Raw genomic sequence first — 138,844 nt, forward strand, 5'->3', positions numbered from 1 at the left:
CAGGGCAGGTGAGGGCTGGGGCTGTCCCAAGGTCTGTACCCTCACCCCTCTCCCTTCCAGGCCAGCCCATCTTGCAGGAGGGGAGAGTGATGGCCACCCCTCCAGTGCTGCGCAGGACCCTGCTCACCCAGCCTGCAGTTCCTTGTCTCTGGTCCTCATGCCCCCAGCCCAGCTGGCACCCCCAAAACCTGTCAGGAGCCAGGACCCTTCCTTCCCAAAGAGCAGCCCAGCTTCTCCAGATGGAGAGAAGAGGCCCTAATGAGGCACTGAGACCCCCTGCCCACAAGCTGCACCACCCAGCAGTAGAGGTGAGCAGCTCAGCACCCCAAGGGACCTCAGCTCACGAGAACAGGCTGGGGAATGGGGTCTGCCCCAAGCTTGCAAGGCGTCAGGACTGGGGCCGTCAGGCTTCATCTGGCTTGCCTTGAGCTTTTGTTTGATTTACTTAGTTTGTAACAGCATCTAATTACCAAGTGGCCATTAACTATTTAGTTTTAGTTTTGCTTCCCTTTTACAGCTGCATGGTGCCGCTGCTGGTAGTAATGCAAGGGTGGGAATGAGTAACAAGAAGTTACACAGATTAAACCCTGGAGTGAAAATAAACCCTGCAGGGTAGAGCAGTACAGACTTGGAGGGGTGGGCATAGGCTGATAGCTGAGGCCCCACCAGCAACTCACCCTTGGGCAATTCCTTTCAGTGACTAAGAGCTGGCAAAAACTGGAGTCAGGGGTAGGAGAGCAAAGAACCAGGATCCAGAATGCATACATCACTTACTCTAAAGGCAGATGTAATGTGGAGCTGCAGAGCAATGGAGAGAGGGGTAGGATGTGCTAGAAAAGTGTAAAAGTGGCTCCAGTGGTCTTGAGACAGAGGAGGAAGAGCTCCGCAGTGTGAACACCACACTCCTCCCAGCAAAGCCTCAGGATGCCGACAACTCATGGTGAGCTCCTCCCCAGCTGAAACTGCCATCCTCACCACCCTGAGGGCACAGGCCAGGAGTGGGCTGTGTAATAGCTGTGACTGCAGTATATTACTGAGACTTGTTTTGTAGTAACTGGATACATCCTCAGATGGAGGCAAAGCCTGCTGTAGACCTGGAATTGGAAGCCATTCCCTGCTTTGCCTTGCCCCTAGCTGCAGGAAGATGGGCTCTGTTTCTCACAGAAATGCCCTTCTGTGGCTCAGTAGCCCCGAGGATCTGTCCTTGTTGTCCCTGAGGTGTGAAGACAGCCAAGGCCACAGACAGTTGCAGAGCTTTACCCTGTGCTGCAGGGCTCAGATCCAGCTGCCAGAGGGAGGTGCTGGAGCACTGCACAATCCTATGCCCTCTCACAGCAAGTGTGAGGGAAAGCAAACTCCTCACTGCTCTCACTGATCTGCCCGGTGCTTCTCCCTCTCTGAAGACAGCTTTGTAACCCTCTCCAATTGCTCAGCATCCCACTGAAGGGAGCACCTCTTGACAACAGTACTGCTCAGCCACTGCCACAGGAGAGGTAGAACATGGGGTTTAAATACAGAGTAGGTCCCTGTGCAGCAAGCCTCACGCATCCTATCAGCCCCGCTTGTGTCCTGTTTCCCCTCCTTTTCCACTTTGACCTTCTGATCCTGGTGGGCTTGTGCAGCTCACACAATCTCCTGCTGTCACACCACTGCTGCCAGGGTTAGGCCCTGCTGTATTTGCCCAAGCAGTTGTGCTACAGGCACCCCACAAGCACTACGCTCACCTGGCTAAAGGAAAGCCCTAAGAAATCCAGTTTCTCCTGGCACCTCTCCATCAGGGAAACAACTAGGGAAAGACAAGAATGTGATGACAGTGTTGACACAAGAAGGCAAAGGGGTAGAAACCTGGCGTGCTGGGAGCTGGCAGTCAGGCTGTGCATTTGGACTAGCTCCAGCCACTTTGTGCCTGAGTTCCTGAAATCCTTCCTGGAGCAGAGGAGCATTCAGGCCTGACCAGAGCAAAGGTGACACTGGGGAGTAGTATACATTATACCACCCCAAAAACTGACAGACTGGATGCCCCCAAGCATCCCTCCATACCCTGCGTGCCATGCTTCTCCTCCTCTGACCAAATTAAGCAGCAAAACTAAATGCTGCCTGCAGCATATGAGGGCAGAGAGCGCTGAGGGTACCTCACAAGTACACAGCAACCCCTATGTGTCAGAGGCAGCACAGAACACATCTCTAGCAGTCAGGAGTGACCTCCATGGTGGTCACCCTACCCACTCCCCACTGACTGCAGGCAGCATGCCCACCCTTCCCAGCATGGCCTCAAGGAAACAGGACACACACACACACCCCCCTTCCTCAACCTGCTGCAGTCACTATGTGAAACACCAGCCTGTCCCTTACCCTCCATTTTCCAGCAAATACAAGGAATATTTACCACCCAAGCCCACCAAAAGAAAGATGTGTCATTTTGTCACCAGTTTATGGCTGGATAACTTTAATGTTCAGGATACATCATGGAGACCTGAGGCAGAAGAATGAGTAATATGAACTGCCCAAACCACTCACTGAAAGGCACATGGATGAGCTCAGTTTTGGTGCCTGGGTACTTCACCCCCCAGTTTCAGACACAAACACCAGACACAGAGCAGGACAGTCCTTACTGGAGTAGCTCTTCCCTGTCCCAGTGTTAAGGGGCAGAGTGATGCAGACAGCACACCACCTAGTCTGCTCCTCCTGCTCCATGCTGCACTGCACCAGACCCTCTCTCTGCCAAGAAGCTGGCTCAGGGCTGGGTATGGAGTCTGCCTGCGGGAACAGCCCACAGCCTCAGGCCTCAGCACTGCATAGATTTAAGAAAGATCAATCCAGAGGACACCTCGTGTTTGGCAGGGCTCCCTTAAAACCTGCAAGCCACAACACCAGGAACTAGAGAGGTGCTCCCTAGTATCCACTGCTTCCCATGACCACCCCTAGCTTTTCCAGCCTGGAAGAGAATGCTTTCTGCCAAGCTCAGCCAGAGAAGCCACCTCTGGTCTTTCAAGTGGCTTGGTTTATAGCATGAAAATGCATCAGTATGTGACACAGAGCCACAACTCCAGAGACTCACTCTGTAACCAATGCCCTTGAACGCCAGGCTCCTGCTCTTCACATACTGACATTTCAGCACAATAATCCCACACAGAGGGATGGACTGACAATCAGAGAGGATACTGGAAAGTGCTTGCTCTGCCTCTGCATTGAATTTGCTCCAGAGACACAGCAGCCTCCGGAGTCTGCAGCTGGAAGTGGTACAATGCTTTCCAGCAAGCTCTTCTGTACAGCATATACCCTGGACAAGTAGACATTACAGTCCCTGCCATGCTACTGCCTCAGGCTCAGTTCAGTATCACAGAACTCCGCAGCTGGAACACATGGGGCATTTGCTTTTAACATTTTTGTGTCAGTAGAAAACGTAACCCAGGGTCACTGCAGTGAGAGGCAAAGGCTTGGCTCCTGCACAGACTACTGCCAGCCAGGCCCAACAAATCCAGTGCAAAGTAATGCAGATGAAGTCTTCGGCACACTCAGAGTTCAATACTGTGAAGCTTTGCTCGCTCCATGTAGTACCAGCATAGCACAGGTGAAACCTTCACCCAAGGAAAGACAGAAGCTCTGAAAGACACAATCTTTAGTTCTTAAAACACTTCAATACTTAAATAGGCAAATACTCATATGTGCAAATGATGCTTAAATACATGTAAAACACAAGTAATGTCACTCAGTGCTCAGAAGTGTACCATTCCCAGCCATCAAGGCCTCTGCGGGATGGTCTTGTGCAAAGTTCCTGGCAAGCCCTAGACAGGACAGGCTGTTTTGAACACGGAAGTGTTTTGGGCAGCACCTCTAGGCAATGTTGCATGCTGACCAGGACACCAGCCGCCACGGGCCCAGGTTTCATTCTTCCAGACTGCTGAGGCCAAGACTTCCATACTTGCCACACAGCGAGGCAAACCCTGAATAGGGACAGACAAGGGCAATGATGCAGTTTGGAGACCAACACTCCTAAAGTTCCCCAAAGATGTAGTAACCACAGGAGTGACAGCACAGAGGTGACCGGTCTCAAATTCACAGAAAACCACAGAGAACTGCAACTCAGCACTGGTGAGAGCACCCCCCACGGACACACACAGCACACAAACACCACTGACAGCCATTTAATCTCTGCTGCAGCTTAGAACAGGCACATGGCTCCCACCAAGGTCAAACAGCAGTGCCAATGGAGGGGACACGTCACAGTCCACAAAGCAGAGTCCATGAACTGCATTTACCTGTCAGGCACTGTGTCTGCAGGTCATATCAGCAGAGGGGGCACATTGTAGTCGGTCGAGCCCCTACACCATGTCTGCATGATCATGCAGGTGGTAGGGGAACAGCGCAGCCTGCAGAACAGAGCCCACATGTGGTATCCAGTGGTCACATGCTGTCTGCAGGTCACACTTGCAGAGGTCACATCACAGCCACTGCCTGCCAGTCGCACTCTGTGTCTGAAGGTCACACTGGCAGAGGGGTCAGGTCGCAGCCCACGGAGCAGAGCCCACACACAGAGCCTGCAGGTTGGTGCACCATCTCTGAAGGTCACACTGGCAGAAGGGACATGTCTCAGCTTGAGGAGCAGAGCCCACGCGTGGGTGCCTGATGGTCACGTACCATGTCTGAAGGTCACACCGACAGAGGGGTAATGTCACAGCCTGAGGAGCAGAGCCCGCACATGGTGCCCGTCACCTGTGTGGGTGCAGGGGACAGCCCCCAGCCAGCTGCCATGTCCGCTGGTGACACTCCATCCCGCTGCAGCACTGGAGCTGAGTGGGTGGCTGGCGGCTGCCCAGCCCCGCTGTCACTTGAGGCCGTAGAGGATAGCGAAACCCAGGAAGAAGATGAGCCCGACCGAGAAGTCAGAGAGGAGCCGCATGCGTCCCTGGGCCGCGGCCTCCTCCCGGCGGAGGCGCAGCTGCTCCCGCCGCGCCCGCAGCACCCGCTCCCGCTCCAGCTGCTCTCCGTAGTGCGCCCGGTAGAAGGTGTCGAAGTCGAAGGGCGGCGGGACGGGCCCGCGGCGGGCAGCGGCGGGGGCCCTGGGCGGCGGCGGGGCAGCGGCGGGCGGGCGGCCCGAGGGCTGGGGCGCGGTGCGCACGTCCTCGGGGCTGAGGAGGCCGCGGTCGTACTTGCGGCGCAGGGCGGCGCTGCCCAGCACCCGGTAGGCCTCGCTAACGGCGGCGAAGCGGGCGGCGGCGGCGGTGCTGCCGGCGTTGCGGTCGGGGTGGTAGCGGAACGACTGCTCGTAATACGCCGTTTTGATCTGCGCCGCCGTCGCCGTAGCCGGGACCCCCAGTACCTCGTACAGGTCGCGGCGCGGCCGCGGGGCTCCGCCGCCGCCCGTCTGCCCGCCGCGGGACGGCGGCAGGGCGCGGCCGAGCCGCGGGGCCCACGGGCCGGCGGGCAGGAGGCGCCGCAGGCGGCCAAGCGCTGCCGGCTGCATCGGGCCGCGCCGCCTCAGCGACCGCCCGCCGCCATCTTGGAAGCGACGGGGCCCTCCGCGCGCGGCGCAGGGCAGTGACGTCAGGCGGCGACATGGCGGGCAGCGGACGCCGGCCTGAGCACCGCGGGCCGCCCGAGTTGGTGAGCGGCGGGGAGGGAGCGGGAGCGGGAGCGGGAGCGGGGTCGCTGTCGCTGTCCGGGGTTCTGGGCCTCACCACCTCCCGCTCTCTCTCTTTGCAGTTCTACGATGAGGCTGAGGCGCGGAAGTACACGCAGAAGTACGGGGAGGCCATCGCTGCGGGGCTGCCGGGCCGCGCGGGAGGGAGGGGAGAAGAGGAGAGGGCTCCTATCGTGAGGCGGTTGGCGGGGCGGAGGGGGTCGTCTCGTCATGGCGCGGACAGCGGGGGAACCCTGTGAGGTGGGGTGGTGTAAGCCGCGAGGTCTGGGCAGCGGCGGAGGAGTCGCGATGTGAGGTGGCGGGTAACCCCGTCGTGAGGCGAGTGGGGGATAACTCCGCCATGGGGAAGGGGGAGCTCCCGTCGTGAGGTGGAGGCGGGGGATAACCCTTCCATGAGGGCCATGGTGGAAGTGTGTGTGAAATCCTCCCGTGAGGTGGTGGTGGCGTCGCACTGTGGGGTTGCCGCCTGCTGCCTATGTCTTGGCCGTGCCTTGCAGCTCCCGGGTGGTGGAGATCCAGTCGCAGATGTCAGAGCGGGCTGTGGAGCTGCTGGGACTGCCAGAGGACCGGCCATGCCTCCTCCTGGACGTGGGGTGAGTGGGGATCCTGCCCTGTGTCATGGCACACAGGGCGTCTGGGGCTTCAGCCGGCCACAGCGCTGGGGTCGGGCTGGTGCCCAGGGGTGAGAGGCATCAAGGCCCCACAGCACCAGCACCTCTCTGCTGTGGGCAGAAGAAGAGGGACGGGCTGCTGTAGTGTTGTGGCTAGCTGGGGTCACCCTCAGACCAGGCATTCTCTGCATTTTTCCCCCTTCCTCCCTTCAGCTGTGGCTCTGGGCTGAGTGGGGATTACATCTCCGACGAGGGTCACTACTGGATTGGTATGGACATCAGCCCTGCCATGCTGGGTGAGCAGGCCCTTCTCCCCTGCCACCCTGGCCTCACCTCAGAGGAGGTCCCCAGAGGTTTGAGCTGTTTGCCTGAGCGGTGCTTTGTTCTGTGCAGATGTGGCTGTGGAGAGAGAGGTGGAAGGAGACCTTCTCCTTGCAGATGTGGGTCATGGCATTCCCTTCAGGCCTGGCATGTTTGACGGCTGTATCAGGTGAGTTGTGTGTATAAGCGAGCTCTCTTAATACGTTACATAACTGCATTGTCTGTACAGTACATATGGTCTGTGTATGGTGCATAACAGATGAGCACAACTGATAAGGACAGTTGCTCCAGGCAACTTGACCCCCCATCTCTGGGACAAGCTGCTGACATTCTGGATGGTAGAAGCAGCTTCTGACAGCTGTTTCCCAAGTGATGCTTGTCTTCTGTTTTCCTGGTGAGCTAGGAATTTTGTTGAAGTAAATAAAATAAAACTGAAGATATTGTCAGGAGGGTTAAGACCTGCTCCAAGGAGGAAAACAGAAAGCATGTCTGTACCATTGCCCAGCTGCAGGGTCAGTCCCTGGATTTGATGGTTGGTTTTTGGATGAAGGGCTAGGTGAAGGGGACAAAACCACTTTTCTGCTTAGAGACTACCTCAGAAAGGTGCTGGGAAGAAGCAGGTTACTGATCTGAATGCTCGGTTTGGGATTGCTCATTGGCAAAACCAGCACAGCCATGCAAGGGCCACACCTAAGGTCCTGAATTATTTGTGCACCTGGCCTAAAGCGGATGTTTTTGTGCTTGAATAACTACTGGGCCTTGTTGGGTGTTGGCATAGTGAGTCTCCAGAGGGGTCCATGTAACTGCAAAACAGAAGGCAAAGCTACACAGAGAAAATTAAATAATTTCCCTGAAGCCTAGCACATGCTTAGTGCTGGAAGTAAGCTCAAAGGGAGGTGACAGGCTCTGTGAAAGAATTGATGGCTCAGTGTCCTGGGGGTTTTGTTTTCTTTCTCAGTATTTCTGCAGTGCAGTGGCTTTGTAATGCTGATAAGAAATCACACAGCCCTCCAAAACGCCTGTATCGATTCTTCTCAACTCTTTATACTGCCTTGGTAAGTGTCATGCTGTCCCAGTCAGGCCTCTGCCTACTTGCACATCCTCGCAGGTGCATATTATCAAGATATTTTAAGTCAAGTATTTTAAGTAAATGGTGCTCTGAAACAGAGGATTGGCAGGAGCACCCATTTCCTATCTCCTTGCCTGCCTGCATGGTGTCTCATGCTTCTCTGATCCCGGCTCTTACCCCTGTGCCTTGCTGTGCTGTGGAGGAGCTGGCTCTGCAGTCTGAGCAGCTCTCCTGGGAGGGTTCTCCAGGAGGCTTTGGGGAGGTGGGCACTAGTGTCTGGGCTAGGAATTGGGTGATTAGAGGGGTTGCCTGCATTGAGGCAGGTTTGTGACCACCTTTATTTCCTGTAGGCCCGAGGATCCCGTGCTGTCCTGCAGCTGTACCCTGAGAACTCAGAACAGGTACAGCACGTCCGTCTATGGGGAAGAGGTACGGGCAGACCCAGGCAGAAAAGTCATGTGCTCTGAAAGCATCATGTTTCTCCACATTGGGTCTGTGTCTCTGTCCTTCCCGCCATCTGTAAAGCGTTTCAAGAGCCTCAAAAAAACCTATAAGGAGAATGCCCTGTGCAATTTCTGTCGCTTCACAGATTGTCATGGGCTGAGCCTTAAAATCAAAGAAATTGGGAACAGTTTGAATCTGCTGTCCTGGATTTTCCCCTGTGTGACTGGGTTTGAAGACGGGCCTGTAGTCACCAGCACTGTACTGTAACTCCCCAGCGCTGGAAAATCCAGCCCAGTATCCCTCTCCTAGAGAGTCCGTTGCACAAATTAACCCAGGCTAGACTGAGGACAGGGACAACCAAATAAAGGTCCTGGATGGGTGTTTGGATGGTACTGCAGAACTGGGAGCTTGGTGCAGAGTTTAACAGGAGCAGGGACGACCCATCTTTGGCATGCACAATTAGCTGTGGTCAAGCCCAGAGGTCTCTTGGGCCTTGCTGGTGGATGACCGCTAAATAACTTTTGCATGTGCTTCTTTTCCAGCTGGAGCTAATCACGGCCCAAGCCATGAGAGCTGGCTTTACCGGGGGAATGGTGGTAGATTACCCCAACAGCGCTAAAGCTAAGAAGTGAGTCCTGTGTCTCTGTGTATATGTGTGTTTGGGGTGAGGCCTGGGATTAGCAGTGATTTTTTTTTTCCCAAGCTGTTCTCTCTCCCATGATACAGTCCTGGACAGAGACTACAGCTTAGATGTTATAAACAATCTCAGTCTTGCTTGGGGACTGGAAATCACATGCTGAATCCCAGCTTCATGCTCCTTATTCTTCTTCTTTCAGGTTCTTCCTTTGTCTCTTTGTTGGGGCATCTGGCACATTACCAAAGGTGAGGAGCTCCGTGATGCAGCACAGTTGCCTTCCTGGCTCCTGGGTGATGTGGAAGAGCTGTGGGTGAGAGTGGGAGGCAGGCAGCTCTGTGTATGCAGATAGGACTTCATTTAGACATTTGCTGTCAGTCTTACCAGCCTCTGCTCTCTGTGAGATCTGGTTTCTTTGCCACAATTTCTGGAAGACCATTTTGTCCCTGCTCAAGTCTTTCCCCTTGCAGAGCCCTGGGTTCCCCTTAATTCAGCTGGCATGACTGTTAGCTTTGTCTCATCCAGAGCAGAGCTAAACTTCCCAGTTTTGCTTTTCAGGGCCTTGGTACTGAGTGTACTGATGGAGAAGAGATGCACCAGGCAAAGTTCACCAATGAGAGGTATGCAAGTTCTCAAACAAGGAGGGGGGGGTGGTATAAGGGCTGGGTTTTGCTGACTGAGGACCACAGCGCTGCCATGTGAGAAGTGACTGAAGGGAAGGGACTGGGAGGACCCTTGGCAGCACAGATGGGCACTGCTTTATCTTATCGAAGGGCCCTAGACATGAGGAACGGAATGGGTTAGTTTGGAGGGCTTTGCTGTGGTATCACAGGGCTCTTGGTGATGCTTACCAGCATGTTGGTGATGCTCAGCTGCAGCTGAGCATTCAGTTTGAGGAGTGTTTTCTCTCTGGCACTTGGCTCTTCGGCTCAGCGCTGTAGCACAGGCCAGTGGTGATGGGAGGGGGAATGTTTACAGTGCTGGTGACACCAAGCATGGCTTTTTTTTGTTGGGGACACAGGCTGCTGTGCCTGAAGTGTGGTGTTCCCTTTCTTCTGCTGTCAAATTCTTTGCGTGGCTCTGCTTAGTTGTGACCTGCTGGTCAGGTCTCCTCCCATAGTTGCGGTGCAGGAAGGAGCCCCTCTTGCAGCCATTGGGAGAGACAAAGAACAAAAAACAGAGGAACGTCGTCGTGGCCGCCAGGAGCTGGTGGCTGCCATGTTTTCCTGCCTCTTACACTGCTGTTCTCTGCTCACTTAGTCCAGGGGTTACCTAGTCTTGGAGGGCAACAGTGGAACTGGCAACTTGTTGGGAGGCCAGAGGCTTTGTCTGCTTTGTTTGGAGTAGAGCAGACAAGGGGAAGGTGGTTTTGCTTGAGCCTGGCCTTGGGCAACCTGGTCTTGTGAGAGGTGTCCCTGCCTACGGCAGGGGGGTTGGAACTCGGTGATCTTCAAGGTCCTTTCCAACCTAAACCATTCTATGATTCTCCGAGATCCCAGAGCCCAGCATGCTGCTGGTGTGTCACATACGGCACAGGGGAGTGCTGGCCTGCTGCAGCCTGTGGAGGGCAGGTATCCCTCGGCTCAGTGTTTCATTCCAGGGGTGGTGGGAAGGGTACTCGCTATTTTTATGAGGCAGAAGGCATGCCCAGTTCTGGGTGGCAGTTCTCCAGGACAGAAAGCTGCTCCTGCACCTCACTTCCTTTCCAGCTGCTGTCCGCTTTCTCTGTAGGACACGGTTCAGAAACGCCAAGGGCAAGTCTGTGAAGAAAAGCCGGGACTGGATCCTTGAGAAGAAGGAGCGTAGACGACGACAGGGCAAGTAAGTTCAGCTGGGTCCTACCTCAGCTGAGGCTGACTGTGGTGATCTGGCCTGCTGTTACCTGTTCAAACTCCTGCCACAAACCCGCTTCCCTTCCCCTCCCAGAATGACCTGTGGATTGAGCTTAGTCGCTCTCTGCTTTCCTCCACAGGGAAGTGCGAGCAGACACAAAGTACACGGGTCGAAAGCGCCGCCCTCGCTTCTGAATTGCTCTGGACTCTGCTGGCATGGAAGATGGTGTGTTGGTCCCTCCAGTGAGCCTCTGGTGGATGGCACAATTGCGCACCCCAGGCCTGGGACTTGCTGGGGCAGGTCATTTTGGCTCTTGAAGGTGAGCTCAGGTGCTGCCCAACAGCCAACTGCAAAGCTTTCAGCTCGGTCTTCCTGGTGAAGGCAGAGTGGCAGACAGTGCTCTGGCCACTTGGTGTCTGCAGTGTCATTGCTTATCTTCCTGCAAGTGCAGTGAGCCACCTGGAGCTCCAGGTGAGCCAGAACATTTATCATGCCTCCTCACTAAACAGTCAACGACTCAGAGGTGTTGCTGGTCTCCTGTGTCCTGCTCTCAGTGCAGAGGATTACTGAGGTGAGAATGTAGTGCCTTGTTCCCTGCCAACTTCTGCTCTGCCCACAGGCAGGGAGTTGGGAAGTATAAAGGTTGTGTCCCATGAGGGCAAATCTTCCTTCTGGCAGAAGTGGTGATTCCTGTGGTGATTGCTCCTGTGGGCGCCTCGCATCAAGCCCACCCTGTATGCTTGAGTGCTCCCAGGGTGCTGGGGTTTTCCGCACCCTAGCCCTTGCTCCCCATCACCTCCTCCCTTCCCCTGAAAGAGAGAGGTGCCAGCCAGAGCTTTACAGTTACAAATGTTTATTCTACATAAAAATTCCACAAAATGGGAAGCTGTTTTGCACCCAAAGCTTTGGGAGAAGGGAGGCTAGCAGGGAGGGAAAGAGTGAAGGAGAAAAGAGGCAACATACAGTGTCATCCAGCCCAGTGAGACAGAGCAAGCCAGGGTCAAGATCCACATAGAAAACAAGGACACTTAGCTCACAGTACAGCAACAGTACAACTCCACGGGGGGCTCGGAAAGCCTTCAAGTACATTAATTACAAAAAACCCAATCCCCAGTTCGAGTGCAAGCTGTGCGTGCCCCACACTGCTCGTGGAATACTGCATCGACACGCTCCCGGCGCTGGGAGGGCAGGTGGCACTTGGAACAGAGGTGGTGTAGCCCAAAGGACAAGCGGTCTGAGGTTGGGGGCTGGAAAGAAAAAGTGAAATGTCTCCCCAAAGCACAACCACACTGTTGGTGATTTGGTCTGTACATGCAACGATGGGTAGGTAAAAAGGAACTGAATGGGGCTTCCCGTAGTGCAGGGGTAATTATTGCACCAAAACACCCTCCCCTCACAGCGAGGACAGTAATGAGCCTGCCTGTGGGGCAGCAATGGCAGCCCGCTCCCCTGTCCCCCTCATGTCAGAGCCTGGCACCACCACTGCCTGCAGGATCCCAGCAAAGTACCAGTGGCAGAATCACCTACTGCGGCCCCATCTGGCTCCTACTGCTGGGCGGCTGCCAGCGGTGGTGGTACCAAGAAGGAAGGAGCAAGTGCCAGAATCCTCCCAGTACTCTTCTTGGCCTCGTTCCTTCACAGGGGTGGATGTCATGTGAGCTTGTGCCACAAAAGCTGCGGCTTGGAAGAAAAACAAAGTCACCTTGTGCTAGCAGTGGGCATCGCTGCAGGGTGAGAGCCTGAGAGGAGCTTTTTTTGCCTGCCTGCCCAGGAGCAGCCCTGCCAGCAGTGTTATTGCTTCCCAGAGGAGGGGGCCCAGCACTCTTGCTGGCTCAGCAGAGCAGAGCACAGACTGTGGTGGCAGGGAGCTGCACAGGGGCAGGAGCAGCAGGTACTCGTGCATCACCTCCAGCACACTTTCCTGTAGCCAGGCATCACCACAGAATAAGGACCCTGCCTGTGCTGGCCTCCTGCCCCGGAGAGGGGCTCCAGAGCCGGCCTGCCCAGGCTTACTAGGGTCCTGGTGCCCCAAGGTGTTTGGCGCATGCAGGCTGCAGTGCTGTAGCTCACATCAGTTGTTGTGGGACTGTGAAAGAAGGGGGCTCCGGTCCTGGATGTTCCCATGGCTGCACCCACTGGGGCCTTGGGCTGGGCAGGGCAGGGGACCAGGCGGGACAAGCTTCCCAATGGTGTCTGAATGCAACGAGGGTCTGTATTGTGGAACCTCGGGTACCAGTGGCAGGAAAGAGCCATGTCTGGGTTGCTGCTGGGCAGGACTGCACCTGGGAAAGGCAGCGCTGTGTCTTGGCTACAGCCTGCTGCATTTCGCCCTGCACCCGTGGGTACCACGCACGGGGCCAGCGCCCGTGCTGCAGCAGCCAGCCAGGGTGGAGGAGCAGCCCTGCCCTCACCCTGGCTGGAGCAGGGAGGTGACATGCTGCCTGCAGCTGGAGTACTCGCTGCCATCGAGTGCCCTGTTTCTGCTACCAGCATCTGGGCTTGTGTCTAGCCCCTGTCCCAGTGTGTGGGCTGAGCTTGGCCCCAGGTGCCTACCTTGCTCTGGGCTCCTCTGTGGTGCTTTGGCATGTGCATGGGCCAGCTGGAGCCCTGGAGTGTCGGGAGGAACGTGAGGGAACACAGCCCTGTCCCCAGCCTGAGGAAAAGGGAGTGGCAACACAACTCCAAGCTGCCAGCAGGCTCAGGCCACTCCACAGGGGCTGTGTCCATGTAGTGGGCATGGCGGAGGGCATGGGGCACCCAGGTGCTCCCTCAGCACCCCACCGGGTGCAGGTGCCTCGCCTGATGGCCCAGGGGATGAGCAGGAAGAAGGGCACTGTGCTGGGAGGAGGTGGCAGGGGCAGGTGGATGCCAAGAGGTGGTGAAGAGAAGAAGGGACAGCCAGGCTCTGCCCTACTTAGGAGGATAGAGGAGGAGGAAGGCTGCTGCTGTGAGCTTGCAGGTTGGTGGATGCAACAAGGGCTGCTCCTGGGACCATAACAGGAGAAAGCCCACCTGCCTCCAACCTCCAGCCATGGGTGCCTATGTGGAGAAGCGAGGCTGGAAGCAACCCTGCTCCCAGGCAAGCACTGCCAGGGGCTGCAGGCATCGGAGCCAGCCCCAAAGCCCGATGGCCAGAGCACAGGCCTGGGGGCAGCAGGAGCCAGTGCCACCATGTGCCAGGGCTGAGAACAGAACGATGAGGCTTTGGTGCAGGTCGAGCAGCCAGTTTGAGACATGCTGGTCTTAAAACACCTGTGCCTTCCTGCCCTGCCGGGGCAGCACCAGGGTGCAGCACAGGTCCCCACGTGGCCTGTCCCAGTCCCCAAGCAACTGTGGTGGCCCCCAGCAGCAGCTCATCATCCCACACTGCTCCACCAGGCACCCATTGCCAGCAGCAGCACGTCCGGCCCCTGGCACCCACACCAGGGTGAGGGCTTGCCAAGGGAGGGAGCAGCCTGGCCATTGGGAGATGGCATGGCCATGGGACAGGCAGGGACAGGGGGAGGCAGGACTGGCAGAGCGCACCCCTGGGGAAGGGCCCCATGAGAGAAGCAGCCCGAGGAAAGGTGTTTGCAAGCACAGATGCGGCTGACAGACATGAGAGCTCTGGCTGGAGCTGATGGGGAAGCTGGGGGAGATTGACTGGGCACTGTGCTCCCGAGGACACCTAATGCCCTTCATTGGTCCCTCCTCATCCTCACCTGTCACTAACACAGACTGCCCAGCACAGGAGGAGCAGCAGTGCCCAAGGGCATCTCTGTCCCCACCTGGTCCCAGCCAGCCACCTAGGCTGGAGCAGTGATGAGAGCTCGGGTTCCCCCCCCCAGGGTCCCCCTTGCACCCATCACCGTCCCCTGCACCCTGCCTGCACCCCGGGGCCGGCGCTCCCTCCACACAGACGCACCGCACCGCACACACAGCGTCACAAACAACCATGCATTAGAAACTGAAATGCTGCTGGGAGGCTCCGGGGCTGCGTGGTTCACTCCGGCGCGGCTGCGGCCCCACGGCACGCGTGGCTCCGTCCATCGCACACAAACAGTCCCGTGGGGTGAGTCTAGCCGAAAATGCCGCCGAAGGTGGAGGCAATGACGATACCCAGGATCACACAGCAGATTATGATCATGATCTTCTTCTGCTCAGACGTCCCAGCATGGGCAGGGAGAGAAGGGAGAGGGGACTGTGAGTGTTGCGGACAGGCTGGCCCCAGGAGCTGGGGGCTGCCATCTGCCTTGTCCCGGTTTGCCCATGGTGGGCTCTGAGCAGCACTGTAGGAGCCAGAGGGGCTCCAGCAGCCCTGGGGCAGGGAAAGGCATCCCAGCTCCCCCTTCAGCCCTGGGCTGTCAGAGCTGAGCTGGTGGCCCCTGGGTCCCTGAGCTGCCGAGCTGATATGGGACCAGGTGTGGGAACAAGGATAGGCAGCTGGCACCGCACTCAGGGTCAGAGCTGGGCCGTGACTTTTCTCGACTTCTCTTTTGCCAAGGGTCATGGCTCTGACAGCAGGCCTGGCCCACATGATCCACCCTGTCCCTTTGCCTCCCCCCAGGCAGCACACAGGTCCCATGGCTCCTCATCAGCACTCAGGCAGCCTGTGCCAGGGAGCTCTGCCTCAGCTGGTGCCACCAGCGGGACCTGTGCTGCACCCAGTGGTGTGGGGTAAAGCAGTGCCCGGGCACCCGTGAGGCTGCACCATGCTGCCCGCCCCTCTGTGCTGGGCAGGCAGGGGTGCCAGGCAGCGGCCTGCCCCTGGGATGAAGGTGTCAGCAGCATAGGCAGGGAAAGACGGGCCCCAGACAGTGCTGTGACTCACCCGTCTGGCTTTGCTCTGGTACTTCACCGCCTTTTTGGTGTCAGACACGGCCCGCTCCACATAGTCCACCGAGTGCTCCACGTTGTACTCGATGCGGTCAATCATCTCGCCCTGCAGAGCGGGGACAGAGCCCATGCGCGTGCAGATGTGAGCGCCTTCCTGCTCTGCGGCTCCCCGGCACCGTATGGATGTCACCCTGCCCGACAGCCCTGCATGGGAGAGAGAGAGGGACTGTCAGGTGCCTGCAAGCTGTGGGTGGCCCGGGGTGCCCCGGGGCCGGGGCTCTGGACCGTGGGCTCTGTCCCAGAGGGCTGAGACCTCTGTGCACATTCCAGCAGGAAAGCAAGCGAGGGTGAGGGAGGTCACGGGGTGTTCCCCAGCCCGATCCTGGCCTGCTGGCCACCCTGTCTGATATCTCAGGTGACATCAAAGCCACAACAGGATCTACACTGACACCACGTGGCATGCTGCTGAAATGGGCGGCATGGGGGGGAACAAGGACCACACCAGCAGCAGCATGTTGGATGCTCACAAAACCACACACATGCAGGGACAACCACTCTGATCTGCACAAGCACCCTGCTGAGAGCAGAGGACCCCGAAGTGATGCTGGCAAGGACGGACCACAGGGCCCTACCCCACTCTGCCCCACTGGCTGCAGGGGTGGGCTGGGGATGTGGACTCCTGCAGACATGGAGACAGAGCAGGGTGAGCATCCCCAGCCTGTCCACCTCCTTTGGCTGCACAGGGAAGCAGCCAGGTCCTGCAGCAGCTGGAGACAGTGTGTGTCATTCATGTGACCAACAGGGTGGGTGGCTTGAAGCCCAGTGCCCTCCTGCATGGTAGGGAGGGAAATGGGGGCTGCAGAGCCCGGGGGTCATGGCCAGCAGTTCTGCAATGCTCCTTTCTCAGCCTAATGCTGGAGAGCATGGGGAGGACGAGCCTTGCAAGCCCAGGGGTGCTTTGGTGTTACCCGCCTGCTGCTCCCTGCCTTGCCTAAAGCTGCTGCTTCTCCTTCCCAGCCGTGCCATGCCTGGGACAGAGAAGGCAGCTGCCAGCACTGCTGCCAGCCCAGCACCCCTCTGCTCCTGGTGCCAGCAGCTCAGAGCCTCCCACCCCACAGAGCAACACTCTAGCCATTACAGCAGGGCAGAGAACTGCAAATCCCCCACGTCTGTCCCCCAAGGCAAACAGGAGGGGGCACCAACACCACAGTGCCACAGCCACCCCTGCCTGCCTGCCACAGGCAGGCCCTAGTGCCATGCGAGAGCCACAGACATGCAGGGCGCAGCCATGCAGAGCAGAGCATGCAGCACCGGTGGGGGCTTGGTGGAGCTTTACCTGCCACTGATGTCTCCTCGGGCCGTGGCAGCATGGTGGGCAAGAAAGGGGGTGAGCAGAGACGCCGGAGCGTGTGCCCAGCTGAAGGGCCAGGTGCCGCGGGCTGGTGGCACAGCCAGGGGTGGCCTGGCAGGACCGCCGAGGCTGGCAGCATCCTGAGCTCACACGGCAGGGCCCAGTGCTCCAGGGAAGATGGAGAAATCTTCACCTGCGTGGCAGCCACCCGCTGCCCTCCAAAGCCCATCACCAAACCTCCTGCCCCAGGCACACAGCAGCCCCTGCCTCTGGGATGCAAGGTGGGTGGCTCAGCCCCAGTGGGACCTGCATTGGTCCCAGATACAGTTTTTCCCCAGTCAGGGGACCACTGGTAGCCCCATCACACTCCAACCTCTCACTCCAGGTGAGCCGGCCACTAGGCCACTGTGTCTTCCTACCTGGCTTTCCACCAACATGGCCATGTCCATGAACATGTCGTGCAGCTCTCGGATGCTGTTCTCCAGTTTGATGATCTCACTGTGCCGCGTCTCAATCTCATTCAGTGCCTGCTTGGTGATGTTTGAATCCATAATGATCTGCAACAAAACAGGGCCACTGAGCATCACACTCAGCCCCTCAGATGCCAGGAATAGGGACCCCAAGAAAGGGAAGAGCAGGAGCCCAGCAGTTTGCAGCAAACCCCTACCCTACCCTCAAGCCAGGATGCAGCCCCTGCTCAGGCAGCATCCTCAGGCCAGACCCGAGCACCCACATCCCACCTCCTGCATGGGCTGTGCTCATCATTCTTGTACTGGGGCCACTGTGGCAGCACGTCCACCAGCCAAGCTCCCTGGGACAAGGGGGCTGGCTGGGCTTTAGCCTGTGCCAGTGCTTACCCCGGAGGAGAAGATGGCCGGGTTGCCGCTCTCCAGCATGTCCTCCAGCTCCTCGCTGGTGGTGGTCCTGCCAGCTGCAAGTGACACAACACGGGTCAGCCATGAGCCCTCTGTCCCAGCCACAGTCCCGCAGGGCTCTGCTGGCTCTGTGGCATCTCCTGAGAGTGGAGCAGTGCAAAGCTTCCAGGCCTGAGAGCGCACTGGACACTTTGAGCGGCTGCCATCCCGCAGCCCAGCTCTGTGGCAGCGCTGCGACCCCTCTTTTTAAGGGGGTCAAGCTGCCAGCTGCTTCCTGGTCAAGCTGCCCATTCCTGCGGGGCAGGGAGTGGTGCCAAAGGACTGGCAGCCATCAGCACCCAGTTGGTGAGCTGTGCAGGAGCAGGGATGGAGAGCAGAAGGCCAAGAGCAGGGATGCTCTTGGCAAAGCCCATCCCATGCCAGTTCAAGGCCATGAGCACGCTGGGCTCAGCAGGGCTCGCTGGCCTGGCAGGCACTGCTGCAGTCGCTGGGCTGTCTGAGTTTTAGCCTTGCAGCTGCGTAACAGAAACCAGGCTCCATCCTTCCCCACGTGACACAGCCCTCCTCCTCAGCGCCAGGGTGGTACCTTCAGCCCCACAGCTCCCTTAGGAGCAATTCCCCCATTGTACATGGTTTGCCTTCCCTTTCCCATGGACATACACTGCACTGCTACAGAGAAGAGAGATATTAATCACTCTATGGGTTACACTGATCCTCTACCATTAATTGCAGCGTGTTCTTCAGGCTAACAGCCAGGTTGGACCCATGAAATTATACTGCTGAACAGAGACGGCGGCACTGGGCAGGCTTTTGCTGGGACTGCCCAGTGGGAGCAGGTCACACAGAGAGGGCAGGAGGCATCCCACTGGCGTGATCAGAAGCAGATGGGCAGGAGCAGCTAATGAAGCAACTTTACCAAGCCTGACAAACCCAAAACCAGCAGAAAGGGAGGCAGGGAAGGGCTGGGCTCTGGTACGGTGCTTGCCTGAGACACGCTGCCCGCAGGCTCTGTCAGTGGTATTGAACGGGACAATAACATCCTCCAGAATGAGTCCAGGGCACCTCTGAATGGGAAAATGGAGGAGACAGGGCAGAGCCCAGGGACGGTCCACAGGATAACATTCCCTGCTTCCAGCAGCACCACAGCAGGGGCTCAGACCAGGGAGGTGCCCAAAACCTGGAAGCCAGTCCAGACCTTCACCACAAGTGATGCAGTGCCCCAGGGAGCACCGGGGCTGGGGGCGCCTGCTTGCGCAGCCATGTCTGGCCACCACCCAGCAGGCATGGTGCATGCTAACACTCTGCCTGGGGAGTTCCTCCAACATGGACACCTCCACACTTCATTACATGTCTCTTTCTCTGCAAGGTCCTGCACCTACATCGGGGTAACCCCCAGTACCAGCACAGACTGGGGAATGGATGGATGGATGGATGGATGAATGGATGGATGGAGAGGACCCTGTGGATGGGGGGAGATTGGTGGGTGACAAATGGGACATCAGCCGGCAATGTGCACTCACAGCCCACAAAGCCAAGCGTCTCCTGGGCTGCATCCCCAGCAGCGTGGCCAGCAGGGCCAGGGAGGGCATGCTCCCCCTCTGCTCCGCTCTCCTCACACCCCCCTGCAGCACCGCCTACAGCCCTGGGGGCCCCAGCACAAGGCAGGCGCGGACCTGGGAGAGACGGCCCACAGGAGGCCACCAAAATGGTCCCAGGCCTGCAACACCTCTGCTGTGGACAAAGGCTGAGAGAGTTGGGGGTGTGCAGCCGGGAGAAGAGACGGCTCCGCGCAGACCTCACTGCGGCCGCTCAGGCCTTGAAGGGGCCTTATAGGAAAGAGGGAGAGAGACTTTTGACCAGCGCCTGCAGGGACAGGACAAGGGGCAGCGGTTCTAAACGGAATGAGGGTGGGGTGAGGATGGACATGGGGAGGAAATGTTGTACCGTGTGGTTGGTGAGCCCCTGGCGCAGGTTGCCCAGAAAAGCTGTGGCTGCCCCATCCCTGGAGGTGTTCAAGGCCAGGTTGGACGGGGCTGGGAGCAACCTGGTCTAGTGGGAGATGTCCTTGCCCATGGCAGGGGCTTGGACTAGGTGATCTCTGAATGTCTCTTCCAACCCAAACCACTCCATGAATCCCTGGTCCTGTGACATGACTACAACAAAGATCCAAAGTCCCAGGAGACAGCGCTGGAGACAAGCTCTTTTGGACCTGAGCCCACCCTGGGAACAAGGCCATTGTCGTGGCTGAAGACAGGTACCTCTGCAGCATGGCTGGGCTGGGTGGCCCAGGCCTGATCTTACACAGGTCCTGGACCGACCTCTACTACCTGGCAGAGGTAGAGGTCCCGTGTGAGGCTGGTCTAGACAACTAAGACCTGTTCGTGCCCTGAAAGCCCCGAGAAACTGCTGCTTTGCAGCAAGAGAACAACCTGTCCCCCATCTGTACACAGGTGAGCCCATAGCTGCAGGCGAGGGCTGAGCTCTGCCGTCTGCACGCTCATGGGTTTAAGGAGCTGCATACTGCCAATGTCCCCTTGGGTTGATCACCTTCCCCACCTTCCCCAGTTCCAGGAAGGACCCACAGCCCATTTCCAGCCACCATTACATGTTTTAGGGTGACAGAGCGTCACTTCCACCAAGGGCGACTCACAACACACCCCCTTCTTGCCTGTTGGCTCCTCGCTCTCAGCTGACACTGCCCTGGTTCCGGGAAGGGAGAACAAGAGCTCAAACAGCACAAATTTACAAACCCTCCTGTTGACTGTGCTCAACTCCGAGCAGTCACTGGCACAGTGACAAGGAGCGTGCCAGGCACAATGCATCAAGGGCTACTTGCTCTGGCCAATTCAAGCCCTAGAGACAGCCCCGAGGGCAAGCAGCTCCAGGAGATGCCACGTCTCTTGCAGGCAGAGGAGGGATGGGATGCAGGATACACGTTCTCATCCTGGCTCTCACCACCTCCTCGCTGGCCTGTTCCCCTATTGCAGAGCATGGGACCGGTAAAAGTTGTGGCAAGAGCAAAGACATCACATGGATTAACAACCAGCCAGTGCAGGCTTGGCCAAAGGCCATAGCTGGTCAGGCAGAGCTTGCTTCAATGCTGAGCCAAAGCACAAGGCCTGGAGGCTGCATCTCACCCACACTGTCCAGCACAGTTTGCCAAAGCTGTATAAACAACCTGCAGGACGCCCGAGGACTTCCCAGGGAGTCCACCGCCTTCTGGCTATGTTTCTTGGTTTGGAAAGGCTGTCATTAGCTCCTCAACAGCAATAAAATCAGATGAAAGCAAGATAGATACTTGGTTGATCTGCTGTCCACATCACCACAGAGCTGCTCCACAGCCACAAATGGGAGTCAAAGGACTGAGTCAATGCAAGGTGCCCACAAAGGCGGAAGAGCCTAGGGGAAAACCCCTGGCCTGAAACTTGGGAAAACACTGGAAAATCATGAGAGCTGGACCTCTGCCTCCCCAGAGAGCTCCAGAGTACATCTACTTCTTACTTGGCATCTCTAGAAATTAAAGTTTCCTGGGGAGAAGAAGCTCTGCCAATGAGCAAAGCACCACAGAGCATCACTTCACTAGGAGATGCAGCGCTCCCAGTGAAGCAAACTCAGCCCTGAGCTGGCAAGGAAGAACGGCGAGAGACGATGCAGCAGGGCCATCAAAAGCTCTGGGACAGGCAGAGACATGAAGCCACCAAAGAGATTTTCCACCTCAGGGCCACCGCACAGTTCTGTGATGTCCAGCTGGATGGAGTGACTGTCCCCATCGACCAGCTCCCAGGGGATGGAGCAGGAACAGCTCCATCAGGGCATGCAAGACCCTGGGGAAGCTCCCAGGAAAGCCTCCAGTGCCACAGCTCACACCCATTACCCAGCTGACGCCGAGTGCCAGTTTGCCCAATTCTGTATGCCAGACACTCCATAAATAGGGACGACTTCAGGCACCCTGAGGCTGCAGAAGTCAAACATACCACAGCTGAATTAGCTGTAATGGCTCAGCTGGGCTCCTTCAGCTTGCAGCATCCCTCCTCCCGGTGGCAGGGCTGCGCAAGCACCCACCGAGCAACAAGGGCTCAGGTTGGAAACACCGAAGACAAGGCACCTTCCCAAGGCTGGGATCCTCTGTCTGGATCTGGCCTTCAAGCTCTCTTTAGATACAAATCCATACGACTCATGGAGAGATGGATATCGCTGCCCCATCCACCCATGCTTGTAGAGGTAACGAGTATGAGTGACCCGACCCACTTGGCCGTCCCCAGCTCAGACAGGTCTAGCACTGCCTGCGGTAGTGTCAGGATGAGCAGACTTCAGCTATAAAAGCCTGCCGAGCATGTCACAAACTGTCACCCACCTCCCCATCCCTCAGGACCCCTTCTGCTCAGCCCGGGGGCCAACTTCCAGTGCTGTGCAGGCATTTTCACGTTTTTAGCTCAGATAAATCTGGTGGTCATTCCCGAGATGAAAATATCACAGGAATCCTAAATAAGCCCATCTGGACCACCCGGGGCTGCCCGGAGGAGCTGCCAGAGCTGGAGCAGACCCCAGACTCCCCTGGCTCAAGGGCAGCTTGGGATGCATCCACAGCTTGTCTTTCTGCACATCAGTTAACCTGGTCTTGCACAGTGTGGCACAGGCTGATTAATTCTCACAGCGCCTTTGAAGATGGCAGATGCTTTATTTTTGGCTCCTCGGTCTCTCACATAACAAAACTGTTCATAAAAACAAGCAGCGTCTGTGCAGCACCTCCATGGCTTCAAAGCTGCACACCCACCACAGAGAGCTCCTCCAAGCCTCAAATCCAATTTCTCTGGGAGCAAATCCTAATTAGATTTAAGATGTCATTTCTCATAATGGACAAAACAGAGAGGAAAAAAACGAAGGAGCGACACCTCCCACCGCAGGCAGCACGGAGGCTGGTGCCTGGGGATCACGGCTCCCAGCAGCAGACACGGCTGGGAGGCACGGTCCAGGCAGAGGACAGCCACCGAGCATCTGTCCTGCCATCATCAACCCCAGGACACGGCGCATCCTGCGATCCTTCCATGGCTTCTGCGGTCTGGGTGTGTTTGGAAGCCAAGTGAGTGAGTAAGGGGTTGTCGGGGGGAGGGCAATGATTAAGGCTGGGGTAGAAGCAGTGAGAGAGGAGATGATACCCACTTCATGTCAGACAGGCTCCCCAGCTCAGCAAGGGTCACGGAGGCACAACTCTGGCACACACAGACACAGCGGTGCCTACACAAGGAGAAGGGGCAGACCCTGAGAGGGCTGTGGGGAACCCCAGGGGGTGGCTGCAGCTTGGGACAGTGACTTTACATCAACATTTCTTCTGCAACTGTCCTACTTCCAGAGCAAGAAGCAGATACAGTTAGGATGGAGAAGTTCTCCAAGTGCTGGGGAGCCTCCCCAGAGCAGCTGAGAAGTCCCTGCTCTCTCACTTTCAAAACCCGAGTAATTTACTGGCTTTGCTGTCAGAGCTCCCGGCACTTTCTATCTTTGGATCCATCAGCTGAAAATGAGAGCTGAGGATTCCATAGAGCTTTGTGCAGTTGCCACATTCCAGCTTAGCTCCATTCAAAAGAGCCTGTTCAAGAGCCCCCGGAGCAGCAGGGACTGAAGGTGCTGGCTGAGACACCCCAGGACGAGCAGAGCCCTCTGCCCAGGAAGCACTCCTGATAAAACCTCAATAAGCTTGTTGCTTTTGACAAGCCTTTTTGCCAGAAGAGATTTTCTGCTGTCCTGACAGAGGAACCCAGCTTTTGCAAAATACAGCGCACAGGATTCTGTACCTTCCCAGCACAGACCCCATCCTGCATCTGCTCCACATCTCCACCCCGAAGGGAAAGCAGGTCCCTCACCGTCACTGACCAGGACACCTCCTCGGCACCCAGCCACTGCACCACAGTGAGTGCTGAGCAGCCTTTTCCTTGTGCCCCATCAATGCTCTGTCAGGCACTGAGAGCCCGGCAGGATGGACAGAGCAAAGGTGAGTATTAGGGGATTGGAACACCTCTCTTATGCGGAAAGGCTGAGGGACTTGGGTCTTTTTAGTCTGGAGAAGAGAAGACTGAAGGGGGATCTTATCAATGCTTATAAATCCTTAAAGGGAGGGTGCCAGGTAGATGGGAACAGTCTTTTTTCAGTGGTGCCCAGTGACAGGACAAGAGGGAACGGGCACAAACTTGAACATAGGAAGTTCCATCTTAACATGAGGAGCAACTTCTTTCCTGTGAGGGTGGCAGAGCACTGGCACAGGCTGCCCAGAGACGGGGGGGAGTCTCCCACTCTGGAGACATTCCAAACACACCTGGATGCTGTCTTGTGCAACTGCTGTAGGTGCCCCTGCTCTGGCAGGGGGTTGGACTACATGACCTCCAGAGGTCACTTCCAACCCTGACCAGTCTGTGATTCTGTGAGTATAATTTAATATATCTCCACAATTTAAGCAGAGCAGCAGCGTCCTTCCAAAATCCGGGAGTAGAAAAACAAGAGGAAGGTTTCTTTCAGGTCTGCAGACAATGAAGGACCTGCCTAAGTCCTTTCAAGTCTCTCTCTTTGAAAGGAGGCATAGGGATACCTTAAATTCCTATTTACATTACAAGCCACCCCTGTGGCTGGGTATCACTTACAGCATGACGTTAGCTGATGAATGAGTCAGTCAGCTGGAGCAGTGACACATTCATCATCCTGCTTTACATTAAACGTCAAGTTCTTGTTGAGACTCATGTCAGTCAACCTTTCCATTCAGCCGGTGTGAAACATTTCTATTATTATTATACATCATAAAGACTAATATTAACAGAGGAAAGGCTTGCACAGCCAAGTCTCCTTCTAGCCCTCCACAGAAACCACCACCATACCCCACCAGCACCCAGACACCCAGGCATCTGCAGCTCATGAAGGACATTCCTACGGGTGACCTTCACGGACGCTATTCTGTCTCAAAGGTCTCCTACCTTATTATTCATGCTGAGTTGTGAAAGGGAAGAAAAACACCCATTTGTTTGTCAGAAAAAAAAAAAAAAACACCTGGACTAGGCTTCAGACTCTTTCATTTTAAGCACAAAAAACCATGACACTGACAATGAGATTATTTGCAAAAAAAATCTCTTTTCAACCCTGCATCCCCTGACTTCTCCCATGCTTGCTTATGCCCCCAATTATGGTGGTTCTTCTTCACTGGGAGACAACCACGTTTCTCTAAAACTAACCTGGTGTCACCCATTGCCCAGAACAACCACCAGGTTTTGTTGACAGATGAGAGCAGACTTCACCTCAGCGATGGGCCCTGAACGACGCAGGGAGATCTTAGTGCCATGGAGGTGACAGCCTCAGAAGTGTCACCTGGGACCCACCTTTGGCCAGAAGACACCTCTACTGCTGCTAAGAGCCATCACGGTCCTGGGTCCAGGGAGCTGCCTGGGGCAGGCACTGAGGCTCCTGCTCCTCCTGCAGCAAGGGAAGCGGCTGGGAGCTGCGAGCGCCCCCATCTCAAGAGCTCACTTCTCTGGTTTTATATTTAGTTCAGTTCACCCGCGATGAAAAGCACCCAGAGGAAAGGCAAGGCAACACTTGGGAGTCAGGAATTCCCATTAGCTTCTTTGAATTCAAAATTAGCTGCAAACAAGGAAGAAATTTCTCTCCTTGTGCTCTCTGCGCTCTCTACGCAGCATTTAAGAAAATCTGAAGGGAGTTTTTGCACTTTGCTGGATGCAGTGCGACACTGAAATGCAAGGTACCACCACATGCCTATTCCCAGCAGTAGCCACGTCCTGGTTGCTCCCACAGCCCCTGTGCACCCCCCGGGGGAGCTCTGCACCGCTGCGGGAGCAGCTCTGACCCAGCACCAGAGATGGCCCCACAGTGCGCACAGCCCCGCTGTGTCCCCCCTCCGGCTTTACTCACTGATCTCCAGCTGCCTCTGAATCCTGCCCTTGCAGCGCTCCCGGTAGTCAGTCTGTGTGGCATTGTACTCGGACATCACCTCCACGAACTTGCGCGACAGCGTCGAGTGCTGCAGAGGGGAGAGGAAGAGAAAGCGGGGTGAGGGTCCCGCAGGAGGGAGAGACCTGTCACCCCTGAGCCAGAGGAAGGCTCAGCCCTGAGCACCTCTTCTAGCTGCCCAAAAAGCATTTCTAGCCCACAAGCTGCTCTGAGGAGTGTGACAATGCACAAGGGGGGGCAGGTGGCAGCAGGTGACATGGCCCTGGGGGGAGCGGACCAGACACACCACTCACCCAAGCCCAACGCAAGCACAGCCTTCACCCCCAGAGGACACCCCGGAGGGGCAGCAGTCCCATGGGCTGCGGCTGGCAGCACCCTCTTCGCACCACACCACAGCTTGTGCCCGAGCAGCCCAGGGCCGAGGCCACAACGGTGCCCTGGGTCGAGCCCAGGCTGCCTCTGCCAGGCTGCCGGGATGTGCCAGACCCGGCACGGGCACAAGACGGAACAAACCTGCCCCAAACCGAGAGGCTGCCTGCAGAGCTGCCAGCCCAGGGCAAATGATGTGATGGAGCGGTCACGTCCTGCACACAGAGCACCCTCACTTTATTAAGCTGCTTTCCGTTTTCCAGGAAACGTGCCAGAAAACCTTGGAATTACACCTGACCAGGGTCCAGCTAAACAAGCCTACCCCCCCAGTGCTGGCTGCTGCCCCCAGAGGGAAACTCACCCCTGCGTGAGCACCCACCCTGGGGCCTGACTTGCTGTCTGATCCAGCTGCCAGGCTGAGCACACCAAACAGTCCTGAAGATGTCCCAGGAAAGTCAGGACAGGGCATCACGTGCATTCGCCATTCAAACACTTGTGTCTCCTGAATGAGCCCTTTCCCAAATACACCAGAAATCGAGTTTCATAGGACGACGGAGGCACAGAATGGTTTGGGTCGGAAGGGAGCTTCAAAGATCATCCAGACCAACCCCGTCCGTGCCACGGGCAGGGACATCTCCCACTAGATCAGCTTGGCAGAACATAAAAGCCTTTGGACTGCTTTTGGGGGTTGTGGAAGGCTGTGTTTGGAGGTAGTTTTGCTTGCAATTAAAAAAGGGAGCAGTTGGGCTGCTTATAAAGACACAGAAAATCCCACCCTGCAGCTGGGAGCTTTGCTCTGACCGATGGCACGTGCATGATGTGAAGAACTGCCAGCAGTGGGACACGGGACTCAGTTGTGCCTGCCGAGCGGGGTCGGAGCAGCAGCTCTGCCGGTGCTGGCTGCCCTCACACTGCTTCAAGCTCCTTGCTCTCCGTGGCTGTCGACAGCAGCCGTTCCCCGCAGTGCACTCCCGTCCCTGCTGCTGAACCAGGCAGGAAGAGCTGGCAAGGGGGGGGTCACGGGTTGCCCTTTGTGGGAGTGATGGTCTGTCACACTAAAACCTGTAACAGTGGCTGGAATGAGCTGTGGATCCTTCCCAGAGATGGGGAAGGTGGGGAGGGTGTTCAACCCAAGGTGATGTTGGCATTAGGCAGCTCCTTAGACCCATGAGCGTGCAGACAGCAGAGCTCAGCCCTCACCTGCAGCTATGGGCTCACATGGGTACAGACAGGGGTCAGGTTGATCTCTTGCTGCAAAGCAGCAGCTTCTCAGGGCTTTGGGGGTACTCTTATCACAGAATGATGAACTTTTGGAGTGGTTTGGGCTGGAAGGGACCTTAAAGATCAGCCACTCCAACCCCCGGCCCTGGGCAGGGACACCTCCCACCAGCCCAGGTTGCTCCAAGCCCCATCCAACCTGGCCTTGAACACCTCCAGGGATGGGGCAGCCACAGCTTCTCGGGGCAACCTGCGCCAGGGGCTCACCACCCTCACGGTACAACATTTCTTCCCCACGTCCATCCTCACCCCACCCTCGTTCAGTTTAGAACCACTGCCCCTTGTCCTATCCCTGCAGGCGCTGGTCAAAAGTCTCTCTCTCTCTTTCCTATAAGGCCCCTTCAAGGCCTGAGCGGCCGCAGTGAGGTCTGCGCGGAGCCGTCTCTTCTCCCGGCTGCACACCCCCAACTCTCTCAGCCTTTGTCCACAGCAGAGGTGTTGCAGGCCTGGGACCATTTTGGTGGCCTCCTGTGGGCCGTCTCTCCCAGGTCCGCGCCTGCCTTGTGCTGGGGCCCCCAGGGCTGTAGGCGGTGCTGCAGGGGGGTGTGAGGAGAGCGGAGCAGAGGGGGAGCATGCCCTCCCTGGCCCTGCTGGCCACGCTGCTGGGGATGCAGCCCAGGAGATGCTTGGCTTTGTGGGCTGTGAGTGCACATTGCCGGCTGATGTCCCATTTGTCACCCACCAGTCTCCCCCAGTCCTTCTCTGCAGGGTTAAAAGCCTCCCTTTCCAGAGAAGGCAAATCTGGTGCACAAATCTGAAGCGAAGCCAAATCCTATACTGTGTCAAGCCAGAAACACTCGTGCGCTTTTTCAACTGTGCAGAAGATGGAACAGCATGTGGCTGAGGGGCAACATCTCACACACCCATCCAGGACACTCGGCATCACTCTTGCATGCAACAGGCACCTGCAAGGTGGGACCAGCCGACGGTACTGCTGCAGAGGGAAGGCAGCTGTGCTATCCAACATCACCCTGTAGACTTCTCGTGCAGCCCAACACGGGAAGCCAGGACCAACAGGAGATATGGGGAAATGGTGGAAGGTGAAAGGAGAGGTGACGGAAAAGGGATAGGAAAAGAGGATACTCAGAAAGGATCAGAAAGAAGATACAGAGAGACTGATACGATGAAGAACCTTCTGATGAGTGTTCCCCTGGGGACTTACAGGGCCACCAGCATGGCCTGAGCTTACCCTTAGAGAGTTACAGCTCTCAGAGAGCTGAACCTAAGGGCTGTACCCAGACCTGCTAAACTGGAGCAGCTCTCAAAGCCTCTAGGCAAGGGGGGACTGGTGCAACGCGGCATCTCTGCAGGGTCAGCCATGCCTGGTGCACACTGGTTCTCAGACACTCCCGAAGTTGGTACACCCAGAGAAGCTCCAGCCAACACACTCCTACTTCCAGGAGACGGCACCAGAGACATCTTGAAGATATACTCGCATTTGCTTTGCAGCTATTCTAAACAAGCAGCAGCTCGGTATTTATGGCAGAGCCTCAGACTCAGCTCATCTTGTTCCTCCTCTGATGGCAAACCTCATACGAAAGCCCTGCGGCACCTTCAGCTTCAGCAGGCAGCCTCTGCTTGAGAGACGCCCGGCCCAAAGCAAGGTCAAAACAGCTCCTGAGCCACATGGCTTGAAATCCAGCAAAGACATGATGTGCCATCCAAGCGACTCTTCTTCTGCCTTTTCAAAATTGTTTTCCTAAAATCCAGTCCATTCTCATTCAGCTGAGAAGTATGAACATATGTTGATCTGCAGCCAAATATAGCCTGGGTGTTGAATGACACCCCTTTCTGCTAATCAGTATACCACGCCATACCTCTTTTACTTAAGAAGTTATTTAACTTGGTGTTTATTTTGTCAGATTGTTATTTTATGTTCCCACGGGCATCCCACGTGTCTACAAAATGCATTCGATTTTTGAAGGAACACGTAGTTTCATGTAAAATGGACTGGAAAAAGCATTTTAAATGGCTTTCAGTCATTAAATAAAACTACCTGAATATTCAGAGTAAACAAAAGCATATAAAAATGTACCTTGCATTTGAAAGAAACTCATTAAACAGAAAGCATTAACTAAAATTAGGAAATTGAGCTGTTTCGCCTGGGGCCAGCAACTTTTCACTCCCCGAACATGGGGAAAGCAGCCCAATTTGCCAGAAAGCTGCATTTCCAAAGGGCTCATACAGCTCTGGGTACCCACAGGGGACTTTGAAACCCCCACAAAGCATATACTGAATCCTGGAACCTTGGCCTTCAATGCTTTTAATTAGGCGAAAGACTTTTCTGAAGCGCTCAGCCCAGGGGGGAGTCCAGGGGGGGATGCCAGCCTTCCTCCTGAGCCTGTCGGGCTTACCGGGGGAGCCGAGATCCCACTCCTGAGTTCCCACCGGCTGGGTTTGTTTCAGTGTTTGAACTAGTCCAAGCAAGGTGAATACTTCCACCGCGCCGGCTAGATAAACCATGCCCAAAAGCAACTAGAGCAAAAGCTATTCTGAATAACAGGGACCAAAAAGTAATGATGTTTGGAAGTATGTAAATAGTAGCTTTTTGCTCTGTTATGAACTCAAAATTTGATACTTATAGAAACACGGAAAATACTGACGAGACATCTGGGAACCTACATCCCTGGCAATGTTTCTGGGCTGGGGATGCCCTTGGGAGCTGCGACCCCAAAGCCCCCCCATACCCTTCTGCTGCTGGTGGGCTGACTGAGGCAGGCTGCTTTATTCAAACTGATGCTATGGAATGGGGACAAACAGAGTGGTTTTAATGTAATGAATTTAGAACATGAAACAACTTTTCCTGCATAAGCAGCGCAGGGCTCAGGCTGCCCCTGACACCAGTGTGCTGTGGGCTCATGGAATCACACAATCAGAGAATCCCAGGTTGGAAGGGACCTCGGGGATCATCTGGTCCAACCTTTCTTGGCAAAAGCACAGCCCAGCACCACAGCCAGCTGAATCTTAAAAGTGTCTAATGTTGGGGAATCCACCACTTCCCTGGGGAGATCATTCCAATGGCCAATTGTTCTCATTGTGAAAAAATTTCCTCTTGTGTCCAACCGGAATCTCCCCAGGAGTAACTTGCACCCATTGCCCCATGTCTTTTCCATGTGACTCCTTGTAAAAAGGGTATCTTCATCTTTTATGTCACCACAAAGTTTGGGACAGCCACTGAGGGACAGACTCCCGCTCCTGCAGAAGAAGCCAGCACCGTTGGCTGCCCCAGGACTGTGGCCAGAGGACCAGCCCAGCTCCCATCAGTGAGCGATGCTGGGTCTGAAAATACCGTTAAACGTCTTCACCAGTAACCTGGGACGGAAGAGTGGAGTGCACTTTCAGCAGGTTTGCAGAAGACACCAAACTGGAGAGAGTGATGGAATACAGGGCTGGTATTCAGAGGGACCTCAACAGTTTGGAGAAAGGGGCTGATAGGAACCCCATGAAGGTCAAAGGCAAATGCAGCATTCTGTGCTGGGGATGGGATGCATGTCGCAGGACGGGTTGGGGGCCAGCTGTCCAGAAAGCACCTACAACTCATGGAGTCCTCATGGACATCAGGCTGCCCAGGAGTCAGCAGCGAAGGTAAAACTCATCGCAGGCTGGGTGAGCAGAAGGACAGCCAGTGGGGCGAGGACAGGGATTGTTCCCTTCCACCTAGCGCTTGTGAGACCACAACTAAAGTGCTGTGTGGTGCTTGGGGTTCCCCAAAAAGCATTGTGTGGGAGTGAAGCCGGTTGAGGCCACCAAGGTGGTCTGGGCAGGAGCACAGGATAAATGAGGATAGGCAGGGTTTGACCAGCTGAACGTGATAAAGCTCAGGGGGATCTTATTGCTGCCTACAAAAAGCCAGTGAAAGAATGGAGAGAAACTGAAGCCACACTCTTCTTGGTGGTGCACAGGGGCAGGACAAGAGGTGACAGAACAAGCTGGGACACCGGGAATTCCAGTTAAATATTAAGGGGGAGAAAAATCATCCTAAGGGTGGTCAAACACTCCACCAGGGTGCAGAGGACCCATGGACTGATGCCCATGGCATCTCCATCCTTCTAGATCCTGAGAATGCAGTTGGACGAGGCCAACAGCCACCTGATGTGGCTGGCACTGCTCTGTGGCAGGGGCTGGGATCTCCTGAGCTCCCTTCTCACCCTTGTGCCGTGATCCCATGAGAAGGAACAAACCTGGGTGCCAAATTTCTAGTTGGGCCGTTGCTTGTCCCAGGATGGCCGGGAGTCCAAGAGGGACACCCATGCTACAAACAGAGCCAATGCCAGCGGCAATAGCTCCATTGCAACGCAGTGCCCCCGCTGAGGTTCTATCCCATGGCACCAAAAATTCAAAATTACACCAGCAGTGCACTGGGTACCAGGGCAAAACCAACAAAAGCAAGGGCCGGGGACTTTTTCACACTGATGGTATGTTCCAGACAAAAAAATGCCTTAACTCAAGCTCACCCCACACTTCCCCGGGCGATAGCTACAACAGTCACATCCGTACAGTTCACCCGTCAGGCACACACAGCCCGTCAGGGCTGCTCGCCAGCCCTGCCAGAGCTGTCAGCTTCTCTTACCCGCAGTACGCGGTGACAAGCAAAGCCAGCAACGCAACCCTGGGACAACAGCTCTGTGCCCAGCTCACCTCCTGCCCTGTGCACGCCAGCGTGTGCGCTGGGCACACACAATGCTGGGCACGGGGTCCCAGCATAGGGGGTGGCATCCACGGGAAGACAAAGAGCTCCAGGAGCCTGGAGACAGAGACCAGCCAGGTCAGAAGTCAAAGTCCCCAAGTGGAGCAGTGTGGTACGTTGCCCACCTCAGCCCCTCAACGCAGGGGCTCCAAGCTGCAGCCTGGAGGAGCTCCTCTCCCCTGATTACCTGCAGAGCCTAGAGAAATGCTAAGAAATGCCCAAATTACAAGAAAATCTGCCATTTCCTTGACTGAGTGATCCACGGCTGAGAGAGTTGGTGTTGTGCAGCCTGGAGAAGAGACAGCTCTGGCGAGACCTTACAGCAGCTGTTCAATGTATAAGGGCAGCTCATAAGAAAGGTGGAGAGAGACTTTTGACCAGTGCCTGCAGGGACAGGACAAAGGGCAGCGGTTCTAAACTGAACGAGGGTGGGGTTAGGTTTGTACCTAAGAAGAATTGCACCGTGAGGGTATGGAGACCCTGGCCCAGGCTGCCTGCAGAAGCTGTGGATGCCCCATCCCTGGAAGCGTTCAAGGTTGGATGGGGCTTTCAGCAACCTGGTGCAGTGGAAGACCAGGCAGGGGGGTTGGACTGGATGGTCTTTGAAGCTGACTTCCAACCCAAATGATTCCATGACTCTACGGTGGAGCAGAGCCCTGAATCCCACTCTCCCACGTGCCAGGATGATGTCCCAACCACAGAGCTTCAACATGGAGCAAATCTAAACCCTGCTCAAAATCACAGCCCTGGGCTACACAAGCACCAGTTTGTGGCCACCTCTACTTTCCTCAGACGCTGCAGAAGTAACACCTTTGCCTGGCAAACATGGGCACACCACAGCTGACACCAGGGATAGCCACCTTCGACTGCCCCCTCCCTGCCACTGCCACCCAGCACCTGTATATGAGATGACAAACAACTCCTGAAGGGCAGAGCACAGAGCACAACAGAGCAGAAGGCTCAGTGGGGGCTTCGCAGCACTGCTGTCAGCACACCGCAGCATCTCTGGAGTGGCAAAGGCAGAGTTTTTTTTCCGGGAAGAGATCTGCTGACTCCCCCCGAACACCGCCCAGCTAGAGCAGAGCTCTGCCCATGCCAGGATCTCTCCTGGGACAGGAGAACCAGCGTGCAGGGGGACTTGCTGCTCTCCTGCTTTTGCTGTGTGCTGTTGCACCATCCTTTGCTTCGGCGTCACTATGCCCCAGCAATTCTCCTTCCCATTTGCTCTAGAGGCAACCCTCAAGCCTTCCTCTTGCTGGTGCAGGGCCAGGAAGATGCTGGGCTGCGAGCTGGAAGATGCCTCTGCAGAGGTGATCAGTTAATGTCCCGGCTGTATTGATTCGGTACCAACTGCGGCATGGGAGAGCAGACTACACGAGTGGCTTTCCAGACTGAACAGGAGATAAACTATAAACACCAAAACTCCTCTGACTTCACTGTGGAGCGCTTAGAGAACACAGGATTTTTACTGAGCTGTATTTGTGTGTAACCCCCCTGTGAGAGCAGCAGATCCGTGCCTGGATCCCCACCCCTGGGTGCTGAAGAGCAACGCTGGCAGCTCCTGTTGCCTTCATCGGTTTAATGGTTCGCTAAAACACAGTCTTCACTGCAGAACTGCCTCGCTGCTCCCAGGCGCCATGTTTTCATCCACATCTTCCAGTACAGCCAGCGAGGACAAAGCACTGGAGGTCACCCTGCAGTGATGCAGAGGCAGGTTCCGCTGCTGGAGCAATGACTGCATCTTGCCAGGTGCTCTCTCACCAAAGGATCATCAGAAGGTTGGCCAACCCACACTAAAAACTACACAGCAACCCTGCATGGTGGGGCAGAAGACAAAGCTTCAGCCCAGACAAGGCTGATTTTAAGAAGCTGTGACAATGAGACACCCGTGACAGGCTCAGCGCCCTGCACTAATGTCATAGTTTCATGCAGGGTGCCCTGGACACCCTCAACATAGCCCCTCGTAACGCAGATGGTTTGCCTGGCCACCACAGTGTGACTTCCCCCAGGGAAACGACTCCAGCCTGGCTGAGCTCTTGTCACACAAGCCCACAGCCAAGCCAGGGCGGGCAAGGATCCTTAAAATATACATGTGAGCCAAAAGCTCAGCACCAGAGTGATGCAACTGTGCTAGCAAAGCTCAGCGCGAGACTGCACTGAGCAAGAAAGCGATTTATTAAATAAAAATAAATTTTAAATAAAGCTGGTTTCACTCCCTCCGGGATTCACACACTTCTCGTGCCCCAAACTCACATGCATCGCAAGATGTACAGCCAGCAGCATTTGTGTAGGACGTGTCCTACAGGTCCCCTTCACATCTCCCGGGTGACACTTTGTTACTGGTGGCCACAGAGAGGTTTGGGGTGCATCTTCTGCGCCCACCAGGAGCTGCCAGCAACACTGATCTTCCACCCATCGGCCTGTCCTGCCTCAAGATCATATAGGCAGCACAGACGATTAACAATTATGGAATGATTTAAATTGCATGGGACCTTCAGAGGTCCTCTGACCTCCTGTCCTGGAGTAAGCTGCCCAATGGTTTTCCACCCTAAGCCTTCTTAGAAGCTGCATGTATCCATGCTGGCATCTCAATTGTTTTTTGGGTTAGGTGCCATCAACCCATGCCAGCCTTGGATCCCTTCTGCCATTCTGTCTGCTGCTTCCATGTGTACACTTCCATTCAATTTATCTAACTCTTTCTCACCTCTCCCTAAAGGAGAGGTCCCCAGACTCGCTGCTTCTGCGGGACGAAGTGAGAGGACAAAGAAGTGCTCGTGCCATTTCCCAAGGCATAAACATTTCAACAAGACCTCTGTAGCAAGGACCAAGCAAATGAGCACTGCAAAGCACAGAGAACAGTCCAGAGAACCACAAACCACACGTGGGAAATTGGAGACGAGGGGACCTGAAGGCTGAGCAGGCATCTGGGGTCATGTGAGCGTGATAACCCCCAGCAAGACCCCCACAACAGCCTGACATGCAGTGGTTTGCAGGACAGAAGTGACTCTTTCAGCCTACACGTGAGCCAGTAGCTTTAGAGTCCAGGCAGCTGTAGAGAGGGCAGCATTAAAGTCAGATCCCATGGCAGGGTACAGCAGCACCCAGGAGTCTGCCACAGCTGCTTGTAAAGCAGGGACAGGTTCACTGATCCTCGACATGGATCTGCTGGAGCATCACCCTGGTGCCCCCAAAGCCAGCAGCACCCCAGCGCAAGCGGAAGGGAGAAGCCGGGTCACACCCCACACTTGAGAAGGCCCCCATGGACACGCTTCCCCACCGTGCCCATGACCTGGGGCAACACCACAAAGCTAACACTGAGCAGACACAACACCTCTCTTGAAAGGCCTTGGAGGGAGCTGCACCATCAAGGGTGATATGCAGATGATGGGCAAAGCTCTCGTCAAATAGTTCATTCAATCAAGCCTCTGACTTTCCTTCTGGCAGACCACAGAATCACAGAATCACAGACTGGTTAGGGTTAGAAGGGACCTCTGGAGATCATCTAGTCCAACCCCCCTACCAGAGCAGGGGCACCTACAGCAGTTGCATAGGATGGCGTCTAGGCAAGTTTGGAATGTCTCCAGAGAGGGAGACTCCACAACCTCTCTGGGCAGCCTGTGCCAGTGCTCTGCCACCCTCACAGGAAAGAAGTTGCTCCTCATGTTAAGATGGAACTTCCTACGTTCAAAGTTTGTGCCCGTTCCCTCTTGTCCTGTCACTGGGCACCACTGAAAAAAGACTGTTCCCATCTACCTGGCACCCTCCCTTTAAGGATTTATAGGCGTTGATAAGATCCCCCCTCAGTCTTCTCTTCTCCAGACTAAAAAGACCCAAGTCCCTTGGCCTTTCCTCATACAAAAGATGCTTCAATCCCTTAATCATCTTTGTAGCCCTTTGCTGGACTCTCTCCAGCAGTTCCCCTCTTGAACTGGGGGGCCCAGAACCTGACACAATACTCCAGATGTGGCCTCACCAAGGGAGAGTAGAGGGGGAGGATGACCTCCCTCCACCTGCTGGCCACACTCTTCTTGATGCACCCCAGGATGTCATTGGCCTTCTTGGCCACCAGGGCACATTGCTGCCTCATGGGCATCCTGTTGTCCACCAGGACTTCCAGGTCCCTTTCCACAGAGCTGCTCTCCAGCAGGTCAGCCCCCAACCTGTACTGGTGCAGGGGGTTATTCCTCCTCAGATGCAGGACCCTACACTTGCCCTTGTGGAATTTCATTAGGTTCCTCTCCATCCAACTCTCCAGACTGTCCAGGTCACGCTGTATGCAGGACAGCCTTCCGGTGTGTCAGCCACCCCTCCCAGTTTTGTGTCATCAGCAAACTTGCTGATGGTACACTCTATCCCTTCATCCAGGTCACTGATGAATATATTGAACAGGACTGGACCTAGTCCTGACCCCTGAGGAATACCACTTGTTACTGACCTCCAACTAGACTAGGCACCATTAACCACAACCCTCTGAGCTCTATCTGTCAGCCACTGTTCAATCCACCCCATAGTCCATCCATCTAACCCACACTTCCTAAGCTTGCCTGTGAGGATGATGTGGGAGATGGTGGCGAAAGCCTTGCTGAAGTCAAGGTAGACAACATCTACATCCACAACTTCCCCTCATCCACCCATCCAGTCACGCCATTGTAGAAGGCTATCAGATTAGTCAGACGTGACTCCCCCTTGGTGAATTCATGTTGACTACTTCTGATAACCTTCTTTTCCTCCAGATGCTTGGAGATGATGCCCAGAACAAGCTGTTCCACCATCTTTCCAGGGATGGAGGTGAGGCTGGCTGGCCTGTAGTTTCCCGGGTCATCCTTTTTGCCCTTTTTGAAGACTGGAGTGACACTGGCTTTCTTCCAGTCCTCAGGCACCTCACCTGTTCTCCAGGATCTATCAAAGATGATGGAGAGCAGTCCAGCAATGACTTCCGCCAGCTCCCTCAGCACTCGCAGGTGCATGCCATCGGGCCCCATGGACTTTTGGCTATCCAGTTTACTTAACTGATCTCTAACTTGTTTTTCTTCAACCAAGGGAAAGTATTCCTTCCTCCAGACTTTCTCTGTTACCCTCAAAGTCTGGGACACTCGAGGGCTGGCCCAAGCAGTGAAGACAGAAGCAAAGAAGGTATTCAGCAACTCCGCCTTCTCTGCATCATCCGTCACCACAGCACCTGTCTCATTCAACAGCAGGCCCACATTTTCCCTAGTTTTCCTTTTGCCTCCTATATACTTAAAGAAAACCTTCCTACTGGCCTTGACATCCCCTGCCAGGTTCAATTCCAAGGTGCCTTGGCTTTCATCGTTTCATCCCTGCATACCCTGACAGCCTTCTTATACTCATCCCAAGTGGTCAGCCCCTTCTTCCACATACTGTAAACTCCCTTCATCCACCTGAGCTTTTTCAGAAGTTCCCTGCTCAGCCATGCAGGTCTCCTGCTTCCCTTGCCTGATTGCTTGCTCTTCAGGCTGCACCGATCCTGAGCTTGGAGGAAGTGATGCTTAAATAGCAGCCAGCTCTCCTGAGCCCCCATACCCTCTAGAGCCCTCTCCCATGGGATTTCTCCAAGCCATTCCTTGAAGAGATCAAAATTAGCCCTCCTGAGGTTTAAGGTTTCAACCCTACTTGTCTTTTTGTGCATACTGCGCTTAATCCTGAACTCGATCTTCTCATGATCGCTACAGCCAAGGCTGCCCCTAGCCTTAAAATCTTCCACCAGTCCCTCTCTGTTTGTCAGTACTAGGTCCAGTAGTACTCCTTCACCACCTGAGTCAAAAAGTTATCATAAATGCACTGGAGGAACCTCCTGGACTGTGCGTGCCCAGCTGGGTGGCCTTCCCAGCAGATATCAGGGTAGTTGAAGTCCCCCATGAGAATCAAGGCCTGTGATTGTGAGGCAATTCTCACCTGTCTGTAGGAGGCCTCATCAACTTCCCCATTCTGATCAGGCAGCCTGTAATAGACACCCACCGCAGTGTCTCTCCTGTTACCCTGCCCCTTAATCCTCACCCACAAGCTCTCACCTTGCTCTTCATCCACCCCCAGGGAGAGCTCGATCCATTCCAGTTGCTCTCTCACATAAAGAGCAACTCCACCACCTCCCTCACTGCCCTATCTTTCCTAAAGAGAACACAGCCCTCCATGACAGTGTTCCAGTCACGTGAGCTATCCCAACATGTCTCAGCAATTGCAATGAGATCATGGCCCTGTGACCACATGCAGATCTCTAACTCCTCTTGTTTATTCCCCATGGTGCGTGCATTGGTGTATAGGCATTTCAGAGAAGCCACTGAGTGTGTAGATTTTGCCCTTGAGGGGTGGTGGATCTTCCGATTCTCAAAAATACTACCACTCTGCCCCACAAGTGCTGAGCTACTACAGCCGAGCGCCTCTCTTACGTGCCCATTCCCCTTTGAATCTAGTTTAAAGCTCTCTCAGTGAGCCCTGCTGACTCCAGTCCTAGAACCCTTCTCCCCCTGCAAGACAGGCTCTTCCCATCTGCTGCCAGCAGGTCTGGTGTTCTGTAAATCGGGCCGTGATCAAAGAACCCAAAACCCTGCCGGTAGCACCAGGTTCGGAGCCGGTCACTGACCTGCTGGCTCTGCCTGTTAACCCCCACAACTGGAGGGATAGAGATCAAGACTTGTGCTCCCGATCCCTGTGGAATGATTACTAAAAATGATCAATAATACAGCATTGGTCACACATTAAGGAAAGGTATGAAATCAAAAGGCTTCTAGGGTAGAATACAGCTGCAGCCGGTATGCGAAGAATCCGCTACCTCTGCGATTCCCTGTACAATATTGCTTGCAGAGCAACACAGGGAGTGGAGTGGGGTGGAGACTCCAAGGCCAAACCCTGTGATAATCCAGCAAACATGGGAAAGAGATGGCACCATGGAAGAAAAACACTGAGAAGGATGGAGCAGAGTGGAGACACCGCAGCTAAAACCCTGTGATAAACTGGGAACTTGAGGACTAAATGGAGCCCTTGAAGGTCTTATGGAACTGATAAATTGCCTACTTGTTACCCTGAGCCAACAATCTGTCATTTTTTTGATGAAATGCTGTCCTTTAGTGAACTTTGCTCATTATAATGTCATTATAATACCAAAACACACCTCCATCCCAAAAGCTACCCGCCTCCAAGGTACGACCACTCCTCCTTGAGTCTGTGCCCTGAATTTTTCATAAACTATACCTTTAAATGCAAGGCGAGAGAATTTTACACCAATCATAATGAAAGTATTTATGACGAGAGTCACTCAAACTCCACCTTGAAGATAAAAAATAGTATAAAAATAGCTCAAGAAAAGGGGGATGTGAGGGAAGACACCATCGTGGACTTCTGGGACCAGTTGACGGGCTGAGCCTCTCTTCCTCCCCCATAAGGACACAAGTGGGTAAGATTCGAACACTTGGCTATACCAAGTGCTTCCCCAGGAAACTTAGAAATCTCTATATAGAGTGGTTTTATAACTCAGCGCTTTTGTAACCGAGCTATATCGCTAGCATCTTTAATATTCCCATGTGCTTTGTGGACAGTCCCTATCACCAGCAATCCAAAAGAACTTGTGTCTCTGTTGTTTAAATAAACTGCACTGTGTAGGCAGCTCATCATTTGGGTTTTGTCATTGAATGCGACCGAAGCGAGGCCGTGTTAGTTCATGAGCACGACTGGGCTGAAGGTGCAGTCTGCTATTAGTGTATTCAGAACCGTAACAGTTTAATATATTAAACGCGCCTGCACTGACAGCGGTGAATAGGGCATCACTCAGAATTTAAACCTAGCCGCACCTCGCCTCCCACCCTGGCGGGGAGTGTTAGAACGCAAGGGGGTTTATTTTCTGCCAAAACTACTTTGCCCCTTAACGCAACAATCCCTTAACCAGTCAATGAAGGATCTGAAGCCATAAAACATTGTGGTCTTTCACAATCACTTCCCCACAAGAATTAACCCACATTTTCAGCCCATTACTGAGTTGTATGGCTAAGTTATACCATCTCTAAATGAAACGCTTGCTTTGTACATTTTTTCTGGAGATGAGTAATTTCTTCTGTCTAGTGCCATTTCATCAAGCTAAAGCAGTTCAGCTTTTAGAGCTCAGGCCACAGCTGACAATGGAGGAACTCAATAAAAAAATGCCATGGTCACACAACACAAGATGCCAACCCAGCACAAATTCACTCTTTTGGATCCACTTTCCTCTAAAACCTGGGGTTAACGACATGTTTGTGGGTGCAGTGACAGGTGCCACCTACCCTCCTGCACATGGTGCAAGCAGAGTGTAGCAGCTCCAGTCAGCACTAAGTCTTGCACACGTGCCGGGGACAAGGTGCCACCATGCTTATGCCTGATCCAAATAAATTTACACCACTGGCTGATCCAACAGGGGCCACTAGAGCCTCAGCATTGGTCTCTCCTGCTTCCACTGCCACATGCTCTGCAATCCTGGGATGTCCAAGACAATTGTGTAGCTCTGACTCCAGCAAATCAGTAAAAGTGTGTCCTATTTTCACAAAGTACATGTTATGTAGGAATTCAAGCCCTGGTTTCAAAAGCAGCTGGAGACCACGGGGAATCTTGTCTTATGAGACCTCAGGTCATCAGTGGTCAAATGCTTCTGAGTTAACCTGAGACCTGTGAAGATTCCGCAGGCTGTGTGAGTGGTGCATGAACCTCAGTCATCTCCCCTGTCCCCAGTTTGCCCTCAATGTCCTTTCCCTCAGCACTCCCCCGGCGCTCCCAGGTTCTGCCTGCTTGCTGCTTCCCCGAGAAAACTTTCTTTTGGCACTTTCTGCCACGTTGTTGTCCTTGCCATGGCCCCATTGACTGCGCTCTCTCTGTTGGTGTGCTCAAAGTCTTCCCACTAGCACCCACCACAGACATCAGAGAGATGTTTGTGACCCATCCTCGCTTTCCAGCTGCCTCAGGCCAGGACCTGAGCAGTATGCAGCAGGGACATCTGCAGCAATGAGACCTTCCCACTGCAATCAGCTGCTCCCAAGAGAGAAAAGCCTCTCTACAAGACACTCCAACATTTCTTTCATCAAATATTTCTAAGCTGTTTCTAGACTTTGGAGGGGTGGGAGGGACGTTACTCAGAATTGTAGGATAATTCAGGCTCGAAGGGACTTCAGGAGGTCATGCAGCCCAACCTTCAGCTCAAAGCAGGGTCGATGACTTCCAGTTTCTAGCATGTGCTGTTGGACTCACGGACAAGATTCATGTCCCTCAACCCACATCTCCTGTAGAGCCAACACGTTCCACCCTGCCTTGGCTGCAGACAGAAGTGGGATCAGCACAACCGTTCATCACAACTGAGCATAATACAGCCTCAGGACCATCTGGGCAGATGAGAGGGAGGTGGACCCCATCTCTAGCTCTATCCCCTGCTAAGAAGCCCTTAAAAAAAAAGGTGCTAGTTACTGGTGGTTTCATGGGAACATGAGAAAGACTTGTGTCAGCCCTTCAAAAGTCTAGTGTTCCCTGGACTGCGAAGCCACATCGATGCCTGGTAGAGGCGCAACCACAGCCCCAACAGAGACGAACATTTCCAGCAGGCTGCAGGCCTGCACAGTACTCTCTGAAAGACCGTCTTCCTGGATTAAATGAAATTTTAGGTAAGTTACCCAGCTGCATCAGGAAGCCTTGGTCTCACATACAAGCGGCTCAAGCATCCTTCCAGGCACTGCAGAAACACAGAGACTTCAGGTTTCTGAACACATTTCAGGCAAACGTTCTCCCCCAAAGTTGGCACTGCAGGGGGTGTTTTTGCTCCAGTCAAAATCACCTTTAGTGAGATGCTTAACATGGATGTGCAGAAACCCACCCGCCTGTTAGTTCACGCAGACACGATGCACGCTGCCCTCCCCTCCACAGCTCCCACTGCACGTACTTATGTCACGCGTCTCTCAGGCTGGCTTTTTCACCGATCCTTTTGGAAATGCACTGCACTTCTTTGCCCAATATTTGCACACCAGAACTTGACTGCTCTAAAGCCAAGCACAGCCCTTCTCTCCCATCACCTCCTGGGATCCCTCAACTGCCTCCAGCCGCTTCCCGACCTCCCCTTCCGGATGCCACAGGGCAGAGACCCACCTGAGTTTTCCTTATCCGCAGGTCAGCAGATGACCTGTTCAGTCCTTCCTCTTGTTCAATGCTCTGCTCGATACCTGGTCGGGGTAGAAGGACACAGATTATTTTGCGCTGTTTAGAGAAGAAAAAGGGATATCTGGCAAAAGGATTGTAAAAGACTGAAGCTTGTGAGTCGAGGAGCATCTGGCACTGAGCAGTCCCCAGCTCCTGACTCTAGCCCACAATTTAGCCTGGACTGGCAGCAAAGTCCCGTTTCATTACTGCAAAACACTCAGTGCCTGGCCATCGGCCGAGACTTGGTCCTGTCGAGGGCAGCACCCGTCACTCACAGGCTGGTAAGCGAGGGTTTCAATACAAAATTGATGTAATGCTCAGGTCTAACGCTCTACTTTCCAGTATTCAAACGAAATGGAGTGCTCCTCTCCCTCTGCTAGGCAGGAGGAGGAAACCCAGAGCTAAAATGTCTCTACAAAATACCAAAGCTCAAGACTTCTCTAGGGATCCTAAAAACAGTAGGTCTGCCAGCTGCCCGACCTTGCACAGGGAGGACCCATCAGGCTGGCAAGAGCATGCTTCATCTCGCTGAACAGTCCCCTGCAGCAAAGCAGAGATTTGCCCTTTTAATTATGCCCAGTAACGCAACTAAGTGAGATGAATTCCTCATGTGTCCAAAGACCACAAATCACAGCAGGGAGGAGCGCTGCCCTGCTCAGCGTCCCACTGTGGTTCAGGCATGGGGTTGCAGAGCAGGAGGTCTGGCACAGAGCAAGGCAGTGCAAATCTGCTCCTCAAGGCCAGCTTGGGACATGATAACTCAAAAACTTAAATTCAGGGACTTAAAAAGCCTGAAAGAAAGCTCCCATCAACAGGCTGGCCCAGCGTTCAGAGATGCGTAGTTCCATGTAGACCACCAGGTGTGAGCCGGTGGCATCCCTTGAGTTTGGCTAATGACTCCATTCCCAATGCAGATGTCCCACAACTCTCTGAGCCCAGCTGTCCCCAGCATGTTCCACGCTGGAGCAGGTCCCGTGAGCCCAGCATGGGGCAGGTTCCTCCTGTAACCGGGGCTCCCCATTCCCTGGAGCTGCCCAATGGCTCCCAATTACCACTCAGCACAGCAGGGCAGAGCACAGGACACCACCACCACGGTGTTTCTGCTCCATGCTGGTTAGCACGGGTGGCCCCACAGCACTGGGAGAGCAGCAGCGCTGTAAGGAAGACTGTAGGCCAGGGGAAACCTTCACGGTGCTGGCAGAGGGTGTCCAACAGCACAGCATGCTCCGGGGAAGTGCTGGAGAACATCAGCACCAATTCTGCGCTCCCTCCTGTTCTTTCCTGGAACAAGCGTCTGTATGCAGAGCTTATCTGAAAGGTCCCGTCCCACACAGCCAGACGGCCACGGCACTTCTCCTGTGCACTCCCCTGCCTGCGAGCCCGCTGGCTGCTGCCCGCCCAGCGTATTTCATCAGCAATCGGTCTTCCTCCACACTTGTCATAAAGCATTCCCTGTTCCCAAGGAACACTATTGGCAAACATTGTACGTTTATGATAATTAATAAAATCACATTTTCCCAAGAAGCTGGTAATTAGAATTAGCCACTGCATGAGCAATGTCTGTCCTAAGGAAGTCAATTCGTTGTCAGCAGATGGTGTTTTTGATCAGTCCTGACTGTTTTCTTTCACTGATCATGCTGGCCACGAGGCGATCTGGGACAAAGCACAAGGACTAATAATCTGCTGCTCCAGGTAAATACAACACTGGTGGGTCTTTTCTGGAAGAAGAAAACAGGAGTTGGAGCCTGTCCTGTAATCCTTCAGGCTGTCAAAGCCCCTTAAAAAACACAGAATAAAGCGCCTATGGAAAAGGACTTTTGTTTTGCACAGGCTAAACCCTGTCCCCACCTGGACACCAGGGATCCCAGTATGGCTGGGGGGGGGCTCTGGGCTGTGGGAAGGGCCCGTGGTCTATGAAACAGGTAAGCTGGCTCCTAGCTCTTCTTCGGGTCTAGCTGAGATCACGTATCAGGAGGACAGAGAGCAGCAAGGGGACAAGAGAGCTACAAGTACACATGTGACATGGTCATGCCACTAGTGACAAACCTGACCAACAGCTCCAGCCGTATCCAAGTCCTCCACGACTGTGGGGCTCCCACGAAACCCTGGAACTAGGGAGAATGCTGCTGCCATGGGGGAAGCACCAGCTCTTCTCCCACCTTTCAGGCATGGCCAAGTGTCCTGCAACAAGCTCAACCAAATCCCACGCTGAGGGCCAGGACCACTGCAGGCAAATCTGAACGATGCTGGGGTGACCTGCCTCCTGCCTCAAGATGCTGCCATCCTCACTGACCCCCCTGAATCCCTGGGGTCCAATCTTGGGCTTTTGGGCTCGTCCAGGTGCTCCAGCACAACCTGGGCCATTGATGGGCTGACAGTCACATTGTTCTCACTCCCGCTTGTCAAAAGAGATTGATTGACTCTTCCAATGGTGGAAACCAACAGTTACATTGGCCATGCTCTGTGCCTTCACTGCCCAAGGCAGAGACATGCCAAGACAATGGGATGTGCTGATGAGACAGGATAACCTTCCCTGAGCTCAACTGCCCCTTTCTTCCCCACCACCTGCCCCACAGAACCCATGTCCAGGGGCAGCAGTACCTCCTCCCCATCCTGGCTATGCTGGCAGTGTAGCCAGGATGGGCAGGGGGCACCACTGCCTTTGGCAGAGCCACCAGCAATGGCAGCCTGTGCTGGAGATGGAAAAGCAAGGGAAGACAAGACCAGGCTGGTGGGAGCAGGATGCAGGCAGCGAGAAGCATGAAACCCGGGGCACGCATGCCCCATGCCAGCACACTGCCAGAGAGCCGGCAGCACCACCCCTCCCGGCTGGAGCCACACAGGGACCATGGCTCTCTGGATGGGACCTCTTGGTGCTGCACCTGCCTAGGCTGCCTGTGCCAACCTGGCTCACCAGGGAAAAGCCAGTTCTTCTTGGAGGCTTGCAATTCCCACAGCAGCACCTCTTCAACCACTCAGCACTGGCAACCTAACCTTTGGCCATGCGGTGGCTTTGCTCAGAGTTGGGGCTCACCAGGAGAGCCCAACGCCTGCCAGTGTTGGTGGCATAGGACTTGCCCACAGCCCATCAGGTTCTCATGGCCCCTTTCCGTCGCCTCCATCCTGGGAACGGGGAACAAGGGGGCAAATTCACAAAAGGCAAATAAAAGCAGCTAGAGGATGCGTGGGGGAGGGAAGGTGACGCCCATCCCTGGCTAAACCCTGAGAAGCAATGGCAGATGCCACTTCTGGTTGTCTCTTTCCCCCACTGCGTGACCCCTCCCAGCGCCAGCTCAGGATACCAGAGAACGTGCAGACAGGGTAGGGCTGTGGATCTGTAACCTTCCCTTTCCTACCTAGGACAAACCACCCCAAAACTGCCTTGACCTGACTCAAACACCAGCTGCCCTGCTGGCACAGGGTTGGGATGACAGCCAGGGCCCCACGGCATTTCTAGTCATGGGGGATGAGTGGGAAGTGCTGAGTGGAGGCACGGAGCAGGACCCAGGGCAGCAATGCTCCCTGCCTGCTGTGTCCCCAGCCTGCTGCCCGGGGCTGCAGGGCAGGAGCACAGTGGGCGAAGCCCGGCAGCAGCATTGCAAGCCAATACTCACTCTTTAGCTTGGAGCGCACTTTGTTCGCCGTCTTCTTTATGTCAGACATCAGCTCTTCCAGCTCCTCCTTCGTTTCTGGAGAGAAAGAAAAGAGCAAACACAGATGTGTCGGTGGCATCACTGAAATTTGCTGCCCGGCCCCACAGAATGGGGAGCCCAGAGCTGTGAGCACACCCAGCTCCAGACCGGGAGCACTTCCACCCCACACACCCCGTTGGACTCTCCTCACAGTCCTGAGCCTGGAAATGACCCTGCTGCTGGTCGGAAAGCAGGGAGCCAGGGAGCCATTCTGCAGGACCTTCTGCCCCCACAGCCCTAACCTGCCCCATACCCAGTGCTCAACAGAAAGTGGAAGGGATGGGATACGCAACCCACACTGCTAGTTCCTGTAGTGGAGAAAAAAACACTGTCAGACACCAAAAATCTTCTGCTCACCAAGGGCTGATCTCCACCGGCTCCTGCCACACCGGCTAGCACTCCCCAGGGTGTTACGAAAACCCACGTCTTCCGCTGGCACCCCCTGACTAACAGCCAGTGTGTGTGTGTGTGTGCATGTTCACTCCCCAGCCTGAATTTGCTGCTTTTGGTAGAAAAGTAAGGGCTCAAGTGGCCAGAAACCCCCTCCAGTCCCACAGCCCACATCTCAGGAATGATTCTGAGCAGTGTGACAGTGGCAGGAGGGTGTAAAGCAATACTCATATTTCAACCAGCGGGGGCACAGGAGTTGCAAATATAACCAAGCAAGAGCAAGTGCCTTCCTCCCTGTCCCCACGGGCATCCCACGTGTCCCTGTGTGACTTGCACGCAGCTCCCACTGGGAGAAGAGCCCTGCTGAGCATGGAGCCTGTCGGTGAGTCTCAGCATCTCCCCAGGGTCACCTCTCCAAGACTGCAAGGGCTTTTACAGGAGTCTCCTGGGCTGCCAGGACTATTGGCTCAGCTAGAGAGAGGAGGAAACTACAGCATATGCCACACTCCAGAGAAGTAAATCACCTGGGGACGTTACGAGCCCTGTCTGACTGATGGGATCTGGCACGGGGCTATCTGCCCTCACTCCCATGCACAAACACCAGGAATGGGCTCTGAGCTCACCACCACTGACAGCACAACCACTGCAACATCTCCAGGCACTCGTGTCTTATAGGACTTTTCTCTACATTGCAGCAGCATGTCCCAAGCCACAAGCCATGCTCAGCAAACTGGGATTGGAATGAAGCTCCTTGATCAGCCCTGCAAAGGACTGAGGGTGGGTAACAAATGGGACATCAGCCGGCAATGTGCACTCACAGCCCACAAAGCCAAGCGTCTCCTGGGCTGCATCCCCGGCAGCGTGGCCAGCAGGGCCAGGGAGGGCATGCTCCCCCTCTGCTCCGCTCTCCTCACACCCCCCTGCAGCACCGCCTACAGCCCTGGGGGCCCCAGCACAAGGCAGGCGCGGACCTGGGAGAGACGGCCCACAGGAGGCCACCAAAATGGTCCCAGGCCTGCAACACCTCTGCTGTGGACAAAGGCTGAGAGAGTTGGGGGTGTGCGGCCGGGAGAAGAGACGGCTCCGCGTAGACCTCACTGCGGCCGCTCAGGCCTTGAAGGGGCCTTATAGGAAAGAGGGAGAGAGACTTTTGACCAGCGCCTGCAGGGACAGGACAAGGGGCAGCGGTTCTAAACGGAACGAGGGTGGGGTGAGGATGGACGTGGGGAAGAAATGTTGTACCGTGTGGTTGGTGAGCCCCTGGCACAGGTTGCCCCGAGAAGCTGTGGCTGCCCCATCCCTGGAGGTGTCCCAAGGCCAGGTTGGACAGGGCTTGGAGCAAACTGGGCTGGGGGGAGGTGTCCCTGCCCAGGGCAGGGGGTTGGAGTGGCTGATCTTTGAAGGTCCCTTCCAACAAACCACTCTGGGAGTGTGTGATCTCAGCCAGGTTCTTCTCCCAGAAACCAGTGTCCTCAAAGGAGCCATGACATGAGATATGTCCCTTGCCACCCTGTGCTTCAGAAGCTGCCAGACCTCCCCGAGTCCAGCAGCAGGGCTGGAGTGGGGGGCACAGCACCCATGCCCAGCACACTGGTACCCAGCTGTGCTCCACCTGCGCAGCCCTTCATGCTGTGCACCTGCAAAAAGGATGGGTGATACACAACATCCTGTGCTCACCCATGGGCTTGTGGCAGCCCAGCTGGCTCGCCAGGGACACAACCGTGCTCCAACCATGGGACCAGACAACCCCAAAACTCAGTAGTGAGACCAGCATGTTGCAATATCTCATGATCCAGATACTAAAGAAAGTACATAGCACCTGCCATTCAAATATGATTTCTTGGAAATGTTGCCACCCTAATGCTCCCTCTTGATTTTGATGAGATCAAGACTTACTTAATTAAATAAAACTTTGTTTAATAGACTCTAGGCACATTAACTGAGTCATTTCAATGGCTGTGGTAGCTCTGATGCTATATGCTCCCAGCTGGCAGTCACAGGCATAATTAGAAAATCATGATGATGGGAATGTGCTGGGGGAAGGTCACATCCTATCGACAGTTGTACACATTTCTGACTCAGAGCTAAAAGCTTCGGCACTATTGAGAAAAGGAGAAAATGAACACGTCTGCGAATACCTTCACCCCAGGCTCTAGGTATTTCTGAGCAAGCCAACACAGCAGTGTCACCAGGGGAAGTTGTACAATTATGGATTTGCTAGAGAATAAGCACAAATGCAGTGAAAGGAGGAGGACATTTTCAGATTGAATTCTCATTTAAGTGACTAATTATTTTTTCCCCGTTCTTGAAAGAACTTGTATTGAACAGAGAAAGAAACCATCCTGGGCTAGTAACCCCCTGCACCCAGACAGGCTGAGCCAGCTGATGGGGAAGCAGACAGAGATGCAGGAGTGCCGGGGACAAAAGGCTGCCACGAACACAGGGACAGGCTGAGAGCTGGGCTTTTTCCCCTGGGAAGGGGAAAGGAAAGCAGTTTCCTAGTGCTGCCTATGACTACCCAGCAGGAGGGTGGAGAGAAGCTGGAGCAAGACTTCTTGCTGGTCTTTGGAGGCGACCTTCAGCTTCTTGCTGAAGCTCGGAGGTGCACAGGGACAGGACAAGTAATGACGGACCAAGCTGGGACAAGCAAAATTCAAATTAGATACTAGGAAAAAAAAATTGTCATCATGAAAGCGATCAAACACTGGACCTAGAGAGGCGTTGGGATGTCCATCCTTAAGGATATCTAGCATATGGCTGGGTGAAGGCCTGAGCAAACTGATCTAATGGACCTGCTGGAGGGTACTGGACCAGAAACCTCCAAGGTCCCTTCCCACCCATATCCACCTTTAATCCTATGAAAAAATTTCACACAACTCACTGTTACGTACCTTCCCTTCTCCCTGTCAATTGGGGCTGAGGGATACACCGCAGTGGTGCTATCACTGAGGACGCACAGGGCAAGTGATAAGCATGGGTGAGCATCCCGCGTGCTGGCAGCTCAGGAAGGGGACAGGACCATGAAGACGGATGGAGGGAACACGGGACAAGGAGCTAGGCTGCCTTCCCTTAACATATTTCCAACTGAGCAGCAGGGAGAAAACACTCCTTCTGGCTGGCTTTGAGTCACAGGACGTGTGAGGATTACTTGGCGACCTGGCAGGCACAGGCTTCCCAGACAATTATTTTCACATCCATGGCGTCTGTTTAAGTGACTCACTCAAATCTATTTAACCGTTCACGGCGAGTGACGATCAGCAACAGGAAGCTGAAGTACCACAACATCACCGTCGCTACGGCCAGCATCACCCGGGCAAGCAGAGCAGCGCTAAGGGACAAGATGTGGTACTTAAGACAGGTCTGGCTCTTCGCATCCCACAGCCGACCCGGCACGTCTGCTCTGCTCTTGCTGGCCCTGAGCACAGCAGGGGAGCAGGGATGCCCCCATGGCCACCAGCACCATGAGGCCGTGTCCCCAGTCCCTGCTGGGTGGGGAGAGAAAGCTTTGGCTGGGGGTCGAGCCAGTGCCCAGAGCTGCCATGCAGGATGCTCCTTGGGGTGGGGGTGGGGGACTCCAGCCTGCAGTCTAACACTCAGCACGGCTGGTCACCATTATCAATAAAGGAGGAGGGAAAAAGTCTCCAAACCACCCAGCAGCGGTCAGGAGGGCAGCAGCAGGCACCAGACCTCCACCCTTCACAGTTAACTGCAGGCGACTGTCACCCGCCCGCCGCAGCACGCCTGAGCATCACCGTGAGGGTGACCGCGCACACGATACAGTTCTCAGCCACCGAAGCCTCCTCATTCATATTCAGATTAATAAACCTTCACCTCTTTGCGACCTGCAATTCTTTACTGACAACAACCAACCAACGTAATCAAGGAAAGTACAATTTCCAACTATTTCATAACTGAGTTCTCTGCCAAAGCTGGGAAGAAGGGTCTTTTTGGCAAAGACTTACCTTTTTCAATAAAAAATTAAAGAAGATCCTGACCACAGTTCCTCCAAGGAAATATTAAAAAAAAAACCTTTCTGGCCTTATAACTTTTCATCTGCTTCTCACAGCTTACCACTGATGTGCCTATTTATCTTATGAATTTAATTTATATTTATGAAATGTAGGGTACTTTTTAAAGGTGAATGCAAAGAGGAAGCACAGACCTGGCAGCCCCATGAGCTATCTGGTCTCTGGGAGCACACCCTAAAGGATCCTTCCTAGGGATCAACGGAGTTGGCTGAAACATTTTCCATAGTGTTTCATAGACTTAAAGTAACAAAAATGAAACACGATTTAAAAATCACCAGGGAAAAGATGGGCTAGAAAGGCTGTTCCAGCCCCAGGCTGGTAACTACTGACCAGTCAGCCTCACCTCCGTGCCTGTTAAGATCATGGAGCAGATCCTCCCAGAAAACATGTCGAAACATATGGATGACAGGGAGGTGATGAGAGGCAGCCAACATGACTTCACCAAGGCCAAATCGTGCCGGACTAAGCTGGTGGTCTTCTACGTTGGAGGGACTGCATCAGTGGACAAAAGAAGAGCTACAGATGTCACCTTTCCAGACTCCTGTAAGGCCTTTGACACTGTCCCCCACAACTTTCTTGCCTCTTATTTGGAGAGATATGGGTTTGGTGGATGAACTATAGATGGATAAGGAATTGTGTGGATGGCCACATCCAAATCGTTGCATTCAGTGGCTCAATGTACAAGTGGAAACCCGTAATAAGTGGTGTCCCTCGAGGGTCTGTACTGGGACCAATACTGTTTCATATCTTCATCAACGACACAGACAAGTGGGATCAAGTGCACCCTCAGCAAATGTGCAGGTGAGTGGGGCAGTCAATACCCTGGAGGGAAGGGGTGACATCCAGAGGGACCTGGACAGGCTTCAGAAACGGGCCCGTGGCAACCTCGTGAAGTTTAACCAGGCCAAGTGCAAGGTCCTGCACCTGGGTTGGGGCAATCCCCAGTACCAGCACAGACTGGGAGATGGAGGGAGGGAGGCAGGGAAGGATGGAGAGCAGGCCTGCAGAGAAGGACTTTCCAGCAGAAGTCCTATTTCTCAGAAGAGATTTGGGACATCGGGGACCTCTATGCAGCCCTTCAGTTCCCAAAGGCTGATGTTCCTTCTTGGAAACAGAGCTCGGAGTCTGACATTGCAACTTATGTATTCAAGCTAAGTACAATAAGAAGAAAAAAAATAAGACGCTCGTTTTGCAAGATGCTGACTCAACCCCTTCCTAATTTTCTAGAATTTTTTTCGACTGACCAATACAACCATTTGCAGCAGGTATGACAGCACAGGGGAGCATGGAGAGGGGTGGGCAGGAGAGAGCTGCACGACCACTGCCCCGAGCAGATCCGGGATTGTCCCTTACACATAGAAGCAACACAAGGAGCTCCAGCTGCTTGCTGAGTTGCAGAAATAGGACACGGCAATGCTGTCCATCTGCCTTCGCCAGGAGCGAGGGCATGGAAGACATTCACTACCGTCGTGAGGGGCCAGCAGCCCTGGGAATTTTAACTTCCAGTGTGCCAGGAGGGACAAATCCTGCTTGAGATGCAGCAAGGAGAGACATTGCCGGGATTTGATGTGCAAAATGTCAGAAGGCTTCTACAAAGGAGAAGAACAGAGATGATACACAGAAGGGTCTGATAAGCTCTTACTGATCCCGTGGGACTAAAGGTGCTCCCCAAAACGCCTCTCGTCTGTACCATCCAGCTGTGTTTGGAGGTGATCCGCAACAGATTAAAACTGTAGCTTTTGACTTTTTAAGTTACTAAAAAAGGAAGCCAGAGACGTTTATGTTTCTATTACATATTTTTAAGTAATTAAAAGCTGATTATCGCTAACATCAGTGGGACTGCACTTATAAAATACCCTTTTATATTCGCGGTCATGGATCCTGTCTCACACATCCTGGGAACCCAGCGTGCTCCTCGCAGGCTGCCGGTCCAGCCAGGCAGAGGTGCTGAGCTGCAGTCACCAAGAAGTGTGGACTCCGAGTCCACTGGCCGCACACCGGGAGTCTTGCACCACCAACTGGGCTGGCAGCGATGGAGTGGCCACGGGCAGCCTCGCACCCAGGAAACCAGCATGCAAAGCCCTTTCACAGCCTGTCGCTGAGCTGGATGACGACTGAGCTACCCCCTAAGGTGTCCTCATCCTGCCACCGTCCTTCTCTGCCTACTGCTCCGGGCTGGCCTCGGAGCCAGAAAATTCCCCTGGGAGGCAAATCTCAGGATGAAGGGAGAGGGGTGCTCTTCATTATCTGCTTCCCCTGCAGCCACGCAGGTTATTTATAATCCAGCAGCACAAATGATGGGATCAAAGTTTGCTGGCAAAAAAGAGCTTTGGTTTGGTGAGGAACCTGTGCAAAAGGTAGAGTAGAGACAGTGTAGCTCAGTGCCTCATTCCAGTTTGTCTTTTTTTGGAGAAAGTGTTGGGATTTCTTTTTTTTTTTTTTCCAATTACACTAAAACAACAGTTTGAAGCTGGTGGTGAAGAGCCAGGCGTAAAGGGGAGCCATGCAAATGCCGTAACCCCGCCTGGACGTTCACATGAGCTTGAATCCAATTCATGCAACAACACGGCTCCCAAGATCCGCTGCCCATCCTGCCTGCAGCGGGCTCACGGGGCCGCCAGCCGTGGCAGGAACAGTTTGCATCCAGCAGCAAACCTAGTGGGACCCGCAGCTTGCCTCCAGCATCCCCAGCCCGTCGCATCCCATGCCAGTCCTCTCGCTTACAGCTCCACTGGAGCCGCTATTCAGAAAGCGGGAGGTCGCTGAGCCGACAGGAAACAGCAAGTGTCAATAGCTCAAAGAAGGGGGATTTTAGGAGATCTTTTAATTAATTTTTCAGCAATAATTACATACCCTGAGTGACAATGCAAGTGGAAGAGCGTAGTTCTGTTTGCACAGCAATGAGGTCCTGCTAAAACATGGCTCAAAGGGACTGATCTGGTGGGTGCTCCACGGCCCCAGGGACTTATCCCGACCCACGACAGCTGCCTCCATGAGGAGCACCCAATTAAGACAGCAGCAGTTATGTGATCGAACGGCTTTGGATGGCTGTTCCCACCAGCTGCAAACATCAGAGATCTCCAGCCCTGGCTGTTTTACAGCATCACTCGCAAGGTTTTGGGGCACCCACCTCTCTGGGAGCAATTAGCCGGCCAACGAGCAAACTGCTCCTTCCCTTTCCACAGTCTCCTTCCATTTTCTTCCCAGCGCCCCGTCGTCCCTGCGGCTCTCCAGCCTCTCCATCCACCTCGTTTGCTCCAGGGTGACACTAAAAGCCATCACAAGCTGCGCCCTGTCCCTTCGCCGCCCACTGCCATCCCACTCGGGGCCACAGGCAAAGCCCGGGAGCTGTGGGAGAGTGCAGGGCGCAGTGGGACGGCAGTACCGGGGCACGTGGGGAGCAGAGCCTCAGCAGGCAGAGGTACCAACTAAAGCTGCTCAGATCTATTTTTACAACACCAAAACGCATTAATTGCCTTTCCCTCCTTTAATTCTCACGATCGAATTCCACTTCAAATACTCCATTATTTTGCCCAGAAGCAAGGTCAGGTTAATCAGTCAATAATTACCCAACTCATTCCCTCTCCCTTTCTTTAAAAAATTGACACTGTGCTTCCTCCCGAGCTCTGGATGCCCATCAGGTATGCGGAGACTTATTGGAAATCAACACTAATGGCAGAGGCACCATCTTACTCAGCTCTCGGAAAACTTCCCGATCGATAACTTCAGGTAGACTGCATCCAGCAGTGTCTATTTTTGGTCCCGACTGTTCAGAAACAACCTAAATTACTGTTGAAATGTAAGAATTTAATCATCATAAGATACGTCACGTGTTTTATCCAACATTCAAAAAAAAGAGTTTCCCATATGTTTCTGTCCTTTCTGCATTATTCTCCCTTTTTCCGTTATTAATGCACCAAAACAGCTGAGAGGTTTCTGCTCATCTTTAAGCATGTCACAAAAAATTCAGACCGTCCTTTGGGCTGGTGCTTGCTGGGTTTTCCAGCTCCCTGAAATACCCAGCTCCAGTTTGTGTGCCACTGGGAGAGGGTGGGAAAATATTCTCCTCCTCCCCATCACGTATGGGAAAACGGAGACAAATGTAAATCAATGGCAATTAAAACCCCAAAAGTAGAAGTTACAGAAAAGTGGTAAGAAACGCAAAAGGATGCAGTGAGAATATAGTGCTTTAAATTTAATCCGTGTGCACAGGATATAAAGGAGCAAGTCATGATCATCTGAACCAAAGCTTCTCATTTTTCCTCTTGTACTTGATTCCCCTTTATCTGCTGAGACAAAAGGGGATTGCAGCGCTTCGGCACCAGTACATCATGCTGGTATGATGGGAAGATTTGCTTCTCATTTGGACCAACCTCAGGGTCGTTGTGCTGACGCCCGGCTACCCCGGCGCTGAGACCGGAACAGGAGCAGCGCTGCCGCACAGGGGTCCTTCCCCCATCCTGTGACAAAGATATTTCACATTCACGGAATCACGGAATCACGGAATTTTCAGAGTTGGAAGGGACCTCTAGAGATCACCCAGCCCAACTCCCCTGCCAGAGCAGGATTGCCCAGAGCACATCACTCAGGACTGCATCCAGGCGGGTCTTGAAAATCTCCAGAGAAGGGGACTCCCCCCCTCCCTGGGCAGCCTGTGCCAGTGCTCTGTCACCCGAACCGTAAAGAAGTGTTTCCGTGTATTTGAACGGAACTTCCTGTGTTCCAACTTGTGCCCATTGCCCCTCCTCCTGTCACTGGGAACCATTGACAAGAGCCTGGCTCCATCCTCCTTCAACCCACCCTTTAGATACTTGTACGCCATAATAAGGTCTCCCCTCAGCCTTCTCTTCTCCAGGCTAAAGAGTCCCAGCGCTCTCAGCCTTTCCTCATAAGGGAGATGCTCCAAGCCCTTCATCATCTTAGTTGCCCTTCGCTGGACTCGCTCCAGCAGTTCCCTGTCCCTCTTGAACTGGGGAGCCCAAAATTGGACACAGTATTCCAGTTGTGGCCTCACCAGTGCAGAGTAGAGGGGGAGAATGACCTCCCTCGACCTACTGGCCACACTCTTCCCTATGCAGCCCAGGATTACATTGGCCTTTTTGGCAACAAGGGCACATTGCTGGGCCATGGATAATTTACTGTCTACCACGACCCCCAGATCCTTCTCCTCCGAGCTACTTCCCAGCAGGTCCATCCCTAACCTATACTGGTGCCTAGCATTCTTCCTCCCCAGGTGCAGGATCTTGACACTGTGTCACTCCAGTGACACATATCTTTCTTCTAGGTCTGAGTAACACAAACTAGGCTGAATTTCAGACCACAAATGAGCAACTGCAATTCTCTGGTTTATTAATTGGTTTTGTAACTGAGATGTCCGAGACAATGAAATAATTCCTTTGTGTCCTATGCTTTAATCATAGGATCAGGGACTCTCAGAGTGGTTTGGGTTGGAAGTGACCTTCAAAGATCACCCACTCCAACCCCCCTGCTGTGGACAAGGACACCTCCCCCCAGCCCAGGTTACTCCAAGCCCCGTCCAACCTGGCCTTGAACACCTCCAGGGATGGGGCAGCCACAGCTTCTCGGGGCAACCTGTGCCAGGGGCTCACCACCCTCACGGTACAACATTTCTTCCCCACGTCCATCCTCACCCCACCCTCGTTCCGTTTAGAACCGCTGCCCCTTGTCCTGTCCCTGCAGGCGCTGGTCAAAAGTCTCTCTCCCTCTTTCCTATAAGGCCCCTTCAAGGCCTGAGCGGCCGCAGTGAGGTCTGCGCGGAGCCGTCTCTTCTCCCGGCTGCACACCCCCACCTCTCTCAGCCTTTGTCCACAGCAGAGGTGTTGCAGGCCTGGGACCATTTTGGTGGCCTCCTGTGGGCCGTCTCTCCCAGGTCCGCGCCTGCCTTGTGCTGGGGCCCCCAGGGCTGTAGGCGGTGCTGCAGGGGGGTGTGAGGAGAGCGGAGCAGAGGGGCAGCATGCCCTCCCTGGCCCTGCTGGCCACGCTGCTGGGGATGCAGCCCAGGAGACGCTTGGCTTTGTGGGCTGTGAGTGCACATTGCCGGCTGATATCCCATTTGTCACCCACCAGTCTCCTCCCATCCTTCCCCACAGGCTGCTCTCCCTCCATCCATCCATCCATCCATCCATCCATCCATCCATCCATCCATCCATTCCCCAGTCTGTGCTGGTACTGGGGGTTGCCCCGACCCAGGTGCAGGACCTTGCACTTGGCTTCATTGAACTTCACGAGGTTCACATGCTTTGGTAGCTTTATTGCTAGCAACTCTGGCTGTATACTAAAGCACTTTCACCCATCCTCCCCTTTTTATCTTCACCTCCTTCAGGAGATTTGCTCTGAGCCATCCTCAAGCAAGCTGCCTCCTGCCATGAGCACTGACCCGGCTGTGCTCTCCACCTTCCCCAGCACTCCAGCCCATGCTGCTTTCTCCCTGCACCAGGAATAGCACTTGTTTATCTGACCCTTTTCTAGAAGGCAGTGCCAGGTGAATCAGACTGAGTTAAAAAAAAAAAAATAGTTTTGGATCTCTCCAAATGCCAGAGCCTAGAGCAGGAGGCAGAGCTCTGGAGGGCCACCGGCCATCCCACGCCACCTCAGCTGCTGCTCTGCAGGCGGCTTGACCATACATGCCACAAGCCTACATCAGGACCTACATCAGACATCCCCCCCGGCCTGTCTGGTGAACCAGTCCCCTTGGGCAGGGGTAGGAACAGCTCTGTTGTGAGCAGAGGCTTCCACGGAGAAGGTCCTGCAGCTCCACCAACACAGCCCAATTCTGCATGACCCTCCATGGGCCCAGCACACACCATGGCTCTTCCCAAAAGCAGCTCTACCCTGAATGCCATATTTAAATTGTTCAGGATGAGAGAGTGTGTCCAAACTAGAGAGTCTGCACCAACAAGGGGCCCTGGCCTCTGAGCAGACTGAAGGGCAGTAGAGAAGCAGGGCCTGATGAAGGGACTGGGTCCACAGGAGGAGAGAAGTCCTTCCTCCCACACACAAGGTGACGCAGACCACATAAGGTGACCCCATTTGGACAAAGAGAAACAGGGCTTCATGTAGAAACGCAGCCAGCCAGGGAATTGTGGAAAGGTTATTTTTAGAGTTGCACATTTCCATGATAAAGAGCAAGTATTACCTCTAGCTGGAAAAAAATTTTTCTAGCGCTGGTGGAAAAAAATGACCTGCAGAAGTCCTACCACCCAGAGCTTCAGCTGCAAGAGAGCGCTCTTCAAGATACTGTTATTCGGTACCTAAAGCAGCATGTGCAAAAGAAAGCCCCAGAAGGCACCCACTGAAGAGTTCAGATACCTCTGCTGCCCAATCCATCATTTTTTTCTTAAAAAATATGGCCTGGTTTATATTTTTAAACACGGACTGAAGTGGAGGGAACTGTGTGACTGTTCCCTCAACTCCTGCTTGGATTTTGGCTAACGCACTGGGAGCAGCACCATTACATCCAAGCCAGGACATGTAGGCAGGACACAGTGGCCAGAAAGGGTTAATGGTCATTCTGCAGTCACTGTCACCTGCAGCTGGCTGTCTCCTGCAGCCACCATCCTTGCATATTGGTTGTCTGGTGGTTTCTTCAGAATCCACTAACTCTTGGAAATGGTATAGATCAAACTTCAAAGCTGGAAGGTATCATCACATCAGGTTTTTAAGCGGATCCAACATCAGCCGGACTGCTGAGGCTTTCTCTCTTCCCAGTGTGATACAGGGGATGCCCACATCATGATGGAGGAACTATCACCCTCTGTTACATACCCGTTTTGCTTATAAATGCATGAGTTGCAAGTTGCAAGTTATGAGTTTGAAGTTATGAATTAGAGAACTTTTGAGTTAGAAACCTCATGAATTAAGTGACAGACGAGTGAATTCGCATGTTAGAAAAGTCTATGCAAAGTGTAGCGAGCCCTTGTTTGTCTTGTTTGCTTTCTTTCCTAATGAGCTCATAAAATAAAGTTTAATTCACACAGTACCTTGTCCTGTAAACTTGGGAGATCCAAACGGACCATGACAAACTGTGTTGCGCGTGGCCCATTCCCAGGCAGGCTGGCTGGTTGTTGTGGGTGTTCCAGTCCCCCTCACCCCTGAGTCTCCCCATTCTCCTCACCCTGGGGCCTGAGCAGGGCAGCAGCCATCTAACAGCTCCCAACCTCAGCTGGAGCTTCCACCAAAAGACTTGCTAGGGCAACACCCTGTCCAGGTCAATCAGTCATTGCAACCTGCAGCTCTGTTGAGTGTCCGAGCAGATGGCTTTGGGCACAGGGAGGCCAGGAAGGTTCCTAAGAGCCGCTCACTGCACGGCAGCCCCCCAAGTCTCTGTAAATAACAGCCCCCAAGCAACCATCATAATCCATTTAATCAAAAAAGAGAAATGGGCTTTGGTCATCTGGAGGATTTAGCAGCAGTCCAGGTCACAGAGTGTCACTAAAGAGGCAGCAGGAAAGGGATGGGAAATGTCAAAAAGGGAAAAAATCCACCTCACAGGGCTGGGCTCAAGTATCTTTTTCATAGGATCATGGATTCACAGAGTGGTTTGAGTTGGAAGTGACCTTAAAGACCATCCAGTCCCACCCCCCTGCCCTGGGCAGGGACACCTCCCACTAGACCAGGTTGCTCCAAGCCCCATCCAACCTGGCCTTGAACACCTCCAGGGATGGGGCAGCCACAGCTTCTCTGGGCAATCTGCGCCAGGGGCTCACCACCCTCACGGTACAACATTTCTTCCCTATGTCCAATCTAAACCTCGCTAGGCCACTGGCAGGGACGGTGCTGGCACGTGCTGCAGAGCCCCCCCAGCTGCCTGCTTTGCCAAGCCCCTGCTAAAGACACTCCAGGACAAAGCCAGCTCTCCCTGACTTTGGGAACTGGCTTCATTCACTGAGGCTGGCATCACCCAGGCCCCCCAGGGCCATGGTCAGGGTGAGTGGCAAGGCAAGGTTTGGTCCATCCATCCTCTTCTGCACCCATGTCTCCAAACATAAAAGCCAGCCAGCTCTGTGCCTTCACGTGAGACACACATGCTGGGGCTGAGCCCTCTTCCACGATCCCTGTCACAAGGCTGCCTCGCTCGTAGGTTTGTGAATTTACAGAAATCAGAAACAAATTGTTCCTGATCAGGACCTCCTCCCTCCGATCCGGCTCAGGGGCATGAGATCGTGCCGGTCGCCGGCTGGAGACCTCACTCCCCATGCAGGGTGAGCAGCCTCTGACGGGTCCTCCCTGCCACCATTGCCCAGCTCTCCCCAGCGTCTCCCCATCACCCAGCCCCTGCGACTCTCCATGTACTGCTGCTTGTGAGCTCTTCCCAGCCTCCCCCTGCCCTTGCTGGCTGAGGCGGCAGGGCCCCGGCAGCCGGCGGCTGCAGGCAGTGCCGGGAGCTGCGTGCCGTGGCAGGCAGTGTTGACGTGCTCCCCGGCACGCTCACTCCAGCCTCCCACTCCTCCCCAGTGCGGCATCAGCCGCGGGCGTCACCGGCGTGTCACCAGCCGCCTTTTCCACAGCGCTCATTAATTCATCGGAGGGGAAATCTCCTTTCAGGGAATCCCAAAAGCAAGGGGACCACCATGACCAGCAAACCTTGCTTGCTCCCTGCTTCACCACTCCAAACTCCACACGTTGTCCTTGCTCAGTGCCCCTCAGAGAAGGGTAGGTTACCTTTGAATGCTCAAAGTAAAAATGGAGAAACTGGGAATATTGGTAGGAAGGGAGGAAAATTTACTTGTCTTTAGCGAGGATGAAACAACACAGTTTGAACAAAGAGAAAATAACAGCGAGCCTACAAAATTACTGCAAAACAATGCAAGGATGTGTTCAGGCGGTAGAGAAAGGAGGGGGAAAATAGGATGGATGCAGGTCTGGGATTGCACAGACCAACTGCCAAGTACCCACTCCCCCTCCTCAGCTCTTGCATAGGAAATATTTTTGTGTGCTCTCTCGTGGTGACCCCCACACTTCCTCCTTGGCACCGATTCACCCCTTCCCTCCCAGCTCCACATCTCAGCAGCCTCCTCCAAAGCCCTCCACCCCCCGCTACACTGGACTCCACTTGCTCCTGCCGTCCATCTCCCTTAATTACAGCTTCCCCAGCCTGTTCCCTCTCCGTGAGCTGGAACTCATCCTCCCCTGTCACTTCACTCTCCAGATTCCTTTCTTCGCCAGGATTTGCCTTCCCCGTTCACAGCGCTGCTCATTCTTAGCTAATTACCAAGCCTGACAGCAGGCTCTGCCCTGCCAGCCTTCGCGCTTTGCCCCAAGCGTCTGCTGTTGGCAGCTGGCTGGCCAACCACCGCTACCTGCCGCATCATTTGCGTACTTAAAAAATCTCTTTTAACTTTACCTACTGTGCAAGCGAAGCCACCTGCAGGCACCCACAGCCCCTGCTGCACATCCCTGCTGCCAGGCGGCTGGGCAACCCTGCACATCTGGCAGAAGAAGGTCCTCACGGAAGAGCGTTGCCCAAGGCTCTCCCTCCCCAGGACCCCAGCGATCCCGATACGGCCATGCGAGCCCTTCTCCTCCCCAGCTTGCCTGAAAGAGATGTCCCTCTCCCTGCAGGGTGGTATTTCTACCTTTTAGACAGCAGGTTTTGGATTTCCCTGGGGGAGGAATCCTTGGGGAAATCTCATACTGGGGTGTCTTCTAAATGTCTGTGGGCATCCTGGGTCACAAGACGTGGCTGCGTCCCCCACCCTGTACGCTCACCTTCTCACCAAACCCTAATAGACAGAGGCTTTTCCCCATCGACTGCCTCTTCCCGAATTATCCTTCCTCACAGCTCTGGCCCCTTGATTCAAAGGCAAAGCACTCACATGCAGGTGTGGGGCTGCTCCACGCTCAAAACACACGGCCATTGCCCACACTTCACATCAAGACACGCATGCAGTTCTGCAGCGGCTCTCACAGGGCCGGCAACGTTTTCCTCCACGACTGCAAAGCCCAACTCTAACTCTCAGTGAACAACAACTTTAATACGCACAGGTGATGGTCAGGAATGACAGCAGAAACCTCCAGCTGTTGCAGATGTGAAAAGGGCACTGCTGCTGAGCTCACTTCAGTGGGGTGGACCTAACACAGCTCAGAAGCAAAATTATGTCCAGGAGAAGTGAAGGTTTTCATCAAAGCAAAATGTGCAAGGAAGGAAAAACAGCAAGAAGAGTGTATCTTTGGGTTTTCTGAAGTTTGTAGCAGCCAGGGGCTGGGCAGGTACGAACGGGTATATCACACCCGCGCTACCAGGCTGGACACGGACCAGATGATTAAAGATTCAGAGTCGGACTGGGGGAAAATGATGAATGACTTCCATGCGGGGGTCACTCCCGGCTCGAGTTCAATTCAGTATTTTCATTAAGAGCTTGCAGGCTGGAGGAAAATCCACTCACAAGCTCGCAGAGGCAGCACAGAAGAGCTGTGCTTGCTTCACCTATCTGATTTAAAGATGCACTTGATTAATGACAAAACCAGGCTAAAAATCAATTACAGAGATACTGGAAAAGGACAAATCTCAGCTGGTTCCCATGGACAGCAATAATCTAATGGCCAAGTACAACTCTAGGACCTTGTAGCCACTCGTACGCTGGGAGGAGGTTACATGAGAGCCAGCAAGGAAGGCAGCAGCCAAAGGCAGGACGCAGTGTGGGGATCGCAGGCAGTTTTTTCTTGGAAATGGAAAATCTGAGCAGGGCTCGGGTAGACAACTGCCTCCCCGAGCTCAACACAGCACTGTGCTGAGGATGGGCAGTGCGGGCAGAAGGGGGCTGTGATCCCACCTCTGAACACAGCACTGACCCTGTGTCCCAACGGTGCTTCCACATTTCCCAAACAAGGATGTCCCACAGAAGCTAGAAAGAGGGATTTCACCCAAGGGAGGTCTGGAGATGCTCCCTGATCGCTGCATGTGGGTGCCGGCCGATGGGAAAGCTGCCCACACGCACAGCAGCCTGAACGCTACCTAATCTCAGCAAAAGATCTAGTTAATCCAATTTTCTGGAAGTAGTTGGTGTCCACAAATGCTTGGCTTGCCTGCTTCTTGTAGTCTGTGGATAGTTAATCCCCTGTTCAGTCCTCTCCTTCTGGTCAAGGGATGATCAGGATTTCCCATACAGGACTGCCAGCCTGGTGCTGGGACAGGGACTACACTCAAACGCTGCGCTGCAGAGGATACACCACCTGTGTGCGACGGTCAGGGAGGGTTACGCTCTTCTTGTTTCCATCTCAGTAACCAATAATAGTCTCCGAACTTTTTCTGAAGACCAGACACCAGCCATCACCGGACATGGTCCACTTGATAATGAAGATCTGTGTCCTCAAAAAGTCTTCTCTGATCCAAAGCTCACATGCTCCAGACCAAACTAAGCACCAAATCTGCACTTGGGTTGTCAGGAACCTCCACCAACTGGGGCCTCATCTCCTTCATGAAGGACACATCACCCGAGCAACTCCTTTGGCATGGGAGGATTTCAGTCCTTCCTGCCTTTGACCTACCACAGTCTCCAGAGGTGGAGCAGAGGTCCCTGCCAACCTCAACCAGCCTGTGGTCCTGTAAGAAAAGGGTTTTTTACTGTGATGGTGACTGATCAGAGGTTGTGGAGTCTCCATCCTTGGAGATATTCAAATACCATCTGGATACGGTCCTGGGCAACCTGCTCTAGGTCACCCAGCTTGAGCAGGGGTGTTGGACCAGGTGACCTCCAGAGGTTCCCTCTCACCTGAACCAATCTGTGATTCTGTGAAAATAAGGAGCTGCGGTGCCCCGTGATGATCACACCAGACAAGAGAAGCTGTTGTCCTGTGTTTCATGAAACCTGTGAAAAGCAGCCATGCCACATGGCTGCAGAGCATCACCTGCCCCCATGAAGCACCACTGATGCTGGACCCTGGGCTGGGGGGCAAGGCGGGGGGACAGCCTGCAACCTGCTGGACACATGCAGGGAAACTTCCTCATCTGGAGACTAGCTGAAGCATATGGGAGGGGACCCAATAAAACAAAGAGATGGCACTAACGGTAGAAATTGTCCAAGAATGAGAGAAAATGCCTTACAGAAGGAGATTCCAGAGCCCAGGAGAAGGTTGTTATAATCAGCTATCACCTTACAAGGAGGAAATGCTGAAAACTGAAGAGCTGGTTGGTCTTCACCGTGTCCTTATATCAAGACCTTGATCTTCTGGACCACCTCCTTTGTCAAACTCAAGTTACTGAGTTCAGCGGGGGGAGAACCGGCATAAACACCACAGCTCAAGGCATACAGGCACCCAGGCAGCCCCGCAGTCCTCCCCGACCCTGCCTCATTTGGTTAGAGAGCCCAGCCAAACCCCCGCCAAGGCTTTTTACACCAACCCACTGCCTTTTTCTCTGCATGTCGTATCTGGCCGTGTCCTGCAAGACACGATGCTCTTCACCTCCTTCCCTGGCCAGCCTGCACACCACAGGAATAAGGAATAACTGGGAATATGCAGCAGCATCACACTCCACAAGGATGCAACATTTGACAGCCGGAGCAGCGCTACCGATCCTGCAGCGCTCTGTGGCCAGCCGGCTCCAAAGAGGTGAATCTCCATAATGGTTTTTTGGCAAAGAATTCCAGAAGTTTCACACTGAAAACACCATGCAGAGCAGTAACTGTTAAGGCCAGCACTGCCTTTCAGTATCGATTACACACGCAAACACTGGCAACGAGACCAGTTCCCCTTCTGGCACAGCCAGTAACTCATCTGGGGCAAGTCCATTTCCTCTCATCATTAATTACTACACATCAGGAGCCTGCAAAGTTTTAATAGCTAGTTCCAAAGCTCTTCCTAGTTGTTTCAGCATCTCCCTCCTGCCAAAGCACGGTAGGACCTTCTGCGCCCACAGTGTGGAAGACGCTGTGCGGCAAATGAAGCCCCCAGCCCCCCGGGTGGGCGCTCCTGCACCCCGACAGCACGGAGAGACGGGGGCCAGGACCCTTCCCCATCTCCAGTGCTTTCCCTGAACAGACACAAGTGCGAGGCTGGGGGGCACAGAAGGGGAGGACATGGCTCGCAGCGGTGGCCCTTCCTCCACTGGCCGGGGGGAGAGCTTTGCAGCAGCTTTTATGTAGTGCTTTCCCGGTGCTTGCTCCAAGCCACATTTTAACTCTGTTTTAACGAGCCCTCAGCACGTGCCGCATCCCTGCGTGACCACAGAGGGCACGCGGCAGTGGTTTGTCATCACCGTGACCACGCTTTGCCTGCTCCCTCTTGACATTTCAATAGCTTCTGCAGGAGCTATTTTTGTCCACCCGCCGTGCAGTCTCTGCTGAGGGCAGGGCTCCTGCACGGGCAGCGAGAGGAAGGGGGAGGCGAGGGGGGGATGCAGGAGCCGAAGCCCCTGGACGGATGCTTGTAGCGGCAGTGGATGGTGCAGACGAGCATCACAGCCAGCAGCCTCATCCCGTGGCCCACCTGCACCATGTTTCCGGCCGCAAACGCTGCTTGAGATGAGGGTAGATTGGCTTCCAGCCTGCCCCAGGCTGGGGGTTTGGGAATCCCCACAGGGTTGTCCTGAAGAAGGATGCGGAACCACCCCGGGTGTGGAAACCAACCCCTTTCCTACCGCCCCGGGCAGCAGCAGCACCCTGCACATCCCAGAGTGGGCAGGCACAGGGTGAGGAGCAGCTCAGCAGAAAGCCAAGAAGCCTGCAGAGCCTGTCCCTTTGGAGGATCAGGTTAGAGAGCACGTGGCCCTACTAGGAACCAAGATTAGGGGCACCAGCTCAGGGTTGGCAGCCAGCACTGGGCTGGTGCGCTCCACCCCTTCTGGGCACATTTTTCCCTGTATGCAAAGCAGGGATGGATTTTGCATTTGCATTCATTCAGGAATGTTAATTATGACTGCCAGGCACACGGAACGAAGGAGAGGTTTCCAAGCCCCAGGTCCCACCAAGCCAGAATTGCCGTCTGAAATTCCAGGTCACCCTTTAAACCAACTTGGACAGTTCAGAAGTTAGTGCCTTCATGTAACTTAATTTGGCCTCTTATTGAATTCAAAGTTTGGAAATAGGAAGAGGTTACCGCCTGAATACCGACCCTGACAGCCCAGCGTCATGGTCTTCTCGCTAGAAATGGAGCAAGGCACGCTTGTGCCTCAGCACCAGGGCTCCCCACTGCCAAGGGGCACCGAAGCAGCCATCTGCAAGAAGACACCTCCGGGGGCTCACAAAAGCCTGTTTCGATCACGAGAATCTGGATTTTTCACATAACGCATTACTTCAATCACAAAAATATGGATTTCTTTTCATTCCTTCTGTTGCTCACAACCAGCGAGCTGATGGGACACCATTCCCAGCCGCTCCATCCATACCAGTCACAACCGTCCCATCAGCAGTATAGGCACCAAGGGCAGAGGCTGGTATCAATGGAAAGCCATTCAGCAGCAAAGTTAAATACTAGTTTCTTCATTTTAGGCTGCTGAAAAAAGCAGCTCAGAGCTTCTCTAGTGAGAGAGCAGGAGCTCCCCAGGGTTCAGATGCTGTGAGCAACACCTTGCTCAGTGCTGGTAGAGATGGTCCACCATGGAAATGGAGCTATGGTGGCATACATTGACAACTCTTTTTAGATAGCATTTTTTCACATAAAACTGAACAACAGGACAAACAAACAAGAGTATGATTGAGGGTTTAGATAATGCTTCATTTTGTTTGCAACTAAGAGCAAAAATTATACATCCTTCCACAGCTAAATCTTGAGAGCATCTCCAGTTGACATGGCTCCACCACTGCAGAAGTGGAACTGCTAAGCAGGATCTTCTTAAAACTCAGAGGAAAATAAGGTGGGTGATGTTCTGCTTACGTTCTCCAAATCGTTTTCCCACCAGGCTGCTTTCCTGTAGCACCACAAGCTATTAAAAGCCCTTGCAGTACTCTCAAGACACAGAATTATCTTCCAGATTGGGAGCTCCAGATTCCTTTTGGTCATGGTGAGATATATAATCCACACATGGTGCCATTACCCACTCTAAGCACCGTCTCTGCAAGAACCCAGATGGTTGCCAAGAATAAGGCACTTCTTATAGCTGTAGCATTTTTAAGCGACGTTAACATGCCTTGCATAAAAGTGTCCTAATTTCTGACTTGGGTTGAACATGCATGAGTCACTCAGCTGCATTCTTCTAAAAGCCCACACCTGTACAGAAAAATCCCAACTTCTCTCTCTCACATACCCAACCTGCTGAGCAAAAAGGGCATTATAAAGGCATGGACATGCTAGTTTTTTCTTCATGATTCAAAACCTTTACGTTCTCAATGGAAAAAATGTTACTACACACAAAATTTCCAAATGCTTTGCAAAGAGCACTCCTCAGCATAGGATGCCACACATATAATGTCATCTTCTACCATCACCACAGGCTGATGCTTTTACAGGTGACCCTGTGCTCAGGAGGGCCTTGGCCCCAAAAACCTGGGAATCAGCACGAGGTTTGAACTGTCTTTCACCAAAAAACAGTAGGTGAGATGACAAGAGATGACACAGAGACTCCAGTGCTCTTTCCAACCTGAGGTACAACAGGAAAGACGTTCTCCATCACACTGACAGGGCTTTGCTGCCTGCATTCGGAGAGCAGATTTTGTGTCTGGTTCTCTCTGTTGTTCTTCCTACAGAAAGAGGCTGCCTTTCAAGTCTCGCCTCTTCTTAAAACCTTCTCACTATGCTAAAAAAGAAGAAAAAAGGAAAGGACCGGTGGAGGTTGCACCAGCTATGGTTTTTCATCAGTGCTTTGGCCGACTAAAAGAACTTCCGTAACTTCAGCCTCATTTCTTCAGTGGTAAAGCTTCAAAGAGAAGACCTGGCTATCTGGGAATGGCAGCACCCTGCAGCCGGGAAAAGCAAGGTAGCATCACAGGTTGTTCCAACAAGCCAAAGGCAAAGGGAGCATAGAAAATGCCTTCCAGCGAATCTGCCCCTGCTCTGCTTTTGATCCAGAAACTTTTTAGAAGAAACTTGTGGTTTTCTATCCACAGAAGTAACCACAGAACCAAACTGCACTGTCTTCCCATCTTTGCTTCTTTGCTTTACATAAATGCTAATGCACACGGAGCTGCCCCAACTGCTCTCAGGGCTCCAGAGACTCCTCAAGAACCTAGGTGCTCTTTATGTGAGGTTGAGGTCCTCTTTCTGCTGAGCCTTTTTATGATTACATCTTTCAAGGCGAAGATTAAGAGATTAAAGAGATTAAAGGCCAATAATTAAGAGATTAAGAGATTAAAGGCCAATAATTGTTTGAAGTAGAAATCAAGACCTGAAGATAAAACCAGTGGACTTGAAACCCTTCAACACAACCTGTCCAGTTGTAATAGTCCAACTGTTTATTAGAATTTTTGAAATACTAATGCAATGCTAAACCTTTTCATGTTGCAGTAAAAAGCCAAGCAATATTCAAAGCATCAACCACAGGCATGGAACGAGTGATGGTTTCACATCACAGCACTACAGAAAGGCTGGAACCGACACAGACTCAAGTCTGTACGTGGGTGCATCAGGATTTAACTATTTTCCAATGAAACTTTCCCCAGGAGCTGTTCCCTTGGTGGCTGTGGTTAGAGGGACAGAGGAAGAAGTTTCACCGCTTGTACCCACCACTTTTGACCAGATCTGAGAGGGAAAGGCTTCCAGCAGTCTCAGACTGGGACTGAGGAGGTGACAGTTATGAGAACGCCAACAAAGATGTCTTTGGGTTGTAGGAAATTGTACACACACCCTCGCACGCACACTCACAGCTGCTTTGGAGATAGTTTCCATCAAAACAGACTAAAACAACATCAAGGGCATTTAAATTAACATCTCCAATCTGACTCGTCTCAGACAGGGTCAGTAAATGGGCAGGGTGCTCACAGGGTCCTCGGCATGGGGACAGTGACACACTTTCCCAAGCATGCCAACAAACCCCCAGAACTCTGCCGCATGGGATCCACCATAGGACAACCTATGACTCTCTGACTCGCCAGCATGCTGGGTGGTGGGGAGGAGAGGCAGCACAACAGCCAGGTCTGGGCAGCAACTGCTATAGGAAATTATCAGGACAGTGCATCTCCTGATGGCCTCCAGCTCTGACTCAGGGGCACACAGAGAAAACAGAAAGGTTCCAGGGACAATTGGGCACGTACAAAGCCTTCCACAAGCAGGCTACATTTGCACCTGCCCAAAATAGGGAACACACGTGTTTTACCATGGGGACAGAATACCAGTGCTTTTCTCTAAGGCAGAGAGTGAATCTGGTACAGAGATCACTCGCTATAAAGAAAAAGTGGAATAATGCTAGTTAATGATTAACCAGAATTCTCACTCATCCTGCGCTCCTCCTTGCAGCTTTTACCTTGTCCAGGATAAGAGGGTTCACTTTATTCTGGATAAAAGATTTCTCCTCTTGCTGATGACCAAGTTGTACAACCATCAGCACCGCAGACATCTTGCTCCCATTTCCACAGACTGCCTCCGGGCACTGCCACCTGAGCGGGGACACCAAGGTGCTCTTCATCTCTTCTGTTCCTCAGGGTCATGCTTGTAAATGGGACAGGAGCTGTACCTCCCTTCCCAAGTAGAGTTATTTTAGATTTACAGGTCAAAATGCTGCTACCTAAGCACCACTACCAGCCGTGACAACCTCTGGCAGTTATCTGAGCAATGAATGATGGATCACTCTTCTTATTAAAAGTGCACAAAGAAGTGGTTCGCAAAGGGCTGGAGGCTAGTAATAAATAATATCTGCACAAGATGGTCTTCAGCTGTACGCACATCAGTATTTACAGATCAGAAGCCAAGTTCTGACCTGTTGGATTCTACACCAGTTGATTAATTATTTACCTCAAAGCTAATTAATCATCCCTTAACTCTTCGTGAGCTCTTCTACCAGTAGGGCACGCTCATGCAGTGACTCAATAAATGCTTCTAACATCTACAGCTTCATACGATTAAGAAGAAAAATCTTTCATGGGAGAGCCCCAGGCCAGAAATCAGAGGAGGCCACATCCCAGATGCATTTTATCTTCTTTTCCTGACAATTATTTGGCCTTGCTTGATCCTCCATTATCCGCCACGTGGTGCTAACAACAGAGTGCTTCTCCAGACAGCACTTTTTTTTTACTTGCAACCAAAGCAGCTCTTTTATTTGAATTTTTGCTAATAATCTGATAACTCAATTAGGAAAACACAGTTCTGCTCCAACTCTGTGGGGCCTGGAAACTCATTAAAATGGCTAGGAGATTGCAAGAAGATTAAACCTATTAAGCAGGCTCTGCTGGCATTAAAAACAAGCTCAAGAATTATGCTGCATGTCCTCAGAAAACATTTGTCTCCAGCAGACCCACAGAAACTGAGGCAGGACCAGCAGGCAGGTCTCCAGGGCCACAGGAGGAGAAATGCCACCACGAGCAAAGCGTTAGGGTCATGTACAAGCTGTGCTCTCCTCCAAGAGCCTTCCAACCCAGTACTGCCTGGTCGGAGCCTCCGCAGCCATCCTGCCCAAAACAGCAATAATTTTTCCCATTTCACCCCAAAAAAATGCAAACTAAAGGCTTCCTAACCCTCAAAGGTCTCAGGTTTAGGGTGTTTCTGCTGCAATGCTGTAGCTCATCACCACTTTGCTTCCCACGTGAATTATCTGCATCAGCACCTGCCAGCAATGCGCAGGTTCCCCACTGCTATTTGACTCCACTGATATGGTTTCTTTTGTCAGAGTCTTCTTTTTTGCTTAATTTGAGGCTGTAACTCGGCAGATTTCCTGGATGGTAGAAGTGCCATAAGAAGAAAAGTCCCCCAGCAAACCTGCACCGGGATTCTCCATCCCCCAGCCCCTTTGATGCTCACATTCTGCCACCTCTTCTGCACATGGGTCTAGTCACCCTCGCACCCCGCTCCCATGCCCAGGGCCTTCCCCACACACTGTTCACCTCAATCCGCTCATTAAACTGGGACCTCAGACTGGGATTTTTAAGGGGATATGGCATCCTACATGTGGCTGCCAAGTCCCTGATTTGAAGTCCTGGCCTGCCTTCACTGTGGTGTGACACAGCTGCCACATGGGGCTCAGCCTCCCCAGTGACGTCACCGGCCTGTCCGGAACCAAAACACTCGTTTCAGGGTTCTCTGAGCAGCAGGTAGCAGGAGCTGGTCACCTGTTCATCTCCAGCTCTGCAGGCCAACTGCTAGGGAAACCCATGGTCCAACATCCCATCGTAAGAAGTAAAGCCAAAAGAGATGCAGATGTCACCTGGCTGTCACCCCTCCACCACAGCAGTCCCATCACATGCCCGGTGGTTCTGCAGCTGCTTGAAGAGAAGCATCCAAGCAAGCCCCCAGCCAAACACACCCAGGACACACACAACAGCTTTTCTCACATGGGCACAGCCACGGATCACCTCAAGAGTTTCCAGCCCAAATGTGACTGCCATCACCCCTTGCTCTTCTGGAGCACTTCCACCCGATACTCCTCTCCCAGGGACACAACTGGCATCAGCAATGAAATCTCACGATGTACCCAAAGTCCTCATCAAACAACAAGCACCATGAGCCTGCTCAGGAAGTGGGGTGTCAAGCCAAGACCTTCAGCACCCCTCAGGCTCTGATGAGGACTCCTGTGAGAACCATGATTTCAATACCCAGGACCACATAGGAGATGATTTCAACACCAAACTGAAGCCCCTGACGGTCACAGACATCTGGTTGCCGCTCACTGGATCCCCATCACTGGCAGTGTTCAAGGTCAGGTTGGATGGGGCTTTGTGCAACCTGCCCCCATGGCAGGGGGTTGGACTGGACGATCTTTGAAGGACCTTTCCAACCAAAACCACTCTCTGAGCGCATGATTCTGTGAGGAAAGCCGAGCCGCTACAGCCTGCACTGGGTGGCAGCTGTGCAAGCCAAGGGAGGATCTGCACCCACATGCACCATGGAGGTGACCATTCAGCTTCACTGCACTCCAGCAGTGGGCAAAAGCAGCCGGTTACCGGCATGAGGAGCAGAAGACACTTCTCCCAAAGCAACCAGACTGCCCCAATCTCTCCCTTGAGTATGGGGATAACACCCTGGCTGTGACACTGAGCTCACAGCACAGAATCACCTCTCCTCCCCACTCCCTCCCCTGCACTCCACAGCCATGAGCTGCTCTTCTCCCTTTCTGCAAGGAGGACCCAGCTCGTCCCGCCACCATGCTGCGCCCACCCCCTGCTCCACAGGCACCGGCTCCATCTTCCCTGCGAGTGGCTCAGCGGAGCTGTACCTGATGCAGTTCAGGGACAACGGCTCTCAGCTTGCATTTCACGTTGAAGCTGGCTGTTTCCATATCACATATCAAAACGGCTGCTTTTTCAACCATGTGATTGAGTCTTGGCTCTGTCTTCTTCACACCCTCCCACCAGATGTCCACGCTGCTCACCACCACGAGCCCAGCAGCTCAGCCAGTTTGCAATCCACCTCACCGCCTGCTTACCTGACCCATACTTTGTCAACGGGGATATTACGGGAGACAGTGTCAAAAGTCTTGCTGAGCCAAGACCAACAACACCCGCTGCTCTCCCCGCACCCACCAAACCAGCTGTTGTAGAAACTATCAGGTTGGTCGGGCGCGATTTTCCCTTTGTAAACCTGTGCTACAAATCACCTTCTTGTCCTTCATGGGCCTGGAAATAGTTTCCAGGATTAGTTGCTCCTCCCCAGATGCCGCGAGGAGGCTGACAGGCCTGGAGCTCCCCTGATCCTCCTCCAGGTCCTTCCTGAAGACAGGAGGGACATTTGCTTTCCTCCAGCCCTCAGGCACCTCCCTGATCACCATCATCTTTCAATGATAATTACGAGTAGCCTCGCAGTGACACTGGCAGCTCCCCCAGCACCAAGGGTGCATCCCACCAGGGACCCCAGATCTGCACACATCATTCTGGAACGTTCCCAGATCTGACCCTCTTCTACTAAGGGTCAGTCTCAGTTAATCCAGACTTTCCAAGTGATCTCCAGGGTCCTTCCTGACCTCCTGCAGTTTTGTTTAAGGCCTTCCAATGCGACTCAGTTCCTGCAGTGCCAACCTCCCCAAGTGAGCAATTATTTCTTATCAAAACCTTTTCAAACATGAACTAATGCCTTTACCGTACCCAACACCTCCTCCACTGCCCTCTCCATCACCAGAGCCAAAGAGAACCGGCACCGTCTGGCTGCTGGGAAGGCGCTTCTTTGCTGCTCACCCCAGCCCTGGTGCAGACATAAATGACTTGTTTTCAGATGTATTTCCACTTGGTAAACAATAAATAAAAGTCCCCTGAGTCAGTGACCACCAGCAGATACTCACCCCCAGCTCCATCAGAACACCCTCCCTCAGTGGACAAGACTGTGTAGTTTGAGGTCCACTTCATTACTGTAAGGTTTTTGTCCCCCAAAAAAATAAAAAATCAGGAAAAAAAGCAACTTTCCAAAATACGGCTCACAGACCACCCAAAGTCCAGACAGCATCCACCCTGCTGCACCACTCTCCTCCCAAGGGGCCAGCATTGTCCTGACACCCATGCATGTGGGACACCAACATTTCTCACGTTATCACAGGACGCAGCGGCCCACAGTCCAAGACATGACAAACTCAAATGCGGTCTTTGCCTGAGAACCACTTCTAAGCCCAGACGCCAGCAGGGGAACGTGCAGAGGCAGCGCAAGGGCAGCAGTGAACTCGCAGAGAAGAACCTCAACTCAGGCAGCTCCAGCCTCTCCTTATGGCTTTGACAATAACCCTTGATGCATCACGTCAAGAGCTGCTCCCAGAGGTGGAGGAAGCATGGGGAGGAGCGGGGAAAACCTGGCCTTCAAGAAGTCATCAAGAACAACTCCCTGGAAAAAGAAACCAGTTGCAGGAGACTTACTCATCCCTGTGGCCACCAGAAGCAATGTGGGACACCGAGCTCTGGTGCCCGTTGGCAGAGAAGAGCTAAGGGAGAAGGATCTGCCAGCTGAGACCTAGATCAAGGCCCTCAGGAAAAAGTAAATAAAACTGAATGAAAGCCCCTAAAAAAAGAAAACCCTCCCAGGCTGAGAAACTGGGCAGAGGAAAGTGCCGTGCAAGGTTTCTCTCATCTCTGGCTTGCCAGGGATGACCAGACAGCCCCTGACCACCACTGTCACTAACACAGCGCAGGCGTTGCTACCGGGGTGACAGATTAACAACTAATTTCCTTGTCGCTATCAGGCAGCATCTGGAAACATCACATATCCAGGCTGCTGAGTCTGGAATATCAACCCAAACCCCATTTCTAATCTCTCAGTCACAACCCAGGATTTACGGTAACGCTGCCCCAGCCCGCGTGTCCTCATGTCACCGTCTCCAGAGGAGACCGATCCAAACACAGCAAGCCACTGCCAACAGGAAAGGAACTGGAGCGTGCTAACGACATGGCAAGTCTCTGAAAGGAGAGCCCAGCAATCTACCGATTGCATTAATTGCATCTATGAGCCAGCCACGTTATGCAGAAAGTCTCAGGTGCGAGAAAAATTATTCAGCAGCTCCACGTCCCATGAAACCACCCCCAGTCACAAACCAGGACATCACCATCGGGGGACAGCCCCGGCGGGCTGGGTGAGCCAAACGAGCGAGGGGGTGTGCAGGGTGGTGACACAACTAGGGTGCACGCTCACATCTCCGTCCCACCCCGTGCGCACAAAGCTGCCCAGCACTGGCAACGCGCACCAGTGAGCACCCGCTTAGTACAGGCCGGGGATGCAAGCCCTGATAATTAAGCAGCAAATTGCAGGGGAAGAAGCCAAGTGACGGGTCAATGGGATTTTTTTTTTCTCCTTCTGAATAATCTCTTGCTCATAAGCAGCAACTGTCCCAAGGTTACAGCAGCACCTCCACCTGGTATTTCCCTTCCCAGTTGCCCACTTTATCAGCCCTGCCCGAACATCTGTGATTTATTCCTTTCCTCCAGCTCTGCTCCAGCTGAAGAAACAAAATCTGGGGTTGGCACCTACGAAATCAGCTGCCCGAAAAGGGGGTGCCACCGGCTTGGCACCGCAACTGGGTCACCCATCAACAGCAGGGACACACACAGCCATGGGGCTCCTTGCCCTCTGGCCAGCACCCAGAGAGTCGGGTCCAAACAAAGCTGGATCTGCAGACACACCGCTGGTGGTTGGTGTTTCGGGGGAGGACTTGGGGGGGGGGAGTGGGGAGGGGCTGCAGAAGACTTGGTGTGTGCACAGCCCCTGCAGACCCCAAAGTGCGCAGGGATGCAGGACCCACGACCCAGCCGAGCAGCCTGAAGGGACCTTATCTGCAGAGGAAGATTTTTGGTTAAATCTTCAGCTGGACAACTGGGAGACACCCTGCTGTCCCGGCAGCAGGTAGTGGGAATGGCTTTTCTCCTGTGCTGCTTTGCTGCAGGTGTTTGACCTTGCTGCTTGCTGGAAGCTGGCTGTATGCACCATGCGGCAGGACGCACAGCCCTGGCGCCGTCCCTCTCCTCCCGGCATAGCAGGGAAGCCAGCACTTGGCCACAGCGCTCCGGAAAACCACACGGGCCCTGGTGGCTGTGGCGCACCTCCTCATAGCCACCAGTGCTAACAAACACGGGCTTGGCCATGACCTTGGAGGTTCAAACCAGTACAGAAATGAGAGAGACACTGGCATAGGCAAGATGGCTTCCAGTGCAACTGCTGAATCACAGCCGAAGTGAGCTGGCACCAGAGTAAAGCTCTCACCAGAGGGGAAGCCAGGGGACAATGGAGAAACTGGATTTGGAAAGATATGGGTTTGGTGGATGAACTATAGATGGATAAGGAATTGTGTGGATGGCCACATCCAAATCGTTGCATTCAGTGGCTCAATGTCCAAGTGGAAACCTGTAATAAGTGGTCTCCCTCGAGGGTCTGTACTGGGACCAATACTGTTTCATATCTTCATCAACGACACAGACAAGTGGGATCAAGTGCACTCAGCAAATGTGCAGGTGAGTGGGGCAGTCAATACCCTGGAGGGAAGGGGTAACATCCAGAGGGACCTGGACAGGCTTCAGAAACGGCCCTGTGGCAACCTCATGAAGTTCAACCAGGCCAAGTGCAAGGTCCTGCACCTGGGTTGGGGCAAACCCCAGTACCAGCACAGACTGGGAGATGGAGGGAGGGAGGCAGGGATAGATGGTGAGCAGGCCTGCAGAGAAGGACTTTCCAGCAGAAGTCCTATTTCTCAGAAGAGATTTGGGACATTGGGGACATCTATGCAGTCCTTCAGTTCCCAAAGGCTGATGTTCCTTCTTGGAAACAGAGCTCGGAGTCTGACATTGCAACTTATGTATTCAAGCTAAGTACAATAAGAAGAAAAAAAATAAGACGCTCGTTTTGCAAGATGCTGACTCAACCCCTTCCTAATTTTCTAGAATTTTTTTCGACTGACCAATACAATCATTTGCAGCAGGTATGACAGCACAGGGGAGCATGCAGAGGGGGGCATGAAGGGAGGGAGGAGAGCAATGGAGAGGAATGGAGAGCAACCTGCGGAGAAGGACTGGGGGAGTTGAAGAAGGATGGAGCCAGACTTTTCAGTGGTTCCCAGCGATAGGACGAGGGGCAACGGGCACAAGTTGGAATATAGGAAGTTCCATTCAAACACAAGAAAAAACTTCTTTACGGTGAGGGCGACAGAGCAGTGGCACGGGCTGCCCAGGGAGGGGGGGGAGTCCCCTTCTCTGGAGATTTTCAAGACCCACCTGGATGCAGTCCTGAGTGATGTGCTCTGGGCAATCCTGCTTTGGCAGGGGAGTTGGGCTGGGTGATCTCTAGAGGTCCCTTCCAACTCTGAAAATTCCTTGATTCTCTGAGACTGGTGGGTGACAAATGGGACATCAGCCGGCAATGTGCACTCACAGCCCACAAAGCCAAGCGTCTCCTGGGCTGCATCCCCAGCAGCGTGGCCAGCAGGGCCAGGGAGGGCATGCTCCCCCTCTGCTCCGCTCTCCTCACACCCCCCTGCAGCACCGCCTACAGCCCTGGGGGCCCCAGCACAAGGCAGGCGCGGACCTGGGAGAGACGGCCCACAGGAGGCCACCAAAATGGTCCCAGGCCTGCAACACCTCTGCTGTGGACAAAGGCTGAGAGAGTTGGGGGTGTGCAGCCAGGAGAAGAGACGGCTCTGCGCAGACCTCACTGCGGCCGCTCAGGCCTTGAAGGGGCCTTATAGGAAAGAGGGAGAGAGACTTTTGACCAGCGCCTGCAGGGACAGGACAAGGGGCAGCGGTTCTAAACGGAACGAGGGTGGGGTGAGGATGGACATGGGGAGGAAATGTTGTACCGTGAGGGTGGTGAGCCCCTGGCGCAATTTGCCCCGAGAAGCTGTGGCTGCCCCATCCCTGGAGGTGTTCAAGGCCAGGTTGGACGGGGCTTGGAGCAACCTGGGCTGGGGGGAGGTGTCCCTGCCCAGGGCAGGGGGTTGGACTGTGTGATCTTTGAAGGTCTCTTCCAGCCCAAACCACTCTGAGTCCACGATGCTATGATTAAAGCATAGGACAAAAAGGAATTATTTAATTGTGAGGACAGAGATGAAGGAGGTGCTCCAGGTGCTGGAGCAGAGATTCCCCTGCAGCCCCTGGAGAAGACCATGGTGATGCAGATTGTCCCCCTGCAGCCCACGGAAGACCCCATGCTGGAGCAGGTGGATGTGCCCTGAAGGAAGGTGTTACCCCACACGCAGCCCGTGCGGGAGGGGGTTATCTCCTGTCTGCAGACTGAAACTGTAACTGTGGCCCCGACATCCAAAGCCCACCCACAGCACCTTGCTATCCCCGGACTTGCAAAGCAATCACAGTCCCCACTGTTCACCCCGAATTCCCCAAGCAAACACCCTCAGCCTCACCAGAACTTGAGGTAAGAGAGTCCAGCTCCACGGCGGGGGAAGAAGACAGGGGACAGACTGGTCCTGGCTTCGGAACATGCATGAAGCCAACCCCTCCATGCCAGGCCCATAAGGCTTCCTCCTACTCCTGCAATCCCTTCACCAATACCTAAAGCTGGGCAGAAGGGAGGTGGACACAAGCCACCTGGCGTGGGCAACCCGGGGAGACAGCAAAGGAGCCTGAGAAAGGGAAATAAAAATAAACTTCAAGTCCTAATCAAGCTTTTGCACAGCTCCCACCCACAAACAATGCCCGGCTTGGGAAATCGGAGGTACCAGTGGTACCCAGTAACATCCCACAAATGCCCAGGCTGCATGCCTGGTGTGCGGGTGGCAGGGCTGGTGCCCGTCTGTCCATCTGACTGTCCATCACACCCCATGGGAGGGCTGACGAACACGGCACAGGCGGGAGGAGGGCTTGAGAGCAGCAGCTCCCAAAGGCACAAGGAACAGCCTGGATCCACTGGCGGATGCTCCTGCCGGCACCTCCGATGCCCTCGTTAAACACTGGGCCATCTCCGCCAAAGGAGATGACGAGCCCATGCTGGGCAGGCGGCCAGCTCTGTGCAGGCAGCGGGGCTCTGCCTGCATGGGCTGGAGCTGGCAGCTGCCGGAGCAGCGATCGCTCCGAATAGGCAGCTCCCAGGCACTTGCCAGGAGGCAGAACCCCCCAGCACCCAGCTCTCTGCAGGGCTCCCAATTAACGGCAAATGGGCAGCAATACCTCCCGCAGCGATTAATCATCTCCCTGGGTTGCAGGGAAATCATTATTCCCAACTACCCCCGTGCAGCTGCTGATGCACCCACACACCAAGGCGGGACAGGACGCACAGCCCGGCAGTGCCGAGGAGCGGGCAGGAGTGCAGGCAGCAGTGCCGAGGAGCGGGTAGGAGTGCAGGCAGCAGTGCCAAGGAGCGGGCAGGCAGGCAGGCGGGCAGCAGCCCCCGGGATCAAAACGGCGGGTGCAGTAGGAGCGTGGCAGGCAGAGACCCGAGAGAGAGGGGCAGGCGCAACGTGTCGGGAGAGTAGGCAGGAGCTACATGCTGAAGGTGGGTGGTGTCGTGAGGCAATAAAATGCAGGGATTTGGGGGGGAGTTTAGGGGGAAATAGCAGATATTTTCTGTGTATTTCTGAGTATTTTCTCCTAAAACAAGAGCTGAAAAGATTTGGAACAACATTCAAATGCTTGATTACTGCAGCAGTTCAATCAAAGATACAGCAGCACTGTGTTAAGTACCTTTTAAAAAAGGAACAGGATTATATTCCAAACCTTCTCGTAAAAATAATTTTGGGGGCTTTACCACATGGTAATATTAGCCCACATTTCTGTGCGTTATTTTTGAGCACTGGGTAAAATATTTTCAGTATTCTCCTTCCTCTGCTGTTTTTCGAGCATGGTGGTTTCTGCTGCTCTGGGTGCGGATCCAGGTGCCGCACAGTCCCGCTGCTGTGCAATGGGCCAGCACATCTGGACTGGACTATCCTACAATCCTATTTTAGGCGTCTTTACCTCTTTATTCAGAAGTAAGAAAGTCACAGATATCTCATGAACACTTCCACCAGCACTACTGGTGTGGCCTGAACTCTGAACAACTCCAGTCTTGTTCTTGGAGGAGTGAAGGTCAGCACCCACCGCAGACGGGCAGGGAAGGGTGCTGGGCAGCTCGGTAGGTCACACCGGGCAGATGTGCTCAACAGCTTGGTTTGTCACGGGCTGAGGCAGAGCAGTTCAACTCACCAGTTCCTGCTTGGCTTGTGCAAAGCATTTGATACTCTCCTGCATGCCATCCTCGTCTCTAAATTGGAGAGACATGGATTTGACGGATCGAACACGCGATGGATAAGGAATTGGCTGGATGGCCACACTCAAAGAGTTGCAGTCAACAGCTTGATGTCCAAGTGGAGACCAGGGTTGAGTGGTGTTCCTCAGGGGTCAGTACTGGGACCGGTGCTGTTCAACATCAACGGATATTGGGATGGAGGGCACCCTCAGCAAGGTTGCCAACGACACCAAGCTGTGTGGAGGAGTCGATACGCTGGAGGGGAGGGATGCCATCCAGAGGGACCTGGACAGGCTGGAGAGGTGGGCCTGTGCAAACCTCAAGAAGGTGAACAAGGCCAAGCGCAAGGTCCTGCACATGAGTCAGGACAATCCCCAGCACAAATCCAGGCTGGGCAGGGAATGCCTGGAGAGCAGCCCTGAGGAGAAGGACTCAGGGTGTTGGTTGATGAGAAGCTCACCATGAGCCATGGGCGCTAGCAGCCCAGAAAGCCAACTGCATCCTGGGCTGCATCCCCAGCAGCGTGGCCAGCTGTGCGAGGGGGGGATTCTGCCCCTCTGCTGCGCTCTGGGGAGACCCCACCCGGAGTCCTGCGTCCAGCTCAAGAGCCACCAAGATCAGGACATGGACCTGCTGGAGCATGTCCAGAGGAGGCCATGAAGATGCTCTGAGGGCTGTGAGGACAGGCTGAGAGAGTTGAGGTTGCGGAGCCTGGAGAAGAGAAGACTCCAGGGAGACCTTAGAGCCCCTTCCAGTCCCTAAAGGGGCTACAGGAAAGATGGGGAGGGACTCTTGATCAGGAAGTGGAGCAATAGGATGAGGGGGAACGGTTTTAACCTGGAAGAGGGTAGATTTAGATTAGATATTAGGAAGAAATTCTTTACTCTGAGGGTGGTGAGCCCCTGGCGCAGGTTGCCCAGAGAAGCTGTGGCTGCCCCATCCCTGGAGGTGTTCAAAGCCAGGTTGGATGGGGCTTGGAGCAACCTGGGCTGGTGGGAGGTGTCCCTGCCCAGGGCAGGGGGTGGAACTAGATGATCTTTAAGGTCGCTTCCAATTCTAACCATTCTGTGATGATTCCATGATTTCCCAGTCTGACCCACTCAGACGCTGGTCGTTGGTTCCTGAACTGGTTTTATGAGAACCTCTGGTCTCCACTGACAATTGTCAGGGATGGGACAGGCAACCCATTCCTAGCGGTGAGCCACCCACCTTGATACCAAACCCACTCCCTGGCTGGGCTTGTCTAGCTAGGTGCTCCCTGGCACCAACAGTCACTGTCAGGGCTTTGCTCCCTGCAGGACTGTCTCAGAGCTGGTCCCATCACCATCCAACCTGCTGTCCCAACAGGCTGCCCAGTCTCCCACTGGGTACCTCAGCTGTCAGTCTTTCAGTCACTCTCCCAGTTTCTCCTCAACATCTTCATCAGTTGATGCACATTGTTCTCAAACCATGGACAGCCAAACTGACTGCAGCACTCACGTCCATTTGCTCCAGAGGACAACACAGAAGACCAAGGGACTCCCCATTTCCAACCTGGACACGACATGACCCAACAGGTAAGAGGAGCCACTTCCAGCAAACACCAACCTTGTCTAGTATAAAGTCTCCCATGTTGCAGCCATGGTCTCTGCTCCTCAGCAAGTGACTGCCTACCTAAACAGCCCAGCCAAACGGTGCCTGTGCCGGGGACCTGTCCCACCTCCTCCTCCTCCAGACTCAGCCCACGTGAGCTCCTTGCTGTGCTCCTGGTTCTCCACACTGTAAAAGCTCTCAGGGTCCTTCAGCACTCAGGATTTCCTGCTCCATCACCTGCTTCCTCCCATCACTTGCCTAAAATCTCCACTGTGATCGATTCCTTCTCCTCCCCCTCCTTCCACCTGAAATACAACCACGCACAGTACTGCACCACACGTGGGTAAAGGTTACCCAAAGACACACACGCAACTGCTGCTTTCCCAGCTGCCCCAGACCCAAATGGGTCTTTACCAGTAATTCGTCCTCAAGCCGCTTCCAGCAGTTTCCTATTCCCCATCCCTGACTTTTTCATCTCTCAATAAATCAGCCATAGCTTTGCAAAGTTCTCGGACACCCCCCACCCCCCCCGCAGCAGGAGCCCCTTGCCGCAGCAGCGCCTGCAGCATGATCCCCAGGTGCAGGTGACGCTGGGGACCCAGGAGGTCACAGGACCTCTGGCCGCTCTCCTCTTCCTCCTGCTCTTCTGGCCAGACCCAGGCTGCTCCCCTGCTCTTGGCATGCCTAGAAAGCACAAAGCCTTCCCCGCGCTGCAGCGTGCACCAGCACCAAAGTAATCCTGGGAAAGCAGAGTAACAGGATTTACAGCTTGCTCATCTCAGCCCTCCTAAACTCATTTCTGCAAATAACGGATTATCCCCTGGTGTCAACACCGAGACAATGGAGATTTAGCAAGAGAGAGCTGAAATATAGCTGCAAAGCGTACACTGCTGGGTTTGGATGAGGTCTGCTGGAGAGCGTCCTACTCCACCTGGTCTCTGTCCCTCTCCTGCCTACACAGGCAGCACCCCCAGCGCCCTGGGGCACCAGTCCCGAGGCGAGGGCAGGCTGTTAAGCACCGAGCCGCGCTGCTGGGCGACACGGCCGCTCATACAGCGGGGACGTGGCTCCGAAGAGCATCAGCGCTGCAAAAGACACGTGCACGCAGGCATGCTGCGCAGATGCTGGGCGGCAACCCCCTGATCTGCCCATTTCCTTTTCTCAGGGCCTCCCGAAGCAGCCCCACATTTCTGCTCTTTCACCCTTTGGCCTTCAAACCCCCTCGTGCCTTCCTCCACCGCCTGCCAAGCCTGAGAGCTAACAGCATTAGAAATCACAGTAGTTTTCATGCCACGCGGAGCACAGAAGGGGATGGGGAGGGGATCCTGGCTGCTGTAAGCAGACAGGAGAAACTCAGCGACAGGTCAGAGTCAAAAGCGAGCAGTGCCACTGCAACGCATGTCCCCATGTCACCCAGCATCCCACCCGCTGGGGCCAGCACCGCAGCCCAGCTCGTGGCCCAGCAGAGCAGGGCTCCTCTTCTCCCCCCCCTCCAGCTTCCAGGGCCCAGCCAGCACCAACCACTATGAACCCAGCAGGGAGAGGCGAGGAGAGCCCCAGGACAGCCCCATGCCTCCCAACATGCAACCCAGCCTGCTGAACCCAGCACTTGCTGGAAGAGCCCCAGCCTGCCCACCCCACTGGCCAAGAACAGCTAAACTCTTCCAGCCCGTGCAGCGAAGGACGCAGCTGCCATAGCCCCTCTCAGTTTTGCTCCTTTCCCTTCTTCCTCCCTCTTTCCAACTTCCCCGGGACAAACACCTCAGGCTGCAGGAGATGGCAGGCAGCCTTACCACGCAGGCAGGACAACCAGCGTGGCACACCGCAGCTCTGGCACGGCTCGGCTTGGCTCACCCACCCACCTGGATGTGCTTCTGGAGCTTGCCTGGACCCGGTCCTGGCTCAAGGACCAGCCAAGGCTGGTAAGCACGAGGGGAGGAGACACAGAGGGAGCAGGGACAAACTCACACGCAGGCAAAAGAAGCCAGCGGAGAAAGATGTGAGGGTGCAACAGGCAGTGGGGCTGGGGGCAGTGATGGCCCGATGTCTCCTCAACCCCAGGGCCGCTCACCTCCTGCCAGTCGCTCTGTCCCAAAACCCACGGGACACAGGAAGAACAGGGGCCGCAGTACCGTCCCGGGGCTACACTGCTCACAAGCTCGAGAAGTGGGCCTGTGTGACCCTCATGAGGTCCAACCAGGCCAAGTGCAGGGTCGTGCACCTGGGTCAGGGCAATCCCCAGTACCAAGAGAGGCTGGGGGATGAAGGGATGGAGAACAGCCCTGAGGAGATGGACTTGTGGGTGAAAAGCTCATCATGATCTGGCAATGTGTGCTTGCAGCCCAGAAAGCCATATCCTGGGCTGCATCCCCAGCAGCGTGGCCAGCAGGGCGAGGGGGGGGATGCTCCCCCTCTGCTGCGCTCTGCTCTGGGGAGACCCCCCTACAGTGCTGCCTCCAGCTCGGGGGGGGGGGGGGGGGGGGGGGGGGGCAACAGCAGAAGGACACGGAGCTGTTGGAGTGGGGCCAGAGGAGGCCACAAAGATGATCTGAGGATGGAGCCCCTCTGCTGGGAGGACAGGCTGGGAGAGTTGGGGGGTTCAGCCGGGAGAAGAGAAGGCTCCGGGGAGACCTTACTGTGGCCACTCAATACTTAAAGGGGGCTTATAGGAAAGATGGGGACAGACTTTTTAGTAGGGTCTGTTGCGATAGGACAAGGGGTCATGGCTTTAAACTAAAAGAGGGAAAATTCAGTCTAGATATAAGGAAGACATTTTTTACACTGAGGGTGGTGAGACGCTGGCCCAGGTTGCCCAGAGAGGTGGTGGATGCCCCATCCCTGGCAACATTCAAGGCCAGGTTGGACAGGGCTCTGAGGTCTAGTTGAAGATGTCCCTGCACATTGCAGGGTGGTTGGACTTGATGACCTTTCAAGGTCCCTTCCAACCCAAACCATTCTATGATTCCATGAAGAAGCACAAAGCCAAGGAGCCACACGAGCTCTCCTGTGCTACGACAGCAGCAGCAGTACCTCTGCAGCAAGGACAGGCTTCTGCTCCAAAAGTTACCTCCTCCTTGCTCACAATGCAAGGGGCTCTGGGGTGCCACGGGATGCACAGCTCAAAGGAGATCAAGTTTTTCAGCAAAAGCTGCACCTTGTGACAGCAATAACACATCTTCCAGGAGTGCCACTAAATGTTTGGTCTAAATTAAGACCAAAATAATTACAGAGCAGCTGATTTTTACTCTTTTTTTATGTTGCCATGAATCAGACTACAGTTAATTGATATATACTCTGCATTCGCTCGGTGTTGCAGATCACCCAGCGTTGTTCAGGGTGACAGAGCAGACAATAGGTGCTGGCAATCGCAAAGCTCAGGCGTGTAGGGGGGCTGCACGGCTGCTGCCCGGTAAAAGGGAATCTCACCTGGACTAACACGTGGCACATCAAGGGGCCACAAAAGAAAAAGCCACACGGGCACAAGGGACAGAGGACAGAGATGTCCCAGGCACCCTCGCTACGGCGTTGGGATGACGCACAGAAAGTCCATGCATCCTATTCCTGTGGGCAGCACCTGAGGGCTGGCAGCAGATGCCACTGTGCCGGGTGTGACGCAGCTGCAGGAGCCTCAGGCAGGTCCATCCTGAATGGTGGCAGTGGCCAGGGAAGGTGAGGACCAGCATGAGCATCTCTGCACCCACATTTGCCCCTGCTCCGCCTGCACCCTGCGATACCTGCTGAATCTGTGCCAAGAGGTGCTGGGCTGGTTTAGCGCTGAAGGAAGGCGTTTCGCCAGCTTGTTCCCCAGCTCCACTAGGGATCCTCCGGAGACACTAGGGAGGACTGGACTGTCCACTCCCTGGACAGTCATCTCCACAGCCCAACATAGAGCCTCACCTCTTGTTCACAGGCAAAGGTGCCACCACGACCCACCAACCCTTATTTTGTCCATCTCCTTCAAACACTCATAACCTGCACGTGCCCAGGCCAACCACCCACTAGTCAATCACGAGAAGCCCTGGCCCATCCCGCACAGACAGACCCCAACTTCCACAGGGGTAGCAAAATGACAAGGTAAGAGAAGAGCAACCCAGTCTGAAAAGCTCAAGAAATGATCATAGAATCGTAGAATGGTTTAGGTTGGAAAGGACCTTGAAGATCATCCAGTTCCAACCCCCCTGCCATAGGCAGGGACACCTCCCACCAGACCAGGTTGCCCAAGGCCATGTCCAGCCTGGCCTTAAACACCTCCAGGGATGGGGCCTCAACAACCTCTCTGGGCAACCTGTTCCAGTGCCTCACCACTCTCAAAGTGAAAAACTTCCTAATGTTCAATCTGAACCTGCCCTCTTCCAGTTTAAAGCCATTCCCCCTCGTCCTATCGCTACATGCCCCAGTAAAAAGCCCTTCCCCAGCTCTCCTGTAGGCCCCCTTTAGGGACTGGAAGGCCGCAGTAAGATCTCCCCGGAGCCTTCTCTTCTCCAGGCTGAACAGCCCCAACTCTTTCAGCCTCTCCTCATAGGAGAGGTGCTCCAGCCCGCGGATCATCCTCGTGGCTCTCCTCTAGACACGCTCCAGCAGGTCCATGTCCTTGTTATGTTGGGGACTCCAGAGCTGGATGACCAGCAGCAAGGACCCCCAGAAAATCCTGAAAACCTCACGCCCCGGGGTACCCCAGCCCTTCAAAACCAGAACTGGGGCAGGCAATGGGGACAGGGAAGGCAGGGATTGCACTAAGCCCTTGCAAAATGACTGAGCTGCTGCGTGGACCTGACAGGATGAAGCCAGAAGGGCAAACAGCTATTTAAGCTAAATATATTTGTTCTTCGGATGATGTTGGTATGTAGATCGATCATAAATAGATTCAGGCTGGAAAACAAGAACTACCAGGAGAAGAAACCAAACTCGTTCAAGATGGAGCTGGAGAAACGCATGAAAGGGTGACAAATACATCTCTCTATGACACAGAGACAGGATGCAGCCACCCGAGGCAGCCCCTGAGCATTGCCATAATGACCACGGACATCATCAGTGCAGCTCTGCTCGGGATGCCCAAGCCCATGGGAGGTGTTGGAGCCACTCTGCAGGAGCTCCTGGACCTCCCTGGGGGGCAGAGGAACCTTCCGTCCCTGCACCAAGCACCCCTCCAGTTTCTCCATCTCACACCAGGTTTGCTACGGCAGGCAGTGCCAGCAGAGCCACGGGGCCATCCCCTGCCATGGCTGCACCGAGCACGGGGTGCAAAGACAGTCTGAGAATACCTTCCCTTAGGGACCTGCCCAGAGGAGGAAGAGGAGCAGGAGACAGGGATGCAGGATGCTGAGAAACATGGGCAGTATATGGCACCTGCTCCTCACCAGGCCCAGGAGCGCCCCTGTGCCCTCCCACACATCCCACTGCCAGCATGACGACGTGCATCTTTGCCACAATGCAGCTTCTCATTGTGGTGTCAACTCACCTGCCTCAAAGAAATGGCGGGAGAAAGCAGGCAGGCAGCAGGACCACTGTTCTCAGCACTGCATGCAGCAGGGACCATCACAGGGGAGGAAGATGGGGCTCCCCACTACTCCTCCCCACGCAAGCAGTGTCTAGTGAAGTGCGTGCTCCCTGGGTCCTGCAGCTAGCAGGCAGCTCTGCTGCCATGCCATGCCCAGCCAACCTCATGGAGACTGAAGAATCACCTCTGTTGGTGAGGACCCTGCCATCTACAACCTGCATTGATGTCCTCCCCATCCCCAGCCCTGCTCTGGGAGGTGTGGTGAGCAAACCAGAACTGTCATAGAATCATAGAATTAGTGAGGTTGGAAGGGACCTTTAAGATCATCAAGTCCAACCGTTAACCTACCCTGATAAAAACACCACCACTTCTAAACCATGTCCCTAAGCACCTCATCTACCCTTTTCTTAAAGACCTCCAGGGATGGTGAATCCACCACCTCTCTGGGCAGCCTATTCCAATGTTTAATAACCCTTTCAGTGAAAAAATGCTTCCTAATATCCAATCTAAACCTGCCCTGACATAACTTGAACCCGTTTCCTCTTGTCCTATCACTTGTCACCAGGGAGAAGAGGTCAGCTCCCATCTCTCTAAAACCTCCTTTCAGGTAGTTGTAGAGGGTGATAAGGTCTCCTCTCAGCCTCCTCTTCTCCAGGCTAAACAACCCCAGATCCCTCAGTCGTTCCTCATAAGGTTTGTCCTCCAGACCCTTCACCAGCTTTGTAGCCCTTCTCTGGACACGCTCCAACACCTCAATGTCCTTCTTGTAGTGAGAGGCCCAAAACTGAACACAGTACTCGAGGTGAGGCCTCACCAGTGCCGAGTACAGGGGGATGATTACTTCCCTAGTCCGGCTCACCACACTATTCCTGACGCAGGCCAGGATGGTGTTGGCCGCCTTGTTGTCCAACCTCCCTGGGCCACTCACGATTTTACGTCCCTCAAACTGACTCCACACCTTGCCATCCAACCAGGTCAAGTGCAAGGTCCTGCACCAGCGTCGGGGCAACCCCCAGTACAGACTGGGGGATGGAGGGAGAGAGAGGGTGGGAAGGAGGGAGGGAGGGAGGGAGGGAGGGAGAGCAGCCTGTGGGGAAGGACTGGGAGAGACTGGTGGGTGACAAACGGGACATCAGCCGGCAATGTGCACTCACAGCCCACAAAGCCAAGCGTCTCCTGGGCTGCATCCCCAGCAGCGTGGCCAGCAGGGCCAGGGAGGGCATGCTCCCCCTCTGCTCCGCTCTCCTCACACCCCCCTGCAGCACCGCCTACAGCCCTGGGGGCCCCAGCACAAGGCAGGCGCGGACCTGGGAGAGACGGCCCACAGGAGGCCACCAAAATGGTCCCAGGCCTGCAACACCTCTGCTGTGGACAAAGGCTGAGAGAGTTGGGGGTGTGCAGCCGGGAGAAGAGACGTCTCCGTGCAGACCTCACTGCGGCCGCTCAGGCCTTGAAGGGGCCTTATAGGAAAGAGGGAGAGAGACTTTTGACCAGCGCCTGCAGGGACAGGACAAGGGGCAGCGGTTCTAAACGGAACGAGGGTGGGGTGAGGATGGACATGGGGAAGAAATGTTGTACCGTGAGGGTGGTGAGGCCCTGGCGCAGGTTGCCCCGAGAAGCCGTGGCTGCCCCATCCCTGGAGGTGTTCAAGGCCAGGTTGGACGGGGCTTGGAGCAACCTGGGCTGGGGGGAGGTGTCCCTGCCCAGGGCAGGGGGTTGGAGTGGATGATCTCTGAAAGTCCCTTCCAACCCAAAACTGTGAGTCTATCCCTGCTTCAGGCTGAGAAGCTGGAGATGCCTTTGCAATGCCCCTGTACTGCACCGAGGATGAACCCCGCAGCCCGGCCAGCACCAAAATCCTCACCTGGCCAGATCTGAGCAGGACACAGCCGGGGCAGGGGCAGCACTGATGAGGCTGCAGATGTGGGTTGTGAGCAGCGCAGTGCACGCAGGGACATGCTGCTTTGCTTTCTGTGTCCGAGAGATACCTGGACACCCTTCACCAGCTCCTTTGCTCTGCAAGGGCCACACTTGCTTCACCACAGCTTTGGCTCCTCTCACCTCCATTTCTGAGGTCTACTGAAGTCCAGGCAAGCCAGGAGAAGCAGCACAGAGGGTGGAGGAGCAAAGAGAAGTCCGAAGAACAAAGTCAGGCTTTCCATCAAAACCCTCAATTGTCCTCTCACACCGTTCCTCCCAAAAGAGAATCACAGTAGCCTGAGCCTGAAGCCTCCAATGCAGCATGATTGCAATTCCTGGTCCTCAAGGAACCCTCCTCTCTGCCCTGGTGGGACCAGGCACCAGGGGGAATGCACTCCCAGAAAAACCACTCCACAGAGGGTAACAGAGCTAACAGGACAGAGAAAGCAGTGCCCGAGGAGGGCAGCTCCAGCAAGAACCAGCTGCAGCCTCCCTTCCTCCCTGACAGTGCCTGAGCTGCATCTCCTCTAAGCAAAGTGGGCTTCCAGCTGCGACACCTACCAAAAGGACCTGGTGAGTAGCAAGGTTATGCTTACACGAAAGCACAGAGCCTGCTCAGAGACATCTAGCCGAAGCCTAGGCACCAAGACAACTCCAAATTGCCTTTTTGGCACTGGCCAGTGTTGCCTCAATGCATTAGACAGAGGTGAGCAGCTATGATTTGTCTTTCTTGACCACCTGGCACATCTCTCTGCCAGGAGATGGTCTGCTAGGAATTACAGAGGCCATTCTCCAAATAACTCAAATCTCCTCCAGCAGACGGAGAGCCTAAACAAAGTCACCCGGGACCTGCGCCCTGGTGTCCAAAGCCACCACTACGAGTCTGCACAGCTTCAATTATGAAACTGGAGGTCAAGCGTACACGCAACTGTACCGCCTCATAGAGGAAGTTCATAGAGAGTAGAGCCATAATGGGCTTACTTTCAAGTCTGAAATATTTACTGGGTCTTCTGAAGCCTGCGGAGATGGACTGAGCTCAGAGGCTGAAAGACACAACTTCATACGTGAGGATTTACGTTCCCGGAGGCAATTTATTCAGGAAAAGCATCCATTACATGATGCAGCACCGAGGAGTGGCAGAGCATGGCCACGGGGAGAGACGCGACGCATGGAGAAGACGAATAGCACAGAAGTCCTTCCTGACCTCTCCAGGAAAAAAAAAAAAAAAAAAAAAAACAAACCCCAAAACTCACATCATTTCATTCCTCTCTGATTGGCAACTTTCCATGCAAAGCCACCTCCTCTGGGAAGCGGCCCAGACAAAGGACCAAGGACAAACAGCCTGCTTCGAGCACCAGGAGCGACAACAGATGCAGCAGCTCACTGGGAAGGATTTTAGGAACAGGTTTATCAGGAGCTGTGACTCAAATCAGGAGTAGCAGCAGCAATGGCTCCGACCTGAGGAGGAATACAGCCCCTCAGCCGCTCTGAGCCCACCCGTGTCCTGACATAATGCTGCCCACCCCGCGGTGTGGAGCTGCTCAGCGGGGAGACCCTCCCAGTCCCCCCGCAACTGGGCACCAGCCCGCTGGAGCTGCAAGGTGCAGGCAGGCGGGGGGCTGCCACCTTGCCGGCACGATGGCAAAGCCAGCCAGCTGCCCACCCACCGGGTGCCAAAATAAGCCCAGGCAGCAGCAGCAACGTGGATCTGAGAACAGTCTGTGCAGCCAGAAGAGGGATCAGCAGGAAGGGAGGGGAGGGGAGGGGAGGGGAGGGGAGGGGAGGGGAGGGGAGGGGAGGGGAGGGGAGGGGAGGGGAGGGGAGGGGAGGGATGAGCCCTTCTGTGAAACACAGACCCAGCCCAGCACCTCCACCCCACGCCAGGCAGGTGGATAAATCCAGGTCTCCCATAGACACCTGGACCTCACCTTCTTCTGCAACAGCAGAGTACGTGCAGGAGAGCACCAAGGGCTCGATCTGCCTGAGCAAACAGTCATTTAAGACACAGGGTTCCAGTAGGACTGTACCTGTGGAGTCTCTCTTCTATCAAGAGACCCTGAAAAAGCAGCAAGCAATTCAGCCAGCAGACACTGTACGTCCATCCGTCCATCCCTCCCTCCTTCCCTCCTCTCAGTGCTCAAATGGCAGCTCCAACCACTGTTCATCCGTTTCCCAAATTACCAGGCCAGTTCTGTCCTGATCTTCTGAAGCCCCACTCCAAGGCCCTCCAGCTCTACGAGGGACTTGCCAGCGGCGTTTAAGGAGTTTGTATCTCTCGAAGAAGGAACTGCACCACACCAAACTGAGCTGCGCTATGCACAGCACATTTGCCTCCCAACAAGAACGAGGAGTCTGTGTCTTTCTTCTGATATCCTGGAGGCTGACTCCCCATCATCTTTGTAGTGGAGGTCTCACATGATGCTAAAGCGCTTAGAGACTACTAAGAAATAACTGAGGTGCTGTTCCAGAAGGGACAAGCAGCACCCCAAATCCCCTGTGAGTTTGGCCCCGGCATAGAGCAATGTCTTGCCTTGATTGTCATCATAGGTGTCACTCACTCGCCACGTTAAAAAGCAAACACTAGTCAGCACACACCAAGACCAGTCTTTCACCACCTCCATTTTAGTGCCCCTTGGCTGCATCCCCCTTTCATGCCTCTTGGAAACATTGCTTCTTAATTTCCAAATTAAGCTCAGTAAATTCACTTCCCTGGGTTACAAGCCTTTGCATTAATTACCAGGTTCTCCGTGGGCTCAGGAGCACAGGGAAGCGGGGTGGGGGCTGCCAGGCACTGTGCCGGCACCCACTGTTCCCCACTTCACTGCCATGGGCCCCTGCACTGCCGCCATCCCACCAAAGCGCAGTACTGAGCTCCAGCCAAGGTTAACACAGAGGTTAATCCCGTCACTGGTTGAACTTCTGCCACGGTTCGTGCGTCTCAACCAGGGGTTGAAGGAGCAGACAGACGCGGAGCGATGCTGCTCTCCCTCTGGCTGAGTCTCCGGGAAATGGAAAAGCTACAAGTGGTACATCATCAGTTATCACAGAATGGTTTGGGGTGGATTGGACCTTTAAAGATCACCCAGTCCATCCCTGAGTTATCCCAAGAGCTGACCCACGGTCCCATAAGACAGCACATGGCCTGCTCTTACAAGTCAACATGAGTTTAATGCCTCTCTAGATCATCTACGCAGATCCCTGCAGCTATGCCCAACATTTTCTCCTGTCCTGAGGACAATGAGGACCATTTCCAACACCCCACCCCCAGGTATAGAGGGAGAGAAGGGAGCAGTGCTCAGAGGGGGTGCACGTCCTGCTCCAGCAATGCTGGCACATGGGTGCTGCCATAGGAACATAGCTGAGCTGACACCACACCACCTGCAGCACCAGCATGAAGCAGCCTGGGGGAGCTGGAGGCTGGTCTGAGATAACACCCGGCATCCACCCAGCTGAGAGGGGTCAGTTGTAGGGAAGCAGCTCTTGCTGATTTGTGGTGATGCTCTGTGAGGAGTGGGCCCATGCGAACCTCGTGAAGTTCAACCAGGCCAAGTGCAAGGTCCTGCACCAGCGTCGGAGCACCCCCAGTACCAGCACAGACTGGGGAATGGATGGATGGATGGATGGATGGATGGATGGATGGATGGATGGATGGATGGATGGATGGAGAGCAGCCTGTGGGGAAGGATGGGGGGAGACTGGTGGGTGACAAATGGGACATCAGCCATGTGCACTCACAGCCCACAAAGCCAAGCGTCTCCTGGGCTGCATCCCCAGCAGCGTGGCCAGCAGGGCCAGGGAGGGCATGCTCCCCCTCTGCTCCGCTCTCCTCACACCCCCCTGCAGCACCGCCTACAGCCCTGGGGGCCCCAGCACAAGGCAGGCGCGGACCTGGGAGAGACGGCCCACAGGAGGCCAAGCAGGGGGTTGGACTGGGTGATCTTTGAGGGTCCCTTCCAACCCAAACCACTCTGTGATTCTGTGAGTCTGTCTACCATTGAGTACTTGATCAGCCCCAATGCATCTCCTGGACACACCACAATATTACAAAGCACTAATTTCTCAACAAGGTGTGGACTCTTCTTTCGCTGCCCAAACAGTTTTTGGCATTATAAACCGAATTTTCTACAACACCAAGGTAACACTGTAAAACAAAACCAGAAGCACTCCCAATGTCCTGGATGCTTCTGGAAGCCACGTCAATGTCACGGTATCTTGTTCTCTACAGATCTCAGACTTTTAAATAGATTATTATGCTTTTAGGCCACGAGTGCCCTTTGCAGCCTGAGCTCTGGCTCAGCCCCGAGCGGACACGGTGCCGATGCACGCTGTATGAGCCCAGCAGCCAAAAGCAAAGCAATGACAGCTCTTCCCTGAAAACACCCAAACAGAAACACTGCAAAATCTTACAGTGCAAGCACAGACCAAAAGAGCCTAGAGGATGACTGAGCAACAGTCTGAGACACGTGAATTCCCTTGAGAAAATCCCTCGCTTCCAGGCTCGGCCAAGTGAATTTGAGCTGAGGAGCAGCTGCCAGGAGAGGGGAGTGTGAGACAATTTAGGAAGAATCAAGTTCCACCAAGCAATTAGCAATATGTGCTGATTTGACACAGGGCTGGACACCAGAAAATGTGCATACAGACAACCTCCTGAGACCTCTAGAAACAATTCACAGGTTGGATATGAGCAGACGTGGAATTGCACTGGGCAAATGAAGAGAAGCGGATGGGAGGAGGGCAGATGGCAAGATAGAGACGTAGTCTTCGCTTTCCAGCCCCCTAATCACACCTTTGCGCCACTGCCACTGCAGCCTGGAGGGCACAAGCAGCATTCAGCTCTTCAGCAGTCACCCACTGGCCCATGAAAGCAACACCTCTGCCAATGACAAGGGCTGCCGGCAGCTCGGAGCCGTCCTGTGCAGCCAACCCCTGCAACCACCAGCCCTGCAACCACCAGCACCGTGAGGAAGGTGGACGAAGGAGAGCCCGCATGGGCTTACAGCAAGACTGAAGGACAGAAGACGTTCAAATGATGTCCCTCAGCAGGTAAGCCTGTCCAGTGGTCCAGCCCTGAACCCCGGTCCAGCCCCACCGATAAGCTGCTCTGCTCAGCTGTGCTCACCCCTGCTCTCCCTTGCACAGCTCAGCACCTTGGTCCCACTGCTCCCCAACGAGGGGTTTGCAGACATCAAAGCTGGAAAGCCCCTGCATTAAGGAAGCCCAGCTGACCCCATCAACCCCAGGTGCTCTGCCAGTGCCAGATCCTCCAGCTCCCCAGGGAGATGCACTGCTCGCACCCGCGGACACGGGAACTCATCACCCACAGCTCTAACTCTGCCAGATCCTGCAGACTCCCAAATGTTGCCACGTCTTGGGTGCTGCTATACTTAACTTCTGTTCCTGGCAACAAACCTCTTCTCAGGAACACAAGACTGGGGAAGAAAACAGCGATACATCAGTAAGGTCCGGAAAGGACAGACTATTTGGCCAGCCAGCAACAAAATGTCCTTCAGGACAGAGAGCACAGCGTCACAGGTGCACACTGTGGGCTCAAAAGAAGAGCTGAACCGTTTCTGGGCCAAGCAGGCAACGCTCAGCCTGTTCTGCAAGTGCTGCCTCATCCAAGTACCCTCTCCTGGCAGCCCTGGGCAAGACAATGGTCAACCAGCATAAAAATAGCCACTTGCTCTTTTCAGCCTCCACGTTGCCCCATCCTTCAGGAATTCCACTCCAGCAGCCTCACTGGACCCTCACCACCTCTCAAGGTCAGAAAGTCATCAGCCATCCCTCCACCTTCTCCCCACGCAGGTCCCAACCCTCCCTCACTGCGGCCATCAGCCACCTCAGCAGCTTGTGGCTTTCCAGCCATGGCCACCTGAAGACAGGAGGACTTCTGTCTGACTCTGTCCGCCCCACAAGCGGCCCAGCCCAGCCAGGTGCCTGCGGGGACACAAGCAGATCACGGCTCACTCACTCTCGTCGGGGTTGGGCGAAGCAAGAATGGCACTGTGCTTCCTCTTCACTTCCTCCACATTCTCCGAAATTTTATCGATGAACCCTCGAATTTCTTCCACCTGTGGGGATGGACAACAAGACAAGTCTCCTGTGAGAGGCCTGGACTTTTGGAAAGGGGAGGGATTATTAAACCCTATCCCAAAGCAACCATGACACATCTGAACCACAGCAAATATCCTCCTGGACAAATATTTTCCAGCTGGATCCTCAAACTGTAGGACCGCTGTGAAATCACACCTTCCACATCACAGCAGCCAGCGGTGCAGTCACAGCACTGTAATACAGACACTACGCCCTGTATCCTTTGCGATGCACTGAGAAACATTTGGGATTTATTTAAATTAGCATCAGATCTATGGATTCCCAGACTCCGCACCTCCGGCATGGAGAATATTACTGAGGTTGCTGAAGCCAGACTTGGTCCTGGCTCAGTCCTCATGGCTCTTTGCCATGGGGGCTGAGAAGCCCACTTTGACCCTCATGCATCCGCCAGGGAGGCCAAATTTGCAGCAAATGTGCACTAGCATGTTCCTTGCACTCCTGTACTACAAGGAGACACGCCAGCATAGCCAAGAGGGGGAACCTCTACTTGTGTCCTCTGCCTGCTGGGCTGCCCACCCTCTAGCTATGTCTTCTCCTTCGACTCACACCACCACTTTGCTCATCTTCCTCCATCTGCACATCAGATTTTTTTCCTTCCCCACTCCATTGCCTGCTCAGATACATTTTAACACCCCCTACACACATGCCATGCTAAGGGTGTGCTAAAAATCCACATACAGATCTTACAGCCACCCACATGCCAGAAGACAACCTCTTGTTTGGTAACGAGAGGCACAAAATTAAATCAATCCCATGCAGAAACTGCTACTCCGCAGAGGTGCTTTCAGGAGAGGTTTGAGAGCTGGTCCGCTTTAGTGGCAGGCTGGAGGAAGGCAGGCTGCAAGGCTCACCCGCTCCGTTTCTGGAGGAGGAGGTGGCACAGCAAAGCATCCATAGGGCCAGGTAAGCCCACAACAGCCCCCGGTCTGCGTGGAAGCCTTCTTCCTGCTAATCAGCACTCTGAGCGTAACCCCCGAGGACCCCGAGCATCAGCTGAGCGGCATCAGCCAGGGCAGGACCTCCACCGCGACCGCTGCTCCCCACCTGTGGTGGAAGCCCATACCAGAGCCCGGCAGCCTGCTCCAGCGCTAAGAGACAGGTCTGAATGGGCTTTAAAGCTGCACTAGGGAAACAAACCCCTCACCTGCTCAAAGAACTCATCCATGAAGCGGTCTCGGTCCACACTGACGGTGACTTCATCATCATCGTCACTGTCCTTCGCCTGCAACGACACAGAGAGAGGCATCAACAAGTGCTTCCTGCAAAGTTTGCAGCTCCATTTCAGAAGCTCCTCAAGGGCATCTTCCCCTTCTCCTTTGCTCACTTGCTCCCAGGAGCTGGGACAAACGCCAGCCAGAGCGTGGGACACCCTGGCCGCTTCCACACCAGAGCACTACGGACACCAAGAGAGCAGAGGACGGCCAGCTCCAGCAATAAAGGCACGACACAAAATACCACTGCAGCCAGTTGCCACACCGCGTGGCCTCCCATGGCAAGCACAGAACAAGACTACCATTTACGGAGACCAGCATTTACAGAGAGCTGGAGGGGCAAACTTAATGAGCTACACTCAGCTGTGCGTGAGCACAACAGCTCTGCTGACAGCAGTGATGGGAAAACACATGGGGTGCTGCAAGGGGAAAGCACAAGCGATACTGCGATGGGAAATCATGAGGGATGCTGTGGAGTGCAGGAAAGATGGGAGAGAACAGAAAATACAACCAGTAAAGCCACAGCAAGGAAATGAGGGGTTGTCCTTGTCTGCAGCAGTGTGTGTGTCATTGTCACCAGAGACGAAAACACCTCCCATCCCACTGAGGCAGAGGACACGAGCTCACAGGGGAAAGAAAAATTACAGTCCTCTGTATGAGGAGACATTTAAAAGATTATTATCCAAAGCAGATACATGACGGAGGGAAATGGAAAATTAATGGGGTGGAAAAGTTTCTTCTTACTCCATCTTCACTAGGGAGAAGGAGCCCATGGGATGGAGATTTAAGAGAGAGGATTGTCTCTGCTCATCTCGTAACTGTCCCACATTTTGCAGACGGTTACACATCACCCCGTGGCCCCTTTGCACTTTGCAGACTTAGCCAATACAGCCTCCAGAGAGATGCCTCTTGAAATAAGTCAGATGAAATACCTACCCTTCCCCCTAAAATTGGCTTTTCAACCTAGTGTGCTGATTTGGATGGAGTCACCCAGAGGAGATCTCAGCTTTCAGCCTTGCCACCGCTCATGGCACCCTTTGCTTTGGTAACCACTTCATAAATGGCTTATCCAAGACCTCGAGACTCGAGAGCTACCACAATTCAAGGGAAAATCCCACCTTGACAAGGAAAACCAGGAGCATTTCTGCCCTGACCCATCACTCTGTGGGCACAAAGAAGAAATGTTCCCTGAAGCCAGGAATTCAGAATTTGTCCATTTTGGGCCATAGCCAGGCCCCATGCCAGGGCTCAGCAGGCAGGAGCTGCCTGCACAGCGAGGCTGGGGCACGGCAGGGGCCGCCAGCCCAGGAATGGTCGATGCATTTAGATTTTGATGGAGCTGGGTGAGATCAACCTGTGGATGAGCACCTAGAGCTTTCTCCTGCTTTGACTTGGATCTCTTCCCCACGTTGCTAAAAATACACCATCGTGCTGGGAATATGTACCAGGAGAGGGGTCAGTGACCCCCTGCCTACACAGGCACAGAAACATAGAATCATGGAATAGTTTGGGTTGAAAGGGACCTTGAAAGGCCATCTAGTCCAACCACCCTGCAATGTGCAGGGACATCTTCAACTAGACCTCAGCCAGGTCTAGACGCAGCCCCAGGGCCAGGAGCAGGATTTGGCCGTGGGTTCTGTTATCCGTTGGCCTGCACTCCGATGCCACCAGGCAGCCAGGCTGGAGGGACCCGCACCCTCTCCGCCCTCCGTCCCCTGCCATCGCAGCTCCAGCCTTGCTCAAAACCCGCCTTAGCAAAGTAACGGCTGTCACCCTCAAGTCCCAGCTCCGCTGCTGAGCGTGTCATTCATTCACCTGTGAGCGAGCCCTGCATCATCAGCACAGCCTCTGCCAGCGGTAAGCAAAGGGCTGTTTGGGGTCCACAAATGGACGCAGAGCAATGCCTACGCCTGCGCCATCACTCCTGGAGCACCGCAGGCGCAGGTGAGCAGGAGCACTCACCATCGAGGTTAAAAAGCATCATCTCCTAAAGCTAGGAAGGACGTCTGCATGGATGGATGTTTGCAGTGCGGATGTAGCTACCAGCATTTCAGTTTACACACCACTAGAAATCCTGCTTGGTTTGTGCCGTGCTTGATATTAAGCATCAACTGCCTTCGATTAAGATGGGTGGTACTCAGAGCCCGTCAGACGGACAGTTAGAGCACCCTTAACTCCTGCACGGATTGAGAGACATTTTGCCAGAGCACGCAAATGGGCACAGTTTCTGCCTGCCTTGTGCTGGTGTAACCCCAAATGGCATGAGCAGTCACAAACTCCCACCTACATCCCTCCTCACCCGAGGACCTCAGAAATACATAATGCCAACAGATCCTGGGGACACACGTCACAAGTCATGGAAGATGCAGCCGCCAATGCAAACACCAGCCCTGAACACGTGCACCCCCAGGTCACAGCATCCTCCTTCCCACTGCTCCGTGCCAGTGACAAGGACATCCCCGAGAGCCCGTGGTCTCCACACATGGGCTTTCAGCTGTGGGGTGTCTTCTTCATTAGCTCAGTGCAATCGTTAGGCTGCTGGAGGTGGGTTGTGTTTCAGGGAGATTTCTCAGAGGAAATGGGGCTGTTATTCCACCTGACCTCCTGCACCCGCTATACCAGTCCTTCTCTGTGCTCCTTCCAGCTCTGCTGACTCCAGGAGTGTGCCTCAGGCAGCAGCCCATCACCTGTCCCATCCCCAGCACCAGCCATGGACAGCCTGGCCGGTCCCTGCATCTCACGGCACACAGCCCAGGACATCGTCCTGTCCAGAGGTTTACCCCACCGTGCAGGGGGCAGATGGCAGCTCTGCCAGGGCACACGTGTCCAGGCTGCAGCCCCTTGGCACGCACCCAACAGGACGGCATCCACAGGAAGGGGTCAAAGGAGAGGGGGCTGAGAGCAGCCTGTGGGGAAGGATGGGGGGAGACTGGTGGGTGACAAATGGGACATCAGCCGGCAATGTGCACTCACAGCCCACAAAGCCAAGCGTCTCCTGGGCTGCATCCCCAGCAGCGTGGCCAGCAGGGCCAGGGAGGGCATGCTCCCCCTCTGCTCCGCTCTCCTCACACCCCCCTGCAGCACCGCCTACAGCCCTGGGGGCCCCAGCACAAGGCAGGCGCGGACCTGGGAGAGACGGCCCACAGGAGGCCACCAAAATGGTCCCAGGCCTGCAACACCTCTGCTGTGGACAAAGGCTGAGAGAGTTGGGGGTGTGCGGCCGGGAGAAGAGACGGCTCCGCGCAGACCTCACTGCGGCCGCTCAGGCCTTGAAGGGGCCTTATAGGAAAGAGGGAGAGAGACTTTTGACCAGCGCCTGCAGGGACAGGACAAGGGGCAGCGGTTCTAAACGGAACGAGGGTGGGGTGAGGATGGACATGGGGAGGAAATGTTGTACCGTGAGGGTGGTGAGGCCCTGGCGCAGGTTGCCCCGAGAAGCTGTGGCTGCCCCATCCCTGGAGGTGTTCAAGGCCAGGTTGGACGGGGCTTGGAGCAACCTGGGCTGGGGGGAGGTGTCCCTGCCCGGGGCAGAGGGGTTGGAGTGGCTGACCTTTAACGTTCCTTCCAGCCCAAACCACTCTGCAATTGCGTGAAAGCCCCCTCCCAGGAGAGCAGGATGGGAAATACCAGCGAGCCTCTGCAGTCCTGGACAGGAAAATGCACCTCCATCACGACTTTACAACTTTTCCTGCACCTCTCCAGCTTTTTTTTTTCCTTCATTCTGGCAGGATATTACTTTGTGGGATTTTTTTGCCTCTTTCTGAAACCTGTGAGGAAAGCATTCCCCGTCATTAATTTCAAATGCAGGCATTTACTGTAACCACACAGGCCAGAAAGTCATGGCAACCAAAGAAAGGCAGCAGGTCAACATGCTGCCTGCGAAGATGACCATCTCCTTGGCACCTCTTGCCCATCCCTTCCACCTCCGAAACAGTCCTTCTCATTGGATGCAGGATGCCACACCGCTGCTTTGTCCCATCCAGCTGCCCACTGGACCATGCCATTCATTAGACCCAGAAATCATGGAGGAAGGCATCCACTGCCCAGGGAAAGGGTTTCTGCCAAAACCACACGCAGTCTTGTTGGAGGCACTTCTTTTTCCAAGGCAGCTCGCCCCCCAGGCGCAGCAGACTGCTGATGCATAGGCAGGGCGATGGTTATTTAGGGCAGGCACTGAATGCGGCGCTGCCCTGCTGCGCACGGGGAGAGCGGCACAAAAACCTGGCCAGGAGTCCTGCAAAAAGGAAATTACACGGATGAAGCCTGCTGGTCGGGAGGCCACGTCTCACTCCGGGCTGGAGAAGGGCACCATCTGTCCAACCCACGTCACTGGAAATACCCTCCGTGCCACGCCACCTCCGACACACGGCGTCAGGCTGATCGCCCGACACCCCCGCACGCGGGAAGCAGCAGCGGCATCAGCTGCGGGGCTAACCAGAACTTGAGGGGGAGGAGATGCCACCGGGCAGGCACAGCTTTCTGGGATGCAGGGTGCTGAAGAACCCTCTGCTCCCAGCATCTCCCTCTGGCCCGGGGCTCGGTCCAGGCACGCTGCTGGCCCTCGCAGGCACTTTCACCCCAGGCTTGCAGTGTCTTCCCATACACTGCTGCCAAAGCAGAAACAATATCAAAATACTTTTTAGATTTCCTTAGGAAGTGTCCACCCAGCCGACAGCATTTTGGCTTCATGCATCCCAGCTGTGAGCATCCCAGGTTTTCAAAGGCACATGGAAAGCTCCGGTCTGGGTCAAAGCTATCCGCTGGTGCTGCTCAACACAAGCAGCAAACAATTCACAGCCTTCAAAGGCCCGGGCTTACTTCCAGCGACAGGCGCAGAGCACGCACCCCCAACGCCATACGAGCACACCAGGCACACCACACTCCCGGTGCTTCTCAGCTGCCGAAACGGCCATCCACCCATCTCCGCATCCGCCAGGCACCTCGGACGTGTTCCAACCTCAGGGAGAGAGGAAAGAGAGCTACAGCAAAGCACTGCGAGTCTGAGTGCCTGAGGCGAGACTAGCTCTAAAACCAGCTTACAGCAGGCAACGAGCCCAAGTTAATTAACACAACCAGCTCAGCAGCCCTGCAGCCTTGGTGGTCAGTGGCATCGCCCACTTTGTGCATACAGGTACGGCACGGCAGTGCTGGTCGCTGCCGGCGTGGCACAGGGAGCGGATGCTTTGCCCCCGGCACGTCCGAACCGGGCGAGCAGGAGGGGTTTGATCAACCTCCCTCAACACCCGCTCCAGACTCGAGTGATTTCAGGCAGCACCAGCAAGAGGAGTGAGAGCCGAGCTGTGATACCCTCCCGGCAAAGCGGAGCAGCACGTGGGAAGATGATCCAGAGCCCCGGAGCATCAAGCAACAAGCACGCAGCTACTAAATTCATTATTGAGCAGATTACATCCCTCCTGTTCAAACCAGCCCCGTTCCCTCCACAGGCGCTTTCTGGAAGATGGCCAGAGGAACAGAAACCAACCAAAAAGTCTCAAAGCCTGCTCTCCCCCAAAAAGCAAGAGGCGGCAGGCAGGGCGAGCTGCGGCAGGGCGTAACGAGGTCTCTATTACCTCAGCAGTAGCTACACACAGGTTTTAGCTCCTGCCCTCTTCTGTTAGAGTTGCAGATGAATTTGACTGTGTCTGGATGCACCTGTGGAGCCGGGTCAGGATGGAAGAGCAATGGGCTCGGCCGCCACTGGGCACCTCTGCTTTCCCGGGGACCGCGCTGATGCTCCAGCTCATCCCCCCGCCAAGCCCGGCCAGAGGCACTCTCCCCTTTCCGAGGAAACACGTATACTGCACAAACAGGCAGCAGGCAGCGAGGCCCAGCCCTGCCCCCAACCGCCACACCGGGCTGCGGGGTCCAACGCCACGCACTGCCTCCCATCCCCACCGGAGATGAGGCAAGCCTGACAACAGCATAACGAAAGGAAAAAGCCACAAGAGCTGGCTACCCCCCTTCTAGGGACCATTAAGTTAAGCAAAAAAGGCCTCGTCCCTAAGAGATGCAGGATGCTGCTCACCGGCTTCGCTTCCAGGCTGAATCTGTTGGTTTTTTTTATTTACTGGACACCTCCACACTGATCTGCCCAGCCTGAGAAATTTCAGCCATCTGGGCTTGACTTTCTTTGCAAAACGACACTCCTTCTGTACCAAAACCAAAGCGCCCCCCCCGGGGATGCACAACACAAGGCTGCTCAGCGGGGAGACGCTGTCTGAGCAGCAGTGGGTCGTGGCCGGGACCACATCCCTGCACGGAGCAGCACATGAGGGTCCAACACCAGCCACCTTGTTCCCCAAGTCCCAGTCCAAGAGCACGGGGCACTGCTGTCGGCGCCTGAGAGCTCCTGCGGCAGCTCACTCCCCACGGCCCCAGCGTGCAGCTGCGCACATCACTGAGAATAAGGACGAGGTCAGAATAACTCAGCAGCGAGCTGCACTGAGAGCTTTTCTCAACCATCTTAAAAAGCCTACAGGACACGTATTAAAGCATACGGATGCCCAGATCCCCGGAAACATCCCAGCCCAGTGCTGCAATGCTCGGTGGCAGAAAAGCAGCTCACTGCAGCTCTGCTGCTGAAGCTTCACGTGAACAAGGTCCAAAGCACCCATGGGTCTCCTACCCACCAAACTACCACCACCCTCGGCCTGAGAGGCTGCGTTGACCCTTCACACCTTAAGGTTTGCTTTAGCGTTTTGCAGTAGCCAAACTAAGTCTTTATTCAGGAGTCCAGAAGGTAGAACTCCTCCTCCAGAGGGTTTTCAGGGAGGTGGTGTCAAGGCTGAGGACAAGGACAGCCAGAGGGTCTGCTCCCGGCAGAGAGCCCTGGAGAGCTGAACCACCTGAGACCATGACTTAAATTACCTACAGCCTCAGTCTTAGCATTTTTTGCAGACTATATATATAGTAGAGCTATGCAGCATTACAAATTGGGCTTTTTATAGCCCACAGGCCTCAACTCAGCTATGTCCAATTCCAATGTTCACCAAAACCAGACCATACTTCCCACTAACAACTTTTTGATGAATAAATGTTCAAGGCACAAATGATTTTACCATTCAGCAACATCTGCATGAGTCAGTAGGCGTTTCCAATTTCCAACACTAGCAGTGCAAGGGAGAACAAGATTTCCAAGAGTTTTGTCCTTAGGTGTTGGCTTTCATTGCTGCAGAATCACGTTACCGGCCTTTGGCATAAAGCCCAACCCTTTTATTAGAGCTGCGGTCAACTCTTAAGCTCACTTTTAGAAGCAAGCATGTAAAATTCCACTAACTATTAAGAACAAATGCTGGAGGTGACAGAGGTGTCACCAGTCCTGCAGAGGGCAAGGACATCAGTTCACCAACCTCCTCCTGTAGCTCTAGAACATGGACAGTACTACAGTCTACTGGAAAGGCATCGATACTTTACAGTCAGTAATTTACAAATTTGCAATCATGGCTAAAGAATAATTTGGGTAAAAAACAACAGATAGACTTAATTCATCTGAAATTAATTCCTTAACACCCTTCTGATGACGGTCCCATCCTTGTTACGGTTCTGCGCAGACCAGAGCTTCACATGGGCAGCAGAAGCACCTGCAGTCACGGCACTTGTCTCTCTTCTTCACCCCATCGCGTATTCACCAGGGTCAGCACTCAGAGAGGTTTCTGCCAGGATCACCGCCATGCTTTTTTGTCTACCAAGTGCTCTATGACTGACACCAAGCCCTGCTGATGCCCACCAGTGACTGCGAGGTCTGTACTGGGAAGCTGCAGGTGACAAGAGAAGGAAGGCAGAGGAGGTGACACAGGCGCCACCACAGCTCCCACAGCCCGTGTCACCAGGAGAGGATCAACATATGAAAATCAAGGCAGTCTGTAAAATAGTTATCCTTCAAATCAGAGTGCACTGCCTACAAACAGACACTCATGGGGCATGTTGGTTTCGATGGGACCTTCAAAGATCCCCCAGTCCAACCTCCCTGCCATGGGCAGGGACATCTTCCACTAGACCAGGTTGCTCAAATGGTCACGAATGCTCAAACATGGCAATGACATTTCTTGCTCTTGCCTAGACCATATAAAGGAACCTTAGCACCACCCAGGCGAGACACTGACCCTCCCAGAAGGCAAATGTCGTCTGGAAAACCAAAACAAACAGTCATTTCATACACCACAAACCCAAAGTCTGACAGGACTTGATGGAAGATCTGAAAGCAACGGCAGATAAAAAGGAAGACTTAGTACTAGAAAATCCACAGGAGACATCACAGCAGAAGTACTGCAAGATGGAAACTGGCCATAGCTAGCAGCAAGCTTCTGAAAACTCACAGGAGAACATGAGCAAAAGATTTTATTTTTAATTATTATTTAATTAGTTCCCATGAAAAGCTACCCGGGTCAGTAAGTATCCACTAGAAACTGAAGTACCACACTATTAACAGAAAGCTCAGTCCCATCTTGCACCAGGTTTTGATGTGACGCAGCCCAGGTTTGTCCCCTGCGCCTGGCGGTGAACACCAAGGTGCCGGTGGACGCCAGAGGAGCAGGCAGCAGGGAGGAGAAATCTTCTCCAGTGGAAGGAGAACACTAGCCTAAGAACAAATGAACACAAATAATTTTGGGCAGGAGATGTGGAATTTTACAACTCAGTCAGGACCTGATCTAGTCGAAGATGTCCCTGCCCATGGCAATGGGGTTGAACCAGATGATCTTTGAAGGTCCTTTCCAATGCAAACCATTCAATAATTTGATGACTGTGGTCCTGCAACGGCTGTCCAACGGCAGCAGGAACAAGCAACTTCTCTACAACAGGTCTCAACAAGGTTGTGAAATGGGCCAAGGAGGTTGTGTTCAACAGCAAGGTCTCAAATGCAGCCGCACACATATGGCATTGGCCTCAATGGGACCTGGACAACCTCTCCCCTTGGTGACCAAGGGGAACATTTTCCTTAGTCTGACCTCTCTGCAGCTGCTGCAGCGGAAAGACTTCCCATTCTCCTCCAGATGCCACCAAGGTTTTGGCCAGCAGTCAGCAGAAGTCCTGGGCTCCACTCACTACTTCCAAGGCTCCTGCAAAAGGTGACAGAGGAAAAGACACTCCTGCCAGAGGAGAGCAGCTGCACAGGGGTACCTCCTGCATCTCCACAGAAAATATTTCTTCAGAGAATCACACTGAAGAAGGGTGAAAGTTGCTTCAGGACATCTCTCAAGAGGGACCTGAACACTTAGGATATGCTTGTATTCAAGGCAGGCTAAAGAAAAGCAAACAAAAAAACTATTTACAAAACTTGAACTAGACAACACAGGTACGCAGCTCAAGAAAAGGTGAGCACCAAAATTAAAGTGGATTCACAATGGGTTTCTCATCACAGCCGACACCGAAGGATGCCTGGGTAAGCCATTCCCCTAGAGCTGCCTGCACAGGGTCAGCATCAGTCCTGCAGATCTGAGCTGAAGAAACTTTCTTCCTGACGTGACCTGACAGCCTTCAATCACAGTAGCGTGGAGCAGGTAATGGAGAAGTGCAGTAGAGAAGGACCACACCTACGGCCTTCTGCAGGAATGGCGGCAAAGTGCCTCCGGGTCTACACCATCACCTCCCAAATATCACCAACGTCACATAGAAAGACACATGGGCTGCATCCCCAGCAGCGTGGCCAGCAGGGCCAGGGAGGGCATGCTCCCCCTCTGCTCCGCTCTCCTCACACCCCCCTGCAGCACCGCCTACAGCCCTGGGGGCCCCAGCACAAGGCAGGCGCGGACCTGGGAGAGACGGCCCACAGGAGGCCACCAAAATGGTCCCAGGCCTGCAACACCTCTGCTGTGGACAAAGGCTGAGAGAGGTGGGGGTGTGCGGCCGGGAGAAGAGACGGCTCCGCGCAGACCTCACTGCGGCCGCTCAGGCCTTGAAGGGGCCTTATAGGAAAGAGGGAGAGAGACTTTTGACCAGCGCCTGCAGGGACAGGACAAGGGGCAGCGGTTCTAAACGGAACGAGGGTGGGGTGAGGATGGATGTGGGGAAGAAATGTTGTACCATGTGGTTGGTGAGGCCCTGGCGCAGGTTGCCCCGAGAAGCTGTGGCTGCCCCATCCCTGGAGGTGTTCAAGGCCAGGTTGGACGGGGCTTGGAGCAACCTGGGCTGGGGGGAGGTGTCCCTGCCCAGGGCAGAGGGGTGGAACTCGATGATCATTGAAGGTCCCTTCCAACCCAAACCACTCTGTAAGCCCATGACACACCACATGCCACAGCCTGTCCTCTGCCCACAGCCATCAGTCTGCTCCCCGGTTTCGGGGACAAGGCCGCGCCCACATTTCAGACACCAGCCCTGCCGCTGGCCATGCATGGCAGAGACACAGGCAGCCTGTGGCACATCAACCCTGTCCTCTCCCCCTGCCTTCCAGCTCAGCAAAACTTCCTACTCCTTGTGCTTCCAGCGTTGCCTCATCTTATATTTTCTCTAAGTGAAGACAGTCCCGTTGGCTTTATGCCTGGTCTGGTCCTGACACAGCATCGCACTGTTTTTATTTCCCACGCCATCCTTCTCCACTCGCCTTCCCCTCCCCATGCACGTCCTCTAAGGATAATCCTGCAGACACGGCAGTCCAAAGACATTCAGCTGTCCCCTGCCACGGGTTTGCTCAGGTCTCCCTCCAGCCGCCCGGAGCCAGGACGTTACTGCACACTCCGTCTTCATGGGTCTTCCACTTGGGCTCACTCTCCTCCTTTTTGCTAATATACGTAATTTTCTGGAAGTAGCAATTTATCACAGTACTTAGCTTAATGAGCCTTACTGTACATGTTCTGCCTGTAGTGATAATTTTGCATATTTCCTGAGAAATCTTGTTAACGGGGAGATACATAGCAAAACAAACATTTGTATAGCTTCCGAGCAGCTCGCACAAAGACAAAGACACTTGCAATTAAAACAACGGGAACTAGTCTAAACCCCTTTGGCTCGAGCCCTTTTAGACATCCAGCACGCAGCCAACATACGTGGCTTGAGAGCACAACATCTCATTACTCTTCAGCGTCCACAGCGTGGCACCGGCTTTCAAGAGGCAAAGTATTTTGAAGTTGACCACCAAGTCCCCACCCCACCGGACCTTGAGCTCCCCAGCAGACACCGAAGGACCCCGGGGCTCAGCGTCTGCCTCCGAGGACGGTGCTGGTGGGGGCTGCTGCCGCCTGGCCTCCAAACCCCTGTCCATCACCCTGTAGACGCCCGTTTCCTCCTGGGCTGGGGACGTGAGACACCAGCCCACCAGCCCGAGCTGACCTACCGGCTGGGCTTCACATGCCGCTATGTTTAAAGAGTATCAAAAGCTCTTCCCAATATTAAGTTTTCTTTGGCTTGCCATACTCAGGTGCACGCCGGCTGCCACTACCGGCATCCCTGCAGCACAGGGACGCCCGGGACCCCACAGCTGCCGGGGGGCAGAAGAACAGCTCGGACGGAGAGCGTGCCAGGCGGGCCTTGCAGGTTCACTCTACATCACCTCCCTTATCTTCTGCTGTAGCCAGCAGACCCCAGGGAGCAAGAACTCCCCTGTGTCTCACCCCCTCCCGCTCTCCAGGACCACGCGGGAGCAGACGAAGCAGTGTCCCTGCCCCGGAGAGGTACCCTGACAGAGGGGAGACGGCCGGGCCAGGCGCGCTCCGAGGGCAGCCACGGTGCACAGCTTTCCCCGGCAGCTTCGCTCCTTCCAGCCCCTAGAAAATCAGCTTTTCAGCATCGCTACCCACCCCACCAACTACAGCCAGAGCGGGCGGCGGACACGTAATACGGAGCCACCGGCTGTCACCCACCACGTGACAAACCCAGCTCCCCAACGGGTGAAGGAAGAAGTGAAGCTGAATTATTTACGTGACCCTTTTGGTTGAATAGAAGAGCTCGAAAGCACGCCGGGCAACCCAAGAGGGTTAAAAAAGGAAAGCAAGACAGCATTTAAATAAGCAAATATTATCTATCTCCGGGGTCAGCAGGTACTTCTGCATTGAGGGGGGGCTCTGGAAAAGCCCCACTGCCCAGATGCAGACAGATGAGACCCGACTCCCGCTGCAAACAGCAACTTTGGTCGACTTCACATTTGTGCCCCCGAGAGAAAAATCATCAGTGGGATTATTAACGAGAGGGGATGGAGCAAGGTCTGGCTGCAAGTCCTGCGGGGCCGCACGGCGGATTCCAGCTGCCGCAAGAGGGAAGAGGAGGGATCCACGGAGCTGGACCTGGAGCCAACCTCGCTCTCTCTCCCCTTGTATTTTTAACACACACCTCCCCGCAACTCCCATGGACAGGAGGCAGCACTCGAAACAGGGACGTGCCAGGAGGGCAGGAGCCGGGGCTTTCAGCCGGCCAGGGAGGACGATGGCGTGCCACAAACGCACAGACATCACTGGAGAAAATCGCCTGAACATGGCTGCCAGAGTGGAGCGACGGGTGCAGGAGAAAAGGGCCTCACAAAACCATTTTGACCATTTCTGCAAGCTGGAGACGTGCAAAAGCAGGTCTGGTTTTGCACCCGTGCCTCTTCCATTGGCATGGGCTGGGAAACAGCTCCTTACTCAAAAACAAGGTATGATGAGAAACAAAAGCTAGACATGAAATAAAGAGCAATTCTTCAAACTCCAGAGGGATTATTCTTAATTATCACTCATTTAAGCAAGGCAGCCTTTAGACCCAACGGGAAGGTCATCAGAAACATGACCATCACTTTGTACACTTGCTTTGTTGCAAGCAACTGTTGAGGCTTCGGTCCTACAAACACCTCTGCGGCCACCCAGTCTTAGACAGACGACCAGTCCCACCATCAAGGTCTGTGCTGAGGAGCAAAGGGGAACTTCCAGGTCCAAACTGTTCTTCTTCTCCTGTCACCACTCCAGAGAAGGTCCTTCTCATGCTGGGGAAGCTTCTGCCAGCACTGAAACCTGCCAGGCCTGGACACCATCCCACAAGTGCAGTGGTCTTGCCAAACCTCTCCCCACAGCACCTGAACCAATTTGTTGGGCAGTGTCCACCCCAGTATCTCAAGGAACACTTCCATCATGTAATTGCAAGATAAAACATCAGCTTAGCACTGCCTGGTAGGAAACAGGGAGAGGATCTCTCAACTGATAAATGGTCTTTCCCAGACCAATTAGAGCCCAGCGACTGCCACAGTCACCAAAAATCGATAACTATTGGAAATTCTGCTAATTGGCTGTATGAAATGTTGACAGCACAGTCCCTTCCTCCCAAAATCACCCAGCCACATGTTTCTTAATGGCCGGTAATGCCAAGCACGTGGAGTTCCTCCACTGACAGCAACCCTGACAAGAACAATCTGGGTCCACCCAGCCACCAACCCTCCGTGCCCCTCCAGCCCCCCATATTCCTTCAAAACCCCCTCTCCTGCCCCAAGCAGGCATCTCACAACAGCCTGCAGTGCCTCGGCATCGCCTCACTGCCTCAGCCACAGGGAGCAAACGCAGGGAATCGAGTCTTGCCAGAAACAGGGCACTCTGGGACCAGGAACTGCCAAATGCCACTTGCCCGCTCAACATCTTCATCAACCATACAGACAGTGGGATCAAGTGCACCCTCACCGAGTTTGCAGGTGACACCGAGTTGAGTGGAGCAGTCGATACGCTGGAGGGAAGGGGTGGCATCCAGAGGGACCTGGACAGGCTGGAGGAGTGGGTCCACGTGAACCTCATGAAGTTCAACCAGGCCAAGTGCAAGGTCCTGCACCTGCGTTGGGGCAACCCCAGTACCAGCACAAGACTGGGGGATGGATGGATGGATGGATGGATGGATGGATGGATGGATGGATGGAGAGCAGCCTGTGGGGAAGGACGGGGGGAGACTGGTGGGTGACAAATGGGACATCAGCCGGCAATGTGCACTCACAGCCCACAAAGCCAAGCGTCTCCTGGGCTGCATCCCCAGCAGCGTGGCCAGCAGGGCCAGGGAGGGCATGCTCCCCCTCTGCTCCGCTCTCCTCACACCCCCCTGCAGCACCGCCTCCAGCCCTGGGGGCCCCAGCACAAGGCAGGCGCGGACCTGGGAGAGACGGCCCACAGGAAGCCACCAAAATGGTCCCAGGCCTGCAACACCTCTGCTGTGGACAAAGGCTGAGAGAGGTGGGGGTGTGCGGCCGGGAGAAGAGACGGCTCCGCGCAGACCTCACTGCGGCCGCTCAGGCCTTGAAGGGGCCTTATAGGAAAGAGGGAGAGAGACTTTTGACCAGCGCCTGCAGGGACAGGACAAGGGGCAGCGGTTCTAAACGGAACGAGGGTGAGGTGAGGATGGACATGGGGAGGAAATGTTGTACCGTGAGGGTGGTGAGCCCCTGGCGCAGGTTGCCCCGAGAAGCTGTGGCTGCCCCAGCCCTGGAGGTGTTCAAGGCCAAGTTGGACGGGGCTTGGAGCAACCTGGGCTGGTGGGAGGTGTCCCTGCCCAGGGCAGGGGGTTGGAGTGGCTGATCTTTAACGTTCCTTCCAGCCCAAACCACTCTGTGATCCTATGACACTCGCACATCTCCCTCACCTCCTCCTGCTCTCTCTCAAAACATCACTCATAATTATGTTACCATTTAGACCCGTCTCACACCCTGGAAATCCCAACGTCTCACCCAAACCGAGCTGTCACCTCCCAGGCAGGGCGGAGCAGTGTGGGACACTCGCAGTCCTACACACACGGACCACCTTGTCCCAGCCCCACGGCTGCCTGGCCGTGAAGCCCTGCTGAGCCCGGATAGCAGAGCCCTCACGCGTTGAGCTTCAGGCTCTTCCTCCATCCACAGCAGCTGATGGCTCTTTACAATGCAGCACCCTCAGCGCCAGCTCCCCTCAAGCTTTAGAGGACACAACACGAGCAGAGCCCACATAAAGACATTTCAGGTGCCTGGAGCACAAGAAGCAGCAGCTTAGAGATTTCCCCAAGAGCAAAATAAATTATTTCTCAGGTAATTTTTGTCCCACCCCTGCTCTGTCACTTAACACTGCAGAGCGACAACGGCAGCAGGAGGAGCTGCTTTTGGGGGTTTTGGGCAAGGGGGCAAGCTCCAGCCCCACTCCAGATGGGCAGGAACAACCACCCGTGGCCAGAGCCGTGGCACCTACCCACCAGCGGCTGAGAGCAAACCTCTGTCTGTCTCATTCTGGGCATCCTTCACAGCCAGTCCTCAGCTGCTCTTTCTCCACAACAAGAAGGCATTTTTTCAGCCATAAGCTAAATTTCCAGTCCCTGGTTCAGAGCAGGCCTGGGGGCACCTCCGCCCCCAGGCCACTAGATAAGCCCGAGTGAATTTGAACACAACCAGAGCGCCAAGGTTCAGAAAAGACGCGGGATTAGCATTTTGCATTGCAAGGACCGTTTTAAAAATCCCATTAAGACACGAAGCTCTTGTTCTGCACGGCAGCGAAAGCCCTGCATCCCCTCCTCAGCTCTAATAATGCCAGCTCTTTTTTTTTTTTTTTTTTAATTCTGCTTTTTTATCATCCCCGGCAGGATTTAGTCACTGCATTAAAATGGGAAGAAACTGGCCCAGGCTATTAAATGAGGCTGGCTACTGACAGCACAGAAAAAACAAGCCCAAACACTCCCTATGCTCCGTCCACTGCAGCATCTCGCTCTTTCCAGGTGACCGCCACCACCAAGGCTGCAAATCCACGTTTCCCACGTGCGCTGCCCCACTCCCTGCTGCCCTGCCAGGCTCTGCCCCGGCACGGGCACCCCCTCAGCTCCGGGTCATCCAGATGCTCCGAACCAGCTCTCCATCCCCAGGAGCTTGCCCTGGGATGCAGCAGGGAGCCCCGGGAAGGATGCTGCACCCTTCAGCATTAGGCTGATGAATAAGGATCACCAGCAGGAGTGAGGCAAAAACGCATTTTATTTTTCTTCAGATGTATTTAAAGGAATGGAGAGATTTTAAAATACTCTACAGCATCACTTCTCAGCCAGCACCGGCTGCCAAGAGGACATTCACGGGGCTGGTTTTTACTATTATTATTAAAAAGCCTATTTTCCAATTCTATTTCACAGCCTGCGCTGTTGGAGGAAAAAGAGCCCCCTGTTTGGGTGCTTTCCAGGCGCTCCGGCTGAGCGGGAGGGGGGTGTAGTTGTTCTTTATATAGCCCCTTCCTCCTCCAGCACCGACAGCCACCCCCTCGGCACCCACAGCCACCCCCTCGGCCCCTTGCTGGCATCACCCCAGCTCTGGCCTCCCGGCATTTTCCAGACCCAGCGAAACTCCCGGCTGAAGCGATCCCAGCGGGGTCTCTGTGGGGCACCCACAGTCATCCCCGTACCCCTCGCTCCACGTCTGGGGTCACCCCCTCTCTTCCCCCCCCCCCCCGGGATGGAGCACGGACAGCACAGACGGACCCCCGCTCACCTCCCAGGTGGCTCAGCAGACCCAATTGTGAAATAATTAATAAAAAGGACCCAAGAAAAAGCAGCAATGCAAGCGGTGGCGCGATGGCAGGAGAGGGGAGGCTGGATGCTGGAGCAGCAGCCTGGGCTTTCAGGCTCTCGCCGCCCCGGGGCACCCCCACTGCCCCCCCCACATGCTGCACCCCCACCTCGCTGCGAGCCGGGGGGGGTCCCGGTACCCGCAGTCCCCGGCAGACAGGGGGGCAGGCAGGGAAAGGGGGGAGCGAAGGGCTCCGCCGCGGCACCCATCGAAGCTGCTGCCCGCGCTCCACCAGCCGAGCCCCGGCACCGGCGGGGGTCTCCCGGCGCCCCACCGGCGGCATGGAGGGCGGCTGCCCCCCGGGACCGGGAGACCCTCGGAACCTGCCACAGACGGTACCCGCCGCCCCGCCCCCCCCGCGGGCTCGGCTGGGCTCCCGGGTCACGGTACCGTTGGCAGCGGGGGGGGGGGTGGGGGGGGAGCGGAGGGGGGGGCAGCGGGCACCGGCTGGCGACCCCCGGGACAGGCAGGACCCGAAGGACTGGGCGGCCCCGGGCTCTTCATCTCTGCGGATGACATCAGCAGAGCCAGGAGGATGAAAAAGCAAAACGGGTGCAAAGCGGGGCGGGGGGGGGGAGCACCGGGGGGGGTCACCCGTACGGCACACGGGCAGAGCCCCGCCGGCCGCGGGGCATCCCCCGCCCGCAGCATCCCCGCCGGGCGCTGCCCTCCCTGCTCCGGACAAAAATAATCTTTTTTTTTTTTTTTTTTTTTTCCCGGCTGGGATGGCTTTTAGGTTTCAGTCCCCCCGGGGGGGGGGGGGGGGGGGACACACGACACGGTCATTCGGTGCAGGGGGAGATGGGGTCCCCCGGGGCGCAGCGCCCGCGGCTCCCACCGCCCACCCGGGAGCCGCAGCGGCCCACGGTGGGGGTGGGGGGGAAACGGGGGGCAGCCCGGGGGACCCCGCTCCAGCCCCGACACCCCCGCGAGAGCCGGGGGGGCTCGGCCCCGCCGCCCGGCCTCCCCCGGCGCCGCCGCTCGGGGGCACGGCGGCCCTCGGGCCGGGGCTGGGGGGGGGGGGGGGAAAGGGAAACGATGGAGGCCCCCGAGCAGGGGCAGAGGCGCTGCCCCCCCTCCCTCCCCGCCGCGGTCGGCGTCCCCCACTCACGGCGCGCAGCTCCCCGGTCCGGTCCTTCATCCTGCCCGGCCGCCGCCGCCGCCGCCGCTGGGTCCGGCCGCCGCGCGGGGGAGGGGCGGGCGCGGCACATGCGCGCGGGCGGAGCGGGAGCGAGAGCGGGACCGGCGGGGGGGGGGCACCGAGGAGGGCACCGGGGGAGGGAAGACCGAAGAAGGGGCACAGCTGACCCCCCCCGGTCACATGAGGTCTCACACCTCGGGGGGGGGGGGGGGCACACGAGGAGGTCCCACCTGGGAATAACGTCAAGGGGAGATCGCAGCCTGGGGTGACACTCGGGGCTGTCACCTTGGGGGGGGGGGGGGGGGGGGGTCACCTCCGTGGGGCATCACACCAGGGTGCTGGGGGGGGACGACACGGCAGGGCAGCCCCGACGGTAGGGTCACCCCTGGGCTCCCCGGGGTGGTGGCAGCTCCGGGCTCCGGCAGACAGTTTGGGGGCACCAGCAGCAGGGGGTCGCACAGACACACACACACACCCCGCCCGGGGACGGGCGAAGAGGGGGTGGGGGAGCACCCGAGGGGACCCCAATCCCGGGCTCGCAGGGAGGTGCCAACAGGGCTCGAACGAGCAGTGCCAGTTTGCTGCTTTGGGGGAACTGGAGGTGTCGGGGAGACACACCTATGCCCCCCCTTTGCCGGAGTGTGGGGCGCCACCTCCCCCAGCCTGTGCCCGCAGGTGCTGTACGTCCTTGGGCTGCCCTGGGGCCACCCGCTCCCACCTCAGGGTCACAGGCTCCCGTGTCCCTGGACGTGTCCGGTGTCCCGGGGGTGCCCAACGCCGGGGTGCTCCTGGTGCGGAGGCTCAGGTCTCCCTCCCAGCACTCCTGCGCCAGGCAGAAGCTCCACAGCCACTCGTGCTGGGGGTGGCTCTGCAGGGGGACAGACTTCAGTGTCCTAAACCAGCCGGGTGGGAGTCAAGCAGAAATGTCCCAGCAAAACCCTGCTCCTGTTCCTTGCAAAATGTCCAGCCATCAAAACTCAGTGTCTTGACAAAGACCTCTTCCCCTGGTCCTCCAGGTTCATGCACCGAACCTGGACAATCCCTGGAACCAGACATAGATCTCCATGAGAAATACCCTGAGCGAACCCTGTTCAGGCTTAGATCATAGAATCATAGAATATCTGGAGTTGGAAGGGACCCATAAGGATCATCAAGTCCAACTTTGCTCCTCGCAGGACTGCCTAACATTAAGCCATATGACCAAGAGCGTCCTCCAGATGCTCCTTGAACTCAGCTGGTGCCGTGACTGCTTCCCTGGGGAGCCTGGTCCAGTGACTGACCACCCTCTCAGGGAAGAACCTTTCCCTAACGTCCAACCTGAACTTCCCCTGATGCAGCTTCACGTCATTCCCTCGTGTCCTGTCGCTGGTCACCAGAGAGGAGATCAGCACCCCCTCTTGCTGCCACCCTCCAGGACGGTGCAGACTGCCCTGAGGGCACCCTTCAGCCTTCTCTTCTCCAACCTCAGCAAGCTCAGTGACCTCAGCTGCTCTTCCTACGTCTTGCCCTGGAGACCCGTCACCACCTTGGTCACTGTCCTCTGGCCACACTTCAAGGGTCTCACATCCTTCTTCCATTGAGGTGCCCAAAACCACACACGGTGCTCGAGGTGGAGCCGCAGCAGCGCGGTGCAGAGCAGGACAGTCGCCTCCCTCGATGGGATCGCGACGCTGTGCTCGACGCAGCCCAGGGCACGGCCGGGCCTTTGGCTGCCACGGGGCACTGCCAACTCCCAGGCACACACCTGCAGCCCCGAGCCCTCCCTGGGGGGCTGCTCTCCAGCCCCTTGTCCCCCCAGTTGTAGGCAGAACCAGGATTCCCCCAGGGAGGCCACCCTGTGCCAGGGCTCCAGGAGAGCGGCCCCCGCCACCGGGGCCGTCCGCAGCCACGCGTCTTCCCATCTTCTCCCATGCTTGTTCTTCCCCCAATCACCCACGCCCATCCCTTTCCCCACCTTCGCTTCCTCTCTTCCACATCCCATAAGTCCTGTGTCATCCCCCACATCCAAAAACATCTCCCATGCTCCAGGCAGACATAACACCACCCCCCCCACACACACACACACCAGGGTCCTCGGGCTGAGGCTCTGCCTGGAGGGGCCCAGACAGGGTGTCCCTTCTGCTGTGTCCCCAGTCTGGGTTCCCTTCTCCCTCTGCGCTCCCCCCGGCTCCTGCGGATGGGCTGTTGGCTACTGGGAGCAGACACGCCAGTGAGCAGGAGGGACGGGGACCCCTCGGGCGAAGGAGCGGGAGCCCGGCTGGCCTCCTCGGCAGCGAGGGCGAAGGGGAATTCTGCGTGGCACACGACCCCGGCCGGGTTCCGAGGGGTGCTCTGAGCCCCTGGCTCTGGCCATGTCCCGCCGGCTGCTGCGCTGGGCTGCGAGCAGGAGGGATTTATTTGCCCAGGCGAGAGTTGCAGATTCGGGTCATTGCCTCTTTGGCATTCAGCAGGGGCACGGCACGAGTAACAGGGTCAGGAGAGAGCCAGGTTGTGCTGGGCAGGACTTGGTGCCACCGAAACAGCGATTACAGCTTTAGAAAGTTGGCATTTATGACCAGAGAGAGAAAACGGCAGGTCTCCATCATACCGGTGGTGTTCTGCATCAGGTCAGCCAGCTCAGCCTGCCCGGAGGAGCTCCTGGTCCCAAGCACAGCTCCATCCCTTCCATCCCCTCCATCCCTTGGGCACAGGTGAAGGTCTGACCAACCCCGGAGGAGAAGGTAGGTGTCCGGGAACTGGGCTGCTCCAGCAGCCAGTGGAGGTGAGGTCCATCCGCCCGAGTCCAACCAGCAGCGAGGCTGAGCTCCCATTCCTGCCGGGTACACACAAACCAGTGCAACACCCACCCCACCTCCCCCCAACACGCACAGCTGGCCACACAGTTCTCACTGACAGACACACAGACAGCACCAACAGCCTCGACCTGCTCCCCTCCTTGAGGAACATATATATATACGTACGTATGTATAGACACAGTGTAGATGTACACATACAGCGTGGATCCCTCCGAGCTGTGGCCTGGCTCCGGTTGCTGCCTTCACCCAGGGCAGAGTTAGAGAAGGAGTTTAATAAGAAAATAAGTCCGCTGCGCTGGTCTCGTAGTGCGGGGCATGGCCAGATGAGCGTACTGACCAGCAAACTGTTCACATGCCACGCGTCCTTTCTGTCCCTTTATTCCTCTTGTTCTCGAGTCACCCATATCCATTGTTTTCCCCACCTTAGCTCCTCTCTTAAACATCCCATAACAAGTCCAGCGCAAACCCTAAATGCTCCTCCCCTGCACCTTGACATGTCTCCCATGTCCCAGGCAGACATAAGCCCCCACCTGCCTCCAGCAGGTGCCTCCACACCAGGGCCCTGGGGCAGGGGTCGGCCAGAGGGGCCCAGACAGGGTGTCCCTTTCGCTGAGTCCCTAATTTGAGTTCCTTTGTGCCTCTGTGCTCCCCCCGGCTCACGTGGATGGGACTCACATGGGTTGGTGGCTCCTGGGAGGGACCCATCCGGCTGCTATTTGGGTTCTCCCTCCCACCAGTGTCTCCCCGTGCTCCTTTGCAAGTGGGCAGAGGAGCCTTATTGCACATCCCACCAGCGGGGAGAGTTCCTGTCACCAGGAACAGGGCTTAATTTACTCAAGTGACAAGAGCACACTGTAATTCCAAGAGAGACATCACCCCCTCCGCCATCGCCCCCATGAGCCCTCCCCACTGCGCAGGCTGGGAGCTCACCTTCTCCCTGCTCTGCTGTCTTCTCCTCTGTCTCCTCCTCCTCCTGGGGCAAGCTAGGCAGGCATGTCAAGGAGGTGTTTCTCCTGCCACCAGCTCCCCCTGAAAAGCCGTGCTAATTCCGTCCCCAAGCCCATGCTGGAGGACAAATCTTATGAGGAACGACCGAGGGAACTGGGGTTGTTCAGCCTGGAGAAGAGGAGGCTGAGGGGAGACTTTATCACCCTCTACAACTACCTGAAAGGAGGGTGTAGAGAGGTGGGGGCTGAGCTCTTCTCCCTGGCGACAAGTGATAGGACAAGAGGAAATTAATTTAAGTTATGTCAGGGGAGGGTTAGATTGAATATTAGGAAACACTTTTTCACTGAAAGGGTTACGAAACATTGGAAGAGGCTGCCCAGGGAGAGGGTGGATTTGCCATCCCTGGAGGTGGTTAAAAAAAGGGTAGATGTGGTACTGAGGGACATGGTTTAGAAGTGGTTTTGTCAGGGTAGGTTAATGGTTGGACTTGATGATCTTAAAGTTCCCTTCCAGCCTCAACAATTCTATGATTCTATGCTTGCACACACAAGCCACCCTCCTGTCCAGGAGGAGCTGCAGCAGCAGGCGCAGGCTGGCCAAAATCATGTCTGGTGCCAGCACCTCAGTGCTCAAGCCTCAGCACCTCCTCCTGCCACCCTTGGAAACCCCACAGACGGCTCTCGGCACGCCACACACTGCTGGTGGTTTCCCACTCTCTCCCCGCCCCAAACCCAATGCCTCCAGGAGCAACCTCCTTCCCTCCCAGGGCAGCTCTGCTCGCCCGCCCTACGCAGACACAGGTCTGCGTCACTCTGAGACAGGACCGCTGTCCTTCAGCGTGCTGCTGCCTGCTGGCTTCTGTGGAGAGCTGGGACCACCTGTGTCAAGGGTTCCTGCAGGGGAAGGGACGAGAGGATTTGAAGCTCCTGCTCCCATCACGTACACGCATTAGCTCATAAACCAGCTCCTTGCACACTAAGAAGCGCAACAGGCATCTGGGTCTGTCTTTGGGCCGCCGCCATCTCGGTGCCTTTTCAAGAGCTCCGATATCAAGGGACAATGGCGGACACCTCAGCTGGGAGTGCAGGAGCAGGGTCTCACTGCACAGAGAGGCCTCGCTGGCCTGCAGGTCCCCTCTTCCTTCCAGCCAGCCCCCGTCCGCACGCCCTCCCTCCAGCGCTGAGTGCCACCACCCGTCTTACGCAGGGCACCGAGGAGGGCTGCAGGAGCCTTGTTGTGTGGGAAGAGCTGAGACAAGGGACAGAGCAGCCTCTGACCCCGAGAACTGAGGCACGGCCGCAGGGAGCCTGGCTCCCCAAGAGCCCTGGAGACGCAGGGACAAAGCGGAGGAGGCTCAGACAGCTCTTCAGTCGCGCTGCAAGCAACGGGGACCGCAAGGAAAAAAAAAAAAAAAAAAAAGGAGTCAGAGACACACTTTGCTTTAACAGCGCCTGCGTCTGCAGCACTTGATGTATTTACGAGCTCTCAGGTGAGTCAGGCGGCTGACAGCGACTGAAAATGCAGAGGAAGCCCGAGGAGTCACACACGCTCCACTTACACATGAAAAATCACAAAGGTATTTTGAGCGGAGGTTGCAGGAGGGTGGCTGGTGAAACCTGCAGCTGATCCAAGATCGATCCTGCTGTTTCTGAAGGACTCGCCTCCATCGGGAGAGACCGGACTGCAACCGCTGACGGAATGGAGAGCTCAGATGGGCACAACGAGGAGGTGCAGAATTAATCCTCACCAGAAATGGAGAGAAAAGCAAGTCCTTGGCCCTGAGTGAGGCCGACAGTGTGGACATGACCGAAATCCAGAGCTCAGCCAGGCTCCACGTGACACAGGAGCGGGGGCTGCAAGACTCACAGCTTGGCTGCGGCTCACAAACCACCTGAAGCCGTTCATTCATTTTGCAGCCACCGCCGCCACTTCAGGGACATTATTCCCTTTGGAGGCACGAGACAGAGGTCCTGGGGCAGCTGCCAGAAGTAATATATCGAGGAATCGACTGGAAAGCTGTTCAGGGAGGGCAAAGACAGGAGTGGCTGCGCAGAGCAGCGGTGAGGCAGCCCGGGAGCCTGACTCCATGCCAAGAGTACCGGCCAAGTCCTGTGGCATGGGAGAGGTAGGATCCCAGAGGCAAGGCGGGGATGAGCTAATTAGGACGGGCCACTCCACACCATCTCCCCGCACGGGCAGCCTCCCCCCAGCACCCCGCGCCCATGCCGGCAGGGAGATGCTGACGAGGGGAGGAGCGGTGCAGGGAAAGGCAGGCATGACCGCAGTCACAAGCAGCTCCGGCTGACAAGCCGTAGGTTCCCTCTCCCCGTGCTAGGGGAGCAGAGACGATGCCAACGGCGATTACTCCAAACGCCTGTCGCCATGCCAACAGTCATTAAAAAGTTGCTTTTGAAAAGCTAATGTTGTCCACAATCTCATGTGCCCAAGCGACAGGAGGATGGTTTGCCATCGCTTTTCTGAGGACAGACCTGTCTCCACACTGCCTATGGGGCAAGAGGGTGCCCCACACGCTCCCAAGCCCTGAAGGAGCAGGTGACATCAGCAAACGAGGGAGATGACATCAGGAGGGAAGGGAAACAGTGCTATGACTTGCAAAGGCTGAGGTAGGGCAGCCAGAAAGGCATCGGGCTGTTGCGGAAAAAAAGGGAAGAGCTGAGTCCTGTGCACGAGGGGTCTCCCCCCAGGCTGCAGTTTTGGCCGGCCGAGGTTGGAAGGGCACTCCGCATCCACACCTTGCGCCGTCTGAGGGGGGTTGTGCAAGGCCAGGAGCCCCGGGAAGGAGGGGATGGCACAGGCTGGTGTGACGGTACCATAGCTCAGCTCTGCTCTCGCAGGGTGAAGGGCTGCAGAGATGCACGAGGGAGCAGAGCGGCTCGCGTGCCAACAGTGAGGGGCAAGGGGCATAGCTGGGCGCAAAGAGAAAGCAGGGCCAGAACTACCCGCAGGATTAAACTGCAGAAAGGGATAAACAGAGATCTATATGCACACAGAACTCTCTGTGTGACATGCAGACAAAGAAGAAAAAAATCAAAAGGGGACAGGAGAGGGGAAAGGATGGAGAAGGAGAAGTGACCAAGAGGAAGAGGGAGGGAATCCAACCCTTGCAAGCACAACTGCGCTGGAAAACGTTGGACATCACAAGCAAAGCGCTGAGAAGCAAGCTGGGCTCGGCGTCCCACCAGCAGCAGGAAAAGTGGCCATTCACGTGGGTCTACAGCTTGCCTGATCTCTCAGACTCCCAATGCCATCTCCAGAGCTGTAAGAGAGCAGCACAGCACTCACAAGGAGACTAGAAGCAAAGAACAAGACATCACAGGCACCGGCAGTGTGGGACAGGAACCCCCCAGAGAAACAATAACCACCTGGCAGGAATCACACGCTCCCTCCTCCTCACGCCTCCAACAGCAGCCTGACAACGGGCTTTGCTCAGCTCATGCACAAGCTGCCGCCCTCAATTGCGCTGTACAAGAAAAATTGCTACAGCAAAAAAGAAACACCCCAAACATCTGGAAAGGACGATCTGTAGTCTCCATCTTCATGTAAAGAATAGGTTGAACAAACATCTCTCGGGCTTTGATTCAGTCAAGGTGATGTTTCCTGAAGGAAAGCAGCGGACTAGATCTTGATATGCAGCTCAGCCTTTCTGGCTTTCTAAGGCCGCATTAAGGCTCAGGATATCCATCTTTCTCACCCGCCTGAAGGGCCGATCCCCTCATTCTCAGATCTGGAAAGCTTGAACCAACCCGGAATCACACACCTCCAAGAGAGGTTTCTCTTTCACACGCTGCAGAAATCCTGCCAACTGTTTTGAAAGTCAGGTGGTTTTTTTGTTTGTTTTGGTTTTGTTTTGTTTTTTTTTTAAGAACTTGTGAATAAATTATAGAGAAGTCTGATTCTATCAGTCCTTTCTGATTTTTTGCGTTACGCTAGAAAAGGATCTTGACAGATGAGAGAGGAAGGGAAGTATCTCCAGTCTACATGGCACAAGGGTTCACTTTAAAAACCTGCTCGAACCAAAGCAGCGAGAGAAATTCAGCCAAACCAAAGCAATCATTTCAATGCAGGAAAAGGGGCACACGGAGACTTATTTTTTGATCCAATGAAGTGTGATTTTGCTCTGGTCAGCTGTACCCTGCCTTGCTTTGAAATATTGACATTACCTCTAGAGAACACAGGCTGCGCCTTGAGGAGACAATAAGCATAATAAAAAGGCAGCTGGGGGTGAAAGGCAAAGCAGCCCACTCCTTCGCTTCGCTGCCAGGAGAAGGCTCGCAGCGAGCTTTCCACTCATACTTCAACCCAGTGGCTAAAATTAAAACATATCGAGCCAACAAGCAGCCTCTGGTGGTCGTTTAATAGCGACCACTTAAACCCCCCAGTGCAGACAAAATGCACCGCTCCTTCCCCACACACCATGCAGCAGCAAGACAAAGCTTTGTAGGACACGTGCCCGCTGCTTTGCACGCAGCCCAACATCCTTCCCAAAAACACCTCCCTGGTGCACAACCTCTGCCTGCCCAGACGGCAGCGTGGAAGAGGGGCAGCGCAGCCCACCCTCCCGGGCCAGAATGTCCCCTGCAGTCACATCAGGAGAAGAGCGCGGCGTCCCCTGTTCATCACAAGCGCTGGGATGGGACCAAGCCAAAGCAGCGTTTGAAGTTTGCTGGTAAGGCTCTAGTTGGAAGTCATCGCAACCCAAATCTTCCTCAGTTGAGAGAAAAACCCATTCCCGGGGTCTGACTCCCTTGGTGGAAAGCGCTTCCCCCAGTCATGTGAATGACTCATTTCTAGGTTTTCTTTTTCTGTTACGTTTACACTGGAATTTCTAATGGCTGCTGATTTGCATCACACAAGCCCTGCCAACTGCCCACAGCCTTTTAGTCCACCAGGCAAATGTTTCTGCAATTACCCTTTGTGTTTGCATAGTTTATTTAATGAGATGCCCGGAAGGCCCCTAGAGACTTTCAGCTGGCTCCTGTCCCCGTGGAGACCACAGCCCCGGTAGGGTCGCAGGATTCAGCCTCAGACAGACGCCCGTTCAGCTGGAAGTTCATCTCGCACTCAAAAAACCATCGCAGCTCCAGCCTGCCCCAAAGGAAGAAGCAAAGCTCAAGAGAAAACAGCTACGTTGCTGCAGCTGACGTAGCCAGAGCTGGAGGGCTGCTGGCCACGCACCAGGGGCAGCACAGACCCCCGAGTCTCACTGCCAGACCCACACTGGTCCCCCAAGAGTCTGTACAACTGCCCGGCCTGTGGCTGCTGTGGGCTCCTCCTGCCCTCCAGCCTCCCTCCACCTTCAGTTCACGGCTCCCCCAGCCTGCCAGGCTCCCTGCCCCACTAACGCCCCAACTCACCCACAACTGTCCCTTCCTCTCCCTTCTCCTGTTGAGTCCCACTGCCAAGGCGCCCCTCCGGTGCGAACTGGAGGGACGCAGGGGAAATCCTCACGGCTCCAGGGAGATCACCGGCCTCCCCTTCTGTCCGTCCCCGTGGGCCATCTCCTACTTCGTCTGTGTGCACCTGGTGGACGTATGACCCCCATCCCAGCTGGCCGGGCTCCTTGGCAAGCTCAGAGCACAAGCCCTGCACCAAATGCCAGTTTGGATTAAAAGATCAGTGACATTTTCGTACATGTACATGTATATGGAAATTTGCTAGTTTAATTTATAAAAGGGCATATTCAAAGAACATTTGCTGAAGGCTTTCTCCAAAACATCTTTTACAAGGAGCATTTTGTTCTGTCAGGCCAAGGAGGCCGCAAGTACGAAGGTGAAAAACCACTAACAATGTCTTACTTCGGAAGAATTGCTTCTTTGGTTATGATAATTTTATATTTTTAAATTTTGCTCTCTTGAGTTTCTGTAAGATTTTACACTATTCAAAGTTTTAACCAGGCAAAACGAATATAATTGTGTAAACCTTACTGCATCTCTGTGTAACCTTAACACCCAAGACACCAAGACTGCCATATAAATGTGCCGAGCAACAAGCACGAATCAGGAACCTGATCTTCTAATCAGAAGAGTCCACTCTAACAGGATCTGCCTTTGGCATCATCTCAATCAGAAAGGTGTTTTGTTACTTTATTGATAAAAATAATATTCTCTTAACCTTGTAACTCAATCCTGAAAAGGGTTTCAGAGACATGCAATTCAGCTATTGGCGATAAGCACAACAGAAACACCCAGAAGGAAATTAAGTATTGCTCAGATAGCGTGCAATAAACATACAGGGCCATGACGCGAATTATGATAAAAAAAGGAGATAGTGAGCGCTACACACTCACTGAACGCTTTTCATCCTGGGCACCGAGTGGGTCAATCTCTGTGAAACGTGACTATATCATTAAGAACCACGATAGCACACGCACCTCAATTCTGCTACTCCAGAACGGGACGTGTGCCTTCACAGCCATCACATCAAAAGCTGAAGTGGAGACCCGACTTCTGCACAAGGCACATCATCCAGCTCTAGGCCAAGGACGCTGTGCTCTGTTAACAGGGCACGCTAGCTAATACGTGCTGGCAGCCTCTTCCAGCGAAAAGGAGGGGTAGCAGGCGAGGAAGGTGAGCAAAAATCCTTTTAAAACTGGAATTGCCAGACGCATTCAAACTGCCAGACAGAGCTAGGAATTGCGGCAAAGGTCAAGGAGGAACAAACCCGGGAGTTTCGTTTTCCCAGTGAAGGCTGGGACAAGATCAAAATGGCAAGAAGGGAGTGAGCAAGACAACGGAGCACCAGGGAAGAGGGGGATGTTCTAACAATGACGCACATGGCTGCAACCATGACTCTCCCGCTCCCTGCAAAGGAGGAACGTGCAGAGCAAAAGGAGGAAGGCCGATTCCTATTTCATATTCTGCCTATGAATTTACACATTGAGACCTGCATGACCTCAGCCTGAGATTTTTATTCCTATCCCTCGTGTCGGGAGCAGAGAACACATGGAAATGTGACTCGTGCACAAGTCAACACAGCACTGTCAGTCTGCAGGTAGCCTTGCTCCTGCAAACTCAAGACAGAACAAAAACAGGAAAAAAAAAAGTCTGAGAAAAGCACAGGAGAAGGAACTGGATAAAAAATGGGTACACACATGCTTCCTCAGGAAGCAATCCAGTGTACTGCAACCAGAGACAGAACAATGAACCGTAGCTTGAATGAACAGCTTGAACAGTTCAAAGTTCACCTGCTGTGCAGATGTTATAACCTGCTCTCGTCTGCGCACTGTCCAGCCCCAGCCAAAGTTCTGCTATGAACTAAGGGGAATGCGTGTTTTCAGTTGTATTCTTGAACAAAGAATCCTCCTGCTCATCACTGCAGAGCCAGAAATGTTACGGGCACACACAAGGAAATACAGAATGTAACCCTTTTCTCCAGTTCTAAATCTCTCAAATGTCATTCGTTTGCTTTGATTTCATGTATTGCATGTGGCAGAGAGCTCTCTCCCTTGGAATGAATCAATCTTAAGGCGCAGGTGGACAGATTCCTTTTATTATTGACTGACCTATCACTACAAACGCTGCCAACGATTATCAGCACTTCTCAAGAAGTTATCTACTCATTTCACTAAATCTCAAACAGCATTCATGCCTTGACCTTCAACATCGCCCTCTTCTTTAAGAAGAAAACTAAATTTACCAAGTCACGTAGACTTGAAAATTTTATAATCATTTACTATTCAATTCCTGAAAAGGTGTTAAAGGGTTCACAAGGTCCCATGTCAGTATTTTAGATTACTCAGCAGAAATGTGAACAATTGGCTGTATTGTTAGGGCCAGGTAACAAAATGCCTTGGAAAAACGGGGCTCTTTCCACAGGTACTTGTGGAAACGCAAAGATTCTAGGTCTGGATGTCTTACAGACTCCTGCCCCCTATCCAGCAGAAACGACAAAGGAAGGGCTTCAAAAGCTTCCAGGCACCAGCACTGTGACTCCTGCTGAACAATGGGAGCGTGCGTTGGAGAGACGATGCTAAGTGCTCCCAGGCAGTGGAGGTGGTCGATCATGGCTCCTGCAACTGGTGCGCAGTGGAGGCAGATGCGCTGATGAGGTCTTGAGGAAGGCTCTCGCGTGCTTCCTGCATCCGGCGCCGTGCCCTCTGGAAAGCCTCTAAAACACAGCAGGTGACAGCAAGCCAGAATGCATCAGACAGCCTCAGGGAAGAGGAGGGATGAGTCTGTCCAGGGAACATCATCTCTCCTGGAGCAGGAGTCTCACTTCCTATTACTAAGTTCCACCAACAAAGCACCTGGTCCTTGCTGCTCTCTTCACCTATTTCTAGCTCTGTCCTTGCTCTGGGCATAATGGAATCAGAGACAGAGCCTGTGCATCAGTGCCTGGCAAGACTCGGCAGCCCAGCCTAGGCTTTGCCCTCACAGAGCGGTTAACCCTCCTGCTGGCTGACAGCTGATGCCTCCTGAAGTTCCCAGCTCAGATCAGAACATGTAACCTCTGCTATGGACTCAGAGAGATCATGGAGGGAGGAATTATCCCCGCAGTAATGGATTCTCCTGAAATATCCTGCCCACTGTGGAAACAGGGGGAAAAAGTGAGCCAAAGGCTCGCCAGGGAGAATGACACTGAAAGCCCTACCCAAAACGTTGTAGACAGAGGTCTGCTGGCTGAAGCCTCCAAGCCGGTCCAGTACACTCTGCATGCGCTGCCTCAGGGCACTGGTTTCCAGAAAGGCTCTGCACAGAAGTACAGTAGGAGGTCAGGGCTGCCAAAACACAGCACACAAGATGGAGCTCGTACTCACTTTGCTGCACTTACTTAGACTGCTGCAGGCAGTAAAGCCGGAAAGTGACGCTCCCTGTTGTCTCTGTGCGAAAACCAAAGCGGCTCAGACGCTCTCCCTACAAAGACAGCACAAGTTAGAGTAACCACAGCCTGCAACCTGCTGCAGCAGGCCGACCCTGGTGAAAATGAGCATGCCCCACCAGGAGCATGCACTCCTGCGGGCACAGCCTCTTCCGTCCCCATTGCACATAGAAAGTGAGGTCAGAAAGAAGGACCAACGGTTCCAGGCTGGGCTGAGGGCAGGACCTAAACACTAGCAAGCTGATAGTGCAGTGCTGGATGAAGGTTTCGACGACTGCATCAGGGCTCATTCTCACACCAAGCTGCTACTGAGATCAACTGGCTCATTACACCAGCAAGCACCTCTGCAGCTTTCTTAAGAACATGAAATTTCTACCTGCCTCACACCATCGGCTACTTGCTTTGGGAAACTGTTCCAGGTGCAGTACAGCCCAGATTCCTTACAAAAACACAGGAAGAAGCTGGTAACAAATGCTGACCTGAGAGACACTTTCCGGACAGGGCCAGGAGTAAGTCAAGGCTTTGGTCCATGTTCACCCACTTCTCTAAGTTGCACACACCTCAGAAGACAGAGCACTCTGCCTCAGTGTTTGTCTGTTTCTCTGTTCATGACCACAAGTCTCACAGAGGAGACATTTCTTTAGGCAGAGGGACAGGGCAACAAGCTCATCCTTGTTCAAATCTGGTCCAGGCTGTCCCCAGACATCTGAATCATAATCTACCACCTCCCAGCAAGAGCAAGGCCCTGCAGCTGAGCCCACCTTGAAGGTTGATGGTATCCTGACGTAGGTTATGTCCTCCAGCTCAGGAGATCCACCAATGAAAAATCTCCTCAGCTCAGCAACTGTTCCCAGCTCCACAGGGCGCCAGGTAGGGATGGTGAGCATGTGGAGACCTGTCCCAGGACAACAGAACAGCCATGACCTACAGTCTATTCGAGAGTCACAGAGGACAGCTGGATACCTGCTGACCCAAACCACAGTAGGCTGGAAATAGAAACGCTGCACAGTATCTCTAGAACATTTTCTCCCACACAGTCACGCAGACAGCGTTGAAAGCATACCCTGCCCATGAGGAGCATCTCCTTACTACATGTGTGTGTCAGAATAGTTGTGACCCTCAAATTCCATGTGGGACAGAGAGGGCTACCGCTATTGTAAAGATGGATATGCAGCATCACCCCAGAGCTTTATCACACAAGATTTTGTGATGGAACCACTGAAAGAGCAAGGACGGAAACACATTATGTGTCTCAGCAACATTTGGCACAGCATGCATCAAATCCTTCTTTGCTGCCCCACAGACAGCTAACTATCCCCTTCAGTATGCAAAGTCTCCCCAGGACCAGCTGAATGCATTCCCAAGAGAACCACCCAACTCATTCTCCTAGACAATTAACATTATGTCCCAAGTATGTTTTACCTGGAGACGCTGGCAGTACCAAAGAACCATATCCTTCAACACGATACCTCTGCCAGAAATCCAGGGACAGGACCTCAAAGTAGAGAACAGGCCACTGAGGGAGACTGTCTGCAAGGAAGGGGGGCAGATCACAGCTTTGTGAGGGAGACTACCACAGAGAAAAAAAATAAACCAAAAAACTAAATACCCAACTCTACTAGTAGAAAGAACTTTCTGTATTTCTTCTACAATGACTAACCTAGATGTACGGGTGATTAGTTTCCCCTGTAAGAGTCGAACCCTCACATTTGAGGATGAAAACAGAACTATTGATAAGATGTTAAAAATTTGGGAAAATTCTTTCTTTTGAGAGCAAGTCCATACTGATTCCTCAATTATCTTTGAGCAGACAAGACAATCTTTTGTGAATGATTTGATGCCAAACAGGAGAACCTTTTTATCTCTGACCTTTCCCACCATTACTGGGGAATTATTAACTTGGATTCTCCTACAGGTCTCCAAGCTTTTCTTTATTCCACAGCGAAACAAACTCATTGTGTTTATTCTAGGCTGAAAATTCATTAGTGTTGGCTGAATACTCAAATCCAATGCGTACACTGGATTCAAGTGGCAAGGCATGCCGCAAAGCTGTCCCTAGCAATTGAAATCCAAAGAGCAACAGGGTTGGTGAGGAAGCAGCGGTAGCGTAGTGAAGCAGCAGGAACAGGCAGCAGAGAAGCCCAGCTTAAAATAGAGCTGGAAGTTTCAAAGTGACATAAACTATACAAAGATTATACAGATCACTGAGCATGTCTACAGATGTAAGACTCGGCACAGAGTTTTAGTTGTGTACAAAAAAGCTGCCTGCTTCTTCTGCTCTCAGGGCTCTATGCAGTACCCTGGGCATGGACACGTAGACCAGCATGCCAGGCATTTTGAGACAGACGAGATAAGATCCAAGTGGTTTTGCAACTGGATAAAGCTGACTACAGCCTGGAAGGAGGGCAACATCAATGCTGACGCATACAAACATACAAATGCTGACGCATTGCTGGGCAGGGCAAATTTAGTATGTGTCCCGAGGTTGTGTGGTGAACAGGGTGAACGTTTGCTGAACAAGCCACATTCCCCTTTGTTTAAATCTGTCCTTTCATCCTGGTGAGGAGCCAACAACATGCCAGACAGCACCATGCCTACACCGTGATTAAAATATTTCAGAGTTTCCCATTTCAAAGCAACAAGGAAACACACCTTCTGATTCGTCTCCTTGGGTGAAAAACATCTCCAAAGTGAAGGGGTAGCAGAAGTGTGCCACGTTATCCTAGAAAAGGAACAGGACAGAGATCAGATTCCTGGACAAGGGAAATCATCACTAGCATTGCAGGGGGCACAGACAGCACGGAGAAAAGAACTAATGGTGGAAAAGAAGTAATGATGCCCAAATAAGATCAATCCCATCACACTATCAAACACCTGACACCTCCATACACTCTCAAGTGCCATGTTGATGGAACAGGCTGTTAAAAATAATGAAAAAGGGGAAAGAGTAACACATCTTAGATGACAATTCAGCCAGCTGCATAACTACTACACTGCTACAATCTTGACAGGAGCCAAGCAAAATACCTCAAACAATGGCGTTACTGAAGTTTTGTATGATAATTATTTTTGTAATATGCAAACTAGCTCACATAAAAGACACTAAAAAGTTGATAAAATTAAAATTTTGTAAGAGAGGAGCTGGAGACAGCAATGGAACCAACACCCCAGATAGGAGGATGGGTTCATTTTGAGAAATCAGTTTCGAGACTGTGTGCATTCCTGCCCCAGGCAAGCCAGAACAATGCTTCATTAACTTTGAGCATTTGAGAACACAAAAATCAAAGCTCCACAGGCAATCAATCAGCCAGAAGGAATTAAAAAGTGAGGTTCCAGAATTTGCTTTGAAGCAGTTTTACTTGGACACAGTGGCACCCTGAAAAATGGCAAGTGTAACTAGAATAAGGAGAATCCCAAACACGCTCTGCCCTTGAAAGGAGCTCTCAAATTAGGACCTTTGCTGAATATATCTGTAGCTTGTTACACATGTTCCACTTCAGAGAACACCTGTTCAAACTGCTCTGCAGGTCTGAAAGCATCCTTACCCAGCCCACTGTCTTGGTGGCACAGGTCTGTGTCACTCCTGATAACTGCTGGAATGCGGGGCTCGACCACTCTGGGAGAAGAGGAGAATGTGAGCACAGCGGTGAATGCTTTGGGTGAGAGGGTGGACTCACAGATCACAGCAGCTCAAAGGAGAATGTTAGTCCAGTCCCAGATGACTGGGATAACAGATAGCAGATAACATCACCCACACTGAATTTCCCTAGGTGTGTCCCACCCCACCTTGGTCTTGTTCCAGGCAACGGCTGCTCTCCAGAACACCCTGAACTGTTGACAAAAAGCACCAACTCCATCTTAAGGGAAAAGTACAACCTTATCTAAATGTACTGAGTAGCAGAAGTGGTACCTCTTTGGACAAACATCAGGGTATAACCAGAGAGGGGTGTCAGAGCCATAGCTTCAGGGGAAGTAAACATGCAGTAGGATGTGCACGTTAGTGCTGGGAACCCAATGTATCAGTCAAAATTTAATAGATTAGTTTCAGCACAAAACAAGGGAACACGATGGTGAGCACTGAAATCAGACAAGGTCACTGCTGAGATGGAGAGTACAGGAAAGGCTATTCTCTGCAGTATAAGGAATGAACTTTGGGTAGATTGCTGGACACCGTCACTACTGGTTGAGAAGCCAATGGACCTCTCTGTCCCAGCCTGGTTTGGAAGAGACAAGAGGGGAAGATGCTACTTTGTCCCAGACATGAGCTTAGTTCAAACAATTGAGTTCTGCAATTTTAGCTCTGAAGACCTCTGACTAGATCCCAGCCCCAACACTTTACTGACTTCCAGCAGAGCCAAAGCATGCTTCATTCCTTAAGTCGCTGTGACATGGCTGGAAACGTGAATACTTACGGTTGGGCAGCTCCAGGAAGAAATGAACATAGAGGTTGTCATACTCATAACCTTGAGCTGAAACTGAGAAGAGAGATTGAACTTCAGCTGCTCGCTTCTACACAAACTCCTCCAGTACTTACTGTAGATTTTTTGGGGAGAGCCAGCACCAGTAACCTCAGGGACAACCAGTTACTGCTGGAAGCTGGGAAAAGCCAGGGTCTTCAAAGTAACAGAATATGACCCTCAGAGAAGATTCCTTCTCTAGACTAGCCCTGTCCCCATATCACTAACCAGATTAGGGAGGTAACACATCTAATTGCTTTCTTTGCTATAATCTCTATTAACTTCCCAATCTGCTCTCCTTTTTTCCAATCTGTATGTCTTCCTAGAACAGCTGAAGTATTTTTAACCTCCAATCTGTAAATGCCACTCAAGGAGTTAGTCCACAAAAACAGGGGAGGAGAAGGAGGAAGTAAAGGATTCTAGGGAGAGAATGGCATGCCCTGGACTGGCCTGTGATCCAAGAATCCTTGGACCCTTCATAGCCTCAGCCATCCCAGCAGACCCAGATTTGCCCCTATAGTTATTGTTTATAATAAGGGCTCACCTATTTCTCCGTTCACAAAAAGCCGCAGTGTACCAGGAAGAATCTGTAAGAACAAGCAGATAAACAAGATAAAGAGCCCAATGACCACGGGTGGAACCTCATGCAATCCCCTCCCAATAGGGTCTCACGCAGGTATTTCACACACGTTTGTACAAAAATGATTCAATCTGCTGGCCAGGTAGGAGTCATGACTTCTCGTATCACTTTCCAGAAGTGACAGTCCCTCTGGAAAGAGGCTCTCTAGAGACCAAATTCCTAGACTGCGGGAGTTCACTATTCTGTAAATCAGTCTCTTATGAACTTCAAGATGGATATAAAATGTAGTGAGAAGTCGCTTGCAGAAATCACAATCCTGTTTCTCCTGTAGTGTCCCTGCACTTGCCCAAGGAGGGGAAGTGGGGAGAAGCATCGGACAAGCTGAGACACTCTATTAAAGTACAAGAAAGTACAACAACTTTCACACTTTGGCAAATAAGATTTGAGAAAAAATGGTTGCAGTCTGGGTAATTTAGTGAGAAGGGAAACTGCATGAGTTTGTGGGTGGGAGGGGCCATTTACTTGAACAAAGCGGCACATAGATGTGTTTGACATTCAAGAACTTAACAGGAATCACTATCCCAAAAGATATAAACCATCCTTTCTTCTTAAAGTATTATAAAGTCTTCAGAGAACGCATGCAGTCTCCCAGAGACTGCAGCGTTCAGCATGCTCTGCTGCTGGTTGAAGAGATGCAGGATGGATCTCCCCAGGCCCCATATCCATTGCAACCTGTCCCTTTTGAACCAATTTTCTGTTGGAAGCCACAAGCTAAAAGCTGCCAACACATCCCCAGTATGAAACACTCTTTGGAGACTGTGGTACCAATGGGAGCCACACTAACCAGGCCAACCGTCTCCAAAGGCAGCAGGGCTCCAAGTCCCTGCCGAGTGCTGCTGATACTCACCATTTCAAATTCTGAGCCGACAAGACCACCGAGGTATTCCTTGTGCCGACTGTACAGCTGAAAACACAGAACAAGCGGATTAGAAAAAGTGTCTTTTTTATTATATATGTTTTTACCTATATCAAAAATGGTAATGGATATAATTTAAAGCCAATTTAAATTGTTGACAGGCTTAGTACACAGATTTTTTTTTAATTGTTACAGCAGATACAGAGAATATAAGAATCTAATAAAATTAAGATGCATAACTGCTAACACTGCCTGGAACTTCAGCTTCAGAGAAGACCTTGTCAAAGGCAAATCTAAGGGAAAAAGAAGCTCTGGAGAATCAGATCTTAAATGACATGTTAAAACCACAGGCATAAACTATTCCAATGAAATCAACAGATGGGACATCGGTGTAGCCAAATCATGATTTCCTTAATTGACCACAAAACCAATAAGGAAATGTACAAACAAAAAACTAAAACATGAAGTACCTTTATAAACTGCCACAGCCAAAAAGGCAATTCAGGAAAATCAAGACAAAAAATGAGATCCAAATGTCCTTGGACATTATGGGTAACAAGAAATCATTCAAAAACTATACAGGCAGCAAGAGGAAGACCAAGGACAGGGTTTGCCCACTGCTCAAAAGGGAAGGAAAACCATTGGCAGGCAATACTAGAAAGGCACAAATTTAAGGTGATTTCATAGAATCATGGAATGGTCTCGGTTGGAAAGGACCGTAAAGGTCACCTAGTTTCAACCCCCTTGCCAGGGGCAGAGACACCTCCCATTAGAACAAGTTGCTCAAAGCCCCATCCAACCTGGCCTTGAATACCTCCAAGGATGAGGCACCCACAACTTCCCTGGGCAACCTGTTCCAGTGTCTCACCACCCTCACAGTGAAAAACTTATTCCTAATATCTAATCTAAATCTATGCCTTTCCAGTTTAAAACTGTTCCCCCTCATCCTATCACTACATGCCATTGTAAAAAGTCCCTTGCAAAAAGTCCCTTGCCAGCCTTCTTGTAGGCCCCCTTCAGATACTGGAAGGCTGCTACAAGACTCTCCCAAGTCTTCTCTTACCCAGGCTGAACAACCCCAACTCTCTCAGCTCGTCCTCATAGGTGAGCTGCTACAGCCCTAGGATCATCTTCGCCTCCTCTGGACCTGCTCCAACAGGTCCATCTCTTTCTGATGTTGAGGGCTCCAGAGCTGGGCACAATATTCCAGGTGGGGTCTCACGAGAGCGAAGTAGAGGTGCAGAATCCCCTCCCTCGCCCTGCTGGCCACACTGCTGGGGATGCAGCCCAGAATACAGTTGGCCTTCTGGGCTGCAAGCGCACATTGCCGGCTCATGTTAAGTTCCTCATCAACCAACACCCCCAAGTCCTTCTCCTCAGGACTGCTCTCAAGCCATTCTCCACCCAGCCTGGATTTGTGCATGGGATTGCACATGGTGTCTTCCATCATTTCTCACTACACAGATCACTGCAGTCAGAGGCCAACACAACTAGTACCAGACAAGGCCTCTACCTAGAGTAAGGAATGAAGTGGTCAGGGAGTATTTGTTGGGAGTTCTCAAATTGCTGGGCATGATGAGATTCACCGCCAGTGACACTCACTTTGTCAATTTTAGGTGTTTACAGCACTAACAATTACATCTACATAAGGGTTGGAGCTTCCTCTGTCAAATCAGGAGAACTAGTCAATATGATCAGTGGAGGCTGGTCCTTACATCTCTGAACACACACTGCTCGCGTTCCTCCTCCTCTGGCTGCACTTTGACAGACGCATTCTCAATGGTGTATTTCCACACCTCTCGCTTCTCTCCATCCAGCTCGATCCTGCAGAGCCCCAAAACACATAGACAAAACTCCCCCATTACGCAGAGAATAGGCACAGGCAGCAACAGTGTCAACTGTGCCATGCTGACACAGCTGTTCGCTCTCCACCAGGCCTGTGCAGTAACACAAGGGCACTAATGGCCCTCTCTTTGCTCCCCCAACCTCCCCCCAAAACAAAACAAAACAAAAAGTCAAAACACAAGGCTCGATTGTGTCCAGCATACGCATAATGTGCACCCCTAGGGACTGGCACCAAAGCCCCACACATCACACATGCAGTGACACTAAGCAAAAGTGTGTAACAATCTTGTCTTAGAAATCTCTGAAATAAAACTAAAAAATATCCTCCACTTTAAATGCTGATTCACTGCCCAAAGGGTGACCAGGAAACAGCCATTTCAGTCCTCTGTGTCAGTCCCACAAGAGGTACCAGGCCTGTCCCACTCACCGGTAGGCTCCTTTGGTGCCAGTAAAGTCGGGCTTCACTGTGATCACCCCATTGCCGTCCACCTTGATTGTGCAAAGAACATGTTCATACTCCCTGTGACCAAGCCTAACGGAAGACAGGAAACACAGTCTAAATAGAGAACATAGACACTCTCTTGCTCTGGACCAGCAGAGCTTGTAAAGGCACATGCAGCTGCAGAAGGGAACAAACATGCACATACATTCCTACGTTACTTTAAGAAGCCTTTTGGAGGGATACACTCAGTTACCTCCCAACTGGGGAAAGAGGCAGAAAGAAATAGCAGCCTGAGTTACAGGGCTCTTGGAATCTTCCCCCCTTAACTCATGAAAGAAACAGGAGATTTGAGTAAGGAGGGAAGATGGGTTTCCTTAAGACCATTTCAGGATTTTACTTACTTCCCATAAGGTCCCAAGTCCCCCATGATGTACATGGTCTGAACAGGAGTGTTAATCACATGATTGTTCTTTATAAATTCTTCTGAGGGTTCCCAGGTGATGATTTTCGACTTCAGAGAGCTTGCTTCTCTGTCAACAACAGAACAGCACAAGTCCCAGCTCACCTCAGCAGCCTGGCACAGGCAAAACCAAAACCCCCACAACGAGGAGTCAAACTGCCGGATCCCAAGTGACACAGCTCAAGCCACCGACTTCCACAGACCAGGTTGCTCCGCAGCTGGGGCACCAGCACCAGGAAACCTGCATTAGCAAGCTCCGAGCCACAGTTTACACTCACATTGGCCTACGGTCTTGTCGTCTTCTCCTCACATTGGCCATCCTCTCTGCCAGATATGACGGCACCTCATGATCCGAGTCAGTTACCTTCTGGCAGTGCTGGCAGAGAGAAACAGATGGGAACCAGCTTAATTGTAACAGCACATCTTTCCCAAACACAGCTCCACTCTTGGAGAAGAGAACAGGTATGTACACACACATATGAGGACAAACTGCTTAAAGACTGTAGATTTCATTGGCTGTTCTTGTGGCAAAGTACAGCTAAACTCCACCCAGCAAGTTACCTACAGAGCAACACTACAAAGCCAAGTCCCTCCAAGCTGCCCCAACCATCATTCTGAACCAAGGAGATCCCATCCCAGGTCTGGGGCATGAGGTGAAGCTGCTCTGCAGAAGCAGTATGTTCTCCTGCGTACGGGGTACCTGGCTTGCTTCTGCATGGCCAAGAACTGACAAACATTCCCTCTGCGGTAGGCCTGGGGGTTTTGACAGACACTGCTGTATAGATTATGTGTAATTAAATGCTGGTACCTCCTCTAGGTTGGTGAATCGGTCATGATCAGTGTAGGTGAAGATGCGATAGTTCTTCCGTCCTCCAGCCCTCTCCAGTTTCAGGATCTCCTCATGGTACTGCCGGTCCAGGGGAGTCTGGCAGGCCGACTCATTTTGGTACAGATCCACCTCAAACTAAGAGCATCATAGGTAAAGCGCAAAAAGCCGCCTTTCACCAGCATCCTCTGAGCCACAAACACTTTTCAGCTGAGATTTCCAAAGCCACCACAGGGAGAGGCAAAGATGCTTTGGGGATCCCAGCAAACTACCCGAGCTCCGGAGCGGCCCCCGACGCTGCTCAGGGATGCAGCGGCCGACAGCGCCCACCCAGCGGGGCCCGGGGAGAGCAGCTCGCCCCGGAGCAGGAGACCCCGCGGGGAGGCGCGGCACGGCGGGGGGGAAAGGGGGGGGCCGCGGGGCGGCACAACGAGGAGAAACTCGCGCAGGCCTCCCCCCGGCCCGCCGCCGCTCACCCACCTGGCTGAAGAGCTTCTCCTGCCACCCCACCTCCGCCTCCTCCTCATCCTCCTCCGGGGGCCGCCGGGCACCTGCGGGAGAGGACCCGGTCACCTCCGGCGGCGCTGCCCCTCGCCTCCCCCGGGACCCCACGTACCGGTGGCGGCGCGGTCGGCCAGGCCCAGGAGCTCGGGGCCGCGCGGGCCGGCGAGCGGCGGCGGGGCCTGCGGCAGGAGGGGCCCGGCCGAGGTGACCCGCTGGATGCGGACCCTGCGGGAGAGGGAGGGAGGGAGAGAGCGTCACGGAGGGTGGCCGGGAGCCGGGGCGGGGGCGAGGGTCGACAGCTCACCGGAGGCGCAGGTTGCGCACGGGGTCGCGAGAGCGGTAGACGGCGCCACCCGCCTCCGCGCCCCGCGGCGGCTCCGCCATGGCCGCCGCCGCCTCACCATGGAGACGGGGCGGGGCGGCGGGCACAGCGCCCCCCGGCGGCCGGAGGGCTCCCGGCGGTCGGGCCCACTTCCTCCCTGCACCCCGCCGCCTCCTCCACTGCCACCAGCTCGGCCCCGGGTGGCGCTTGGGTCCGGTCCCCGCGGCGGCAGCACCGGCTGGGCGGGCCAGGGCGGCTTCCGCAGCACCGAGACCCCCCGGGCGCCCCCTGAGGGGGGGGTCTCACATCCCTCCAGGTGAGGGTCCCCCCAGCCCCTGGGGGGGCGTGGGTCTCCCACATCCCTCCACATGAGGGTCCCTGTGGTGGGATTCAGACGCAGACCAGTATGATCGTGCTGAAGCTGTTCTATTACAATACTTGAAGTGTTATATACTTTTACTACAACGTGGGTTAGTATCGTGTCTTGTGCTCGTTGGCCTTTAACCTTATACACACAAACTATTATTGGTTAAATACAGCTGTAGCAATACACATTCAGCATCTATTTAGGGGTCGCAGCAGTTTCAGTATCAGCGTGTGAATTCCTCCTGTGAATTCCTCCTTCATGTCGACCTTCAGACTGTACCAGCTTGTCTTTTATCTCTTCTGTTGCACAAAGTTCACAAGCTCATTATTTCAACATGTCCGTTGTTTTCCAAAAAGCTTCCCACACTCATCTTTCCTGATATTTGACGGTTTGTCTGCCAGGGAAAGGACATCTTCATGGAGACCACCACTACCCTCACGCTAGGGCCTGTCCCTCCGCAGGCAGGCCGGAGTGGCAGCCCCTGTCCCCCACACACCACACCTCAGCGGCCATTCTGCTGCCATTCGCCTGGTGCCACCAGTTGTGCTGCATTCCCCAGCCCTTCCCTCCCGTGCCTCCTCTGGTGAGGAGTCTGAAGATCCACCTACATCTCGTTGCTGGAAGAGGTGACCCTGGGAACCTGTATTCTTCCTCCTTGTGCACCATCTCCTTAGCCAGCATCTTTCCTTCTCTGGTCCCTTCCCTGGAGCCAGCTCCGAGATGGACTCCATCCCTCCCAGCACGCTGGTCGCCCTGTGGTCCTTGTTGGAGTCACTGCCCATGAGGATGGTGTGCCCAACAGCTCTGCAACCCAGCTCCGCCAGCTGGGACCCCCTCCAAAGCGTCCCCCTGCACAGGGCACTCCCATCCCATACCACTCCTGGGATGCTGGGCTGGGAATCGCCTCCCCACTGCTACTCCGGGAATGTTTTGCTCGAGACAAATTTAGATACTGCAGAAGGGCATGTTCACTTAAGTGCTGACGTGGTATGTGCCACGTTAAACTGGCGCACTAACAGCCTGAAGTATAAAACTTGGGAGGATTTAGACCTTCCTCCTTCTCAGACCATTAGCTGCAGTGGAAATTCCTTGGCAGTCCCTCCAGGTATCACCAGGCTCTCGCGTTTTCAGATCTGGAACACTGGCTGCCACAAATACTAGAGATCCCAAAATCAGGAAAAGCCATTTATTACAGAAAAGCAGAAAGCTGATACAATTGCACAAGAATCACGGTGAAATAGCTTTTTTTTTTTTTCCTGAGCAAATATGACATTATCATGTCACTATTTATTCAGCTTTTAAAAATCTAATATCAGAGTAAACAATAATAGGAACTACATTACTAGATAAACATTGGCAAAGCTCTGGCAACAGCTGGCATGTGAGACAGAAAGAAAAGATGTAATTATGTAGTAGATTCTCAACAGGTTTTTGTACAATTGGAGTTTGAAGAGCCATACTGCTTATGTCAAATTTGACATGACAGTAAGAACTGGGCTGTCAACGTACGCGCTATATTGCAACAGCTTGTTGACTTCAGTAGTCCTGGTTAGAATAATGAAACCTGGTGACCCTCTGCAGTTTCTAAACAGCTTGAGTGGGTACAAATGTGAGCAGCTAGCAAAAGAGAGGAGCACACAGGAGAGGCATCAAGTGAGGGATCTCATTGGGCTGGAGAAATGGGCTACCAGGAACATCGTGAAGTTCAATAAGGAAAAATTGCAAAGTCCTGCCCCTGGGGAGGAAGAACCCCAGGCACCAGTATATGCTGGGGGCTGACTGACTGGGAAGCAGCTTTGCAGAGAAGGCTGCTGAGGATCCTGGTGAACGCCAAGTTGAACTTGAGCTAGCAATGTGCCCTTGCAGCCAAAAAAGAAGACTACCGATGTCCTGGGATGCATTAGGAGTGTTGCCCGCAGGTCAAGGGAGGTGATCCTTTCCCTTTATTCAGCACTGGTGAGGCCGCACCTGGAGCTTGCGTCCAGTTCTGGGCTCCCCAGTACAAGAGAGACATGGACGTACTCAATAGAGTCCATCCAAGGGCCACAAAGATGCTGAAGAGACTGGGGTGTCTTTCCTATGAGGAAAGGCTGAGAGAGCTGGGACTGCTTAGCCTGGAGAAGAGAAGGCTCAGGGAGGACCTCATCAATGTGTATCGATACCCAAAGGGAGGGTGCAGAGAGGATGGAGCCAGGCTATTTCCAGTGGTCCCCAGTGCAGGACCAGAGGCAACGGGCACAAACTGAAACACGGGAGGTTTCCTCTGAACATGAGAAAACACTTTTTTACTGTGTGGGTGACTGAGCGCTGGCACAGGTTGCCCAGGGAGGCTGGGGAGTCTCCATCCATGGAGAGATTCAAAAGCCGCCTCGACGTGGTCCTGGGCAGCCTAGGTGTTCCTGCTTGAGCACGGGATTGGATGAGATGACCTCCAGACCTCCAGAGGTCCTTTCCCGCCTCTGCCGTTCTGTGATCCTATGCTGTCTCCTTCACCAGGAATCACATTCCTGCTACTCCTCATGCCAGCACTAGCACTCGGGCAGCTGCAGGACATGGTAGAGCTTACCTAAGCTAAAAACTCATTTGCAAAAAAAAAAAACTCAAACCCCAAGTTCCCAACTCACTACACTGCTCCAGACCCGACCCTGCTTAGGAGAGGTTTGGGACTGTACTGCTGGGGACAGAACTGCCTCCATGGGCAGAAAATAGCATTTATGATGATTCAATGTGATGAGAAAACCACAGCCCCATTCCCAGCAGAGGTGAAGACAGTCACCACCACTCCCAACAGCAAGCTGTGGTTCCGCTCTGGTACTGCTGAAATAACTCAGAACATG

General features: G+C 54.1%; 4 protein-coding genes across 6 annotated transcripts; 1 reads left to right on the plus strand and 3 right to left on the minus strand.

Moving 5' to 3' along the window:
- Positions 1-2,439: 2,439 nt before the first annotated feature.
- DNAJC30 (DnaJ heat shock protein family (Hsp40) member C30) lies at positions 2,440-5,464 on the minus strand (the record flags this gene model as incomplete). Its single annotated transcript, XM_082493316.1, has 2 exons — positions 2,440-3,944; positions 4,260-5,464. The coding sequence occupies one exon, from the start codon at positions 5,462-5,464 to the stop codon at positions 4,826-4,828; it is 639 nt and encodes a 212-aa protein (XP_082349442.1). The 3' UTR covers positions 2,440-3,944; positions 4,260-4,825.
- Positions 5,465-5,504: 40 nt separating this feature from the next.
- Positions 5,505-11,073, plus strand: BUD23 (BUD23 rRNA methyltransferase and ribosome maturation factor). 3 transcript variants are annotated; one of them, XM_082492993.1, is made up of 12 exons: positions 5,505-5,604; positions 5,704-5,741; positions 6,139-6,234; positions 6,466-6,548; positions 6,646-6,742; positions 7,532-7,628; positions 7,993-8,043; positions 8,629-8,714; positions 8,923-8,968; positions 9,279-9,340; positions 10,452-10,541; positions 10,693-11,073. In XM_082492993.1, exons 1-12 carry the CDS (start codon positions 5,557-5,559, stop codon positions 10,745-10,747), a joined length of 849 nt encoding a protein of 282 aa, XP_082349119.1. In that variant the 5' UTR covers positions 5,505-5,556; the 3' UTR covers positions 10,748-11,073. The 3 variants fall into 3 exon arrangements, with proteins under 3 accessions (XP_082349119.1, XP_082349120.1, XP_082349121.1); XM_082492994.1 differs by lacking the exon at positions 7,993-8,043; XM_082492995.1 differs by lacking the exon at positions 10,693-11,073 and having other exon boundaries at positions 10,430-10,541.
- Positions 11,074-14,610: 3,537 nt separating this feature from the next.
- STX1A (syntaxin 1A) lies at positions 14,611-112,740 on the minus strand (the record flags this gene model as incomplete). Its single annotated transcript, XM_082493228.1, has 10 exons — positions 112,678-112,740; positions 95,062-95,139; positions 93,775-93,874; positions 45,645-45,719; positions 41,980-42,053; positions 25,500-25,608; positions 17,577-17,650; positions 17,139-17,276; positions 15,364-15,474; positions 14,611-14,688 (listed from the first exon to the last, which is right to left on the minus strand). The coding sequence occupies exons 1-10, from the start codon at positions 112,705-112,707 to the stop codon at positions 14,611-14,613; spliced, it is 867 nt and encodes a 288-aa protein (XP_082349354.1). The 5' UTR covers positions 112,708-112,740.
- An 11,160-nt stretch (positions 112,741-123,900) lies between these two features.
- On the minus strand, positions 123,901-135,702 carry LOC309679731 (tectonic-like complex member MKS1; the record flags this gene model as incomplete). Its single annotated transcript, XM_082493118.1, is given in 18 exon segments — positions 123,901-124,577; positions 125,061-125,158; positions 125,241-125,323; positions 126,050-126,183; positions 126,711-126,818; positions 127,941-128,010; positions 128,834-128,904; positions 129,701-129,763; positions 130,290-130,332; positions 131,233-131,289; positions 132,957-133,065; positions 133,514-133,618; positions 133,930-134,058; positions 134,267-134,364; positions 134,797-134,952; positions 135,295-135,402; positions 135,405-135,543; positions 135,623-135,702. Coding segments are annotated over 18 exon segments (1,758 nt in total). The 3' UTR covers positions 123,901-124,470.
- Between the last annotated feature and the right edge of the window lie 3,142 nt (positions 135,703-138,844).

Source organism: Vanellus vanellus, assembly GCF_965231255.1.
Source record: "Vanellus vanellus genome assembly, chromosome: 19".
Lineage (NCBI taxonomy): Eukaryota > Metazoa > Chordata > Aves > Charadriiformes > Charadriidae > Vanellus > Vanellus vanellus.

Coding starts and splice junctions, on each gene's coding strand:
- BUD23 (XM_082492993.1), top strand. CDS start 5,557: ATGGCGGGCAGCGGACGCCGGCCTGAGCACCGCGGGCCGCCCGAGTTG. Junction 6,549..6,645: donor CATCAGCCCTGCCATGCTGG/GTGAGCAGGCCC, acceptor TGTTCTGTGCAG/ATGTGGCTGTGGAGAGAGAG. Junction 10,542..10,692: donor CGTAGACGACGACAGGGCAA/GTAAGTTCAGCT, acceptor TTTCCTCCACAG/GGAAGTGCGAGCAGACACAA.